This window comes from Equus przewalskii, chromosome 1, assembly GCF_037783145.1.
Source record: "Equus przewalskii isolate Varuska chromosome 1, EquPr2, whole genome shotgun sequence".
NCBI lineage: Eukaryota > Metazoa > Chordata > Mammalia > Perissodactyla > Equidae > Equus > Equus przewalskii.
The window spans coordinates 132,331,265-132,475,443 of NC_091831.1; the positions used below are offsets into that span (position 1 = coordinate 132,331,265).

Here is a 144,179-nt window from a genome sequence, read left to right on the forward strand (position 1 = left end):
CAGAAGTTGTACATTATGATATACATGATACATAGAGAGAGGTCAAAGAATATATATCAAAATATGGTTATCTCTGAGTCATGGGACTATGTTTATACTTTTTTAATTTATGTTTTTATTTATCTACATTTTAAAATTGTTAAAAAATAAATAGGTATTCTCTTTGCAATACCAAAAATTACTTTTGTTTTGTAATGTGTGTTCATGCACTTTGGTAGTTTCCAGCCTTAAACTGGTAAGATTATATTACAAAGAATAATTGTTTCATCTATAATTCAATTAGCCTCCAAAATATATAATATACTTCCAAGTCATTGCAAGATTGCCTTCCATTTCTAAAATGCGGAAAATAGTTGTATTTGGGAAATGCTATTTATCTTTTCTCCTTATTATATTACCTGTTGTTCATTGATCATATTTCTGAAAAATAATCTACTGTAATTGAATCACTTCTTTTTTCATTTTTACAATAGAACCGTTAAAATAGATTAGCTCTTCTAACTTCTACTTATCTAGATATAAAAAAATACTAAGATAACTGTCTTTTGCTATTGTGAGACTCAACATCTTTTTATTGCTTTTTTTAATTCATTCAGGATCATGTCATGATCATAAACTTCATTTTAAAGAATAATTAGAAATACTAACAAGACTGAAATAGTAGTAATGTTGCCAGAGTACACAATATCTCTTGTCTAGCAAATTCTTACTAAAATAATTTGAGGTTCTTGTTGAATTGAATTCATTGAAATGAAATATGTTCAATATTCTTATCATTTGCAAAGGCAAAACTCTTATGTATTTGCCTGGGCTCTCAGAACAAGAACCTGAAAAATGAATTTGCAAGTCATCCAACAAATGAGATTCTTCATCAGATTCGAATGAGTAAATTTGCAGTTACAGTCATTGGACACCTAATGCATAGAACACAGCGTTGCAAATGTACACTAAGAGCACCTTTTTGCATGAAAACTTATAAAAACATCCCCCGAGTCACTTTAGGTGATAAGAGAATAAATAGTGGGCCTTTCCGATCTATTCAACCCTGGACGCACACACATGTCTCTGATGAACTGGATCAGGAATTCCCGGCATGCTTTGAGTGACAAGGATATTCTTTAACCATGTCATTGTATTTTGGCAAGTATTTTTTTAATATGATTCTATTGATTTGTCACCTTGGAAAAGCCAGTATTATGGGCATAAAAATCCAATCAGTGGTTGCCACAGGCTAGGCTACAAAGGCACATGAGGGAACTTTTTGGAGTAATGGAAAAGTTCTATACGTCGATGGTGGCAGTGGTTCACAGGCGTATACATTTGCCAAAACTCCACAAACTGTACACTTTAAAAAAATGAATTTTACTGTATGTAAATTTTACCTCAGTAAACCTGGCCTAAAAAATTACACAAAAATCTTTATGAAATGATGGAAAATGATGAAGACTATCCTTGCCTCTTGCACCTACAGATTTGTATTCCCTCCTACTTCATTACCAGAAAACTCTTCAAAGAGAATGTCAGCAAGACTTGAGGAACTCAAAGGAGATTCCAGTATTGTTTTCATTACAGGGAACTTAGTAGTAATGAAAATAGGCAAGGAAAATAACTTACAACTAACCAGGATTTTGGCAAGTGTTTTTAACTACATAAGTCAAACTGTTATATAATGAGACCAGAAATTTAACAGCAGAACTGACTCAGAGACATAGAATTCTAATATCAACTTTAACACCCCCTCTCTGCAGAGGTCTCTACAGCACACTTTACCTTACTTCCCGGATCTGTAAAACAGAATCAATATTACCTGTGTGGTGGGAGAACCAATTGAGCTTGGTTTGTAAAAATTGTTATATTATATATATCATCTCATAACTCAGTAACACTCTATGATACTGTAGCTGCTTCTCAAGCCAAAGTTCCAATCAGAGAAAGATACTAGGTGAATGAAATTGGTCTTACAAATACCCAAGGCAAGAACAAATTAAGATAGTTAATTTAAAGATTATGTTTAAGTTTAGGATTATTTTACCTGCAAATACAGTGATGAACTAAAAATAAATAAGGTGACAAACAAAAGATCATTTACTATCTCACATAAAAAGAGGTTTAAAGGTAGCAGCTGCAGGAAAGACACAGGGAAAGTTAATTCAGTACCTCAACAGTGACATCAATGGCCCAAGCTGTTTCTGTCTTGATACTCAGTGATCTTCAATGTGTTGTCTGTCATCTTCAGGCTTATCCCCTCATTGTAGCAGGGTGGGTGCTGCTACTCCAGAAATCAAGTTAGCAACCATGTCAGAAGGCAGAAAAAGCAATGTTTCTCTTTTTACCAGGGAGGAAAACTTCACGGAACTTCACAAGTAGACTTCCCGTCAGGTCCACTGGCCAAGACTTATTGGGTCACACGCCAATGCCCTAGCTGCAAGGAAGCTAGGAAAGTACATTTCTGACATTTCAGACTCTGAAATGAGAAGCAGCTCTGCCAGTAAGAAAAAAATAGGGGAAGATGGAATGGCTGTTGGGTGGGCAATCAATGGTGTCTACCGCTGGAAGACCAAGGACAAGATGAGACTTTAGTCTGAAAAGAAACTTCTCTAATCGGAGGTGAACAGATGAAGATTTCGCAATCAGGATCAAGGTAGAAATCTACATATAGACTTAAGACTCAAGAGTATACAGAAAATTTCAGCAAGTGCTCAATAAATTTTTATGAAGGAATGAGATACCAGACTTGTAGCAGAGGTGATTTGAGACTAAGTCATTGCATGTTGATCTAGAAGAACTTAGTGTTATTCCTAGGAACTGAGGGCCAACTGGATCTATAATAAGGGCTCAAAAGCACCATGTGGGAAATGGAAGGAGGAATGAAGCCAGTTGGGGATTTTACTAATTCAAAGTTTACTGAGAATAAAAATTATCTGGGAAACTTCCTAATTATGTGGATTCTCAGCCACCTCCCTTAGAAATTCTGATTCAGGGGGTCTTGTGTAGAGCACAGAAATTTTTAACAAGTACCCTAGGTGGTTCTGATGCTGTGGCCAATGGAATCATCTTATATTCCTAATCAAATAGTGAGCCCCTTAAGGATAAACAGCATGCTTTACATTCTTTCTGTATCCCCCATAGATTCTAACTATATGACGTAAATGCTCAAGATGCATGTCGATTGAAATCGCTCCCATTTTAAATTAGGTCACTGGAATTGACCACTTAGGATGATCATAGAGAGTCACTTGCTGGAGAAGTTAAGATTATTCAGCTTAATGCTAATTGATTACTCCACCTTTAAGGTGCTAGACATAGCAGGGGAAAGAGAGTGAGCAGAACACAGAGTCTGCATTTGAGGTCATTACAAACTAGGGGGGTAACAGATTTGTAGAGAAATAACTTAATACAAAGCAGAATTTGATGAGTGCTATGATAAAATAATGCTGGGAGAGTGAAATGATTAGGGAAAGTTAGCTGTGCCTCGAAGAACAAGTAAGATTTCAATAGATGGAAAAAAGAATGGTCATTGACACAATGACCTCCTATGTGCCAAGCACTGTTCTGGGAGTTAAGGATACAGCAATGTACAAAAGTAAGTCCCTGCATATGTTCTAGGGGAGAGGGGAGATAGTCAATAAACAAATAATAAATAACGATATATTATGCTGTACTTGATAAATACTGATGTTCTGTCTCTTGCATATGGCAGCCATATGAAAGCTGAATTGGAAAGGAGGAGAGATGGGAGCAGGAAGCCCATTTAGGAGACTAGGGTAAGAACAGAGGAAGACATGACAAGAATTCATCATACAGACAATAAGAATGGAAAGAAATAGATTCAAGAGACATTTTAGAGAGAAACTGTAGCAAGGGCATAAAAATGTCAGACTGTAAATCACTACAAGGATAGCAAGAAAAACAAATATGAGAAAGTTACAGTTTTGAGAACCTAAAGACCCAGGTCCTGACCCCGCTCTGCCGTCCATTTTCATCATCCCTAGAATGATGCTCCCCAGGACTCCCCTGTCCACCACACGGCCCTGGCGATGACAGTAGATGCTCCCTTCTCTCCAGGGGGCAATCTGCTTCCGTGGGGCCAATCCCTTTTGAGGGACACTTCTTTCTGTATCATTTCCTGATTATTTGTCTGTAGGGCAACCTGTAGAATAAAGCCTCAGGTCACTGACTCCGAGCATGGGGAGGGAGCATGGGAACTGGCATCTCACTAAGAAGAGCTACAAGGTTGAACTCGCCCAAAAGGAGATCCAGATGCCAAAGGGGGAGTGGAGGAGTGCTGGATAATTGTTGGCAAAAAAAATCCAGTCCAAAAATGTTCATCACGGAATTGTTTACCATACTTAAAACGGGGAGGGGCCTGGGAACAATATTGCCTGACAAAAAGATTTAGTTAAATTATGGTTTGGTGCATATAATGGAAAACCCCAAAGCTATGAAAACAACGTTAAGGAAGAATATTTAATGATCTGAGGAGATAGTTATTAAATATTGTTAAGAGCAAAAACAGATTATAAAGCAATATTTAAAAGAGGATCCTATTTTGAAAATAAGAACAATGGAAGGCTATGTACCCCAAAGTTAATAGTAGTCATCTCTGGGTAATAGAATTAGGAATGATGCTTATTTTCTTCTCAATGCTTATCCCTGCAATAGCATTTTCTTACTTTTAAATTTTTCAAAGCTAGTTTAATGTGCATATTCTTTCATTAAATAGGTAACTATTTATTTCCCGCTTAAATATTCGTATCCATTATTTGTGTTTGCTTTAAATTGTATATGTGTGTATGTGTATATATATATATGTATAAATGTATATACAAATATAGTGTGTGTGTATATATATATATATATAGTATGGGTGTGTGGGGGCATATATATATTCTATAACTTCATCCACTTTCTTCCTTCCAATATTTTACTAAATCTACTCAATTGTAAACTCCCAGAGGAGTGCAGCCATCTCTTTACACCTTTGTAGCCTACAAAGCGCTTCCCACACACATTGTACGTATTAAGCATTCAACTGTTAGTTATTGTTGAGGAAAAATCTTATTAGCCAGGAAAAGAGCACTGTGGAGATTTAGAAAAAGCACAAGTTATGCTTGAATTCTGGCTTCAGTGTTTAATAACTGTATATCCTTGAGTGAGTGACTTCACTTCTCTGAGCCCTTTTGTGGGTGAAATGGTACTGTGGTCAGAAATAACCCATACTCTTTGACCCAGGTACTCTAGTTCTCAGAATTTATCCTACGGGTAAACTTAAATTCTTAAGAAACGATGTATTTACAGGTTTATTCATTGCAGCATTGTTGGTAATCACAAAAGATTTAAAATAACCTAAAAGTCCATCAATAAAGAACTGATTGAACAAATTACAGTACATACATACAATATCATAAAAAAGATCAGGAAAGACCTTTTTGTATTGATATGGAACAATCTCTAAGATACATCACTAAATGCAGACCGTGTGTATAGTATACAACCATTTATCTTCAAAGGGTAGGGAAAATATGTATTTGTTTACACATATATGCATAAACTAGCTCTAAAGAAGATAACATTGAGTTCCTGTGGAATGAAGTATCACAAGAGACGGGTAACATTAGTTGCCTGTGAGAAGGGCAGCTGAGAGGCTGAGGGACAAAGGTGACAGGGAATATACAAATATACAAGTATACTCTTGCACTTTTAAAATTTTGAAACTTGTGAATATATTTTCTATTCAAAAATAAATAATATAATTTAAATTTAAGAGATTAAGAATCAGGAAATAATGTTGTGACACGTTGTAGCACGTGGCTGGCACTTGGATACCAGCCTCTGATCTCTCTCACTGCTGTGAGGGGTCGTGCAAGGCTACTTGCTTTTCTCTCCAAACATTACCCTCGCTCCCTCTGGTGGAGATGCCAAGGAGTCGCACTAAGCAGGAGAATAAAAAGTGAAACATGGAACTCAGGAGTAAACGCCAAGATTGGCTACCTACCCTTCTTAACCATCTAAGCATCTTCCCTAACCGCTCCAGTCCTTGCCTTTTCAAGGTAGCCCTCAACTGAGAGAGACTGGCACCAGAGTTCTTCCCCAAGGCACACAGAGAGTTAAAAACATATGGGATCACAGTGGCCAGGAGGAGTAGCTCAGTTTACAGAGACCTGTGGATGCACCTTATAAAACTTCGGGACAGTATATTTTCAAATAGACACCCTAGAAATAAACACCCAAATATTGTCCAATGACTGGGGCAACTCAACCGCTGCTATTCAACCACAAGTATGATTTTGAATGAAGATGAACAATAGCTTCCCCAATTCAAGATGTCCAAGGCAGTTGTATTATCATGTATTAGTTGATATTTGTGTTGCTGAAAGAAGGATATTCCATCTACACCAGAATTTTTCCTACTGTGGGCCCTAATGAAATCTCAGGAATGTTTAAATCCCATTAGCACTACCCCCACTGGAGGTGGAACTGATTTAATTAGGAGTCAACATTTTACACCTCTTTGGGGGGAAAAAAATCTCAAGACTTGGCTATGATTAACAGAAAAGGCTTTGTATGGCACAATGAGGCATAATTAAGCTATAAATTTTATCTTTACTTCCCAAATGAGGAACGCCTTTTTTTAAAAAACATGATCCACTCTTCACACCGCCCCCCCCCCCACCCCGCAACTTTATCTGCCTAGGTAAATATAATTAGGTAATGGATGATCATTTGTTAGCATTTTATTTCCTGTGTTTGCAAGGGCATTAACAGTAATCATAAAGCTCACAACAAATATGGTCAGTTTCTGATTTTCAGAGGCAAGAACGTGACTTTTGAGAATCAGAAGGGCCAGAAGCAGGCATTCTTGCAAATTAACTCTTCCTGCATTCTGAACAGGATCAAAGAGACTTTTGTCTTAGCTGATTTGCATGCACTAATTGCTAGTTCTAAGTAAATATGGAGTGATCACCTACACAATTACATTCATAAATTAATATTTTCACTTCACAGTTATTTACACATAGGAAGAAACAGTACAAATAATTTTAAGGCTGTGTCTACACTTACATAATGAAGTGGTTAATTAAAGTAATGAGCTAGTTAACGACAAGCCCAAAAATTTTTTCATGAAATATCTATGTAAGGGGGGAAGAAATGTCCTTGCCTGAATAATTCTCATAATTGCCTCAACATTTGATTTCACTTTCTATGCACAGAGATACGTCCTAAATGACGCTTTGGTTATCCATCTGAATTTTCCTTTGATTTCTCATGGGCAGTGTGGATGCCAAGGTAATAGGATTAAAGCAGAGGTATCATACAGAAAGAGGACAGCCCCAGCCCAGGACTGGAGACAGGCTGATTCAGGCAAGTAGGTGGCACTGACTATACAGAAACAGAGGCTTAAGCTGAGTCTAGAGTAAATGAGTCTTCGACTGGCAGTACCAAGGGCTCCTTTATCACTCCCAGCCCAGAATGACCCATTCCACTTTTACAGGGGCCCATCCTTTTAGGGAGGTCTGATCCTTTGGTCCAGTAGACTTGAACCTTAGTGTTGGAGACCAAATTCCCTCTAACCGCTTGCTTCCCATCCGGAGTCAAGGGGCCTACAGCAAACCCTAATCACCTGGGTTTGGACAATCATCTCACTCGTTCGGGAAAACATCCAGCTTTTTCCCTATTTCAGTGAATAGCACCCCATCCTCCCAGGTGCTCAAAGTGGAAGTCTGGCAGTCATTCTTGATTGTTTGCTTTCCCTTGTGTTAGTCTGAGCCACCCTCATCTCTGGCTTGGATCGTTACAACAGCCTCCTCACTGGTCTCCTTGCCTGCACTCCTGCCCCGCTCAACCATACCGCTGACCCCTAAAGCCTAGTCTCAATGCAGCAGCCAGAATAATTCTTTAAAACGTACGTCATTTAAAGTCAATCCTCTGCTCAAAACATTTAATTTAATTAAACTACAACATACTCCACCACATGACTATTAGATTGGCTCAAATCAGAACAAGCTGACAATACCAAGTGCTAACAAGGAGGCAGAGCAACTGGAACTGTCACGTGTTGCAGGGGGAACAAAAAATGGTATAGCCACTGTGGAACATGGTTTGGCAGTTTCTTATAAAGCTAAACATACTCTTACCATACAACCCAGAAATTTCACTCGTAGATATTTACCCAGGAAAAATAAAGATATATATACACACAAAACCCGTACTTAAATGTTTACAGGAGCTTTATTCAAAATCCTCAAAAAATAGAAACAACCCAAATATCCATCGACTGATGGAAAAATTATGATACATCCATACAATGGAATACTACTCAGCAATAAAACAGAACCAACTCCGATATATGCAACAACACGTATAAATCTCAAAAAAAGCCTTATAAGTGAAAGAAGCCAAACTCAAAAGACTGTATGATTCCATTTGTATGACATTCTCAAAATGGCAAACGATAGGAACAGAGTGGATCCGTAGTTACCAGGCGCTAGAATGGGTCGGATAAAAGGGAACTTCCCAGGATAACAGAAGTATTCTATATCTTGTTTGTGGTGGTGGTTGCAAGTCTACATTTGCCAAAATTCATGGAAATGTACATCTAAATGGGGTGAATTTTAATATATATGTTATACCTTGATAAGCCTCACTTAAGAAAAAAACATTACAATATACCAACAAGAATTTTGTAGTAGCTTCAATATCTGTCTAGTGAAATAGGCCCCCACACACATCTTTAGAGCTTTCAAAGGCTGGGGGTAAAGCATAGTATATAATATCCTCCCTTCTCTCGCCTCCCACTCCCTGACCTCTGCAAGAAATATATATGTATCAAATTAAGTAAAGTAATTTATTTTTACACAGAGAAATTTGACAAAAACAACAACAGCAATGGTTGTACTAAAGAGGGGAAAGAAGACAAGAAAATATTTCAACAGGTCATGTTCAAGGTGATGAAGAGATGTGAAAGCAAGGAGGGCCTGCCAAGCCCAGATAGCATATTTATGCAAATGTGTGTCTGGGCTTCCGGTCTGGTTTTAGCACCACCTGGTAGCATCCCTCCATCCTCCACTCTCTTTGGGGCCATGCACAGCAGCTTAAATGCCAGAAGAGTTTAGAACCACTCCAAACACAGGACGCCAAGCTATTTTATCCCTACTTTCCATATCTGAGAGAGGTCTCTGCCTGTAGGCCTACACAGGTATCAACCACAGGTAATGCCTTAGGAAGGTCTGTGGCAGTGTTCCCGTGTTCATACATCTATTGATATAAAATGCAGATACAACTGGTAATTTCCTGTTTATATTGGACCTGACTTGAATGTAATTTCCATATAAACAGAGCAAGTGGACTATTACAAGACCCATCTTTAATCTTAGGGAAAACGTGGATTTACCCTATTCTCTTCTTGCAGTTTCAGACACAAGCACACAAGACTTCCTCAGGCACACAAATGACACAGTTTAGGAAAGTGTGTGAAGTGAGAAGTTGGTGTCATGGTGGGGCAGGAAGGAACAGTAACAACAGTACTAGTATTTGTGAAAGCAGTAATACTAAGAGGACATCAGAAATAAAAGGCAAAGAGTTCTATTTTAGCACGATGGCACCTTATATGTTTAGGAAGACGTAGGCATTCCTGTTTTACTATATTGGTTGTCTTTCTTAAGTTTTATCTTTAAATTCAAGATAGGGGTATAAATTTTAAAAAATGATTAAGCACTGCTCCCTTTGAGAATAGAGGAATTTGAATTTAAGATTAACAGTATTTCCAATATGTTAAAAGTTAACTACATCCCATGTTCAATATTTTTTTAAATAACGATTGTCTGTAATGGGCCATTCTGAAGTATAATAAATGACGTCTTCTACATTCTAATAATGGCTGGCATTACTTATGACCCTTTCTGTAGCAATAGCCAATAAAAAAGATCATATTTTCAGTATATACATATCATTTTGAAGACCCTAACATTCAGAAGTGAGTAATTTATTTAATTTATAGGAATATGAAAACCCTTCTAGGAATAAGATTTTATGATTCTACTCTCATCAATATCTGATACTCTAAATTTTCTTTTTAAGCATCTCCATTTTCTATTGTCAAGTCTGAATTACTTTTATTATTGTATTTTACCTATTTCAATGTCCACTTATTTTCTTTTATAAATGAATTCACCAGTTGAAGCCAAAATGAGGCTAGAAACTCTTAAGATTTAAAACACACTTTAATTACCATATATCATGCCATTAAGAAAAATCAGATATCTCTCTCTGATAAGAATTATGTTTACATTTATCTCATCATTAAATTTGACTTATTAAAAATAATTTTCAACAGCAATAAAGATGAAAATAAATACTAAACACTGACTGTATTCTTATTTTATTATTTTAAAAATTTTCAACAATTTGAATGCTGGTGCAACTGTATTTCCATCATTCTCTCTGCTTGTTTTACTTAAAAAAAAAATTGTTACCCATTGAAAATGTACTTGTAACAGAACCTATACATAAACAAATATATGCAAAATAAATACATATACATACATATATAAGCAGACAAAACTGTAAAATGACTCTGTAAAATCTATACTATTAAAGATGCTTCAACACCAGTGATCAGAAAATTATCAGAGATTTCTTTAGTTTAGAGAACAGCATAATTAATTTCAGATAAGCCCTGTCTGGTCAATTAAGTCCATGAAAACTTTCCTCCGGTTTTTCATTCATCATTTATGTTTCCCCATTAGACATTTTACAATAAATCAGAAGAATAAATTCAATTTGTTATGATCCCAGGACTGTGAGTGTTTACAGTGTCTTAATTCACCCCCAAACTGTAAAAAGACCCACACATTTGCCTTCTATTTGAATGGATATTAAGAGAATTGAGAGAGAGAAAAAAAGAAATAAGTACAGCTTTCTTTCATAAAGACTAAATATCATGAAAAAGTTAGTTTATTGTCCATGGTTAAATATTTGGCCCTCATAAAGAAATTGCATGATATGCTTTTGAATCACTTTATATTATTAATTGCATTAAACCTTCAAGCTTTCACTTCTATATTTTCAATTCTCACTCATCCCTTCAATTACTTTTTCCCTTTTACTAGTTCATTTTCATTACCATGTTCACTTTTCTCAAATTTTGTATTTTCCATTATAAATTACGTATTTCCATAGAATAAATGAAATTATTCTTACCCTAATAACCTAAATATGTTACAAGAGTAGATATTATTAAATGTGTTGTGGAATTTTTATGATTAGATATCAGAGACAGATATCGATACCAAGTTTTAAGAATTTTACTGGAAAGTTTCATGGCACTATACTCTGGTCCCAATTTATGGCTTAGAAAATTAGAGCAAGATAACCCAATATATAGATCAACAAATATATAACTAAGCCTAATATAAACACCTTACTTATGAAAGTGTCTCATCCCCTTATTAGATGACCAGCCTCTCCAGCAGAGAGCCAAAGTGATGGCCCCAGCAGCTAGCATACGCCTGGTGAATATTAAGAAATAAATGTTTGAGTTGGTTTTGTAAAACCAATGAATCTTTGCTCTGTATATTTATTTATCCCAAAATGAAATGTTACACCATTTAAGCTGTACAGCTACTAAGTTATTTGCACATCATATAAGTTCTGGCCAAGTCTAACCAATCAATTAACTTCATTTTCTATTGCGAGTTCCTCCTGCATTTACATTTCTTCAATAACCAATCACAAGGGATGGGGTTGCTTTTGTTGCCCTTTACTGAGATCGTATGACAATCCATGCTATCATGCAAAGCAGAACGTTCCTTTTGGAAAATAATTTTTGTTTCTGACTTACCTTTTTTTACTTTTGACATTGTTCCACATTTTAGACTGGTAGAAAAAAATAAAATTATTTTAAATGTGCAAGTGAAATAAAAGCCAACAAAAAACTGTTCTCTGCACTGGATAATACAGTTTTAATGTATTTCTGCTGTCGGGTTGGTGTATTTGTGTGATAATTTTATGTGACAGTGTAATTAAATTGTAAAACAATTCCCATTTCCTATGTATTTTATCTATTTATCATCATTTATTTCTTTACCTTCTTTTTCTGCAATAAATATTATTGTAAGGAGAGTTAAATAAGTTAAACCAATGCAATTACTTTTACAGATTGAAATTAACTTCATATATCAATTTGTACACATTTATACAAAGTACCTACAACTTGCCCGGTATAAATAAATGTGTTTATTGCAGTATATTTATGATGTCACTGTGGTTTCCATGTTTGCCTTCCCTTTGAGTAATGATCTATATGTTTAAAGTTGACATTTTAACAGTATTTTCAAACAATTTCATTCATTATCAAATAACCATTTATTACACTATGGCAATTTCATACCATTTACTGAACCCTTTAGACACTCCTAAACAATGATTTATCAACCAATATACAGATTTTAATGCTTATCACAGCAAATATTGAAAGTAACATTAAATAGTGACTTGACAAGAGATAACAATTATCTTTTAAAAAAATCTTGATGAGTCATGTTTAATAATAGCCAGTATATATTTATAGCTGTACTAGAAATTAAGAGTATAGTACATTGTTATACTCTTCATGTATTAAGATGGTTAATTATAAAATCTATGCAATCATCAACCATGTAACCCTAAACGTTCCTTTTAAAGGAAAGAAAAAAGAAAGGGTATTTTAAATGTTTTGGCTGCTGACCTGCTTGGTAGCTTTTTGTGTCTAGGCTTCTCCAGATGAGGGACAACATTCCTACTCAGAAAAGTCGCCTCAGGGTGACAAATCTGGGGTGACCCAGATGGATCATGTTGTGTGAAACCACTGGCTACTTACAATAATCCTATCTGCTGGCTGAATGCAAGACATATCCAGATCATCCTCATTAGATCTCACCATATGGTCCTCCTTGGAGCATCCCACAGAAGTTACATGTTTGTGAACTTTATTTAGGGAGAAAACTGGATTTCTCCACCCAAGGGACCCAAATCAGTGGCAGAATTTATCTTTGTAGGATCACACAGTTGATCCAGTGAAGACTATAGTCCTCAGAGAATTCTGAAAGTTTAGGTTTAAAAACAAACAATTAACGAGGATAGGGAGGAGGGAGAAACAAGACAAGCTTTCTTTCAAGTAGGATCATTTACATAAAACATTAAACCTGATAAAGGTTTCTGTCAGTGTGTGGGAGGGTCTGTATTTCTTTAGTTATCTACATCCAGAATGAATTAATTTGACACTAATTGCAGAAGGATTAAATTTATTCAATCTCTATAGACTACTCCTTGACTATTAAAATTAAATGAAGATAAAAATGAATTATTCTTTCCTAGATCAAAAATTAAACACCAAACCAATTTATGAGGATGTGGGGGAAGATGGGTAGTAAAGACCACAACACGTGACTATTTTTTTCTAAAATAGATTGAAACAAGAAGTTTATTTTTTGATAGATTTATTCATTTAACAAAAAGTTCCCTTATTTAGGAGGCCCATGGGACACCTTTAGAAAATATATTCTAGCTATAAAAGCTTAAAAATATATTCATTTTTATTAATATTTTAAAAATATATAGCTAAGCCAAGAAATTGGTTTGCTAGAGAATGGCTTTTTTAACAGTCGAAACACAAAAAGAATTATTAAAATGAAAAAGAGGAATGAGTTTCAAGTGATTTCATTTCAGCATGTGTCCCCTATACCTCCAGATGGGACACAGAACCGAGGCAAAAACTATTATAAGAAGAGGTAGTCTTATAAACTTAACTTTGAAGAAACTCCTCATTTTCAGAATGATCCTTAAACAAAAATTATCAATTCAAAGCAATGCCTGAAACTCCCTGAGACTGCCATCTGTACCTTCATTTGCTGTTGCCTGTTTCCTAGTCTTAGAGAATGCATATTGCACCTGGTGAGGAGGACCTACAAATTCAATGATGAAATTGGAATTTTAAAGGAAATTTGCTGATTCTGAGTTCAGGGCTCTATCTACCATATTGTGTAAACCTGAAAACTGTAAATATCAATATCACTGGTAAATATTCAGATTCTTTAAAGTATCTTTCCTATCATTTGGCATGGATTTTATGTATATATTTGGGTTGTCTTCTTTTTTATGTCACTTTTTTAAAAAAATAGATGATAGCATGTAAGATGTGTAATTTTCAGATGTTTGTACTTAAACATCCACATAATATTTTAGTGAATTACTAAAATTTAAAAAAATGAGAAGCCCAGCTTTAGGCAAAATGCTAAATTAGGTAAAATAAATCTTTGATACCTCATAAATTACTGACTGGGAAACTGAAGGTCTCGGGAAGATAGGACACTTGCCCAAGGTCACAGAGACTGTAGCAGAATAAGGACCAGAATGGCTCTCCTAATTCTAATCCAGACCCCACCTTCCATTTCAGCATAAGTTTCATATGTTAAACTCTTCTATGAAAAATAATTGCATTTTAACATGAATCAGTGTTATAAGCTAATTAAGGAAAAACTAATAATGTAATTTCAGGCATTAGTTATCTTATTGATTCAAATTTGCCCCCACACTCTCTCATATTCCAAACTATATACAAGGCATATTAGATTCAATTTTTGTAAATAGTGCCTAGGTAAGGTCATTGTCAGATGGAATAGTAGCTCACATTTATATATATATTACATACATATATATAATACAAACTATATATATTTATAATAAATATATGTAAAGTTCCTCATATTAATGGGTGACCTGCTGAAGAATTAGTACTCCATTTTTTAAAAAATCTAGAATTTTAGAGATTGTGTCTTTTAAAGATGATAGTTCATGCTAAACTTCTGTCATTTCATCTCTCCCCATTACATAAATACCTGAAACCGGAAAGTGTTCTTTTTATTAGTAAGTATAATCTAACAATTATATTAGAAGTATTGTCTTTAAGTATCTTAAGGGAACGATGTAAATGAAAAAATGTTACAATATTAATATTTTCGACTAATTTTTTCTACTCAATTGTACTGAAATTTATTAAAAAGAGTTGTTAGTACATTTTACCTATTTACAGTAATAGGTATTTTAAAAATATAATAGGTATTTTAGAATATAATCATCTAGATTCTCTCAGTTGAGGTAGTTACTTTTGGGAGGTAAAGTATTTTTGGAATTATATTTGTTGAACATTTGGCCGATTGCAATAGTGAATTAGATGATATTACCTCTTAATTTTTATATTTGTACTAAATTAAAATGTGTTTGCCTTACATAGCACTTTTTGTTAAATAGAATGAAACTCCAAGTTGAGCCAACAATTGTTCATGCATTTTGAAGTGTACTTGTTTTCTTGAAGCAAGTAAGATTGTACTTTGATTCTAAAGATGCAGAATAAACGATTAATGCTTTGGTGAAAGACAGTGTTATATCTAATTCAGGGTTAATCTGGATGCAGGGACTATAATTGACCTCAGAACAGTTCGCCTTAGCTGATCAATTCTCATTTTTATTTACCCAGCCCGGAAAGAATGAAAAAAGCATTATCACTGGTAAAAATCATCATCATCAATCAATCAATCAATCAAACTCATTTTTTTCTAGTTGGAAGCCATTACTTATTGGTATATTTTTAAATATAGATGGTCATACTGCTACTAACATTTCATATATTAAAGGAGAGAAGAAAGAGTGAAATTTACTCCCCTCTTCAAAATTAATCTTGATTTCAGTAATAAACCAAGCATGATGATACTATGTCTGCTACTTTTGCAAGAGCATTAATTATAAGTGCAGTGATTTTTTGTAATGACCCCTATTCAGGGTAGATGGGTCTCTGTCCATCATCTTTTTTCCAAATGAAACCATGATCTCCAATCTATTGGTTGCTATGATTTTGCCAAATTTTATCCTTTTCCATTATAAAATGTACACCCTCAGTTTTAAACTCATATTTGCCATTTCTTTTATGACATTGCAGAAACATCACACAGAACTTGAAATATGGATGCTAAGATTTGCTCACACTTAGTTTGGATGAGCAATCTAAAGTAATACTAGTCGTTCCTAACTTCTACTGAAGAAAATGCACATCTTCTCCCTCTCCACAAAAATGACTATGTGCAGATCTGAACTCTTGCTCTCACATGACTTCAACCCATAACCTACTTCCCTGAATGAATTGAATCCTTAAAGTCCTGTTGACTAAAGCTCTCTGGCAAATAAGCCTAGTTTTCCTCTTGAATGGCCATAATCTAACCCTGCATATGGAAACATTTCCTAGACATGTGTGCTGCTGCTTTCCTCTGTGTACTCGGTGGAATGTGGAAGCATCACGCAACGGTGATGTGTGATATATATATATATATGTGCAGTCCAGTTGGATTTTCTGAAATAGGGAAGCACAAATTCTGTCTGGAACAATTTCTTTTACTGGTTCATTGTAGAAAAGAAACTTGTCACCAAGTCAAAGATAAAGCTGCTGCTAGGTTTAGTTTTGAATTTTATAAAGTGAATAAGTGAAAAATATATACACATTCATTTCAGACTGAAGTTATGAATAATTAAATGAATATATAATTGTATCCAGTTTTACCCTCAAGCTTAACCAGCAAAGACATCTTCAGCCCATGTAAAAAGGATACTTATTTTTTCAAACATCATGAGTGAGCTGCCAAACATCACTGAATTTATATGCTCATTAGCGAGAATAACAATCTGTCTATAAAATTATACAGTGAAGAGTGAAGCAGCATTCAAGAGTTTTGTTTAATGTACATTATGCCTTCTGAAATTTGAACTTACACATTTTCTTAGTATTGTCTCAAATGTCTTAGCATCTCCCATCTTACTTCTAGTCCAAGGTTGGAGTAGGGGTGGGGAGCAAGTACAGACTCAACACCTCTTGGAGTGTTTTTGGCTTTTATTTTGATGTATGAAGTATGATGAAGTAATATGAATAATTTTAACACACATAGCAAAGTACATATTCAAATGAGTGTTGTCCCTCTCAGAGCTGTTCTCTTAGGAATCATCCTAATAATACAGTCATTGTGCAGGCCATGTTTCGAAGTCTTCTTTTGGAGTGCAACTATAAAGTAATAATTGATGGCTTTTCCATGTTGCTCGTTATATTGGCTCTTAACAAATTCCTAGCATTTAAAAGTTCCCTTTTTAATCTGGTCTTTGACTACCTATTCTTGTTATTGGCCACTCACACTCACTCATGTTCCCACTGCTTTCACCCGGTCACGATGAGCAATGTGCAGCTCCTAGAAGCCTCTGTGTATTTGCGTATGCCCTTCCCTCTGCTTGGAAGATCTTTCTCTTATTATTAAGCTTGAGATCACCTCCTTCAGAAAGTCTCCCTTTACTGACTCCGCCTCCCACCCTCCAATCTGTTGAGCTCCCTTCTATTTAGCTGCACCTTGGAAGGAAATTCACCAAATTATTGACTGTCTTTGCCCCTCTCCCTGACTAGTCTGTGAGCTCCTTGAAGGTATATACTGTGTCATTTTTATCTGTACCCTCAGGGCCCAACGCTATTGACTCACAATGCTGTTCAATAAAGAGTTGTCCAAGGACGGTTTGTGAACTGATACAAAGGTTTGTCAAAAGGTTTGTAAATGGATAGTTGAACAAAGTGAGTAACCCAGGATGACAACTTTGAAGGTAAAGATTCATTTGATTCGGTCCTAGTTGAGTTCAAGAATTTCTGGATTATTCAATAAATAATGTTAGGCAAACTATTTTGTCAGTTTAGCAAAATCAGATTCCCTACCTGATATCATAAGCATATAGACAAAATTCCGATTAGATTTAATGTTCATACTTTTTAAAGAGGAAACTATAAACAACTATGACTACTTGTACAATGCTGGGGTGAGGCGGGCCTATTTACACATAACACCAAAGCCAGAAACGACAAAGGAACAGACTGATGGTGGCTTTGAGCTAATGTATCACTTTCTAAATGATACCTTCTACTTAGGGTCTGGAAGCCACACTTTCTTTCCCTCTGAATTATTTTACAATTTTTAAGAGACTAAATATTCGCCTATTCAAAAAGGCACATAGAAAAAACAAGTAATTGCAAAAATACACTAAAGATTATCAGAAAAGTCTAGAAACACAGGGAAAATAGTGTCTTTTTTATATTTTTTTCAGATTAACAATTAGACTCATTGATTAGAGGTATTTCACCTAAAAATATACTGAGTGTATTATTTTACTGTGTAATTAGTATATCATTTGAAAATAAGTCAGTCCTATGTTTCTGTCTTTTTGGATACTCTAGGAAGTGTTGTTTTTAACTATCAAAAAAAAATGGGGCAACCTAACAGTTCAATAAGGAGCTAATAGTACATAAATTATTTATAATAAAAATGATTGTTAAAATAAACTTATTGACCTGAGGAGTTCATGATATATTTTAAATTAAAAGAAAAAAGTTATAAACTATTAGTTACATTCATTTTTATAAAAAACATTTATGTGCTATTTATATAGTTATATGTGTAAAAAATCTGAAAAGATATACACAAAGGTACTAAGTGATTATCTTTTTTTGCCTTATCTGTAGTTTCTAATGTTTCACGGTAAGTATGGACAACTCACGAGACGGAGATAAAAAGACAAATACTAAATGGCTTACTCAAAACCAAAGCAAACATTGAACAAGCTTACCAAACAATAAAGTTAGTGAAATGAAACAGAAACTAAAGATTGCAAAAATCACACAATTGCCTATGATTTCAAATGATTTTCTGCCACCCTGTGGGGAATATTACTCATTGCAGGACTGAAACAAGCAAAATACGGAACCATGAAAAACCCGTAACTGAACATGAAATTGCTTACAGAAGCATGGCCCAAGAAGTTGTTCAGCTAAGGCTCTACTGGTCAGCTGTGTTTGTTTTCTCTACCAGTTATTTTTTAAATTGCTAGAATAGGAGGAAAAATAATAATACCTAACAACTCCATATGATTACAATATGCCAAGCGCTGTTCTAATACATACATGACTATCTCAAAAAACCCTACGAAGCATGTATTATTTTTTCCCATTTTATAGATGAGATACAGAGAGTTTAAACGCCACCCTCCCCTCGGGCGCCGCCCCCAACAGTGAGTAAATGTTGCCAAAGCAACGTAAACCTGGCAGCTGCACTTTGGGTCAATGATTTAAATTTTTGAGCTTTTGCGTTCCCCCTCAAGCCCCATCATTCCCTAATGCATTACCCAAATAGTTGACTGCTGGGCTGATTTCCTGGAGGGATTATGATGTTCTCCAAAGTAATCTTATTTCCTTCAAGCTGTAGAGCAGTCTTGCTATTCAAAAGTGTGATCCACAGACCTGGGCCCTTCGTATTACTGTTTGTTACTGGTCCACGAAACAAACACGGAAATTGAGAACGAACGTTTCGAAACCTTTACGGGTCATTTTACGGCGGTTGACTCCAATGATAAAATATTTCCAATATTTTTACTTTCCCTTACCAAAGCATGGTTCACAACTAACTGGAAATTTAAAAAAATAATTTGATCATTCCCTACATATAATTTGAGAAGCACTGTTGTAGAGTAAAGCTGTTCACTCGAGCATTTTACCAAACTCTAAGGATTCTTCTGAGGTTTCGTTCCCCCAAATGAGGCCTCGGATATTTTTCCTCCCCTACTTTCATCCACTTTATAACATATGATCATTGTAATGATCAATACAGCTAACATAAAGAATATAAAAATGGCTCTTTGAGACTCGAAGACCAAGTCCCAGGACACACACAAAAATACACCTGCACCCTCAGAGGCACCGCCCAGAAGCCATCGCGCCACGCCCGCCCAGCGGGAACGCAGGGCGGCGGTGCGGGCGCATGCGCGAGCGTCAGTCTGCGGCGGCCGAGGGGGCGGGGAGAGGGACTTTGGGGTTTCAAGAAGACGCCACGCCTCTGCCGTCTGCCGCGCCCGGAGAAGGTCGGGATGTGGTCACTTCCGCTGGGGCAGCTCTCTGCATCCGGGTCAGCTGCTGCCGCTGCCGGTACCGCTCTTGCTGCCGCTGCTGCTGTGGCCGGGAAACTGGGCCCGGGTCTCCACCGCCGTCCGAGGGGAGCGGGCTCCGCTCGGCACTACCTTCTACGACCTGGCCGTCAGCCCCACGTCGCCGGCCTGGAGGGGCGAAGAAGACGAGGGAGCCAAGGCTTCCTCCGGGGTGAGTGCGGCCCGGGAAGACTGGGCACGGCGGGTCCCGGCTGGGAACAGGCCTGGGGGAGGACGTCTGACGGGCGCGTGCCCCCGGACGGCCCGACAGAGGCAGCCCAGAGGGCTCTCTGTTGTAGGGGGCGCCAAAGAACCTGCCCGGGACGCGCTTCCCGGATCCCCGCCCAGCTCAGGCCCCCGCCCTTGGCTCGGCTCCTGTTTGCAGTTGCCATCCTTGCCCCCACTCCCACCCCCTTTTCCGTTTGTGGTGGTCGTGCTCGGGATGGAACCTGCTCCCCCTTCTCGGCCCTCCTGCACACACCCCGGTCTGGGCGCGCAGACTGGGCCACGCTGGTCCGGTATTTATGACCAGCGTCCGTCCTGGTGCAGAACAAAGAAACTTGGACGTCTGATGTGCTTCGTACCCTCTGGGAACAGACACGGAAGCGGCGTTTGTAATCAGAGCTTTCATAGACCTTCGTACGTGAAAAGCCGAGTTCCTTGGGTGGATTCAGACACTACCTTTTGCTTAAATGGTTTGGGTCTCCTGGATGCATCCGATGCCACCGGAGATGTACTAGATCAACTCATGTTAAATCAGACATTTATTTGGGTCTGTTGCCTTGCTTTAAACTTCCCTTGTGTGCCTGTTCCGGGAGCTCATTGAGAGCACAGCTTTTGTCGTGTTCATGCAGGTAGTCATAGTGCCTTCCATGTAGTTGGTTGAGTGAAGGGTGTGATTGCATTTTAGTGGTTTTTTTCATCCTCACCTTCTTTGGTTAGGATCTCTGTTTCTCCTAATGCTTAATCAATTAACTTTTTTTTTAATTAAACGTATTCTTTTAAAAAAATTTGAGAAGAATTTTGCAATTTGTAAATGGATGTTTCCTCAAAATTATAACTGAAGTTACCTGGTTTAGTTACCCTGCAGACCATTTTTTTTGATGATCTTGCACATCTTCTTAGTTCTTGTCTTTTTACATTTTCTCTGAACTCTATTTTTAGTCTTCATGGTCTCCTCTGTTGCAGCCTAATATTGTTGGGCTTAGACAGGAAGTATGACAGATCCACTTCTGCAAACATGGAACTTGAAGTACATCACCATAAGTCAGTACTGTTATAATCTTTAGGCATTACAGGACCTTTGAAGGTAAGTAACCAAATCTGGCATTACAAGTTTATTCTGTATAAAGTTGCCAGCGAACTGGGGACAGTATGCTATATCAGAAACAGTCTAGGTCTAATCAGGTCTAACCAGGATATAGTGTCATTTGCCTCGTATATAAGATAAAATGGGGATAATAACACTAGTGTTTTATACTTCACATAATTGTTGGTTGGAACATACGAGATGATGAATATACAAGTGGCTGGTAAATGTGAAAAGCACTCTTTGGGGAAATGGTTCTGTTCATTCCACCTGGAATAGTGCTGGTAGGAGGAGCAGCGATGGAGGAAGGCTTCTAAGAAAGGAAGTGTATATAGCCAGGTCCAATAAATTAACCTTGGCTGACAGTGAATTGAAAGATGTCTTTTTAGCTTACATCCTATAAAGCAATACTAGTATAATATGATAGTATTATTCCAAAATTATAATTTTATATTACAACTAATATTTGTAACTCTATAACAAAGTGTTAGAGGTCAATTATTAGACTTCAACATTTTCAAAGATCTCAGAGCGTCTCCAGCATGTTCTGCATACTGATAATTTAATAAATGTACCTTTTATAAGTGGCATGATTATCCTTTGCTTTATTTTCACAATTTTGAGAAAAGTTGGCATCACTGTAATTTTTGTACGTAATTGACATATAACGTATTAGTTTCAGATATACAACCTACTGATGCAATATTGCAAAGTGATCACCACAGTAAGTCTACTTAACATCCATCACACATAGTTATAAATTTTTTTGTGAGGAGAACTTTTAAGGTTTACTCTCTTAGCAACTTTCAAATATATAATACATATTCTTAACTGTACTCACCATGCTGTACATTACATCCCCATGACTTATTTATTTTATAACTGGAAGTTTATACATTTTGATCCCCTGCACCCATTTCACCCACCCTGCACCTCTGGCAACTACCAGTCTGTTTTCTGTTATCTATCAGCTTTCTTTCTTTCTTTCTTTCTTTCTTTTTTTTTGATTCCACATATGAGAGAGATTATATGGTATTTGCCTTTCTCTGTCTGACTTATTTCACTTAGCATGATGCCCTCAAGGTCCATCCATCTTGTCACAAATGGCAAGATATCATTCTTTTTTATGGCTGAATAATATTCATGTGTATGTTTGTGTGTGTGTATCACATTTTCTTTATCTGTTCACCCATCAAAGGATGCTTAGGTTGCTTCCATATCTTGGCTGTTGTGAATAGTGCTGCAGTGAACATGGGGTTGCATATCTCTTTTTAAGATAGTGATTTCACTTCCTTAAGATAAATACCCAGAAGTGGAATTCATATGGTAGTTCTATTTTTAGTTTTTTGAGGACCCTCCCTACTGTTTTCCACTGTGGCTGCACCACTTTACATTCCCACCAACAGTGCATGAGGGTTCCCTTTTCTCCACATCTTTGCTAGCACTTATTTCTTGTCTTGTTGATAATAGCCATTCTAACAGATGCTCTCAGGGAAGCAAGCCTATAGGATTTTTTGTATTTTCTGTAGTTATGTTTTTCATACAGGATTTTTCTTCATAGACACATAGGCCTAAATTATTTTCCTGTAGCGCGACCAATGTTGCCAACCTCATAGGAAAAAGTGAACACAAATATTTAGAATGAAGTCCTTTCTTTTAAATAGGGAAGTGAAAGGCTTGCCCGGGCATTTCCTTCAGCCAACTGTAATTGATTTCAGCATAGATGGTGGTTACTAAGTGCACCTATTCCAGTGGCATTGTTAAACTACATAATGGCAAAGTTGCCATGTAAAATTATGAGTTATAATTCAGACGGTTCTAAATGTGATCTTAATATTTAATTTTTGCTTATATTGCTAAGCTGCATAGGGAAATCTCCTTCTTTATCTTGGTTGAATTTACCACCACACCTCCCTTCTGAAGATGTGTCAGGAGGAAATCCATTATCTCCTTGATTTTCACCCTCACTGAGGTCAGCAGCTGTTTTGAGTTTATCTCTATGACCTCCACTGATAATTGGCATAAATAATGATATGCCACCACTACCACAAGTCTATTGAGAAATCAGGTTATTCCTGTTGCATTAGGTTGTTTTAACAAATAGCATGTTAAAGTGTTGTTTCCCCATTCTATTTACCAAATCTATGAACAAAAAATGGGAAACAACCACCGTTAACTTGTAAGTCAGCAATATCCTGATTTCCTTCAAAGTGGTTGTGCTTATATTGCTCTTTCTTGTTCGTTTCCTGTTCTTACAGCTGCTGATGATAAAGTGCTTCCAAGAACAGTACTCTCTCAATTGTTTAAACTTTTTATCTACCTAGTGTACTTACAACATGATAGTCAAGTAAAAATTGAGTGAACCGGCTGAGAGGGCTGAAGGACTTGAGCTCTCTCTGTTTAGAGGAGCTATTTTCGAGTGACAGGCTTGTTCAAGTGTTAAAGCAGCTAAAAGACATAGTTTGTTTTCTAGAATTTCATAAGATAGATATTTTCTCTTAGAAACAAGGAATAATTTTACCAACAGAAATTGATGTTGCATGTATGTAGGTTGCCCCAAATATTTTCGTTATACTTTTTGAGGGGTAACACATAACAGGAAGTCTATTTAAGTAATTTAATAAGAAAAATAAGCCTAAGAGATTGAGCAAAACAAAGGCTTGCTATCCAGGGTTATACCTTTCAATTAAATATTTATTCATTTAACTAATATTTAAGGGCTGTTGTGTGCCAGGCACTGCTAGGTGTTGGAAATATAATGGGAGCAATTTGTAGTCACTGCTTTTATTTTTGAAATATTTTTCTGAGTCTGTGGGATATTTGAAAAAGACACCCAGAACTCCTATTTTTCCAACACCCAGTGAAAAGGTGAGACAAAATAATGGAAAGCTTTTCTGATTATTGAATTTAGGAAAATATATTAGTTCACTTTAGAGTGAGTATCAGAGACTTGAGAAAACATTGAGAAGTATAGTGAATCAAAAATTTGGAAGAGACTGTCAGTTTTCAACATTTAGTAATAGAATGCTTCAGTCTCACTTGAGCATTAATTCTAGAGTAAGAAGTATTAAGTATCTGAGACTTGTTGGCCATAATTTTGGGGTCTTTTCTAGTTCTATGTTCTAAATAGAAGAGATTGTTTGGTTATAGAGAAGACTGGTTGCTGTCAGGGAACAATCTGTGAAGTCATCATTGAGGGTGTGTGTTAATTACTTTAAAATGTAGGCTATGTGTTAAAAACAGAGAAGGTACTAAAGTCAAGATTATTGTATTTTAAGTGTTTTCCGTTAATTTCTCAAAATTGCCTGGCTCAGTGTTTTCCCAGAAAATTAAAAGTGCCTTGCTCATATATATAAATTAACTGACTTTCCAAGCAAATATGTTGGTAAGGAAAAGACAGCATTTGCCGTGTGCTTCTGTGATTGCAAGTGGGTCCTCAAAAATTTAAACCTTTCGAGAATGTTTGAAGCCTTCCCTTGAGCGTAAGTAAGAATTCACAGTGGCAAGAGCGCCTCCCAGTCTTGGTGGAGATAGGAATTTAGTTTACCATATGAAATCTAACGCTTTAGAAGATTTAATGTAGTTTTGTTGTTGTTTCTGTTCTGGAACATAATGTGTTTTTTGTACAACTTTGTGCATCTTTTGAGTGTTGTAATAACGTAGCAGATAAGACAACCATAAAATATGACCACGTCTTTGTTTTAGGAGACTAATTGAAGTGAATGAATGGCTGGCACCATTTGTTTTATTTGATAAATATTTTTAAAGTTATACATACATGGTTTTAAAAGTCAGATAAGTTAGAAGGATTTACTATGAAAAGCATCAGGGTCCCCATCCCACCCTCTTTCTTCTTCCACTGGTGTCAACCACTTTTAACTTTATTTTTAATACTTCTGGTGATATCCAGTGATACTTTCTATCTCTTAAGAAATATATATCTTACCTCTTTTAAAAAAAATAACTTTAGTCATCTATTGACTTACTCTAATGTAGGTGAACTAAATTCTCATTTGTACCTCTTGCCCCCTAAAGTTGTCACAGTTTTTATTGCACTATTAACCAGTTCATCTTCATGGCTTCTTAAATAATATACTTAAGCCTCTCTTTCTTTTTTTTTTAAATAGGTGTTTTTTTTTTAAAGATTTTATTTTTCCTTTTTCTCCTAAAGCCCCTTGGTACATAGTTGTATATTTTCAGTTGTGGGTCCTTCTAGTTGTGGCATGGGGGACACCGCCTCAGCCTGGCCTGACGAGCGGTGCTATGTCTGCACCCAGGATTCCAACCGGCAAAACCCTGGGCCACCAAAGCAGAGCGCGAGAACTTACCACTCGGCCGCAGAGCCGTTCCCAAACCTCTGTTTCTTATTCCATCAACCAAACCAACCTCTAGATTCCTCATTTTGTAAAATGAGGATATTGGCAACCACACCCTTCCTTGGAAAAACTAAAACTAAAATTTATAGCCTAAAACATGTAGTTGCATGAATAGAAATAATCTCTAAGTTCTGTGTCTGAACACTTATGTTGAACTATATGAGAAAAGCTTGGTATAGATATGAAGCAAATCAAAATTTAGCATAATTATTTTATTGGACAGTTACTAAATAGCCTTCTTCAAGTGGCTCAGGAATTATGGCTTTGAAACTATACAGAAGGGAGTATAAAAGACAGTACACCACTTGCCTCTGCTGAATCGTGAGAGTGTAAAGGTATTGTTTTCTAGTGTTCAGTTTCTAGAATCAACATCTATCCAGAGGACAGATAATTTAATTATGGATCTAGAGTAGAGAATATATTTATTTACTTTTATTCCTTGTGCCCTAATTGTTTTTTTGTTTGTTTTTTCGGTGAGGAAGATTGGCTCTGAGCTAACATCTGTGCCAATCTTCCTGTATTTTTGTATGTGAGTTGCTGCCACAGCATGGCTTGATGAGTGCTGCAGGTCCGTGCCGAGGATCTGAACCTGTGAACCCCAGGCCACCGAAGTGGAGCATGCAAACTTAACCATTACGCCACCTGGCTGCACCCCCCTAATTGTTTTTATATGATTCACAATACCTAATAAATTTTAAATCACAACCTGGGACACACATGCATATATGCAACTGAAACAGATATTTTCACTGCACAATAACCTTACAGCAAATAGTACTTACTTTACTAGAATTTGTACTCTATTTTCTATTTTAATTCTTTAAAAAAAAAAATGGTAGTTGCAACTCAGTAAATTGATTTCATGTCCAAGGTAGAGGTGTGAACGAAGGTATAACATTATTGCTCCTTTTCAGCAGATAAAAAGTAAGGTGGAAAATAAGTGGGTATAAATTTTTCTCTTTTCACAGGACATTGGCTCTCTGGATTCCCAGGAGTTTGTAGTTGACATTGAATCCAAGCTGAGAATGGAAGGTGTGGAACTTAAGGAGGAATGGCAAGATGAAGATTTTCCAATGTGAGCAATGCTTTTAAATGAAAACAAAATTTCAAAATTCCTTTGTTGAGATATCATTTATCAAATGATTATTTGGCTTCTTAAAAAAACCCAGTATTGCAAGGTGTTCATTTGATACTAGGAAATGGAAGTTCTTTTCCAACAGTTAGACTAATTCTCTTGTATTTTACTTTCCAACCAAATATATGTGTGTTCTTCTATAATCTTTCTTTCATTTTTGTTTTGAACATTTAAGTTTCAAAACTTTGCTGTTATAAACAATGCTTTTATGTCGTATTTTTTAAACTAGAATGTGAAGGGTTCCTGGGAGAAGGGAGTCTTTATAAGAATTGTTAAATTTCCTGCTTTTAAAAAACGACTTATTAAATAAGCAAGAATTTTCTATATCATGTGGCCAGCTACCTTGACACGTTTGCATTTGTATTTACAATTGTATTGGCAGCAGTCGAGTTAAGAGAGAAAGAGCAAAGGCAGACCTTATATTTAAATGATGCTGCCATGCCATCATGGTCAGAAGACCATCTCAGTACACAGGAAGATCCCTTAGCAGTTGGAATATGAACAGCTGGTGGGAGTAATGAGTCATTACATAGCACATGTTGATAGTAGTAATATAGAAATGCTGAGCTCAAAAGAATTGTAGTCATCGTTACCATAGTCCCATTGTGAGTAACAATTTAGCTTCATCATACATTGTGTCATACATCACATTAAAGTCATATAAGCAATTATATTTGTTTTGTAGGTTGTTTATACTTTTTACATTTTATAGTTGTATTTAAGAGCAGTTACATAAGGAGTTTATATCTACTTTTATGTGTTGCTTATATAAATATGTAAGTCAATTCTGACAGTCTGAAAATTTTTTCTTTAAAAGTGGTTTGTAAATTGCTAAAACTTAAGAAACACTGCTTTATTCAGTTTTCCTCATCATTGTTTCTATAAGTTATTTTTAATAGATCTTTGAACTTGAAAAAAATTTTTTTTAATTTCTGGGTTAAAAATTATGTCTGTGTCTTCTAGACCTTTACCAGAAGATGATACTATTGAAGCAGATATATTAGCTGTAACTGGACCAGAGAGCCAGCCTGGTAAGAACTTGACACCTTTACTTTCAGTGAAATGATAGATTTTGTGTTGTTTTTGAACACGTTTCTTTGTCAAGGAAAAAAATATGCTCAGTTTTTGTTTCATCATAGGGAGTCAAAGGATAAATTGAGTGTTTAGGAAAGCATTTTTGGAATGCTTTGGAAGTTTAACTTTCCAAAAACATACCCTTGGTTTTTGTAAATTTCTACGATAAAGGGATGAGAGGAAATCATTTTTAGTAGTAAGAAGTGGCTATAAAGTCTGCCTCTCTTATTTAAGAAGATGTATCCTTGCTGGGAAATGTCATCTTGCCATGATGTAGAAGCAATAGTGATCATTGGTGCTTTGGGATTGTATTCAATTAATGTTATTTTTCCCAAGAATGAAGTGGTTAAAATTTTTCTCTTGTTCAGTTTGAACATCTAAGCATTCCTTCTAATATCTTTCACTTTGGTTATCCATTCCAGGCTCACTAGAAGTTAATGGAAATAAAGTAAGAAAGAAACTAATGGCCCCAGACATTAGCCTGACCCTGGATCCTAGTGATGGCTCTGTGTTGTCCGATGATTTGGATGAAAGTGGGGAGATTGACTTAGATGACTTAGACACACCGTCAGAGAACAGTAATGAATTTGAGTGGGAAGGTAAGTGTTTGATTGTTTTCATCTGACCTTTAATGAATGGTTGTCTTTATATACATACATGTTTTTACAATGGCATTCTCATATTAGGAGAACTGGAAAAACTTAAAACTGGATCATGAAACCAACTGGCATCAATGCTTAAGGGGTTTTGTTGAAATATGATATTCTTTCTAAAGTTCATATATTGATTACTAAGATACGACATTCTGCTAACACTGAATATTCTCATGGCTTTCAAAACCATGTATAGTAGATTACATAGGTGGCTTTATTTTTTTTTCTTAATTTCTCAGTGCTGTGAAGGTATGGTCTTTTCATGTTGCTCCCAAAATATTGCTTAATAATTATGGCATGTACTTTTATTTAGTTGATCAGCTAAGAAAAAGAACTTTGAAGAGACATAATTTAGGGAATGTGCTAAAAGTAGTTGAGTCTGCAGAGAGGAACTTCTAGAGGGAGTTTTTTGAGGGTGATCTTTTAAATAGGTTTGCCTGAGGGTGCTGCACTTTGTAAACAGCCAACATGAGTGAATGTATACTCTGGCCCCCAAACCTTGTATTTCTTATCATTAGTTATTTAGAATCCGAAGTTCTGCCTGCTTTCTTTAATTAGATATTACTATCTGCAGTATCTTTACATAGTTGTTAATAGTTTATTTATATTCCATCTTTAAAATGATTTTTACTTCAAAGCAGTGTTTAGCTCTAGGTATCTTATCTGCAGTAAAGGGTAAGATGCTTGATATACTGTATCTTTTGTTCCTTTTTTCTTTCCTGTTTTGCTGGTTCAATAAGCAGTCCAGTAATAAGCAGTATTTTATAAAGATATTGAAATAGTTTTCTGCCTATGTGTTTTGTCTCTTCTTTCTTTAATGCTGCTGTAGTCATTTCCTGGAAGGATATTTTCCGTTAACAGCTTTGTCTTGGAAACAAACAACTAACATGCAGTAGGTTCCCCCTCCCCCCATCTTTTGGTAAGGACTATCATACTAAAATTTTGAAAATCATTACTTCATTAAAAATCAGCTAAAATGCAATCTTAAAATATAAATTATACCTAATCATTGGTGCTTATGCTTTGGCTAATGTTAATTTAAAATAGACTTTTGCATGTACACTTCAGAATATTATCAATACATTTCTGCTTTATAAAACTGATCAAATGAGAAATAATCATTGACTAGTTAACCACTTTCTATCTGGTATTATAATGTTTGGGGAATAATTTAAGTGATCAACAGTAACAAAAAACAATTGGCTCCTAGATAGTTACTTTAAGTAACCTATAGTGGTAACTGTCAAGGACAATGTTGTTATAAATAGAATCTGGAAGGGCATTGTAGGGCCAATGTACTAAGATTTGATGGCTCTGTAAATTATCTTTTCTGAAGTTATGGATATACATTGCACTGTGATTAGGTGATTTCTGAATTAGGCAATACAAAAAACTTTAAAGAACCATGATTTCCAAATACAAAATGGCCCTTATATCAAGAGCAAGCCTTTTCCTATACTGTGGAAGAAATATTTGAAATCCCACAGAAGGTGTAATGAAAAATTCTCTGAACAATCTAATTAGATAGTAAAGTGGTTAACATGTAATTTGATTTTTATTGTACAAATAACAATTTGTGATTCAAAAACCTTTTATTTTGACAGATGATCTTCCAAAACCCAAAACTACTGAAGTTATTAGGAAAGGCTCAATTACTGAATACACATCAGCAGAGGAAAAAGAAGATGGACGACGCTGGCGTATGTTCAGAATTGGAGAACAGGACCACAGGGTTGATATGAAGGCAATTGAACCTTACAAAAAAGTTATCAGCCATGGAGGTAAGAGTTACCAAAGATTATTCCAATTTTTTAAAGCAATATCAGAAATCTAAATGCTTAAACTCCCTTGAGATGGTACATAATTTTGAAAGCGTGATAAAATTTACCATGTCATTTTAGAAACATAATAGATTTCAAGAAAAAGGATAAAACCAACGTTCAAAAATAGTTAACATATGCATACAGTAAATTCAAAAGGTACATGAGTGTGCAGTGAAAACTGTCTCCCTCTTACCCCTGTCCCTAGGCCCCCCCCAACACTGAGACTTTACTTTCTCCCCTGTTGACCCACTTAGAGTTTATATAGAGTGAAATGCTATAATCTTTTTTTTGGTAGCATTTGCAAATTTTTTTTTCAGCTTTATTGAGATATAATTGACATATAACATTGTGCAAGTTTAAGGTGTAAAACATATTGAACTGGTACATTATATAATGCAAAGTGATGACCACCATAGCATTAGCTACCATCTGCATCACGTCACATAATTACAGTTTCTTTTTTTGTGGTGAGAACGTTTAAGATCTACTGTCTTAGCAACTTTCAAGTACATAATACAACATTATTAACTCTAGTCACCAAGCTTTAGACTAGATCTCCAGAACTTGCAAGTTTGTACTTTTTGACCAGTGTCTTTCCTTATTCCCCACCCCGCAGCCCCTGGTAACCACCATTCTAGTCTCTGTTTCTCTGAGTTCAGCTTTTTAAAATTCCACATATAAGTGATATCATATAGTATTTGTGTTTCTTCTGACTTAATTCACTTAGAAATGCTCTAATCTTAAGTGTTTTGACAAATGCCCATGCAGTCATATATTCCCATATAACCTGCACCCCTAGACATATGGAACATTTCATTTGCCCCAGAAAATTCTCTTAATACTCCCAATGAATACCCCCTCTCCAGCAACTACTACTCTAATGTCTACACTGGTGATTAGTTTTGCCGCTTCTAGAATTTCATGTAACTGGAATCATATGGTATACACTCTTTCGTCTACTTCTCTGGATTCATCCATGTTGTTGCATGTATCTGTAGTTTATTCCTTTCTATTGCTGAGTGGTATTGCATTATATGGATAAACTGTAATTTGCCTGTCCATTCTTCTTTTGGTGGACATGTGAGTTGGTTCCAGTTTGGGCTTTTATGATTAAAACTGCCGTGAACATTGTCATACAAGTCTTTTGTGGATATAAGTAAATCCTGGCTTTTTAAACTATGATTCTTAATTTACCTTAAAACCCTGAAAAAATCATATAGCTTTACCACAAGTAGAGAACTGGTTCATTCTACATTTTTATGGAGCACCTACTTTGCGTATTTGTGGGATATACAAAAATATAAGGCTTTGTCCCTTCCCTTAAAAAACTTACAAGTCAAATAGGAAAAGCTGTGAAGTACAGTTATAACTTATATCAGTCTGACTGTGGCATATATAGAAGTTTACCTGGGCACTCTGTAAATAGTGCCAGAATGTTAGTGGTAGTCAAAATGCAACTCATTCTGTAGAGCATGTCAAATTACCTGAAATCCTCCTAGTACAGGACAGAGGGCCACATATGTCAAGCAGATAGAGTCATTTCCACTTAATTTACTCTGCCAAATGCATTCCCTGGCTTATTTCTATAGTCTTCATTCATCTGAAAGCAAATCACTTGAATATTTGCAGTTATGTTGTTCTGCTTAATTTAATCTTATTCAGATGAAGAAAACAGAATAATCTGGATCGGGAAGTCCATAGACATACATTAATTCAGCTAGGACATAGGAGGCAAGTTGTGAGACCTGCCTCATGGTTTAAACCTAATATCTTTCAGAAATAGCTCTTTATTTTTCTTAGGGGAAAATAATTAGGACCATTTTATCCTGTTGAATTATCACAGTGTGCTATGTGACTTAAGGGATTAAGAAAGGTGGTGAAGATTCTTTTCAAACGTTCAGACCTTTTAGTGCATGTTTATAAACAATAGAAATGAAAGTTAAAGCAAAAATACTTGTTACTGAATACAGTTTAATATCTAGAGCTTATAATTGAAACATCACATTTTAGTACTGTTTTCCCTTCACTTAGAATTGTGTCAGGAATGTAATCTTTTTTTTAGTACCCTAAAATCTACAAAATGCTAGGCATCATTGAATGTAAAAACTTTTTTAAAAAGCACCCATTTTAACTGTAAGATGCATAAAAATATTTTATTGTAGTTCTTCATCTTGGATTATATTCACTATATTTGTCTACTTGCTAAAATAAGGTTGGCTTTCTGATTATGCTACTTTAAGTGGGCTTCTTGTTTTTATGCTTACCCTTTACTCTTAAAATTTTATTGTTCTCTTTTTGAGAAGAGGAGATTTAAAGACATATATAAGACTATATAAAGTAACAAAAACAAAAAAAATACTTTTTGATCCAGAATTTTGTGAAAGGTAAACCATTATAATCTATCAACCATACAGATGTCCTCTGAAAAATCTTCAGAGTGAAATCATGCTGGTGATTTTATCTTTGGTTTCTTTTTCAGGATATTATGGGGATGGATTAAATGCCATTGTTGTGTTTGCTGTCTGTTTTATGCCTGAAAGTGGTCAACCTAACTATAGGTACCTGATGGACAATCTCTTTAAGTAAGCATATCTTCACAAAAATGTTTGCACAGAATTTTGAGTTAATTAGATCCCCAATTTACGGAAGTGAACTTTGGCTGGGTAAAAATTATAAATATCCCAGCTCTGGTTCTTTAAGTCCTCATTCTTTGGTATTATGAAACTATCCATTTTCCACCCCGACAGAAAAATTGTCATTTTAAAACTAGAAAGGATATTTCAGGTTATCTGTTCTAACTTCTTTATTTTATATTGGAGGACACATTAAGTGTAAAGAAGTGACTTTTATCTCAAAATCATATGGCTAAATTATATTTACCCCCCAGAAGCCAAATGTAACTGAGCTTGACTCAGTTCTGCCATATTTCCACGGAGTCATTTTATTTCTCAACTTAGTCCAGTTTTTTAAGACTTTATTGTGGGAAATTTCAGACATATACAAAGAAATATATTGAATGTTTGTGTACTATCGCCCACTCTCCCAATCATCAATTTATACTTCATTCTCGCAATTTGTACTCCCCCACTTTATAACTTTGAAGCAAATCCCAGACATCATGTCATTTCATCTATAAACATTTCAATATGTATTTATAAAAGATAAGAATTTTTTTTCTTTAATCATACTACCAAGTAATGCAGTATTAAAATTTTCATTGTTTTTGCTCATTGAAGGAGAGGGAAGGGAGTATATAATTTGGATAACCTAGTTTGGTTATGCAAAGCAATCTTTAAGGCTTAAACTTAATTTGTTTTTACAGATATGTTATTGGCACTTTGGAGCTGTTAGTAGCAGAAAACTACATGATAGTTTATTTAAATGGTGCAACAACTCGAAGAAAAATGCCCAGTCTGGGATGGCTCAGGAAATGCTATCAGCAAATTGATAGAAGGTATTGTAAATACAAGTTGAAAGCTAGTCTGAATGATTTTTATAATGGCCTTATTAGATAAAATTTTATTTTCTGTTGCCATTTAAAGGCATCATGTATCCACTTTCTAAATTACATTTGTTAATTTCCTGACAAGTTTCTATTTTCTCAAGACAGTATTTTAGAATATCATGAAGGAAATCAGTTTTGATGTGTTTTATAAAGAATAACTTTAATTCCCTAAAACAAACTTATAAAATGGTTCTTTATTTCTCCTTTTTTATACCACATTGAACATTTTCCTATAATTTACATTTGGGAAAAGATGAAGAACTTAGTACAATTCCTATTTTATTACATTCTGAATTTTGCCTGCTTTATAGTGCTTAGCATATTTTATGTTCTTAAGATGCTTGTTTAGCTGTAGCCTTTCTTTGAAATGAGCTCTGGAAGTGTATTCTCCTAGGAATCAGTCATCCATGCCAGTGGAAGGAACTTTGATCCTCCCATTGGTTTGCTTTGACCATAGCTAATGTGAACTAGTCTAATCAACTCAGACCCATTAATAGATTTCTCTTCATACCTAAACATAGTATTGGCTAGTTCTTGTGATTTAAACAAAAATCCTAATACCAGTTTAATGTGAAATATGCATGATAAAACGCCAGTTTTTAAGGGTCATTTTAAGTTGTCTATGTTAATGCCTTTAATTTTAATCTAAATTTTAGACTTCATAAGAATGTGTTAGACTTGATTCATGTTGTCTATTCCTGTGGCGATCTCCACTCCCACCTTTTTGTCTGCACAGTGCCTTTCATGGTGTTGAAGAAGTTCATACCAGTTTCCCCCAACCCTGAAAAATGAAAACAGTTTACTTCTGTATTCACTATTGGCCTCTACCCCAGGTTAACAGAATCCTGAAGACAAGCGAATGTATGCTAGGAGACATTTAGTAACAGGCTAAACTGTGGATCTAAATTTAGTCATTCCATAGCAGTAGGAGGGACCATCAGAATTCAAGAGTGCATTTTCTTGTCTTTAGATGTGCATCACATCTAAATGAGAACTCTTGGATGAGGGATTTTCAATTAATTTTTTGTATAAACTTGCACATACTGATGTCTTAACTTTTCTTCTGGCATTAGAGTTTGTAGAGCTTTTTAAATTCTATTTCTTTTTTTTTCAACTCCAGGTTACGGAAAAATCTAAAATCTCTAATCATTGTTCACCCCTCTTGGTTTATCAGAACACTTCTGGCTGTTACAAGACCATTTATTAGGTAATGTTCTGAGAGCCATTGACTTCAAAAAAAGCCCACAAACTCCTTGTGTGAATTTCTTGTCAGTTCTGTTGGTTAGAAATAACTGAGATAATTATTTTTATTTTCTTCCGTAGCTCAAAATTCAGCCAAAAAATTAGATACGTCTTTAATTTGGCAGAACTAGCGGAACTTGTCCCCATGGAATATGTTGGCATACCAGAATGCATAAAACAGTATGTTTTGTTTTATTTCTTTAATTGTATTGGATCTTTATATTTTGATATGCAAAAGGTAAATATTTTTCAATATTCATCGTTTCTCACTTCATATATTATAAATATTTTGTAAGTGCTCTTGTCTTTGTAACAAAGAAAAAGGGGAAGAAGCCATTTTTCATCACTTTCCCCATAAGTCACCATTTTCTTCAGGTTGTCAGTTGAAGAAGTGGGAGGAATTATTTCTGGTTGTGATTCATTTATATTTTTAAAGACTAGTTATAATCTAAGAGATGATTTCCCAATTGGTCAGTACTAAAGAATATTCTCCAAACTTGAACGTACTACTCTCCAAATTTGAGTAAGTTCATCATGGCATTGAATAATCATATTAAATATTATTTATATCAGCCTAACCTTTATACTTTCCAGGGGCTAGAATTTGTTCTCTTTACCAAATTCACTTACTTCCATCTAACCTTTAAAAGGACTTGGTAGAAGGCTATTAACATAAATACTTGAGTATCACAGTGCTATAATATAGAAAAAACTTTCTTTGTTCTGTTAATCTAAGATTTTAGTCTGTTTGTGTCAAAGTCAGATTTCTTAAGTCAGTTTTGACTTTCTGCGTAGTGTGTTAAATATTTTTGAGTTTGCCTGAAAATTTATGAGTTTATTTTTAGTGCCTTTTTTTGTTTTTGTTCATCTTAATAACATGTATATTTACTGAAATAACTCTTCCCTACCAAGGTATGAAGAAGAAAAGTTAAAAAAGAAACAAAAAAGGTATATGCACACCTTGACTGGTTGCATCTAGACTAGTCCATTTGCATTGCACAGACTAACTTTTCCTTATTGGTTGGTTAGCTTGTAGACAAAGATAATAGCATTTGTAAATATAAACACACCACAGAATCCAAATACAGAGTGAATCCAAAGTTCCAGATGCTGAATATGGCTTGAATTCACCCTGTTTTATCACCATATATAATACCAATTAGGAATTAAGACCACAGCCCCTCCTCTCTCCTATTTGGTATAAATACCAATGGTAAAACCAGAGGAATTACTAAGAATACTGTTTGAAAGACCGATTACTTTTAAGACTTTATCTGTTTCACCGTATTCTTTAAATCTCTGACTTCTGCTTTTGAAATATTTGTGTACTTTTAAGGAATCAATTGATTTCCTTGGGATTGATGGTTATATTTACAATGCACGTATTCTTTGGCTAACCAACATTGATTTCCTTGTACGCTTAAATGGCCTGCTAACCAGTCAGATACTACATGTCGATAAAATACCTGGAACTTCAATGTACCATTTAATAGTTAAACACTCTGCTTTCCATCTTAAATTTAATTTTGAATACTTCTGCTTTGAGCATAACAAATATTATCTGTTAATATCTTTGCATAGAAGATGAAAGGCAAAGGTATAAAATAGTTACCATTTTATATAGTAATTTAGAAAAGTGTAGGATTTGGATTTAACTTGTTAATGGATTTCTAAAATATTGACAAATTAGCAAAACAGTTTAATACAATCTTACTTTCTTTAGAGTTAAGGTGAGAGATTTATATGTAATTATTTTGACCATTCTAAGGAACCTATTTAAAGGAACTGGAACTGAAAACATTCTTAACTTTGAACATGTTTTAGCTCTGTTGATGAGCAAGAATTCAGTTGACCGCACAATGGAATCATTGCTTTGCATTTCTGTATGAGACTTTACAGTTTAACAAACTAATTTGAACATAGAGATATGGACAGTGATTTTAGATCTTGCTGATTTCTCGTTCCTTTTTAGGCATTGGTGTGCATTTTCCAGACACTGGCTGAAATTAAAAGTAAAATCTGTAATTGTAGAATACTTTGAAGCCAGCTACTTCATGGATTTCAAAATGAATTGCCTTTGTTGATGTAATTTGCTGTATTGTGCCTTTTTACAAAGTTCTTATATTTAATTACCTGTTAGGTAATTTAGGTATTAGAAAAAAAGTGGACCTATAGTTTTATTTAAAATTATTGTTTGAAACCTACCACTACTATTTTATCTTGATTTTTTTTTCCTTTTTTTTTTTTACTTTTGTTTAACCTTAGAATCATTTCATGTATCTTTCAGGCACTTCTTAGTTTTTGTAGAAAGTTTCTTTAGCCTTAAAAATCAATAAATCCTTGTCAGCTTGAAAATAACATTCAAGTTTTAAAAATAGAAGGACATGTTTTTCAAACCAATACTTAATAGAGGCGACATATGGGGAGCTTACTTAAGGTGAAATCTCTGTGATGAGTACTGGTGATACGGAGAATACAAAACTGAGTGTGGAAGTGCAGCAGTTTTTAAAATGTTTTAGATGTTTCCTTCAAACAACTGAGTGCAAGAGTGGCCAGGCAGATAATGATTGTTAAAATGTTTGAACGGAGTTTAAAAATAAAGTAATTATGAAATTAGTTCATAGGGATATTCACGTGTTGAAAGGATTGAATGTATATTGCATGCCTTATCAAGAATATGTACCTTTCAGATTTTCGATACCAGTATAAAAAATATTTTTAAATGTTGTTTATCTTGGCTTTACCACAGGCCAGGGCTGTGAGATCTGATTCACTAATGTTCAAGTGATTATAGTAATGGAAACAAGTGTGAAAAGTATCTTCATGTATCATACCAAATTGTTTTAAACTCCCCTCCATCAGTAATTGAAACTGCTACAAATATAATAGTAATAGACCATTGTACGTTATCTTTGAAAAGTTGTATGTAATTGTTGTGTGGTGATTACGTAATTCTTTTAATCCCCACTTGCCTAAATTTTGATAGGATCTCTGTGCAACCCACTACTAATCCTGTCGGATTTTTAAACTACATCTAGATATTTCTGATTATTAAATTCTATGGCTTCTTACTATTAAAATAAGTGAAAGCCATTCGTATTTTAAGTGTACCAATAAATTTTGGAGAATAATTATGGTTTCTATAAATATGCATTTTTATCACTGAATTTAACAATATTAATTGATCAGTTGGTTTCATTAGTTGCATTTTAATGTTTCAGTTAACAAAATCATTTTTGAGGGAGTTGTTTTTCCTGCTTATCTCACTTATCACTTAGATCCCTGCCAGAATACTACAATTTGACATTTTAGTATGCCTGTGTGCATCTGTATGTAGCGTGTTTTATAATCTTTAAAGAAACGACAGTCATGTTTCTTGCCAGTGCCCTCTTGCCTTTAAAAATTATCTTTCCTGGTTGGGGAAATGTTTGGTAACCTTTTTACTATGTCTGCTTCTTTGCAAAGCTTTGTTTTTAACAGAATAATATTCTGTGCTAAAAATAGTCATTATTTTTAGAAAGAAAATTATTCACTTGCTCGTGTCTTATTATCTATATTGTTTTTCATTAAACAGAGTTGATCAAGAGCTTAATGGAAAGCAAGATGAACCGAAAAGTGAACAGTAAGTTTGGCGTCCAGTCCAAACCAGACTGAAGAATGTGCTGATGAAGCAGTGCTCTTTTTTGCATTTATAATGCATTTATTGGCCCTGATTTTTATGTAACCTGTTACAAAATTGACTTGACATTTTCTTCATGGACTTTTGTATAAGGGACTGTTCACTGCTGTATTGGTTTGCGAATCTTTTGAATTTAGCTCTTTACTAGCTAATTATATTGCAATCATTTTATATTTTATATTACTAAATAGCAAAGAACCACACTTTATATAAAGCAGTTTTTGCATCTGTTTATTGAATGATGCATCTTCTTCAGTAAAATATTTATATGCCTAACTGGTAAAGGAAAGAGATAATATATATTTTTATGTTTTTGAGCAATATTTTTTAATGTATACCTGTCTTGTGGAAGAGTATGCAGGTAAATAAGACCATGAATTTGTAAAGTGCATGTTAGAATTTTTGTTTTTGTAAATGGTTAAATACGTTTCCTGGGTAGCTTAGAAAATAAAGTTGCCCTTAAGATGAGGGACAGTTAAACTGGTTCTCATGAATACCCAAAGGTCATGTACATAATCTAAGTAAATTAGTACCATCCTAAGTGTTTTTCTCACTTAATGTGTTCTGTTTCTTAATTCAGAAGTGCAAATACAAGTGTGTTACACACGTTTTCCTTTTTAAACTTAAAGACAAGTCAAAAAGCCATCTTTAGAACTAGAGAATGTAAGAGGCTAAGAATTGGGGTTTGTATATATGTATATGTGGGACATTTTGTCTTCTGGCCGAAAGTCAGAACTTTATAAAAATCTTAGGTTTGTTCACTAATGTGAAATAAGCTCTGTGTCCAGGGTATCACTCTCCTGAGTCTGTGTGAGTGCAGTGTAGTATTCAGAGAATGTGAGGAGTTATTCACTGTCACTACTTTTCTGTAGAAAACAGGAGCTGCTTTTTTAACTGCTCTCAATGTGGGCACTTTACTAAAATGCTTTCATATCAGTTATTTGAACTTGGTAGGTGTTTGACCTAGTCAGATATGGTTTCACATTTTCTGTTCAATCATGTTGACAGTACTGTAAATTAAGTTGTTTTGTAAGACTTAGAGCATCATTATATTACATGGTCTTGAATGACACATTTGATGTAAGCATATAAACTTTCTTGTTCACTTTGGTAAGTATCTTGACTCTACATTGAAATAAATACTACTTAGGCCTCAAAACAGAACTTAATTACCCACAAAATCATCCTAAAACAACAAATTGGTCTGGTATTTTGTCGCATATTTGCGTGACTCATATATATTTGGTAAACTTAGGACCCTCCTGATAGGACAGTCACACCATGCTCCAGCCTTTCCTTTAAGGTAATTTACAAAAGAGTGTCCTGGAGTAGCAAAATTGAAGTGGATGAGAGCTAAGCTTTAGTATTCTGTCTTAGACTGAACACACATGTGGCTTTTACTATTTTCATTTATTATGGAGTTTCTATTGCAAAAGAGAATTTTCCTTCACTTTTTGTCCGCCTCAGTCTTAAACTTGGCATGCTAACCTAAGTCCAATTATGGGAGGTGCTGGAAGATTCCCAGGATGAGGCCTTCTCCTTGACTTAACTTGGATCCAGGAGATGTAGGCAAATCCTGAACTAATGTCATTGTGGTGAAGAAAGCCAAAACCATCATTGCTTGCTCAAATCATAGAAACACTTTGTGTTGAAAAAGGAAACTAACAATAACAACGTAGGCATTCCTTCTGAATTTACCATATGAGGATTATGAGTAAAGGATCATATGGAATTTAGCTGTGATCAGAGTCGGTGTTTGTACAGTGTTTTAGGGAGTCTTTCCTCTGTCTATAAGTCTTTATCTCACTCAGAATACGCTGAGCTTTTTAAATAGGTGGTTTTCCTCCACATTAAGTACCCAGTTCTTCAGTTTCAATGCTTTCGGTGTTTATTGACTTTTGCTTTTGCAAGCATTGTTCCTAACTATGGATACAACTTGTTGCAAAAGTGGTGCATTTTCCTAAATAGTTTTAAGGAGAAGTGGCCTGTATTCTATTAGAACATTAAAACTCAGAAGGAACAGCGATAACACTTGGGATATGATGAAAGGGATGTGTTGTGGATCACTAGATAAAAAGGATAGCTGCTCTAACTTAGATTTTAATGGGATCTGGTATAGGGAAGTGCCCCATAATAAATGTTTCATAACTATAACACTTAAGATCCTAACTGGTAGGTTTGAGGGAAAGTGTTTATTAAATTTGTTATTTGTAATTGGTAGCCATGTGACGTTTACCCTGTATCAGTCAATTTGAATTTTCCATTACTGATTGAAGCGAAAGTACATATAATTGTATTAGTTTATCTTTCTGCTGGGGTCATGAATCTAACTTAACTGGTTTAATTTGATGCTTCTGTCACTATTATTTTGTTATAGTTGGGCTCTGAGTGCCTCTTTTAAGTCAAAAGTTTCTTGTATAAAGTAGTTTGATTGTGTTCTGCTTGATTATATTCCTCAGTAGCACCGAGGAAAATCACTATGTTGACCCCACAGTTTAAGCTTAATAGTCTTTAACTTGAGGAGAGGAGTATAAAGAAATGATTCTAAGTAGGGCCTAGGAGGATAGTTGGAAAGGAAGATAACAAAACAAGGAAGAGAAGGAAAACTATGAGGGGGTCAAGAGCTGTTACCTAAGATGCCACTGAATGTGTCTTGTTAAGGGAAGTAGTGTGTATGGCAGCTGCCATTACGAGTTTTGTATCCAGCAGGACAGCCTGCAGGTGACACACAGAATTTGTGAATAAGGAGACTGAGGAGTGAAAGGGGAAAAGGCTGATGATACCTGGAATGAGAATTGATATTTTCTTCTGCTTTGTCCCCTCATACAGAAGCAAGTTTCAACAGAGAGGGTCAGCAATTACAGTGCTGGATTAAAGTTTAGGACCAGGTTATTTTTCATATTTCATGGTTGGTAAACATTAAAGCAGCCTTCCAAAATGGGCATCACTATTTGGTAACTGCACTGAATTCTGAAATTTGCTGATTGACAAGTATATATTGGCAGCTAGAATTTCTTCAACTGCGATTTCAGAGTTTAAAAAGGTAAGGAATCTGCTTTTGGCGAGAAGACTTGTAAATGACTGTACAGCATTACTATTTGGCTGTTTTAGGAGTGCTCAGGGAATTTGGGAGTGTTTGATTTAATACAGAAGTGGCTTTTTAGATTTCTTCAGTTGATAGAGAAACTAGTAATTAGGATATATTGGGTAGAACAGGCCAGTTTCCTGATGAGATTAGTAACGTAGATAAGGTGACAGTAGCTTCTTTTTCCCGTGTTATATGTGTAAAATTGCTGACGTTGCAATTGCTCAATCAGAAGGGAGGAAGGCAGGCTGGAAATAATTAATTAATTGCTACCCCATTCTATTTTTTCCCCATCCTGTATGGATATTTGAGAAATGGATTACAAATCTCAGAAGAATGAGATAGACAGGAATTAATGTACTTATTAGTTAGACTGACTATTCTGTTAGAGTTTATCTTGTCATAGGGAACAGGAAATGTATAACTTGAGTTGCTGGGAGAGTGAGTCAGAAACTTAGACTTGCATGGGAAAGTGAGCTGGAAAGGAAAGTGGGAGGTTATCTATTCAGTGTTCTAATAGCCCAGAAAAATTGCCTAGGGAGCCTTTCACCCCCTTTTCCTGTCCCAAGATTCTAAATGAATTAGACTCAGATCAATGGTGAGTCCCAGTAACGTAACTTTTCTTTAAAGTTCTAAGTGGTGACTGAAAATAAGGTGATGAGTTGAACAGTAAAGAGTGGCACTAAAATTTGAACGGAACTATTATTTTGTTGCAGCTATATATGATAGATCTACTTAATTTCGTATGTTTTGAGAACTACTTGGAAAATGCTAGGAAAGTTCACATAAAGCACTTAATAACTAATCTAACACCAGATGAAAATATAGGGTTTAATGCTTCCAAATTAATATATTAAGCTGTTTGCTTCAGATTGCTATCTGATTCTATCTTATAAGACATGCTCCAAGAGGTTTAAACATTTGCATTTTGAAGTTTTTATGCATTTTCACATTCAGTGTGGCTAAGGAGGAACTTGGAAAATAATATTAGCTACTCCACTGCAGTTTTTGTATACGGACTTCTAAAATTATGCCCCTTAAACAGTTTATTTTCATGAACCCAGCTGGTAAATATTGGTGGTGTTCAGGGCCACTGACTTGCACAGCCCTTGGAGCACCACCCACACAGAACACAACTCAGAGTTTGTTCCACACTAACGCACTTTGATATGTATTTCAAAACTTCAAACATTTTTCTTACCATAAATCGCATGTTGCCATTTAGACACAACTACCATACTGTGGTCATTTCACTCCTATTCAGATGATATTGCTTAACCCAGTGCTGTCATTTTCCAGTGTGAGGAATTCAGTTCTGATGACTGTGTGCAAGATGTTAATGTGGTCCCTGTAAGAAATACTAGAGTTGGTCTTGACTTCTTGAGGAGATGTAATATTTTATTTTCCTTTCACTTGTTAGGAGTACAGTAACTTGTATTGTTGCACATCGTATTCTTGCAACGTTAATGAATTTAAATAAATTAATTGGAAAATTTGGTTTTGACTCATTTTATCACATTTTTCTATCTTCCATTTTCCCACTAAATTTTTATGCTCAGTGATCTTGTAAGCTTTTCAAATCGTTTTAGACCCTTGCTCTTGTTTCTCTTTCTGTAGTCTGGATGCTGCTTCCTGTTCTTCAAGGGGGTGAAGAGTTCACCCTGCTTTAATTTTAAACATCATCTTATCTATAATCAAACTTCGTATTTCATAGTTTAGAATTATTTTAGTTAGTGGGGAATCCAGTGGTGAAATCAGTAAGTGGCTGAAAACATGTGTAAATGAGAACTTGTTTAGCTGATAGACCTGCTCAGAGATTCCAGTTGGTAGCACTTGTTTTTGCATTTATGCCTTAATCACTGTTCAGTTGCTTCGTGGCAAACAGCTGTACACATTACTTCTGCCTTTAATCAACAGTTAGGATACCATTTGGGATTATGTAAACTCAAATATATATTGAAGTATTTGCCTTGCATTAGCCACACATTTTAAATACAAATTCTCCCTAATTAAAGTTATTCATGAATCACAGACTGAACGCTTTCTGGGCTAAATGAATTGCAGCCCTGTTTTGAATGGTAAAGAAATACCTGGTATAATCTTTGCAGAATTTGTCTTCAATTTAGTATTGCAGGGTCTTCAGCAGTATTACCCTAAACACGCCTCAGGCTTAAAATGTGACTGCCCTGTATTTGCTAATTGTGCATCTAACAGTGGAGAAGATGAGTCTCTAAAAATTATAATTCCCTTATGAACGATTTACTAAACCTGGTGAACTACTCGGAAAGTAAGCGTGTCCACCCGTCTAGGGCTTGAAAGCTCCGGGCCCCATGCCCCTCCTCTCTCCACGCCCCCGCCCTCCCCTCGCAAGGTTTGAATGGCGTGCGGGAGCCGGGGGTGGGCGGGGCCTTCCCGCCCTCCCGCGTGGTGTCACTTCCAGGTTCTGCGAGCGCTTCCGGGTCGTCCGCCCAGTTCTGCGGTTTTTGCGGCGGCTGAAGAAGTGATAGGGGAAGTAGGTACCTCCCGCTGGGCTGCTGGCCGCGCCGCTTCTGTCGGCTTCGCGGCGGGAAGCGCCTTACCCACAGGTACTGGGTGAGCCGGGCCCGCGCTCCTGGTCGGAGCTGGGGTCACGGTCTGTCGGGTCTTCTCCAAGGGCTGCATGGAGGGTGAGGGCCCTTCCCGCCCGGGGCCCGGGGGCAGCCCGTTACCGACTTTGCTGCCGGGATGACGCCGCAGCGGGTACCCAGGAAGGGAAGGGAGGCGGCTGGAGGCTTCTTGTCCATAGGGCGAAGGCTGGACGGTCCTAGGGGCAGGTCCTCAGGCCAGCACCGTCTTTTGGGTGAATGTCTAGAGCGTCCAGGGTGATTTGATTTTTGTTTTGTTTTGTTGGCCGAATATGGGGGAGCGCATACCTTGAGTGTCTCCAGTCTTGTGCTCCGTCCCTTGGTTGAAGTCTGCCTTCCAACTTCATGCGAACTCTGATGAGGGAATGAATTTAGACCGGATGATTTGATCGAGAAGGACTAGGACTATTGAGTTACTTCCGAATGTGGAGCCTTCTAATTTAATTTTCTAAACTGCAAAATGAAGGAGTACTGAATTTGTGTGGCTGATACATCTAAAAGATTTGAACACTTCACGACGAACTTTTAAGAATCTCAGAGCATTAAAGCAAGTAATTTTAACTAAGTTTAAATAACATAGCTATTTTTAAATTATTTTTATTGCGGTTTAATTGATTTGTAACATTAGTTTCAGGTGTACAACATAATGATTCGATATTTGTATGCATTGCGGAATGATCACCATGAGCAATAAGTCTAGTTAACGTCCCTCACACGAAATTTTTTTTCTTGTGATGAAGACTTTGAAGATATCTTAGCAACTTCCAAATATACTATGCAGTATTCTTAACTGTAGTCACGATGTTGTACATTACATCCCCAGGACTTACTTATTTTGTAACTGAAAGTTTATACCCCCTTCACCCGTCTCCATCCCAACCACCAATCTGTTCTCTGGATCTGTGAGCTGTTTTTCTGTTTGTTTTGTTTTTTGGATTCCACATGTAACTGAAATCATAGGGTGTTTGTCTTTCTCTGACTTCTTTCAGTTAGCATACTGCCCTCAAGGTCCCTTCATGTTGTCGAAAATAGCAAGATTTCATTCTTTTGTACTGGCTGAATAATAATCCATTGTGTATGTATGTATACACCATAATTTATTATCCATTCATCCGTCCCTGGACACTTAGGTTGTTTCCATATCTTGGCTGTTTTAAGTAATGCTGCAGTGAACCTGGGGGTGCATATATCTTTTTGAATTAGTGTTATCGTTTTCTTCAGATGAATAGCCAGAAGTGGAATTACTGGATCAGATGATAGTTCTGTTTTTAACTTTTTGAGGAGTCTCCGTACTGTTTTCCATAGTGGCTGCACCTTTTACTTTCCTACCACAACGCACAAGGGTTCCCTTGCCTCCACATCCTTGCCAAAGCTTGTTTCTTGTCTTTTAATAAAACCATTCTAACAGGTGTGAGGTGATAACTCATTGTGGTTTTGATTTGCATTTCCCTGATGATTAGTAATGTTGAGCATCTTTTCATGTGCCTCTTGGCTGTGTGTATGTCTTCTTTGGAAAATATCTATTTAGATCCCCTACCCATTTTTAAATCAGGTTGCTTTTTGCTCTTGTGTCATTTCTTTTTATATTTTGGATATTAACTCCTTATCAGATATATAATTTGCAAATATTTTCTCCCATTCTGTAGGTTGCGTTTTCATTTTGTTTGTTTTGTTTTTTACTTATAACTATTATTTATATATTATATCATTTTGAACCCCTTTACAGTATTTGGTTATATTCATTGTGTTCAGCATTCTAGTTCACTTATCTTCTCATCAGCTCGATTTAGTTTAATATTTAACTCATATATTGTGTGTCTTTTTAACACATATAAACATATATGTTTATATATAAAGTCAATATTATGAATATGATTCAAAATTTCTATGTCTGTTTTACATCGACTGCATTTGTTTTCTTTTTACCTCTTGACCCCCTCTACCAATTTTCTCCCCTCAATCCCTTGCCTCTGGCAACCACCAATCTGTTCTCAGTCTGTGAGCTTGGTTTTTTTTTCAGATTCCACTCCACATATGAGAGAGATCATACAGTATTTGTCGTTCTCTACCTGACTTATTTCACTTAGCATAATGCCCTCAAGATTCATCCATGTTGTCGCAGATGTCAAGATAGCATTCTTTTTTTTTTTTTTTTTTTCCTTTTTCTCCCCAAAGCCCCCGGTACATAGTTGTATATTCTTTGTTGTGGGTCCTTCTAGTTGTGGCATGTGGGACGCTGCCTCAGCGTGGCTTGATGAGCAGTGCCATGTCCGCACCCAGGATTCGAACCAATGAAGCACTGGGCCGCCTGCAGCGGAGCACGCGAACTTAACCACTCGGCCACGGGGCCAGCCCCAGATAGCATTCTTTTTTAATGGCTGAATGGTATCCCATTGTATATGTATATACATCACAATTTCTTTATCCATTCATCCATCCATGGACACATAGGTTGTTTCCATATCTTGGCTATTGAAAATAATGCTGCAATGAATATGGGGTACATGTATCTTTTCGAGTTAGTGTTTTTGTTTTCTTCGGATAAATGCCCAAAAGTGGAATTGCTGGATCATGTGGTAGTTCTATTTTTAATTTTTTGAGGAACCTCCGTACTGTTTTCCATAGTGGGTGCACCAGTTTACATTCCCACCACCAGTGCAGAAGGATTCCCTTTTCTCCACATCCTCACCAACACTTGTTATTTCTTGTCTTTTTGTTAACAGCCATTCTAACAGGTAAGAGATGGCTCATTGTGGTTTTGATTTGCATTTCCCTGATGGTTAGTGATGTTGAGCATCTTTTAATGTACTTGTTGGCCATCCGTATGTCGTCTTTGGAAAAATGTCTATTCAGGTCTTCTGCCCATTTTTTAATCAGTTTATTTATTCTTTTGCTATCAGCTTGTATGAATTCTTTATATATTTAGGATATTAAACCCTTATCAGTTATGTGATTTGCAGATATTTTCTTCTGTTTTGTAGGTTGTCTTTTCATTTAGTTGATGGTTCTCTTTGCTGTACAGAAGCTTTTTAGTATGATGTAGTCACACTTATTTGTTTTTGCTTTTGTTGCTTTTGCTTTTGGTGTCAGATTCAAAAAATCACCAAGACCTATGTCAAGGAGTTTACTGCCTATGTTTTCTTCTAGGAGTTTTATAGTTTCTGGTCTTACATTCATGTCTTTAATCCATTTGAATTAATTGTTCTGTATGGTGTAAGATAGTAGTCCAGTCTCATTCTTTTGCCTGTAGCTGTCCAGTTTTCCCATCACCATTTATTGAAGAGACTGTCTGTTCCCCATTATATATTCTTTGCTCCTTTGTAGTAAACTAACTGACCGTATATGCCTAGGTTTATTTCTGGGCTCTTGATTCTGTTCCATTGATCTATGTATCTTGTTTTATGCCAATATCATGCTATTTTAATTACTGTAGCTTTGCAATATAGTTTGAAATGAGGGAGCCTGATGCCTCCAGCTTTGTTCTTTCCCAAGATTGCTTTGGCTATTGGGGTTTTTTTGTGGTTCCATACAAATTTTAGGATTATTTGTTCTGTTTCTTTGAAAAATATCATTAGAATTTTGATAGGGATTGCATTGAATCTGTAGATTGCCTTGGGCGGTTTGAACATTTTAACAATACTGACTTCCAGTCCATGAGCACAGAATATCTTTTCATTTGTTTCTGTCTTCAATTTCTTTCATTAATGTCTTGTAGTTTTCAATATACGGGTCTTTCACTTCCTTGGTTGAATTTATTCCTAGGTATTTTATTCTTTTTGATGCAGTTGTAAATGGGATTGTCTTCCTTATTTCTCTTTCTAGCAGTTCATTATTGGTGTTCAGAAACACAACAAATTTTTGTGTATTGGTTTTGTATCCTACAGCTTTACTGTATTTGCTTATTAGTTCTAACAGTTTTTTGATGGAGTTGTTAGGGTTTTTTATATATACGATCATGTCATTTACAAATAGTGACAGTTTTACTACTTCCTTTCCAATTTGGATGCCTTTTATTTCTTTTTCTTGCCTAATTGTTCTGGCTAGGACTTCCAATACTATGTTGAATAGAAGTGGCAAGAGTGAGCATCCTTCCTTTTCTTTTCCTGATCGTAGAGGAAAGGCTTTCAGCATTTCACCATTGAGTATGATGTTAGCTGTGGGCTTGTCATGTGTGGGCTTTATTGTGTTGAGGTACTTTTTTTCTCTCTGTATCCACTTTGTTGAGAGTTTTCTCATAAATGGATGTTTAATTTTGTTATGCTTTTTCTGTACCTATTGTGATGATCATATGATTTTTGTCCTTCATTGTGTTAATGTGGTGTTATATCACATTGATTTTTTTTGTGTGGATGTTGAACCATTCTTGCATCCCTGGAATAAATCCCATTTGATCGTGGTATATGATCCTTTTAATGTAGTGTTGAATTTGATTTGCTAGTATTTTGTTGAGGATTTTTGCATCTATGTTCATTGGTGATATTGGCCTGTCATTTTTTTTTCAAGTGGCATCCTTATTTGGTTTTGGTATCAGGGTAATGCTAGTGCCATAAAATGGGTTTGGAAGAGTTTTCTCATCTTCTGTTTTTTGGAAGAGTTTGAGAAACATTGGTATTAATTCTTCTTTCAATCTTTAGTAGAATTCACCAGTGAAGCTGTCTGGTCCTGGACTTTTGTTAGGAGGTTTTTTTGGGTTTTTTTGTTTGTTTTTGTTTGCTGAGGAAAATTCACCCTGAGCTAACATCTGTTGCCAATCTTCCTCTTTTTCTTGAGGAAAATTCACCCTGAGCTAAAATCTGTGCCAGTCTTCCTCTATTTTTTATGTGGGTTGCCACCACAGCGTGGCCACCTACAAGTGGTGTAGGTCTGTGCCCAGGAACCAAACCCGGACCACTGAAACAGAGCGTGCTGAACTCAACCACAGGGCTGGCCCCTGTGTTGGGAGGTTTTTGATTACTGATTCCATCTCTTTCTTAGTAATTGGTTTGTTCAGATTTTCTATTTTGTTGTAGTCAGTCTTGGTAAGTCGTATGTTTCTAGGAGCTTATTCATTCCTTCTAGTTTGTCCAATTTGTTGGTGTATAATTGTTCATAGTAGTCTCTTATGATCCTTTGTATTTTTGTGGTGTCAGTTGTAACATTTTCTCTTTCATTTCTGATTTTATTTGGGTCCTCTTTTTTTCCTGGTGAGTCTAAGGCTTGTCAATTTTGTTTATCTTTTCAGAGAACCAGCTCTTATTTTCATTGATCTTCTCCATTGTCTTTATAGTCTCTATTTCATTTATTTCTGCTCTAATCTTTGTTATCTCCTTCCCTCTGCTAACTTTGGGCTTTGTTCTTTTTCTGATTTCTTGCAGTGTAAAGTTATGTTGTTTGAGACTTTTGTTTCTTGAGGTGGGCATTTATTGCTATGAATTTCCATCTTAGAACTGCTTTTGTTATATCCCACAAATTTTGGTACCTTTCCGTTTTCATTTGTCTCAAGGTATTTTTTTATTGTCTTTTGATTTCCTCTTTGACCCATTAGTTGTTTGGTATCATGTTTAATTTCCACATATTTGTGTATGTTCCAATTTTCTTCATGTAATTAATTTCTTGTTTCATACCATCATGGTTGGAAAAGATGCTTGATATGATTTCAGTTCTCTTAAATTTCCTAAGACTTGTTTTGTGTCCTAACATAGGATCTATCCTGGATAATGTTCCATGTGCACTTGAGAAGAATATGTATTCTATTGCTTTTGGAGGGAATGTTCTGTGTATATCTGTTAAGTCCATCTGGTCTAATGTGTCTTGTAAGCTGATGTTTCCTTATTGATTTTCTGGATGATATATTTACTGATGAAAGTGGAGTATTAGAATCCCCTACTGTTGTTGTCTTGTCTATTTCTCCCTTTAGGTCTATTAATATTTGCTTTATATATTTAGGTGCTCCTATGTTGGGTGGATAAATATTTACAAATGTTATGTCCTCTTGGTGGATTGACCCCTTTATCATTATGTAACGCCCATCTTTCTCTCTTATTACAGTCTTTGGTTTAATCTATTTTTTCTGATGTAGGTATAACTACTCCAGCTCTCTTTTGGTTTCCATTTTCATGGAATATCTTTTTGCATCCCTTCACTTTCAGTCTGTATGTGTCCTTGCATCTAAAGTGAGTCTCTTATAGACAGCTTATAGATGGGTCTTGTTTTTTTATCCATTCAGCTGCTCTATGTGTTTTGGTTGGAGAATTCAATACAGTTATATTTGAGTAATTATTGATAGGTATGTGCTTATTGCCCTTTTGTTAATTGTTTACTGGCTATTTTTGTAGTTCCTCTCTGTTCCTTTCTTCTTTTGCTCTCTTCCTTTGTAGTTTGAGGACATTCTTTAGTGGTATACTTATATTTCTTTTTCCTTATCTTTGGTGTATTTACTGTAGGTTTTTGCTTTGTGGTTACCATGAGGCTTACGTACAACAACATGTAACAGTCTATTTTTGATGATGATTTCCTTTGCTCTGCAGAAACTATTTAGTTTGGTGTAATCCCACTTGTTTATTTTTGCTTTTGTTGCCTTTGCTTTTGGAGTCAGATCCAAAAAATCATTGCCCAAGACCAATGTCAAGTAGCTGGCACCTGTGTTTTTCTAGGAGTTTTATAGTTTCAGGTCCTAGATTCAAGTCTTCAATCCATTTTGAGTTAATTTTTGTGTATGATGTAAGTTAGTATGGCATGTGTCACTTGACAGAGGTACATTCTGAGAAATGCATCATTAGGCAATTTCATCATTGTGCAAACATCATAGAGTGTGCTGAAGAGGAACAAAATTTGCCACACCGAATGTGTGTGTCTTAAACATGAGGATTATTTTAGGCTGGTGTTTTTTTGTTTTGTTTTGTTTTTTTGAGGAAAATTAGCCCTGCGCTAACTACTGCCAATCCTCCTCTTTTTGCTGAGGGAGACTGGCCCTGAGCTAACATCCATGCCCATCTTCCTCTACTTTATACGTGGGACGCCTACCACAGTATGGCTTTTGCCAAGTGGTGCCATGTCTGCACCCGGGATCCGAACCAGCAACCCCCAGGCTGCCGAGAAGCAGAACATGAGAACTTAACCGCTGCGCCACCGGGTCGGCCCCCTAGGCTGGTTATTTTTAAGGAAAAAAAAGACTGTTAAAAGTTTTTCTTGTTACCTCCCCCTTAACTTTCTAAAAGAATTCAGATGAAGAAAGCTATCCCAGGAAGTGAACCATCACCTTAGTATAACATGGACAAGGCAGTAGACAGGGAGGAACCTAGAGAAGCCTGTTTGTTGGGCTCCCCTCTGTGTTCTTCTGTTTCTGTGTGGCCAAACACTTGTTTTCCAAACATTTGCTCCTTTTCACCCACCTGTGAATTGCCTTCCTTCCCTTTGAAGTCCCTGACTCTCCTCACTCCCAACATCTTCCTTTGTCTTTAGCTGAGGATAGTATTTAAGGTGAGGGCTGTGGCCATTTCAGCAAGTTACTCAGTTTTCTTGGGTTTTTCCTATGTGTACATATTGCTAGACTTTTGTCATTCTCTTGTTAATCTGTCACAAACCTAGATGGTATAGCCTACTACACACTAGGCTATATGGTACTAATCTCATGGGACCACCATCATATATGTGGTCCATCATTGACCAAACATTGTTATGTGGCATGAGACTGTAGTCTAGTTTCATTCTTTCACATGTGGCTGTCCAGTTTCCCCATCTCCATTTATTGAAGAGACTGTTTCTTCCCCCTGTGTATTCTTGGCTCCTTTGTCATAAATTGAGCATATACGCGTGTGTTTATTTCTGGGCTCTCAATTCCGTTCCATTGATCTGTATATCTGTTTTATGCTGATATCATACTGTTTTGAGTACTATAGCTTTGTAGTATTGTGGGAAATCAGGAAATGTGATACCTCCAGCTTTATTCTTCTTTCTGAAGATTGCTTTAGCTATTGGGTTCTGTTGTAGTTCCATATGAATTTTAAATTGTTTGTTCTAGTTCTGTGAAAAATGCCATTGGAATTTTGATAGGGATTGCATTGAATCTGTAGATTGCTTTGGGTAGTGTGGACATTTTAACAATGTTAATTCTTCCAGTCCATGAGCATGAAATAGCTTTCCATTTATTTGTGTCATCTTTGGTTTCTTTCATCGGTGTCATAGTTTTCAGTGTAGAGGTCTTTTACCTCCTTGGTTTAATTTATTCCTGGGTATTTTATTCTTTTTGATCAATTGTAAGTGGGACTGTTGTTTTTTTTTTTAAAGATTTTATTTTTTTTCCTTTTTCTCCCCAAACCCCCCAGTACATAGTTGTATATTCTTCGTTGTGGGTCCTTCTAGTTGTGGCATGTGGGATGCTGCCTCAGTGTGGCTTGATGAGCAGTGCCATGTCTGCACCCAGGATTCGAACCAACGAAACGCTGGGCCACCTGCAGCAGAGCGCGCGAACTTAACCACTCGGCCACGGGGCCAGCCCCGGGACTGTTTTCTTAATTTCTCTTTCTGATAGTTCATTGTTAACTTATGGCTGTTTTCTAGATAACTCAAACTTTTGTCAAATGGGCTGACAAGATTCTGTACTCCTGCTTTTGTCAAGTTTATATCTCCCTTATTGGGAACTCTTCTTGCCCTTTTTAATTCCCTCTCCCTTTACTTACTTACTGATTTATTTACTTATACTTCTAGATTTTTTTGCCTTCATTCATTTATTGAACAATATTTATTTGGCTCCTATTATGTGTCAGGTACTATTCTAGATGCCTCATTTATTTCACTGAACAAAACAGAGAGAAGTCCCTGCCCTGATGCATCATACATTCTATTGAAGGATGCAGAAAAGAAACCTAAAATAAGTAAATTATATAATGTGTTAGAAGGTGATAGTGCCATCAAAAAAAACCATTGGAGGAGGGGTCAGCTAGTGGCATAATGTTAAGTTCACGCACTCCACTTTGGCGGCCTGGGGTTTGCCAGTTCAGATCCTGGGTATGGACCTATGCCCTGCTTATCAAGCCATGCTGTGGCAAGTGTCTCACATATAAAATAGAGAAAGATGGGCACAGATGTTAGCTCAGGGCCAGTCTTCCTCAGCAAAAAGAGGATTGGTGGCAGATGTTAGCTCAGGGCTAACCTTCCTCACAAAAAAATAAAAAACCTTGGAGGATAAAGGGAGATTGGGAAGTTCCAGAGTGGAGTTGGGAGTGGTATTTTCAATATGGTGGTCAGCTTTGGCCTCATTAAGTATGTGCTGTTCTTGAAGGAATTAAGAGAACCAAGTGGATATCTGGGGGAAGAACATTCCAGATAGAAAGAACAGCCTTCACAAAGGCTTGCATAAACAGCAATATGTCTGTCGTGTTCTAAGAAGAACCAGGCAGTATGTCTAGAGAAGGGCGAGAGCGAGGGAGGTGGTAGATCAGAGAGATAATAGGCAACCAGATTATTGTAAGGACTGAGTGAAATGGAAGCCATGGGAGGTTTTGAGCAGAGAAGTGAGATGTTCTAACCTGTGTTTTAAAAGATCATCTGGCTGCTGAGTTGGGATTAGAGTGTAGGGGGAGCATGGAAGCAGGGAAACCAGTTAGGAAGCTGTTCCAGGTAATCTAAATGACAGATGATAGTGGCACAGACCAGGATGATAACAATGGAAATGGTGAGAAATGGTTGGATTCTGAATGCGTTTTGAAGGTAGAGTTTACAAGATTTGCTGGGTATTAAATGTGGAGGTGAGAAAGGAGGGAGGGAAAGGGGGATGACTTCAAGGGTTTTGCCTCTGCCCCTAGAAGTATGGAGGTATATCACCTGAGATGGGAAAGACAACAAGGAGAGATGTTGAGTAGGCAGTTGGATCCAGGAGTGAGTTACTGGGCAAGGTCTGTGCTAGTATATGAATTTGGGAATCTTCAGCAATGGTATTTAAAGCCATGAGACTGAATGTTATTACTAAGCAATGAGCATAGACAGAAAGCAGCAGAGGACCAAGGACAGTGTCTTGTAACATTGAGAGTTCAGGAAGAGGGTCAGCCAACAAATGATGCTAAGAAAGATCAACAGTGAATTTAAGAGAGCAACCCAAAAAGTATGTTGTCCGAGAAGCTAAGCCAAGATCCTTTATCAAAGAGGAGGCAGTAATCAGCTGTGTCAAATGCTTAAGTCTAGTGAGGACTGAGAATTGAGGATTAGCTTTAGCAATGGCTGTTGGTGACCTTCACCATGTGTTTCATTTGAGTGCTGGAGGCAAAAGCCTATGAGGAGTGAATTTAAGAGAAAAGGAATGACAGATAGTAAGTAGAGACAACTCTTAGGAGTTTTGCTACAAAGAAGAGCAGAGAAAGCGTGTAGCTGGTGAGGGAAGTGGGTTGAGACTTTTTTGTTAAAGATGGGAGAAGTAGCCACCTGTTTGTTTGCTGACGGGAATGATCCATAGAGATGGGAAATTGATGGTGAAGGAGAGAAGGAATGACTAAATTGTTGGGACAGTATCCTTGAGTGTACTGGAGGCTAGGACCTGATGCACTGGTAGAAGGATTGTACTCAGATAACAGTGTGGATGGTTCAACTATAGTGACAGGCAGGAAGGCATAGTCTAGGCACACAGATATTGGTAGGTGGTTAGATGTAGTTTTGAGAGTCTAGAAGTTTCCATTGCTTCAGTTTCCTCAGTAAAGTAGAAAACTTTGTATCTCACTTAGGTACTTTTATATTTGATATTAACATTTTGACATACGACCGAGTTATTTATTCACTAACAAATACTTATTGAATACATACGTTATACTAGGCATTGTTCCAGATGATAAATATATAACTGTGAGCAAAAGTCCCTACCATCATGGAACGTCTATTTTAGTGGCTGGAAACAGAATAAGCATATATATGTCAGCTTCAATTAATGGTATGAATGAAAATAAAGCATTGTAAGGGGGAAGGAGGGCAGATCTTTTTTATAGCTTTGTCACAGAAGTCCTTTCTGATGAAGTCATGTTTGAGCAGAGATATGAGTCAAATGTAGTGAACCATGCAGGTATCTGGGAAGAACATTCAAAGCAAGAACAGCCGGTGCAAAGGCCCTAAAGCAAGAACATCTTGCCATATCGAAGAGCAGCAAGGGACCAGTATGACTGGAGCAGAGTGAATGAGGGAGTAAGTGGAAAAAGATACATTCAGAGAGGTAGTGGGGGGCCCAGATCATGTAGGCCTTGCAAACCACTAGAAGGACTTTGTTTTTTACTCTGAGATAGGATGCTGCCATCTGAGGTTTTGAATAAATGGGTGATGTGGTTTGATTTATGTTTAAAAGGCTTAGTGTGGCTGGGGTGGGGGTTGGGTAGGCAAGGGTAGAAAGCTATCACAGTAATCTTAGTGACAGATGATGGGCTGATGGTAACTTAGTGCTAGCGGTGGAGATGGTAAAAGTTGTCAGATTCTGGCAATATATAGAAGGAAGCACTGACAGGATAGGCTGACAGATTGGATGCAGGGTGAGAGAAAAGTTAAAACTAGAAGGTCTGAGGGCTGTCTTACTGGAAGACTAGATTTACTGTTTAATGTGGTGGCAAACTGAGGGCAGAAAAAGTTTGGAGGGGTGGTGCAAAGGGTTTCTGGACTCAATTCCAGTGTGTGGGTGTGGAAACTTCCCCACACCAACAAGCAGTTCTTGGACACCAGCAGGATGTCGGAGAATTCAGCTCAATTCTGACCCAGAGATAGAATCAGATTCCACAGGTAAAGGGCTCAGTCCCACAAGACCACCTCCCACTTCAGGCATCACTTGCAAGTCCCCGGTTGTGACCTGTACTTCTGGCCAGCTGGCTATAAGTCAGAGGTTTCCACGACCCCCTTTCCTCAGGTTCCATTAATTTGCCTGAGCGGCTCACAGAACTCAGAGAAAGGTTACTTAATAGATCACCAGTTTATTGTAAAAGGATATTAAAGTATACAATAGTCAGATGAAGAGATATGTAGGGCAACGTTCAGAACAAAAGAGCTGCTGTCATCATGGAGCTTGGGGCCCGGCAAGGTGGCAAGAGGAAGCATTCTGCTTCCCCAACATGCAAGCTCTCTAAAGAAAGATTGACAGGCTGTCCTTTTGGGTTTTTATGGAGTCTTCATTACATAGTCATGATTGACCAACTAAGTCTTTGGCCATTGGCAATTGATGCAACCTTAAGTTCCCCCTTCCTGGAAATGTGGGGGTGGAACTGAAAGTCTCAATCCTCTGATCACAGGGCTTGTTCTCCTGGCAACCAGCCCCCGCCCTTGGGTGGAGTCCAGAAGTCACCTTCATTAACATAAACAAGAAATTCCAAGGGTTTTGGGAGCTGAGAGCCAGGAATTATGGACAAAGATCAGATATATAAGAAAAACATATTTTGGTCATCTGACCAAATATATATTTCTTAAAAATCACAATATCACAGGTAGTATCAGGAGTTGGTGTTTGACAAATTTGATTTGAGCTACCTACTTGATATTTCTGTCCACTGTCGAGTAGACAATTTTATATATGGCAACAAGGGGAGAAGTCAGGACTGGAGGTATAAATTTGAGAGTCATCAACAGATACGTAGTATTTAAAGCTATAAGTCTGGGTGAAGTAACTACAGGAGTAAAGCGTATAAAGGGCAGGCATCGGAAGCCTTAGGGCACTCAAGTAATTAGAAGTCCGGTTGCTGAGGAGGAACCAGCAAAAGACAAACAAGAAAAATGGTAGTATCCAGTGATGTGGGAGGAGAGTGGGGTCCCAAAAGCCCAAGAAAAGGTTTCACGAGGCAGAAGTGATCTAGTGCATCAAATGCTCACAAGGTGTGTAATGTGACGACTGCTACCTGACCATTATTTTTGCTGAGCTTTGCCTGATGATTGCTCCTTGAATCTATCTCCTTCTGTCCACCTCTAAACTGAAAGTGCCGTGGTCAGGGATCTTGTACGTGACACGTAGTAGCTCAGTGTTTGTTGACTCTGTACTACTGCTGCCCTCCTCTCTCCCTAATCTTGCTCTCAAGTTCGTTCTTCCCCTTGCTACCCATATGTCTCACCTTTCCTGCCTGGAATGCTTCACTGGCTCCGCATCGCCTGCGCTGTAAACCCTGGCACTTCTCCTGATGGAACATATCCCTCCGTACCATCTTTTACAGCCTCATCTCCCACCGCTTCCTATTCATACTTACCCCCTAATAATACAAAACAAATTGTATTATTTCATCCTTCTATGGCTTTACTCATTCTATCCTTTCAGCTTAGGATGACTTTCCTCCTTTGCTTGGCTAAGTCTAGCTTGAAGAATCAGGAAGCTTTTGGGAGCTGACTCATTCAAGTCCACAGACAGCCTCCATAGTACACTGTGTATATCTCTATCACAGGTCTCATTCTCTCTTGAATTTAACTTTTTTGTATGTCTGTTACCCTGTGTAGAGTATACATTTTTTAGGGTTAGGAGTGTATCTTTATTCCTCTTCCTCTCCTATCACAGTGCTGTGCTGTCTTCTTGGTAGGCACTCTAGAAATCCCAAATTTTAAGAGAACAGGAAAATGAAGGGGAAGGCATGGAGTTGCGAGCTGAAGATTGTCTGGATCAGTGACTTGACACTAAGTAGAAAGGAATGGTACGTGGTAAATTCTAGACTAGGTCAAAAGGCAGACTTTTGAAAGAAATAGTAAAGATGTACATTTTAATAAATATAATATCTGTACTTTGTATAAAGGAGTATAAATGCGTATGTCAAAATAACAATTATATAGTAATTTGCAATTACAAGAGTTCTGATAGTTTGTATTAGAATATGTGAAGTAGACTATATTACATACATGATTTATAATATTTTCTTTTTTTAATGCTTTCATATGAAACTTATAGGACATCAATGCAAGCCTGAATAAGAAAAACAATTGCTTCCTCCTAAGCCATGGCATATCAGTTATACAGAAATACCACTTTGGGAAACAGTCTTCAGGAGAGCCTCGATGAGCTCATACAGGTGGGAGACTGAACATTGACATGTTAATTTAGATGGGTTTGTAATAATTCTTGTTACATCCCTTGCCCCAGGCAAAGAGATATGAGGTCAATTATCTTAGACTGTTCAGCCTGGCAAGTCAGTGTTCAGCTGAATGACTTCAAATTCCTGAGCATTATACCGTCCTGACGACAGGGTATAAAACAGTGATTAAATGATACAGTTGAATATATCTAAATTTTCAAAGATTTTTGTTAACATAAAAATTGAGATTGTTGGCTTTCTCCTATTTATAAGACAGGCATATTCTATGTAGCTTTAAGATAATTTTGGACAATTTGATAAAGTCATTTTGAGATTTAAATAAGAATTTTGAATTTATATTTCAATTTTAAGAGAATAACCTTTTTATATAAACCTCTCATCTAAGAACATAAGTATTTCTATGTTTTCATATATTTTATGAGCTTTGATAAAGTGTATTTGAATTTTTTTAATACATTGTTGTCCTTTGTTTTTTATTTAAAAGAAACTTGGTTCCTTCAATTTATTGAATGCCTCTTTCCAGACAGTCTTGAAGGAATGACAGAGTTTTGTCCTGGCGTTGTAACATCACTGCATATTTTCTTTTCAAAATTATGTTTGTGTCAACACAGTGCAAGAAAATATTGTCAGCCTTTGCTTCTTAATTGTCAGTTATAGCAAAGAAAAATAAGGAATTCTAGTTTAGAGGCTCTGGTTAACCTCAGTTAAATTTTAGATGATAATTCATATATTTTTGTTTATTTTGTCTTTAACGTTCTTCCCTAAGAGGATGTGTGACCTTTACTTTTTCTCAGTCTCAACAGATCACCCCGCAGCTTGCCCTTCAAGTCCTCCTTCAGTTTGATAAGGCTATAAATTCAGCGTTGGCTCAGAGGGTCAGGAACAGAGTCAATTTCAGGGTAAGGATATTTTCCTAAATCTAGAAGCCTGTACCAGTGGTTGTTACAACAGTGCTTTTTAGGACCCCCTCAATATTTATTAATCATAAAAGGAAGAGATGGCTTCATCAAATTTTGGAACTTGTTTTATAGTAACTAAATTATACTTTACTTTTTATACTAAATTCATCCCACTTAATGTGAGATACAAAGTTGTTTTTAGATTTTTATTCCATTGTTTCACAAATCAGCCTATGTGTATTTGGCTACCTTCCCTGAAGAGTTACTGAGTTTTCCAACGCCTGAAACGTTATCTGCAGGACTGAAGATAAGTGACAGAGTAATCCCTAAGTTCTGTTCTGTTTTTCAAACTCTGACCTTCAACCATTCTGGGAAAGTACAGTTATTTCTAGAAACTTCAGGTTGCCTCCCATCTACTCTTAGATAACATAGCTTATAAAGACCTGAACTGGTGGTAGATAACAGTCTGTTCTGATAGCTTCATTTCATTTGAGTTATTTATACTTTGAACAGTAATCCCAAACTGAACAAAATTATCTTTCTCAATTTGATGGTGAATCAGATTAAAAGGCCCAATGAAAGTATCATAGTGAATAGAAATAATTTACCACGTTATGATATTGATGGAGTTATATAATATAGGGTACAATACTTGGTTATTATATTTATCTAATAGGTATGCTTATGTTATAAGACATAACCATAAAGTAGAAATTAAAAAGTTGAAATATATGAAAATCAATACATGAAAAGAACATACAAATTAATTTTTATTTAAGAGAACTTTAGTGTTTGGGGGTTTTGGTTTTTGCGCATGATGACAAACACAAAAGAAAAATTTATCATTTATTCAGCGAACATTTCAGAGCCTACTACGTACCAGGCATTGTTCTGGATATTGAATATACAGAAGAGAACAAGACAGACAAGGCCTTGTATGACTTAGATTTTAATGAAGGGATAAAATCTGCACATATTGTATATTCGTATAAATAAGTCTGTTAATTTCACATGCCTAAAAATTATCTGGAGTAAAATGCATCTTTAAAACTATAAAATTTTATCAGATTTTTTAACATTGGCGATTCTGACAAAATTAGTTTGCTTTTGTTTTTGTATAAATAAACCTAAAACTTTGCCCGGTTTGTCATTCAAAGCATGATGCTTTCATTCTAAATTGATCCATGCTAATATATAAACTTTTGCCCATGTAGGAATTTTGTTTGACTGCTTATCAGACTTGGTAGGGTTCACAAGGTCTGAATAGTCTTCTAGTTGTATTGTGGTAGGCTTCTAGTTTGGATCTGTTTAGCTAAAGTTAAAGTAGTCTGACATTTGCATTTCTCTTAGAAAGTGTTTTGTAAATTTGTCTGTTTTCCAGAAGCTATAAATAATTACTCATATTTTGATCAGATCTGATTTTTCATTCCTACTGCAACTGCTCAGGCTTTCATCACCCCCCCACCACCACCATCATTACCACAAACTTGATCAATTTTAAGTCCAGAATGTTTGCAAATAGCCTTCTGTTAAGCTTGAGTGGGCATATGGCAAAGACAAAAGAAATAATATATTGGTAATACCTAATTTTTAAAGCCATATTGCTAGATCACATTTAAATATATATTTTTTACTGGCCTAGCAATAAGATCAAGGACCCATTGAAAGAATAGGATAATATGCTACATGCTAAATTTGCTTTAAATCCTCATGAATTTCATATAACAGATCATTTAATAGAATGTTATATGTTGACATTTATTAATAAAAAAGTCAAAATATGTTTACCAAGGACCTTGAACTGAATTAATTTTTAGGGATAAAATTCAGCTTGAACTAGTATGCTTTTGCAAGCATTACTCTCACTGGCAGATGAGAGTAATGATTAAACATTATTATAATACTAAACTTCAAACAGTAATTAAGCAAGGATTAAAAGACTTAATGGTCAAGGAAAAATAGCCCTTCTATTGACACTGACAATTTCTTTTTCCCTGTTATTTGATGTTTCTACAATGAACATGTATTATATAACTTTTTAAGATGATGTTTTAACTTGAGAAAAGTGTTGCCTAGTTGTAGATACACGTAAAAAAAATTAGAGGTGTTTTGAAGATAGTTTGGCCAAATGAGTGTTAAAATCAGTTACTGGACCAAGGCCAAACATTATATAGAAGGAAGTTTTTGAATATAAAGAATAAATCCAAAATCTTATTTTTAAAACAATAATCATTCTTTGAGTCCCTATATTTGAGATGCTAAATAGATTCTGACTTTCCAATAAAGACAGTGAAGATACTTAAAAACTAAATTAAATACAGGAAAGGTCTTTTAAACTTTTCTAAAAAGATTACGTTTAAACAGAGGAAGAGATTAGGTAAAATAAACTTTTTTAAACATTTGTTAGTTCTAAAGTTATCTAAGTAATATACACTCTTAATCATCAATTTGTTTTAATCTAAATATTGGAAATCATTTAATAACTTTTAATATATAAAATTAACAGCTTTCACAGTCAATCTCTTGTAGCATTTTACTTTCACAATAAAACAGTAGAATTTCAACATATATTTGAAAGTGAATGTTCACATACTAACCATAAATCCCAGTAACATGCCTGTTCAAATTACCTACACAGCTACCGCCAGTTGGATATGACAGTAAGCTACACATTCATAGGATCATTGATGACACACAAGTTCAGGGGTGCCGGAAATGAACGTTGAGTTTGGCTTTTGGCTGTTTAGCCTTCCAGAAACTCAGACTGTAGCCAAGGAGCAGATCTAATTTTTAAATTTGTTTTTTTACATTTACAATCCTGTGTCCTTTTTTTCCACTTACCAGTGTGTCATAGCACTGTTATACTGTGTTTTTACTTGTTGTGATGATCTCCCCTGCTAACCGAAGCTCACTGATGGCAGGGACCGTATTTCCATTGCTTCCATTGTACCCTCAGAGCCAAGCATGGTCTACAAATAGTAATTATTCATGTTTACTAAACTCATTAATTCCTTCATAGCCATCATAGTTTCTCTAATCCTTTTCATTAGATAAAATATTTAGATAGAATCCAGTTTTTGCTATTACAAGTAACACTGCAGGGAACATTTTTGTGCTGAATGCCTTTTTTCTGAGTTGAAGGTTGTAGGCATACAAATGTCTTAGATACTCAGATTCATATGTGAGTATGCGTGTATGTGTATCTCAGGTTTTGACTGTATTCTTTTGGTGTCTATACTTGCACTTCTACCATATTCTACAAAAATTTACTTATAATATTCAAGTACATATTCCTGCTCCTAAAAAGAAGAGAGAACTTTTAATTAATGGAAGAATGTCAGTTGCACAGGACAGTAATGGCTACTACAGTAATTCATCTGAGCTAAGTCACAGGATTAAAACTGAATGTTTCTAGGAAATCCCTGTTTTTGTACAAGTTCAGAGAATTTACACAATAAAATGTTGCATTTAAAAAGTGTTTACATAAAAATTCTAATGAACTTTCATAATTTAGCCACATGAGGGCAGTAGAAATTCAAATTTCCATTCTGCTTTCCTTCAGATTTAAGGTAAGTAATTTTCAGACTGTTACAGCACTGAAAATAGTCTGCTAAGATTTTTTTTAATGCTTCCCTTAGGAAATTTATCTAAGTTTTTTAAGTGGTAGGATGAAAATTAAGAAAAATCTTAAGCAACTAAGTATTGAATAATCATACTGTTTTAAGAATTGTATACTTGGTAGCTGAGTTCGCTTGAAAAATAAGAGGGAAAAAAATGACTCTTCATGGTATGTCTAAATTTTTTGTTTTTAAAGGGCTCTCTTAATACATACAGATTCTGCGATAATGTGTGGACTTTTGTATTGAATGATGTTGAATTCAGAGAGGTGACAGAACTTATTAAAGTGGATAAAGTGAAAATTGTAGCCTGTGATGGTAAAAGTAAGTATTCATCTAATTACTGTGAAAGCAAAGCTACTTCAAATCTTGTATTCTGTTGGTGTCTGTATGAGTCTTTAGAAAAGTCTTCATCTGAAATTAAGGTGGAAAATGGCCAATGATCCACTCCCAGATAGAGACCTGGCTTCTAGCTCAGCTAGAGTCTGAATTCCAGATCTTAAATAGTCCTCTTACTGACTTTAGGTATAAACATTTCATATTACATGTAGACTTACTTCCAGCAGATTGAATTTGTGTGGGGAAAAAAATAAGCAAACTAAAAACTTTTCTTCCCTATTTCAGTTGCAAATTTGAAGTATTTGTCAGGCTTTCCAAAACCACCTTTTTCTTTAAGGAAGTTTATCCTCTGGTTCCTGTTTTGCTGGATACCTATGGATTTTGTATTTTAAAAGTGGTTATTTAAAAGAACCACTTTTACCAGTCATAATGGTAAATATCCATTCCTCGGATGTGTTACCTCTGTGCGGGTGGATTTTCCACAGCAGACCTAAGAACTTGTTCAGGTCCTTAAATGTTTCAAAAACTATGCATCTTGGTTTTCTATTCCATGATTAGTTATCTCCATTTTGCTAATTGTATTTTAAATATATACTTACTTTACTTTATGATCTGAACCATTTGTATTTAAAGCAGCTATTCCTGAAATGAATAGAGAATACTGTTACTCTCCCAGAAGGGGAATTTTGAAAAGCAAGAGAAAGAGAAATGTAGAAAGTAATAACCTACATTTCTCAGGTTATGGGGTTGGGTGGTTTTTTTTTTAATATGTATTTCGGATTTTGAAAGAAATAGTCTAATTGCTGGAAAATGTAGAGAAGACAGAAAAGCACACAGAAGAAAAACATTTGTAACGCCATCTGGAGATAACATCACTTGTAATATTTTATTATGTAACCTTCTAGTCTTTACTTATGTATATATTTTATAGTAATATATGTATGCATATATACACATTTCCAAATATATCATTTTTTACACATAAATCATTAACTGTTCTGTTAAACGTGCTTTTTAAAGGCTACATAAAATGATACCTTCAGCCCTTTTTAAAGAAATAATCTCTTCCAGATGTCAGAAAGTCTTTGAAACTAGCAATGTTACAATGACTTATACCTTCTGGAAGGTTATCTAGGAATGATCATTCCAGGAACTTTAAGCATAGATGACTTTTTAATGTAGTCATCACATACTGTGTTCCTTGCTGTCATGACAGAAAAAGATCCATGTTATTTTATAGTTCCTGGATCACAAGATGATAATATTTCTATACGTCAGATAATGTATACTTTTTTCATATTTTTTCTTATAATTTAGGCTAATAGCATCCTTATAACCCTTAGGTTTTTAAGTTTTTACTAGACTGTAGAATTTGGGCATTAACTTATAAAGTCTTAGACCTCTATCGAAATGAGTTAATCTTGTAGACCAGTACTGTTCAGTAAAACTTTTATACTAATGGAAATGTTCTCTGTCTGCACTTGAGGTATATTAGGGCAACTGAGAAATTTAAGGTTTTAATTTTTATTTATCAGTTAACTTTAGGTAATTTAAATAGCCACGTGCCTAGCCAGTGGCTACCATACTGGACAACACGTGTGTCAGTTTCAATAATTTGAAATATAACTAAGAACCAAAGAGTCCATGCAAACGTGTATTTTACTCATAGGAGCTTCTGTCTGATGATCCTTAGAGTTTATTACTCTTGCTTAAAGATACAAGGTTATCTGTTTTTTCAAATTTCAGTGGATGAAAAAATAGCAAATCAGCCTTACCTGTTGGCAGTGGCGCCTGAGGAGCTTGCCCCACTTACAGCACAGTGTAGTAATTGATCTTCAAAGAAAAATTATTGAGTATTCAAGAAGAGCTTAGATTGTGTCCCATATACTCTGTGTCAGCAAAAAAGTACACAGTCTTAGAAATTTTTTTCCAAAATTAAAATACAGAGGCAGAAGTTTAAGTAATTAAGAAAATAGCATTCTTTAGTGACCAGATAAATGCAGTGCTGCTATCAAATAAGCCCATTCTTTCTAAAAGTCAACTTTGTGAAACAGAGTTGAGTTCCTAATATAGAAGCAGAGAAAAAGTTTTTGTGGCTAGAATTTTGATCTGTTTCTCACCAGGAGTTAAATACATTTCTCTTCTGATTGTATGTTACAGTCTTTGTGGTCTAATTTGCAACATAGAGAACCTGAGAAAAATATGGTTATGCAGCAGTTATAAGAACCAAATGTAGTATAACTTGGTTTTTCTCTAGCATAAATATGGAGAGCTAAGCATTGTCTTTTTACCTCTGCCTTGAAAGGAAAGTTATTTAAGTTCTTAAGGTATTTTCACGGTCAGCTTCCCTCTTCAACCTTGCCTCTCCTTCCCCACTCCTCAAACCAGCACCACCGTTAGTTCCTGCTTTATTTTTTTAAAAGATATTCTTAAAGTATTTAAATTTAATAAGAAATCCCTCGAGACGGAAAGTAGATTAGTAGTTTCCAGGAGCCTAGGGGAGGGAGGAGTGGAGAGTGACTGCTCATGGGTACAGGGTTTCTTTTTGGGGTGACTGTGGGAAGCATTCCCCCAATCTAGCTGCCATTGTATTGTGACAAGGTCTGGCAATGGAAGGAGAATCGTGCAAGGCACTTCTCCAGGGAACATAATTCTTTAAGCAGAATCCTTTGTCCTCCTTTCTAAAGCCTATTACTGATTAACGTCTTCCCTCTGTCCTGGAAGCCTTGTAAAAACAGGCAGAACTAGCAATAAACATATCTCAAAGAACAAACAGCAGCCCCCAAGGATGAGGGGGTCTATATTCCGTTAATTATATACTCGCTGCCCTCCTAACTTCTTTGAAGACCCTGAAACTATGTAACCTCTTCCTAAACAATCGATATGTATGCTGCACATCTGGTATGTAGATAACCACCTTTGATTATTACCTTTAGTCACGCACTGCCCCTCACCTGTTGTTCCCATGACGACAATAGTTAGACCACCTCGTGTGATTTTTTTCCTATATAAGTGTACCCTGTCCCTGAAATAAATTGGACTTGCTTGCAACTGCTTCGAGTCTCACGTCAAGCACTTACACTTTCGCCAACGCCATCTCTCCCGCGGGAACCTGGACTCTGCCGAGGCTGGACCCCGGCAGGTGACGACAATGTTCTGGAATTAGCTAGCGGTGATTGTTGCACAACTCTGTGCATATATATTAAAATCTACTAAACTTACACTTTAAAAGGGTAAATTTTATGATATGTGGAAAAGGAAGGAAGGAAGGAAGAAAACATAAAACTTTGAGAGAGAAGGGAAGGAAATTAAGGAATTAATTTGGCTCTTTATTTTCTCAATGAACAGTCATTCATTCCACAAAATATATATGTACATATTGATTTAAAATTAAGTTGTTCCTTGAATTTACTCTTTTTCTCCTCTTATTTCCTAGATACTGGCTCCAATACTACAGAATGACTAGGAAAAAAAATGGCTTTTTTATGCCATCTTCTGTTACTATTCATCGCTTTTTGAAGAGAAGCATAGAAGAGACTTTTTTTATTTATTCTAGCATTGCAGACATGACTACACTGTGCTGTACTACCAGAATTGAGTAGAAAAAGCTTATACCTCTGTAGCCTCTTACATTACCTTTACTATACAGCATGAAGAAACAACTTTTTTAATGACAAATCAAACATTGTTGCCTTCCTAAGAACATTCTTTAATAAACTCATTTTAAAACTCAATGTGAGTAATAACTAGTAGAGCTATTAAGCTAGCAATGTGAAGATACTAGATAAGCATTTTGAAAGAGGACCATGTTCCTTGCAAACGAAATTAGAAAATGCATTCATTTCAATAAAGTCTAATTAGTTTTATCAGTTGTAACTTTAGCTGATGAAAGCATCAGCAGGGGCAAAACCAAATTCTAGATTGGAATTTTACTTAGAAAATCTCTATTTTAAAAGTTCAAAACCAAAGGTAATTGATATGAAAAATCTAAGTGCAACTCAACTAGAAAAAGTTAGACAATCTTTATATAGCTTTATATAGCTTCCAAAACAAAACCAAAAATCATATTTCCAGCAACATAGTCTCCACCTGACATGTAAATGATTTCTTGAACTGGCCATGTTGGAAAAGTTTCATACACTCTTTCTTTTCCCCCCCCAGGATTTTTTTAAAGTAATTTACTTACTGCAGTAACATTGGATTATAACATTATGTAAGTTTCAGATGTACATCGTAATATATTTCAAATTCTGTGTAGATTACATCATGTTCACCACCCAAAGACTAATTATAATCCATCACCCCTTTTGCCCTCCCCCCTCCACCCTTCCTGTCTGGTAATCACCAATCCAATCTCTGTTGCTGTGTATTTGTTTGTCATTGTTTTTATCTTCTACTTATGAGTGAGATCATGTAGTATTTGACTTTCTCCCTCTGACTTACTTCACTTATCATAATACTCCCAAGGTCCATCCATGTTGTCACAAATGGCCTGATTTCATCATTTCTTATGGCTGAGTAGTATTCCATTGTGCGTATATGCCACATCTTCTTTATCTGTTTGTCCCTTGATGGGTACCTGGGTTGCTTCCAAGTCTTGGCTATTGTGAATAATGCTGCGATGAACATGGGAGTGCATGTATCTTTATGCATTAGTGTTTTCATGTTCTTTGGATAAATACCCAGCTGTGGGTATTTATTTATAAGCTGGATCATATTGTAGATCTATTCTTAATTTTCTGAGGGAACTGGATACTGTTTTCCATAGTGGCTGCACCAGTTTATCCTCTCACCAGCAGTGTACAAGGGTTCCCTTCTCTCCACATCCTCTCCAACACTTGTTTCCTGTCTTGTTAGTTGTAGCCCTTCTGACTGGAGTGAGGTGATATCTCATTGTAGTTTTGATTTGCATTTCCCTGATAGTTAATGATGTTGAGCATCTTTTCATGTGCCTGTTGGCCATACGAATATCTTCTTTGGAGAAATTTATCTTCAGATCTTTTGCCCATTTTTTAATTGCATTGTTGGTTTCTTTGTTGTTGAGACATTTGAGTTCCTTATATATTTTGGATATTAACCCCTTATCTGATATATGCTTTGCAAATATCTTCTCCCAGTTGTTAGGTTGTCTTTTCATTTTGTTGGTGGTTTCCCTTGCTGTGCAGAAGCTTTTTGGTTTGCTGTAGTCCCATTTGTTTATTTTTTCTTTGGTTTCCCTTGCCTGGTCAGACATGGTACTTGAAAATATGCTGCTAAGACCAGTGTCAAAGAGCGTGCTGCCTATGTTTTCTTCTAGAAATTTCATGGTTTCAGGTCTTACATTCAAGTCTTTAATCCATTTTGCGTTGATTTTTGTGCATGGTGTAAGATAATGGTCTACTTTCATTCTTTTGCATGGGGCTGTCCAGTTTTCCCAATATCATTTATTGAAGAGACTTTCCTTTCTCCATTGTATGCTCTTGGCTCCCTTGTCAAAAATTAGCTGTTCACATATGTTTGGGTTTATTTCTGGGCTCTCAATTCTATTCCATTGATCTATATGTCTGTTTTGTGCCAGTACCATGCTGTTTTGGTTACTATAGCTTTGTAGTATATTTTGAAATCAGGGAATGCGATACCTCCAGCTTTGTTCATTTTCCTCAGGATTGCTTTGGCTATTCAGGGTCTTTTGTTGTTCCACATACATTTTAGGATTCTTTGTTCTATTTCTGTGAAAAATGTTACTGGAACTTTGATCGGGATTGGGTTGAATCTATAGATTGCTTTAGGAAGTATGGACATTTTAACAATGTTAATTCTTCCAATCCAAGAGCACGGAATATCTTTCCATTTCTTTGTGTCTTCTCCAATTTCTTTTAACAATGTATTACAGTTTTCAGTGTACAGATCTTTCACCTCTTTGGTTAAGTTTATTCCTAGGTATTTTATTCTTTTTGTTGCAATGGTAAATGGGATTGTATAGTTAATTTCTCTTTCTGCTACTTTGTTGTTAGTGTATAGAAACAACTGATTTTTGTATGTTGACTTGGCATCCTGTGACTTGACTGTATTCATTTATTATTTCTAAAAGTTTTTTAGTGGATTCTTTAGGGTTTTCTATATATAAAATCATGCCATCTGCAAATAGTGACAGTTTCCATTCTTTTTTTCCAATTTAAATCTCTTTTATTTATTTTTCTTGCCTGATTGCTCTGGCTAGGACTTCCAGTACTATGTTAAATAAGAGTGGTGAAAGTGGGCATCCTTGTCTGGTTCTTGTTCTTACAGGGATAGATTTCAGTTTTTCTCCATTGAGAATGATGTTAGCTGTGGCTTTATCATATATGGCCTTTATTATGTTGAGGTGTTTTCCCTCTATACCCATTTTATTTAGCGTTTTTATCGTAAATGGATGCTGTATCTTGTCAAATGCTTTCTCTGCATCTATTGAGATGATCATGTGATTTTTATTCTTCATTTTGTTAACATGGTGTATCACGTTGATTGATTTGCAGATGTTGAACTATCCCTGCATCCCTGGAATGAAACCTAGTTGATCATGATGTATGATCTTTTTAAGGTATTGTTGTATTTGATTTGCTAGTATTTCGTTGAGGATTTTTGCATTGATGTTCATCAGTGATATTGGCCTATAGTTTTCTTTTTGTGTGTTGTCCTTCTCTGGTTTTGGTATCAGGATAGTGTTGGTTTCATAGAATGAGTTAGGAAGCCTCCCCTCCTCTTCAGTTTTTGGAACAGTTTGAGAAGGATAGGTTTAAGTCTTCTTTGAATGTTTGGTAGAATTCACCAGGGAAGCCATCTAGTCCTGGACTTTTATTTTTGGGGAGGTTTTTGATTACTGTTTTGATGTCCTTACTGGTGATTGGTCTATTCAAATTCTCTACTTCTTCTTGATCCAGTTTTGGAAGGTTGTATGATTCTAACAATTTATCCGTTTCTTCTAGATTATCCAATTTGTTGGCATATAGCTTTTCATAGTATTCTTATAATGTTTTGTATTTCTCAGGTGTCTGTTGTAATTTCTTCTCTTTTATTGCTGATTTTATTTTTTTGAGCCTTCTCTCTTTTTTTCTGGGTGAGTCTAGCTAAAGGTTTGTCAGTTTTGTTTATTTTTTCAAAGAACCGGCCCTTGGTTTCATTAATTTTTTGTTTTTTGTGGGTTTTTTTAGCCTCTATTTCATTTATTTCTGCTCTGATTTTTATTGTTTCCTTCCTTCTGCTGATTTTGGGCTTTCTTTGTTGTTCTTTTTCCAGTTCCTTTAGGTGCACTGTTAGATTGTTTATTTGGGATTTTTCTTGTTTGTTGAGGTAGGCCTGAATTGCTATAAACTTCCCTCTTAGAACTGCTTTTGCTGTATCCTATAGATTTTGGCATGTCACATTTTCATTTTCATTTGTCTCCAGGTATTTTTTTATTTCTCCTTTGATTTCTTCATTGACCCAATCGTTTAGTAGCATTTTATTTAATCTCCACATATTTGTGTCTTTTCTGGTTTTCTTCCTGTGGTTGATTTTTAGTTTTGTACCTTTGTGGTCAGAAAAGATGCTTGGCATTATTTTGATCTTCTTAAATTTATTGAGACTAGTTTTGTGGCCTGTTATGTGATCAATCCTGGAGAATGTTCCACATCCATTTGAAAAGAATGTGTGTTCTGCGGTTTTTGCATGGAATGTTCTATATATATCTAAGTCCATCTGGTCTAATGTGTCGCTTAAGACCAATGTTTCCTTATTGATCTTCTGTTTGGATGATCTATCCATTGGTGTAAGTGGAGTGTTAAAGTCCCTTACTATTATTGTGTTACTGTCTGTTTCTCCTTTTAAGTCTGTTAATAATTGCTTTATATATTTAGGTGCTCCTGTGTTGGGTGCATAGATATTTACAAGTGTTATATCCTCGTGTTGGATTGTTCCCTTTTTCATTAAGTGATGCCCTTCTTTGTCTTGTTAGTTTTTGTTTTAAAGTCTATTTTGTCTAAGTATTGCTACCCCCACTTTCTTTTCTTTGCCATTTGCTTGGAATATCTTTTTCCATCCATTCACTTTCAGTTTGTGAGTGTCTTTAGGTCTGAAGTGTGTCTCCTGTATGCAGCATATATATCAGTCTTGTTTTTTTATCCAATTGACCACCCTATGTCTTTTGATTGGAGCATTTAGTCCATTGACATTTAAAGTAGCTATTGATAAATATGTATTTATTGCCATTTTGTTACATTTTTTTCTGAGTGTTTTAGTAATTCTTCTTTGTTCCTTTCTTCTTCTCTTGCTCTCTTCCCTTGTGATTTGATGCCTTTCTTTAATAATATGTTTGATTTCTTTCCTCTTACTTGCTTACTTATTATAGGTTTCTGGTTTGTGATTACCATGAGCATTCTATGTATATAGCAATCTGTATTGAGTTGATAATCTCTTTAGCTTCACTCTTTTCTAAAAGCTGTACTCTTTTGATCCCCTCCTCGAACACTTTGTTTTTGAAATCATATCTAATCTCTTGGTTTGTGTGTGTCTATCCATTACCCTCTTATCATTGAAATAGGTAATTTTAGTACTTTTGTCTTTTAACTTACATATTATCTTCATAGGTGGTTAATCTGCTACCTTTACTGTATTTTTGCCTTTGCCAGTGATTTTTATTGCCTGGTTGGGTTTTGTTTTTTGGGGGGTTTTTTTGGATAATTTTCTTATCCTTATTTGTGGTCTGCTCTTTCCCACTTAAATAAGTCCCTTCAGCATTTCTCGTAGAACTGGTTTCTTGGTGATAAACTCCTTTAATTTTTGCTTGTCTAGGAAGCTCTTTATCTCTCCTTCCATTTTGAATGATAACCTTGCTGGATAAAGTATTCTTGGCTGTCGTTTTTTTTCCTTTCAGCACTTTAAATATGTCATGCCACTCTCTTCCAGCTTGTAGGGTTTTGACTGAGAAGTCCACTGATAGCCTTATGGGCTTTCCTTTGTATGTCTTTTGTTGCCTTTCTCTTGCCACTTTTAGGATTCTCTCTTTAATTTTGGACATTTTAATTATAATGTGTCTCAGTGTGGGCCTGCTGGTGTTCATCTTCTTTGGTGCTCTCTGTGCTTCCTGTACTTGGACGTCTGTTTCCTTCCTTAGGAAAGTTTTCAACTATTATTTCTTCAAATAGAGTCTCTGCCCCTTTGTCTCTCTCTTCTCCTTCTGGGACGCCTATACTATGAATGTTAGTGCACTTGATATTGTCCCAGAGTTCTCTTAGACTGTTCTCATTCTGTCTAAATCTTTTTTCTTTTATCTCTTCAGCTTAGGTGATTTTCTCTAGTCTTTCTTCCAGCTTGCTGATCCGTTCTTCTGTATTATCTATTCTGCTATTTGAGTCCCTCTAGGGAATTTTTCATTTCCAGTATTGTATTCTTCATTTCTGATTGTTTTCTTGTTTTTCGTATTTTCTAATTCTTTGTTGACATTCTCACTGTGTTCATCCAGTCTTCTCCCAGTATCAGTGAGCATCCTTATGAGTTTTTGTTTGAACTCTTTGTCAGGTAGATTGCTTGTTTCTGTTTCATTTAGTTCTTTTTCTGGGGTTTTGTCCTCTTCCCTTGCTTGAGATATATTCCTTTGCCTCCTCATTATGCCTCTTTCTCTGTAGTTATATCTGTGTATTAGGTGAGTCACCTATGTCTCCTGATGTTGGAGAAGTGGCCTTATGTAAGAGATGCCTTTTGAGGCCCAGCACTGTGCTTCTCTCGTCACCAGTCTAAATGATCCAGGAGTGACCCCTGTTTGGGCTATTTCTGTCCTTCTGCTGTGGCAGGGTTGCTGTTATTGAAGGTACCCAGGGAGTTCAGTCTTTCCCTCCCTGGCAGGCTGTTTGTAGATCTGGTTTAGGAGCCCCAGCACCATTGGCTGCAACGTCTAATAGCACACTCCTGTTGCAGTTTTCCTGATAATTGGGTAGGTACCCAGTGTAGTTGGTTGCTAGGCTCAGGGGCTTACAGTTGCTGTAGTCCTCAGGCCTACAAGGCTGTTGTCAGCTCTCTTAGGAGTGCAGCTGAGTGGGACTGGCCCTAGGCACAGGAGCACCCACTTGTTTCAGGCTTTGCAAGGTGGGACTGATCCTCTTTGTGGCTGTTTGTGAAGCACAGGTCTTCTGCCGCTGATAAGCCTCTTCCCCCACAGGTCCACACATAATGTCACCACAGCCCTGGTCTGTGCACACTTCTTGACCCCCTGGAGTGTACCCAGTTGCCCCACTGCAGAGGCCCCCACCTCTCCACCAATGTCCCCCACCGTTCATCTGGCCCTCACACAGACCCTGCTCCACAGAGGTGGACACACTTGCCTGCCTGTAGAGGATCAAGGCACCCAGTCTCTGCAGGGTGACGAGAAGCCTAAGGGCTTGCTGTTGGGTGGGGTTGGTCCCTAAGGTGGGCTGCCTGGCCTGGCTGAACTGGATTAAGTCTGCTGCCTGCTCTAGTGGTTGTGGCAGACCCCCCAGGCTATCAGGGCAGGGAAAGAACTTCAATGGTGTCTGCCAGCATCTCTGTCAGCATGCCTGTAGTTCGTCACAACAATGGCTACTGCCAATGTTTCAGTCTCCAGAGAGGTCTCACCTCTCACCAAGATGCACCCAGATCCTACCAAGTGAGTCTCTTTTTACCAAAAGACTGTGCAGCTTTCTTTTTGGAGATTTTAGGTTGCTCTGAGAGGGGTGAATTTGTGCATGGGCCCTTTAAGACATGGGTTTTTTTCAGCTTTCCTCCGATAGCTTTTCTGGGGGTATTCACCATTGCAGTTAATAGCCAGTGAAGCCAGATAGTAGGACACTCATCTCAGTTGGGCCAAGTCTGAAGGATGCTTATAGTGGTAATGGGCCCCTGCTAAGCTCCCAACTTCTGCAGGGAGGGCTGCGTACCTTAGGTTTGCTCCCGCCTGGCCGGCGGTGAAGGTCTGTGGCTCCCAAAGGTGGCTTTTTCCTCTCCAGAAGGAATTTCCGCCTCTTCTGCCTCAGTCACGACTGTCTCTTGTTGTGGGGGTTCTTTTTATCCCGTTTTCAGTTTTCTCTCCAGGGTAATTTTTCCAAGAATAGTTGTAACCTGTTTGTGTTTGTGGGAGGAGGTGAGTTCAGAGTCTGCCTACACCACCATCTTGACGAGATTGCCTCATACACTCTTAAATGATCTACATCTTACCACTTATTAGACTTTCAGTAGAAGTCCTACTAAATGTATGCCATATCTTTGTGTACTTGAAGAAAGTTTCCCTCGTTTGTCAGTCTCAGAGTGTATAATGAAGAATGTGGCATTTGTAAAATATAACGAGGGAGAATGTCAGGCACCATGTAATTGAGTAACTGGAATTTAGCAGCTGACTATAGATGAATTAAGACCAACTCTTTTTAGTAAGAACTTGGTCCAGTTTATCATTTAGTAAGAGTAGGCTCTTGACAGCCCCATCCTGTAGTCAACCCCAATTCAGCCCTAGTTCACTGTGCTGAAGCTGCCCCATAGGTGCAAAAAGTCACCTTTCTCCATCTGCTGAGAGGTAATAGACTTGGCAGTAATCCTCAGTAAAATAGCTTCTCATGAACTTATTAAAATGTTAAATAGTTCTTCGTATGGCACAGTCCCTCTTCTTTCAGATGTAGAAACCTGTTATACAATAGGTGTCATCATTTGTAAGGAGCCAGTGCTCAAGTCTGATCTCTAGCAGCAGAGAAATGAGACTTTTTGTTTGTAAGATGATAGCCAAAATAACTAACTTTATTATGGGTGAGGCTACATGTGGTACATCTGCTCTCCTGGATAAGCCTTGTAACAGGCCTGGAACAACTTTCCCCTCTTTTTACAGCTTAAGAAATTAAGACTTCCTCTCTCTAAATTACTAGAAGTTATATAATTAAGATTTTTCTTAATTGCAGTTAGTCAAAATCAAGGCCTTTTTACTTTGGAGGTTCAGCATAGTGGTTAGTAGACAAATATGTTGATAGTCAACTTAAAATGGTTGTAGAATTTCTGCTTCTAAGGAGTAAGTTATGATTTAAACTTCTTTCCTGTTAACAGTCACTTAGATCCTACAGAAAGAAATATAGGGCTGGAGTTGTACCCACTTGTGAATTTAGAATCCTGTAAATGATGTCAATAGATGGTGCTTGCAAGAGTCAGAAGCAGCATATTGATCCTAGGTGAGGAGTTTCTTGTAAGATATGGTTGACAGGCTTGACCTGCTAATTGGTGTAATAATGACTTAAGCCATTCTCTGGGTGCTCCTACAGTGTTACCTCAGCAGTCAGTATAGTCCTCGATGCTCACGTTAAAACTAACTTTCATCCTTGCAGTCCATTCTGTGTAATCTGTTCTAGTGTTCTCTTCCTCACCATGCTACCAACCATCACAGTCTGTTCCGCTTAAGTTTGAGAAAGAAACAAAGTCAGATCTAACATTTCTCTCATCTTTGGTTCTGCTGTTTCCTCCATTTCTCATGCCTTTCCTTTCAGAATCAAAATTCTATACATCCTTCAAAACTTCAGCCCAGTTGTATCTGAGTGTAACCCATATTGAGCTCCTCTTCGGACCTCTTACAAAGGAGCCATTTAAATACATGAAAAAAAACAACAGCAAAGGACAGGAAGAACTTGGGTCAGTTCCAGTACTCACTCAGCTACTCATCCAGGTAACTGACGTGGAATGCCTCAGGTTTATGCTTCATTCCATCAGTCAAAACGAGTTCTCATACTTAGGTTAACCGCTATACACACCTCTGCTTTTGCCTGGGCGGGAGTGCAGAAGTCACAGCCTGATATTTGCTCCTGTCAGTTCTAATGACTTGCATACACATCACACGGCTGACACTGGCATTGTGGTATGGCGGTTCTAACTTTCCCATAGTGGGAACTCTTCCCACAGTGATATCACCACACCTGTTAGAATGGCTATCATCAAAAAGACAAGAAATAACAAGTGTTGGTGAGGATGTGGAGAAAAGGGAACACTTGTGGGGGCTGGCCCCGTGGTCGAGTGGTTAAGTTCGCACGCTCTGCTGCAGGCGGCCCAGTGTTTCGTTAGTTCGAATCCTGGGCGCGGACGTGGCACTGCTCATCAGACGACGCTGAGGCAGCGTCCCACATGCCACAACTAGAAGAACCCACAACGAAGAATACACAACTATGTACCGGGGGGCTTTGGGGAGAAAAAGGAAAAAATAAAATCTTTAAAAAAAAAAAAAAAAAGGGAACACTTGTGCACTGTTGGTGGGAATGTAATTTGGTGCAGCCTCTATTGAGAACAGTATAGAGGTTCCTCAAAAGATGAAGACTGGAGCTGCCATATGACCCAGCAATACCACTTCCAGCTGTATACCCAAAAGAATTGGAAGCAGAGACTCAAAGAAATACTTGTACACCCTCGTTCATAGCAGCATTATTCACAAAAGCTGAAAGGTGGAAGCAACCCAAGTGTCTATCAAAGGATGAATGGGTAAACAAAATGTTATATACACATACAATGGACTATCATTCAGCCTTAAATACAAAAAAGTTTCTGACACATGCTACAACATAGACGGACCTTGAGGACAATATGCTAAGTAAAATAAGTACAAATACTGTATGGTTCTACTTCTGTGAGGTACTTAGAGCGGTCACATTTATAGAGACTGAAAGTAGAATGGTGGTTGCCAGGGGCTGGGAGGATGAGTTGTTGTTTAATGGGTATAGGCATACCTAGTTTTATTGTGCTTTTTATTGCACTTTAGAGATTTTGTGTTCTTTCAAGACCGTGCACCAGCAAAAAAGATTACCACTCACTGAAGGCTCAGATGATAGTGAGCTTTTTTTAGCAATAAAGTATTTCTAAATTAAGGTATGTACATTTTTTAGACATAATGCTATTGCACACTTAATAGACTGCAGTATAGGGTAAACATAACTTTTATATGCACTGGGAAACTGAAAAAGTTCCTGTGACTTGCTTTATTGTGATATTCACTTTATTGCAGTGGTGCAGAACCGAACTCACATCTTTGAGGTATGCCTATATATAAAGTTTGGTTGCACAACAGTGTGAACCACAATGAACTGTACACTTAAAAATGATTACAATGATAAATTTAATGTTATGAATTTCTTTTTTTGGAGGGGGGAACATGCTTTTTGGTGAGGAAGATTGGCCCTGAGCTAGCATCTGTTGCCCATCTTCCTCTTTTTTTTTTCTCCCCAAAGCCTCAGTACATAGTTGTATATCCTAGTTGTAAGTCCTTCTAACTCTTCTATGTGGGATGCCACCACAGCATGGCTTGATGAGCAGTGTGTAGGTCCACACCCAGGATCAGAACTGGCAAACCCCAGGCCACTGAAGTGGAGCACGTGAACTTAATCACTACACCATAGGGCTGGCCCCTGTTATGCATATCTTACCACAATGTTTTTTAAATCTTTAAAAAAACAATGCTAAGGAAGAAGTCTGCTGTCTTCTCCCTGCCTGTCCCAGATCTGTCTCCTCCACTCAAGCCCCACCACTTCTAAGAAGCTTTCCCTCACCCTATCTATTTCCGGTGTTTCTTAACTTTCCCTGGACTCCTGTGTCACCCTACTTAATACTGAATTATCTACCCATCTTGACACTTAAATATGTAGGACCCTTGAAGAAAAGAACTATGTCTTCAGCTTGCTTGGGGGCTCTATAGTGCCTACCTTAGAGGGAGTGTATCAGTCAGTTTCCAATCAGGGAAATAGAAACCACCACGTATGTATTTCAAACAGAAGGAATTTAATACAGGGAGTTTCTTAGAAAGGTGTTCAAAGGGCTGGAGGAGCAAAAGAGGAAAGGTAAGTGTATCTAAATAGTAACGAAGGAAGCAGCTAACATCCCTGTTGCTGGAGGGAGCAAAAGAAAACAGCATAACCCAGAGGCCACAGTCACTGTGCCACTGAGGCTGCTGCTGTTGAACCAAGCTGCCTGATACAGCCATCAGTTGGCCTACGCTAGCCAGCCACAGCTGCCATTGTGCTGTTGCTGTCACTGCTGCTGCCACTGCACCTGTTGCTTCTGCTGCTGTCACTGTTGTTGGTGGTGACACTACCAGAAGGTATAAGAAAAACGGTTTCTCCTTTCCTCTCACCTTCCAGTATCCCAGTAGTGCCTCTCCAAGGTAGAACTAAACAGAAATCCAGCTGCAGGGAGTCTGGGAAATGTAGCTTGTGGATCTCCTGCCACAACGGTGAAGAGGGAAATACGGAAGAGTTAATATGGAGCTGAGAGGACAGAAAATAGCCAGCACCCTCCTTTGACTACTGTGCATATACGCCCAGCCTTTTCCCCATTTTGAGATTTACATACAACAACAAATTATTTCTTGTACAAAATATGCTTAATCTCTCCCCCAAAAGAAAGACACAAAGGCCCACCAGTCTGGATGATGTTAATTCCTCTTCTAGTTAAGTTAACTCCTCTGGATGTTCTGTAATCTTAAAACTAAGTTGTAAAATTACTTAACACAGAAACTTTTATATATAACGACAGAAGAAAGAGAGGGGGAAGTGATTAACATGTAAAAATATGTATATAAGAAAGAAACATAGCTGGCATAGTCCTCATTTGTATAAATCAAATGGCTGTCATGGATCTTTCTTTTTTTCACAGCCCTCATCATCTTCCAGGTGCCCTGAGTCAGTACCTCAGCTGACTGGGGTTCTTTACCTGGTGGGAAGACCCTATATTCCATCCCTGAAGTATCGAAGTCCTCAGTGAACCCTCCTTTAGTGAGTTGCTGTAGCCTTCCATTAACTTGAACATGGGGACACCAGGAGGCAGTCCAGAGAGTCCCCTCCATTGTTTAGCAGCAGCCATATTTCCCTTGATAATTGGAATCAAGCATCCCAGTCAATACAATAACCCCTCTTCTCTTCCCATTGGTCCAGTGGCACAAGAACCCTAAATGCCCAAGTGGGAATCTCAATTTCCAGTTCAGTAAAAGCATTGTTGGTTTCCTAGTGGACACATTCCTCCCTTGGGACCCAACAAGCAGAGCCCAAAGTTGCAGGCACAGGAAGCAAAAATTCTGTGAGTGTGCTATTAGATGTAATATTGAGAAGTCATTCTCACTTACCCCCTTGATTCCTGGACCCCTTGATTCAATGATAACCCGTTAGCAAAGAACATCCCTAATGCCCAAACTGTGGTTTATAAATACCATTCGTACTTAAAAAAAGAAAAAGGAAAAGAAAAAAGTTCCCTGGAGAGTGGCTGGTTAAAGGTAAGAGATAAGAAATGTAATAAGCCTGGAAAGGCTTCTTGTATCAAAAGGTAAGGAATTTATCTGAAATAACTGGAGTCAGGTCAAAGGACACAGGAACCAACTTCAAAGGGTTCTCACTAGCTGTGGTAGGCCGAATAATGGCCCCCACAGACATCAGGTCCTAGTCCCTGGAATATGTAAATATTTCCTTATATGGCAAAGACTTTGCATATATGATTAAGTTAAGGATGTTGAGATGGGGAGAGTATAAGATAAGAGGCGTGTGTCCTAAATGCAATCACACGTATCTCTATAAGAGGGATGCAGAAGGTGATTTGACACACACAAGAGAAAGCAATGTGACCATGGAGGCAGAGATGGGAGTGATCCAGCTACAAGCCAAGGAACGCTGGCAGCCACCAGAAGCTAGAGGAGGCAAGGAGCAGTTTCTCCCCTGAGCCTCCAGAGGGAGCGTGGCCCTGCCAATACCTTGATTTCGGCCTCATGAAACTGATTTTGGGCTTCTGGCCTCCAGAACTGTGCAATAATACATTTCTGTTGTCTTAAGCCAGCAAGTTTGTGATAATTTGGTACAGCAGCCATAGGAAAATAATACATGAGCCAAAGATGGGGCATTTTGAGCATCATCATCATAATCGTAGTGAATCACAGCATAGAAATTATGTTTTTAAACAATTTGTGCGTCCAAAGTGATATAAACACCACTTCTACATACACAAACTCATTTGTCACTAGGTAACCAATTCAAGGAAAGTGACTGTACTTCAGAGTAACAATACAGTTGATAAGGAAGTTTGGCTTTATGGAAAAATTAAAAAGGATTTTTAGAATTAGGATATCACCATTTTGCAATCCATTATGAAATAACAGACCCAAGCTATGATCAATGGCTACTAAAATGGTTACCTGACAAGGTCATGGGAAATTTATAATCAGGCTGACAACTTCCAAACCTCACAGTTCAATCCCAACATTAAAAAGAACATCTACCTCCTGAGATGATGCAGTCGACACCAACAATGAAATTTTTCTGACAAAAATTCAAACCTGAATCAGATCAAGTTTCTGGATCTAAGTACCAGTTTAACAAGAAATACTGGGGACAGAGGAATATGTTAAATGATATTGCTAAGATCCTATTAGCAGAATCCAAAATATGGGGACTTGTAGAGGAAACAGACCTAAATTGTTCAACAAATAAATTGCTAAAATAAAAAAGGTAGAGGGAGAAATCTATAATTAGATTTAAGAGATTTATGAACCAAATGGGTTCTGATTCAAATAACCCCAGTATAAAACATAATTGTGTGGGGAAACCATGACAGTGGGGGAAATTAAAACATTTGGTATTTGATTAAATTAAGGAATTATTGTTACTATCTTAGGTATGATATATTTGGTTGTGTTTTAAAAACATCTGTTACCTATCCTAATTGTGAGAGACATACTGAAGAATGAATGAATGGAATAATATGATATTTGGGATTTACTTCAAAATAGCTCAGTTGGGGTGGAAAGTTAGAGTGCAGATAAAACAGGATTGGTCAGGAGTTGATAATTGTTGAAGCTGGATAATGGGTACATGGAAGTTTCACTATGCCATTCTCTCTACTTTTTTAATATGGAAATTTGAAGATGTCCATATTAAAGGTTTCTTTTAAAAATATCTAATGCAGACCCTCATTACTTCCAGATAAAGTCCAAACTCCTTGCCAGTAGCAGAACACCAAGTCTTCTGCAATCTGGCCGTCTTCACCAGCCCTCATTCCCAGCTGCCTCCTCTTTAGCTACCAGGAAGTACATTCAGGTCTCCGAACATACCCCGTATTTTCATATATTTGGTAATCAATTTGCCTATCTGCAAAGCTCTTTATCACTTTCATTATTTGGTGAACTCCATGGCCCAGTTCAAATGTCCCTGTTTCTATAAACTTTAATAGTCTCCTTGAAATAGAAGTAACCCCTCACTTCAAAGCAATCCCAACACGTCATGGACATGACACTCCACCATACCCTATCACATTATCCCAGCATCATCCCCTCCTCTCCCAGCTTACTCTGACTAAATCCCATGGTCCATCATTATGATCACTCCCTTGCACATAATCTCAACTCTTTTGCCCCTTTCTCATACTTACTTGAATAATTACAAACCTGGGTAAGTCCTACTCTGCCTACTCTGACGCCTGTACTCTTTAGCTGAGTGTGGGTGAGTGGCTGATTTCTTTTTAAACTCAATTTCCCTAATGTCAATGAGTCCTTAATGCTGCCTATCATGCTTTTTTCTTTGGTCTGGCTTCTTTTCTAATTTCCCATCTGAAACAATTATTTATACCTTCTCTTTCCAAACCTCCAGTATCTCCTGCCCTATCCTCATCTCAAAATCATCTTGCTCTTCATTTCACTGAAAATAAAGATAATCAAAAGAAAACTTCTAGGATATCCAAAAGGCTAATAAGCATATTAAAAGCTTCTTAACATCATTAGTCATTAGGAAATGCAAATTAAAACCACAATCTGATATAACCACCACCCACAAGAATGGTTACAATGACAGATAGGAATAGTCATACATCACTACTGGCATACGTCATTAGGCAATTTCATCATTGTGTGGACATCATAAAGCATACTTACACAAGCCTAGATGATATAGCCTACTACACACCTAGGCCAAATGATACTACTCTTATGGGACTACCATCATATATGCGATCTGTCATTGACCAAAACGTCATTATGCAGAGCATGACTGTATTAGCAAGTGGAGCAAATGGAACTCTCACACCTTGCTAGTGGGAGTTAAATTGGCAGATCATGCTGTAAAACTATGTGGCAGTATTCACTAAAGGTGAACATATGCACACCTTATGACCCAGCTATTTCACTTCTAAATACATACCCAATTGAAATGTATACGTATGTTCCCTATAAAACATGTTCAGGAAAGTTCATAGGAGCATAGGTCATAATAGACAATAGCTGGAAACAAATGCTCATCAACAATAGAACGGATCAACTATGGTATATTTGTATAATGGAATATTACGTAGCAGTGACAATCATTGAACTACTGCCACACACAACAACATAGATGAAACTCAATGTTGAGTCTAAGGAGCCATAAAGGAAAGAGAACACAGTATTTACCAAAAAAATTCAAAAACAGGCAAAATATGGTGTCAGGACAGTGGTTATCTTTGCAGCAGCTTGGGTAGTAATTGGAAAGGGACATGGGCGCTCTGGGTTGCTGGTAATGTTCTGTTTCTTGATCTGGGTTCTAGTTACACGGGTGTGTTCACTTTGTAAGAACTGAGCTATATATTTGGGATTTTTATACATTTCTATATATATATTATACCTCAGATAAAAATATTACAAAGTGAAAGATAGACCTCCACAAACTCCTAGCATGACATTGAGCCATCTGAGTCCATCCACCCTGCCTGCTCTCCTGTTACTGTGGGTGAATCCATGCTTCCTTCAGAGAGAGGCCCTTGTTCCTGTGCACTACACAATTACCCCGCTTCTTCATACGGATGTCACTCTGGGAAGTCTCCCGTCTCATTCCTATTCCTCTTAGCTAGATCTTTCCTGTCAATCTACAAACACTCCATAACTTTTCTAATTTTTAAAACAACTTCCTCTTCACCTTCATTTCTTGTACTGTTTTTCTCCTTCTCTTGGCTTAAAGCAAAACTCAAGATTTATCTACACTTGCTGAATCCAGATTTGTTCTAACGTTCTCGTTGAACCACCTCCAATCATGTTCTCACCTCCACTCCACAAAAATTGATCTTACCAAGGTCACCTCCACATTGTTAAATTCAATAGTCCCTTCTTCATCCTCATCTTCCATGACTTTCAGCAGCTTTAGGCGCTGTCATCCACTCCCTCTTTCCTGAATCACTTTCCCCTCTAGGCTTCCAGAGCACTCCACACCCAGTTTTCCTTCTACCACACCAGCTGCTCCTTTTCAACCTTCTTGTGTTTGTTCCTCCTTATCTCTCTGACCTCTGCATTTTGGAAAGCCCCAAAACTCATTTGGGGGCCTCTTTTCTATCTATGTTCACTCTGTTGGGACTCTCATCCAGTTTTATGACTTTACACAATTCATAAACTGATGAACAGCAGATGTGTCTCCAGTCCAGAGCTCTCTTCTGAATTCAGATTCCCGTCACATCCATCTCTTCAACTCAGATGTCTAATAGACATCTCCAATTTTATATGTTCAAAATCAAACTCCTGATCTTCCCCTAAAAACCCACTCCTTTACAGGTTTCCTGTCTCAATTAGTGATAACTCTATCCTTCCAACTTATCATCAGGACCAATTCCTTGGAGTCATTCCTGACTCCTCCATTTCTCTCGTAAACAAACTCAATCTGTCAGCAAATCCTCGAATTGAAACTCAAAATATTTCCAGAATCTGACCACTTTCACCACTTCTACTGCTGCTACCCTGGTCCAAGCCATTATTGCTAGCGCCCAGATTCCTGCCACAGCCTCCTAACTGGCCTCCCTCCTTCCACCCTCGTCTCCCAACCGGTCTGTTCCCAATGCAGCAGCTAGGGTCATCCTAAAATGTTAATCAGGTCATGTCAGTCCTCTACTCAGAACCCCTCAATGCCCTCCTATTCACTCAGAGGAGAAGACAAAATCCATGTAATGGCTTACAAAGGCCTTCAAAATATACCCTCGTCCCCTGTACTCTTAACTTCTTCTTCCCCTCCTTTTCTCTGCTCCATTTACACTAGCTTCCTTGCTGTTCCTCCAACATGGCAGGTGCGTTCCTGCTTCAGGGCCCTAACAGTCTTTCTTCTTGGCCCAGATGCTTTTCCCCCAGTTATCCTCATGGGTCATTCCTTCATCTCCTTCAGATATTTGCTAAATGTCATCTTCTCATTAAGGGCTTCCCTGACCACACTGTTTAAAATTTGAAGCATCCTCCCTCCCCACTCCACTCTCCTAAGGTCTCTATCACTTCCTTCATTTTCTTTCTAGTACTTGTCTCCTTCTAGTGTACATATGTATTACTTATCTGTTCAGAGTCAGTTTCCCACTGGTACGTGAACAACATGAGCATGGGGATTTTTGTCTCTTTTGTTGACTGCCATATCCCCAGTGTCAAGAACAATGCCTGGTAAATAGTAAAAGCTTAGTTAATATTGGTGAAGTGAATGAATGAGTTATTTCATTGCGTGTCATACACTCAAGCTTCATAGAGACAGGAACCATATCTTAATCATCTATGTAATAAATGACTGACTAAATGGAAGAAGTAAGACCAGATCTGCAGCTCAGTTAAGGTACTTAAGGCAGGCAATATACTTAATTGTTCTTTTCATCTTTAATCCAAATACTTGATCTCCCCAAATAAATTATGTCACCTGTTCCCAAACAAGGTTATTATCAATTGCCTTTTCCTCTTTTCTTAAAAAATTTTCACTCCATCAAGAGAACAGCAAAGATCAGAATAAGCAGAGTGTGCAGCAAAAGTATAGTTATTAAGACAATGCTTACCAATTGTCTACAAATCAAGAATAAAGAGGAAATCCAAACCTCTAGAGGTAATACAAACATAGTTGCTCAATTCACTTATACGATTTTTCCCTCCCAGAGAAATGTTAAAGAAACAGATATGACTCCAAGGGAAGGAAAAATCAACAGATGTGTTGGTTTAACTGTTTGAATTCTAAAATACACTAAACACTTGAGGGAGAAATTTGATCCTTCTGATATGAAGACCTGATGTTAATAAAGAAAAGAGCACTTCCTATTCAGCTGAATATATTTCTAGAGAAAATTTCAACAGCTTGGAAAATTCCAGACTTATTCCCTCCAAAATAAATTCACATTTTAATCTTTTTACTTTACTTATATAAAATTTAATAATTTATTTCACATGAAATCTTACAGAGGAAGTTGGCTATGAGGCCAAAGACCTAAGTCTTTTTCTCAGAAAACGTGTGCTCAGGGAAGCTTTCCGGCCCACCTCCCACAGCAGCAGTGCACCCCCATCCAGCCCCCTCAGAGGAAGACCAAGGACAGTCACAAAGGCTAGTAGGTGGACAGGTCCACGATCACCACTGTTGGGAGCAGACGCTACACGGTTCATCTGCTGAGCACGTGACTATTCATCAGTCATCTCCTTGGTGGGGTGAGGAGCGAAGAAAACTCAATAGTATGGCACAGGTGAGTTGGTGGTGGCAATGCCTACGCCCAAGGGAGTACAACCTCACAAAAAGCAATCACTAACTTATGAGAAAAGTCACTGTGTCAGCCACAGTGCTAATGATGTCAGAGTACAGGGGTTGCAGGGAAAGTTCATAGAGAAAATTTGATTAACTGAGTCACAATCAGAACACGGTAATGACATCATGACATATTAATGAGAACATCATTCTAATTACACCAATTAATTTGTATATAAATCACTTTTCCAGAGCATAGTGTCTGCCAAAGATCAGCTGTAGTATATACAAGACAGGCCTATCTTTCTGTATAGTAACCTTTGCCCATCAGATCAGCTGTCGTATATACAAGATATGCCTATCGTTTTTATAGTCACCCTTGACCATCACAGAAGAGCATAACTAACGGCCAATTGTCTGATAATTATCTCTGGAGCTTTGGAAAGCAAAGTGTTTCACTGGGTAACATTAGGGGGTGAGCAAATACACACACACACAACTGTCTCTCCACAAGGAAATGTATAAGCCACAGAACCACAAATAGTGACACTTCCATCACATACTTAAATAATAGAGTTTTGACTCAAGAGACCTAAACGTTGAACAACCAGCCTTCCTGGTTCAACTAGACAGCCCTAGTTTATTCTTGTTTCCCAACATTGTTTTAATAGTGCAGACCCCCCACCCCAACTAAAATATGTTCCAGTTTAGACAATAAATTATACAATGACCTTACGTAAATAGCATTATCTTTGCTACGGAATGTTAAGCTTTAGCTGGAAGCTGGCAAAAGGAGTGCTGTAATTTTCCCATAAGGATATGGGTAGTCAAATTGGTTAAATCACCCTGCCTTTTCTCTTACAGAAAAGTCATGGATCTGGCAATGTAAACAAAATGAGGAGGGCTTTCAATAATAAAAGAATCAGCTCTGTTCCTCTATATTCTTTCGATTTGCTATTTATACAGCCTGCCATGCGCATTTTAGAATAGTGGGGATTCTCTTAGCCAGCCCCCAGGGATTTTAAATATCATCAACAGTTATCAGAAAAAGTCTCACACTTTTATTTCTGGCTTACTAGACAAAAAGCAAAGGTAGAGTTTTGGACCAGCAGCTATTTATTTTTAAGTTAATGGTACAAAAGAGAAGCCCTTTTTCCATCAAAGTCCCCCTCCCCACTACCAAGCCTAAAATTATCAGGAACGGCATCTCCACAGAGTGGAAAAACTGACACCAAACATTCAAGTGAAATCCAGGGTCCCCTGCCACACTTCTCCTCCCTTAATCTCCCAAAGAACTCATTCTCATTCTCACTCTGTGAGAAGGTCAGTGGAGGAGCTGTTGAGAGAACAGTCAGGGTTCACCCAGGGCAGCAACGTGCATGGAAACAGACCCACTCACCCACACTCCAGAGCAGCCCACTTACCCTGGGGGACGCCATGGATTTCAGAGCCCTGATCTCCCACCCACACTGTCCCGGCACATTCTGGGCATGTTTGCACATGTTCCTGCCCTCACCCAGGTAGCAATTCTCTCACAGGGTATCTCAGAGTTCAGTCCCGTAGACAGCCTTATAACGTAAGTACTCTTCTAAGCACTGAAGAACATTATCATCCACCTTTGGGTCAAACTTGTTGGCCAACAGGTGATGGTTCTGAAGAATCCAAGGCAGGTCTCCAGTTCCATAAATACAGATAGCCCGCTGGTGGATTCCAGAGCAAGGTTCATAAGGTGCCCCCATACTGATGTTTCCCTCATGGCCCTGCCACTTGACCAGCCTAGCAATGGCAGTCATGTCTGAGATGTGAAACTTGGGGTGATAGGGAACAGAGCCAGGCATCCATGGTGCACGCTGAAGGGTGGCCCAGAGGTGTTCATCGGGGCTATAGGTGTCTTTTACCCATTCAATCAGCTGTCGTGATTTGGGGTTCTCTAAGACATGTTCAATAAAGCTTCGAGAAGCCACAATATAGGCATTACCTGTGAACATAGGTAAATTGTCAGGAGGAGGGTCCTTCATTCTGCTGGTTCTGTGCAGTGTGTCTGTCACTTCATAGTGATATTTCCAGCGAGATTTTTTGTACTCAGTAGGTATCTCTGACTCCATACTGTTCTTCCCATTCAACATCTTGAGGGCCAGGACCATCTCAGCATTGGTCTTTATAGGAAAGTCTGTCCCGCATGTATTTAGGAAGTATTTCCATGGAACTGAGCTCCGGAGCAAGTCTTCCATGCAGTTCAAGTCAGCCTGCACCCTGGACCAGGAGGCATAAACCACCCGAACCAACTTACTGGCCAAGAAGACATTAGGGAAGCATGAAATAATTGCTTTGACTGCCTCCTTGAAAGTCTCTGGGGACTTCTCATCCACGTGGATACAGTATATGTTCTGAGGGGCATACACAGCTCGCAGAAGCCTTTCAAAGTTTTCAATCTTCTCATGGACCACCATAGAGTATGCAATAGGGAAATCTAACTCTTCCTTGCTCAGTGGGAACTGTATGAACTTCCTTTCGGCCTTAAAGTGTTCACAGTCTCTGGTCATGTTGAGGTAGTCGGTGTCTGTGAAAGGCTCCCGCTTCTTCTTCGTGTCCAGCTTGTCCAGGAGAGCCTCTCCCAATGCTGTGCGGTCCCCACGGATGATCCCAGAACAGTTGATGGGTCTCCTTGCTGGCAGCTTCAGGGCCTTGTACAAGATATCCCGACAGCGCTGGCTCTGAAAGTCCCTGGACTCCAGACCCAGGGAATTAAAGTCACATTTCAATCTGAGAGAAAATCTCAGAGCAACAATGGCCAGCAGCATATAGCAGCCCAGGGCCAACAGACAACGCTGCCGGAAGAGTGTCTTCTTCCACCGAAGCATCTTCATGGCATAGCAGACTGGCAGGGTTTAGGCACACGGAAGGCGGAGGAGGAATCCTTGGACAGAACAAAATGCCTTCAGTTACAAACTAACCCTGAACACGCTCATAGGAACATCAAGTTCAACTCCAAAGTGATGGCAAAAATCTATTTCTTTAGACACAAATCCTCAGTCAAGACCTGCCTAGGAAAGTCTTACACCAGCATACTGATAGAGGTCTACAACCTGACCCTACAAACTAGCTGATCATGCCGGGACCAGGAGCTGGCACCACTACCCTGCGAGAGAGACAGGGAAGCAGATCTGAGCACCTGCTGACGCAGAGGTGTAATTAGTAAGAGGAAGTCCCCACCCTTCATTCCTCATGCTGCCCCCAACGCCTTACCACCCTGTTTCTAACCTAGCTCTTATCAGGGGCCTAGAATTTCTGCTCAGTCTAGAGAGAAAAGCCATGAAACTCAGACTCTCGCTATCAATTCTAGAAATCCAAAGGTCCTTTTAAAATAAAAAGTACATTTGTTTCTCTCATGGGCAGTTTATATATTGGGACACTGTCACCACATATGATTCATTGGTCAGATGTGCTATCTAGCCACCCTTTAAAAAAAATGCTCTTAAAGAAGTACAAAAAATTGGATATAATCCAAAAAATGCATTGTAATCGTTCATAGAGATAAGTCTTAGTGTATCAAAATTTAAAATCTATCTACACAGGGAGACACACAGAGCTATACATATACAATATCTATTGAGTGCTTTCTATGGGCCAGAAATATTTCTTTACATTGTCCCATTGAATCTTCACAACATACCTGATATGTAGTATTAGGCCTCTTTTATATATAGGAAAACATAAGCTAAATAACTTGCCAAATATCACATATATTCTAAGAAGCAAATCTGAGACTCCTCTCCACTCCCCCTTCCCCCTAATTTTTCTGTCTGTAAACCTAATACTTGTTCCTCCAAACACAGCTACCTTTTAAATACAATACAGGGTACCGAGTACCATCAAAGAAAACCAGATAGTAAAGGGGGAAGAAACAAAATGTGACAGCAATGATTGTTTTCCCTTGTTACATCCTCTTTCTAAACATAAGATTGTATCCTCTTTAGTAATAACTTTCATGGGACTCTAGAAGGAAGAAAAAACGAGAAATTAAGAAAACTCTCACCTTTAATAGCTTCTTGCCTGTTCAGGGAAGCTCTCTTGTCAGAGTGTGTTTCTGTTTCCAAGGGAAGATCGCTTGGGTTCCATGGAAGCAAATGTGTACACTATATCCCCTGGTCTTCTTTTAGCCCCTCCAAAATATATTTTCTGATATCCGCAGGATGTCCAAGAAACTGTCTCAGCCTCTTCCTTAATCCCTGGAAAGTAGAGAGCAGCAGGTGGCTCCATCACTAACCTTTCAGCTTCCTGTCCTCAGGTAAAAGAGCAAGCTCAGATATAACATTCAGGAGCATATTCTCAAGTGCGAGTCATTCAGTGCGGTGAGCGAGGCAGGAAAAAAACGCTGGCAGTATCTGAGAGGGCAAGCAGGTATTTCAACTAGAACAGCCCAGTTTGTACCTCTGCCCTCCTGCCACACCATTCATAAAAACCTGTCAACTCTCATACATGAACTTGAAAGTTTTTTTCCACCTTAACAAGGAACTGTAGAAACACACAAGTATGCCCCTGTCTTCTACTGGCCTGGAGTCCAAATGTCACGCCTCTTATGTTCTCCGAATATGACAAGAGTGGAGCAATAAAAATACCCTTCAAGGATTGTTTTCATTTTTTTACTTAAAAAAAAAAAAGTCAATGAAATCCGAGTTTATTCTTCAAATGGCACCTGCTCAAACAAATCCATTTGCCTGACTTTCCATGACAATCTATAGGTTGTAGAAACATCCACAGGGTTCCAGAGTATAGATCTCTCTCACTAATGTCTGTGAGTCTGGGGTTCTTGGAAGTCTGAAGAATGGCTAACACCACATGTGCCTGGACTTGAGTGACAGGCGCAGGGGGTGGGTTTGGCAATACAGTGTGGGAAATGCCTTCTTCAAAGCTGCTGACATTGTTTGCTACTCCTGGCCTCTCTTCCTCCCTCACCCCCAAGCCAGCTCTCCAAAAACGCAGCATTCCTGGGCAAATATTTGAAATAGCAAATTTAATATAAAGAACTAGATATAGAGTTGTTAAACAAGTAACTAAAAGGGGGAGGGGGAAGGTGGGGGGAGGTTGGGGATAGACGACACCAAATTATTGGGGAAGTAGCAATTGCTGGAAGTAGCCACCACTCTTAGGCTGAAGGAATGAAGAAAAGATTCGGGAGTTTTTAAATTTAGAATTTGGGACGGGGGGTGCCAACCAGCTGAAACTTGGACCTCTGAGATGGGGACGCTACTCAGACGGGGCTGGGGCGTCTGGGCTCGGAGGAGGGCCGCAGGCTGAAGTCCAGACCTCTTATACAGGTAGCTGGTGTCTCTGTCCTCCGTTACTGTAAACTGGATTTAACGCAGCTACATAAAGTAACCACCACTGCACTGCCAGGTAAGCGGACGTTGTCATGGTGATGCTCACAGAAGCAGGAAGTAGAGAGGAAGCAGACAGGAAGTCCCGCTGCGGCCTTGCTGTCTCCTTCCAGCGCCCCCTGTTGGCAGAGCCTAATAGGACGCCCTTAGCAAAACGCAAAACGTGATTTATAGTCTCCTCTGGCGTCGCAGTTCTGAGTCCCGCGGGGGTGGGCTTCGTCTGAAGACAAAAGCGAGTTAACGGAGATCAGTGTGATCTTCCTACAAGGCTTGCTTACACAGCCGCCAATATAGCATAGGGAATTTAGGTCTTTTCTTTTTGGGGGACCTCCTCTGCCTGTTTCTGACTCTAGATGAAGAAAGGCCAATGGCAGGGAGTCATGCAGAGTCACCTGCGCCCCCACTTTTGTTGGTCCCGCTCCACGGCTCTGTCTTCTGCAGCTTCGGTCACTCCAGTCTGACTCTGTTGTTGAGCTGTAAAATCTATGAGGCAAAAATGATTAAAGGATAAACACTTGCTCCAGTACCTGAAGGTAGAAAAATGTCCCCAGTTGGTCTTTATGTGACTTTTTTGATGGCTCCCTCAGAGTCCCACCTTCTTTCCCCCCAAAAATGAAAGTCTCTCAATAGGAAACATTTTGAATATTTTTTAAGGTGACCAAACGAGTATACACTCTTAATTGTTAAATATTCGATAATATAACTAACAAATTGTAGATATATTTTGTTGAGACAGTCTATGTATTAGGAATACTAAATGGGTGGCAGTTACGGGCACACCTGGGCTTTGGCAGGACACAGGTAGGTCTCAATCTTGGCTTTGCCACTTTCTAGCCATGTGACCTTGGGCAAATTCTGTAATCTCTCTGTGCTTCATTGACGTCTTTTGTGCAACTGGGGCTAAAACCTATGTGGTAGGCTTGTTGTGAAACTTCAACAAAATAACACATATGAGAGACTTGGGTTAACACCTGGCATATGCAGCGCCTCGATGAAGGTTATTGTTACGTAGGCTCCAGTGCCAGCCCGCAAAGGTCCTATTTCACTCACAGAATAGCTCAAAGAGGGTACAAATAGCATTCTTGAACTCTGGACCATGCAGAAGTATTGATGCTGGTGATGCGGGCAGATGAGTAAACCAAGGGAAAGACCTGGTATTGCCCCTTCTCTGTGCTCCTGAAAGAGACCCCACCCAATTCTAAGTGGTCAGTGTTAGCACCACAGAGACCAGGGATGAGCTGCAGCTGACCCCAGGGAAGTGCAGGAGAGAGAACAGAATGGCTGAGAGGGGCCCAGGAACATCAGGAGTGGGCAACCTCTAGAGATCAGATGCATGTTCGGAAATACAGTCAGCCAGTTCCACTCCTTAAGTCCATGTTGGCCTTGAGGAGCTGATGGGGCACTGGCAAAGAGAGGAAGGGCCGAGTCCCAGAGTGCCTGAGAACCCAGACCCAGGGTATGAGGCCCTTCCTTGGGGTTTCTTTTACCCCTGCTGAGGCCCAATGGCAGAGCCAGATGAGCTTCGAGGCAAATCCTGGAGCCAAAGGTCCAGGATTACACGAAGATATTTAGAAGTCCCAAGCATGGAAAATGATGAGGGCACTCACCTCCCTCAAGTATCCAACATAAAAGCAACATTAAACCAGATAATAGGTGCAAGGAAGTCCAACACAGTCGTGAGTTTCCCCGTAATGACTACCACTATGGTGCTGTTTGTGAAACAGCAGACTCTTCCCACCCAACCCCTCCATCCTTTTCTCCTAATCATGAATTTAGCCTGCCTGTTGGGCAAATAGCAATGCCTGCATCCCCTGAGTTTTGAATTATACATCCTTGTATGTTTGTGGGAGGGTCTAAGAGTTCCAGCAGTAGTGATAAATAAACGGCAAGCAATAGGATATACTGGAGTATATAAGGAAGCCATTTGGTGTAAAACTAATTCGGCCTAACCTTGTTTTTCCAAAAGGGGCTGACGTGGCCGTTGAGCATGCATTGTACATCTGCTTTAAGCATTTGCTATGTCCCAAAGACAAGAACAAATGCCCTTAAGATAAAGGTACAACTTCTCCCATGTTGGCATTTCCTTAGGATAAGCATCTCTCCCTAGACTAGGGATTGATTGCTGTGCTCACCCTGTGACCACCCAGCTCCAGACAACAGACCTGCTACCTGCTGTGTCCACTGAGACAGCAGACCTGCTACCTGCTGTGTGAATAACTGTGCTGTACTGGCTAGGCAATTTTATGAGTGTTGTAAAAGGATGTTCCTAGCATATGTGATGTGTGCTCTTTGTTCCAAGATGGTATATAACCACTCTGTACACCCTACTTCTTTAGCGCCCTTCCTTCCCCCAGGAAGCCCTCAGATCTGGCTCATAATAAACTCACCCCAATTTTGATTTATAGATTGGTTATGGATTATTTGCATTGACAGTGGGAAAGAGAAAAATTAAGCCAGGATCATCAGGGTGGATCTAGAAGAATCCAGTGAAGTTTAGTATTAACTTTGATGGAGGTTCAGGGGACCCTACAGTCCCAACAATAGGGTCAGAGGAGGGCCCAGGCAGCAGGAATCCAACCATTTCAAGGCGAATTTACAAATTGACAACTGTACTCCTTTACTTATTTTCCTATGGTGGCATTTACCTCTGGTAAGTGTTAGCTTTGTCTTCTCATTAGACTGGAAGCTCCTGGAAGTCATGTTTTTATCCCTCCTAACACCTAACGTAGTAGACATTACCAGAACTCCAAGGCTGGCCAGAAGAGAAAGCTTGCGTGTGATCACAGAGATCAAGGGTAGCCATTGACCAACAAAGAAGAGACCACAAGGCAGAGAGGCAGGAAGTGAGACTAGATAAGCAGACACAAGCCAAGTTAATGTGTCACTGGATGGGCTGGAGCTGAGGTTTGAAAGAGACTGAAGGTACTGAGGAAGATGGGGGCGGGGGGTGCTTTGACCCCGTTAATGTTGTGTGTCAGTGAGCTTTTGGCCCAAATGGGCTAAGATCTCTGGCCACAGAGAAGTGGTTAAAAGACCCAATACGATCACCTTTGTCTCTAATCAGGGTTGTAAAATGAATCTCACGCCCAGCAGTAGTTTGCTGGCTGGAGGAGCACCCTGCAGTCTCTCCTAGAGCTCCATTTCCTCTATGCGCCCAGTGCCATGCCTCCCCTGGGACACACTCCACATGACCTGGAGGGAAAGAGAAGAGAGTCAAAAAAGAAAAAAGAAAGAAACCCCACAGAACTCAATAAGCGCTTATTCACTGAATGCAGAGGAAACTTCTGAAAGCAGGAAAGAAAACCATCTTCTTAGGTGAAAGAAGCCAACTTGCTCCTCCTTTCTACTCACCTTCCCAAGGCAGACCATTTGCTAGGTTGTAAAGGAGGCCTTGAGTCCTTACCCCACCCCCCAACACACAACACACACACACAACTTTGTGGTGTCCCACTCTCTACCAAGGCCGGGCTGCCTGGTCCTCAGCACCACAGATGGAAAGGGCAGAAAGGAGTGTGATTTTTCTATCCCCTCAGCTCAAGAACTGGTCCAGATGCACTCGTGCTCATCGCGATGTCATGAGCTCTTGCGGGCAGGGACCACGACTGACTCAGCTTTGCCTCCGGAGAGCAGCTTGCACGAGAACGTGCAGAGGGCAGATTCCCCAAGAACATTTCCTGAATGAATAGCTTCCACAGTGTCCCCGGGAGGGGCCCCTACGTCCTGGAGTCTTGGAACTATGGCTTGCTAGTAGTTACTGGAATGAATGGACAGAGGCTTCCTGCAGTAATCTAAGGCAGAAATGTAATGCCACAGAGCCAAAGCTAATTGAAATCCAAATGGCATTAGAGGAATTAACCTTCCTTAGGAAACTTTCTCAGAAGTAACCTTCTAAAAGTGAGATTTGGAGGGGTGGTAAGAATGAGATTAAGGTACGTCCTATTGGGTCCTTAGGAGATCCCTTCTAAAGGGAACCAATAAAAAATGGTGTGTCACCATAACATGGCAGTGTTTCATTGATTCACTCCATTTAACACCTGTTGACTGAGGCAGCTGCTAAGTTTCAAATTCTGGAGATGCACAGTTGATTAAGACAGGCCCTACTCTCAAGGAGCTCATAGTCTTGTGTGGCAGAAAGACTTGAACATAGATTATAATTCCTTGTATAAGTGCGAAAAGAGATAGGCATTGGGGTTAATGGAAGCCCAGAGGCTGACACAAAAAAGGGAACAGTTAGAAACACAAGTACAAACACTCAGTGTAGGTCTTAACGAAATGTAGAAGAAGAAGAAGAAGAATTTGTCTGGGTGCCTCCCATCTTGTTTAGTGGCCACAAAAGTAACAGATACATGGGTTAAAGATGTCCCCTTAAAGCAGCCATTTGGAAAAAGAAAATTAGATCCATACTCCACACTATAAACATAGATAAATTTCAGATTTAATGTTTTTTAAAAAAAGACATTTCTAAAATTTCCAGAAAATATATAGAATATTTTATGATACCTAGGTTGGGAAGGTCTCTTTCATATTACACCAAGACCAGAAAGTTATAAGCAAAGAAGAGAGATATTTGACTATATGAGGACAATAAACAAAAATATAATCGAAAGAGTGAAATGGTCTTTCTGGGAAAGCGCCTTAAAATCAAGGGCTAAGCCCCTCTTCTCTTCCTTCTTTCATTATTGTGAATGCAGTGTAATGCTTGGAGCTCCCGAGGCTATTTAGGACCTAGAGGCAACATTGAGAATCGAAGCCATGAGCCAAAAGATACTAATACCATGGGGCCTCTTCACCAGTTCTGGACTGCCCACTTCTTGGCTTCATTTATATGAGAGAAAAAGAAATTTCTACCTTATTTAGCCACTACTTTTTCAGTTCTCTGACATGAGCATTATTCACAAATTGCGAACTCATACAGAAGCTGTTTCCTAAATCAGGGACATTTCGAGTCATAGGTATGAAAAAGGCACATGTGTCAGGGGAGTAAAGAGAAGCTGGTCGAAGCCTGCAGGGTGCAGAACAGAAGCTCTGCCTCCTGCTCTTTCGACCACCACCACCATCTTTTGTTTCTTATTTAAAAACACATTTCAGAAAAAATTCTGGAAAGGAATGTGCTCAAAGTTAACCCACGTTCTGCGGTGCACACTTAGCCGTGGATTTCAGTTTCCCCTTTTTGTTTCTTTGGTTTTCTAATTTATCAAGAATGCACTTCGTTATGTATTTTTTAAAAAATTTATTTTAGAATCATCTTAGGAAACAAAACAAAACAGTGCTCTCTTTGATTGCAGAAGTCCACCATGCTTTTTCTGTATTTCACTTCTTTGCAGGCCTGTGTGAACAGATCTAGTCTTTATTTTATCTGGGAGAGTAGGATTGGGCGTGTGTGCGTGTCTCTATGTCTAACTGGATACCAGCAGAAACACCTTTTCATGAATGTAAAATCGGATGTTTTTATGAGAGCAACTTAATTTAAACAAGATAATTCAAACACTTGCATCACCTAACACTCACAGAAGACTTCGATGACTCATAGTATCTTTTAAAGGACAATGACCACTATGCCAACTACTCTATGAAAATATAAAGATGCATTAAGTGACAAAACGATATGCAATACATTTTAGCTCTGTTTCCTTGATCTTAAAAAACAAAACAAAAACAAAAAAGCTACTGTCTCTGCACGCCATCCTTTTTGGTAGCAAATGAGGAAAGTATTTCTGGGGCCCCCTCTACGCCATCCTAGCGCATGAGGTCTTATCAACTGCACACTCTGGGCCCCTGGAAAGTTCCATGTGTTTAGTTACGGTCATTGTCACCTTTCAGGTGTGAATCATTGAGACGTTGAACTGGGCCCTGGGCAGAGACGGGCTCTACCTTCCCAGGTGGGCAGCAGAAGGAAAGGTGAGGAGGGGAGCGCAGGCCTGTAGGAGCCAGGGGTGAGTCTCTGACTTCTCTCCCACCCACGCTGACCTGTCAGGAAGGCACAGAGTGGATACCTGAACAGGTGGCAGGCCAAACAGACTGAATCTGGTCCTCAGTACCTCCCAGCCCTCAAATACTGTAGTTCCAGGTCACTAGAGACAACTGAGTGATGTTTCCTGTGATGGCCCTGGCCAGGGGAGTTCTCCAGCTGCAGCCGGTCTGGCCTGGGTGTGCACCTGCTTCAGATCATTGGCAGTGGACTGGAGCCCCTGGCGGAATGGTTGTGAAATTCAAAAACCTGAGTGAAAATTCCAGCTCCCTTTATCCTCGGGAAGCTCTTGGATCCTGTCCCTGTCTCTGTCACTCATCTAGAACTTAAGTATACTACTAGGTATGCATTGGTAAACAACTGCCATGCAAACGGGATCATGTAGGAGCTCAGAGTTTAGTAGAGAAGAGGAACAGACAAGTAGTAACAATAAAGTGTGAAAAGTTTCAAGGGTACCTATAGCAGGCAGACCTGGAGCTGTGTAGGAAGGAGGAATTCCTGGAAGACGTCCTAGAGGAGGTGGCATTTAGGCTATTACCTGACAAATGAATAGCTCAGTCAGGCAAATAGTAGGGCTCGAGGAAACAGCCAGGCTGAAGGGCCAGCAGAGTTGCCACATCCTCCAGAGCACAGTACCTCTCCCTGCCCCATGTGTGCTTAGGTATTTCTCCTGCTTTTCTGTCAGTTCCTGGAACTAACCAGGCTCTCTCTCTCACCTCTGGACTTTGACTCAGGCTCTTCCCTCCACCCAGAGAGAATGCTACCCCTGCCTCCTCAAGTCTCAGCTTGGCTCTGACTGCCCCTGGGCAGCCTCCCCTGACCATCTAGCCTCTTCCTTGTTCTCATAGCATCCTGAAACACTTCCTCATCGTGGCATCTCCCACACTCCATTCTCCACTCTGTCTTCGGTCCAGCACAAGATAGAAAGCTCGCTCAGCCACCTTTTAATCCCTAGTGCCTCACAAATGATAATAACCAACATATACTGACACTTATTGTGTGCCAGGCACTGTTCTAAGCACTTTCCATTTAATCCCCATGACAGATCCTATAAGGCATAGAGACACTGGGTAACCTCCTCAGGATTATACAATTAGTAGGTGGCAGAGCCAGAATCTGTACCCTGGCAGTCTGGCCCGGCTCCCAACCCCTTACCACCCCACTCCGCTCCAGCTGCCCGTGCCGAGAGCACTGGATTCCTAGGCAGGCCGCCTCTCCTGGTACGCTCTAGGTCAGCCTCTGCTACCCCCTGGCTGGGAAGCCACCCAGGATGCAGCCTTTCTCTTCCTTGGGGCTCAGTTTCTCCACCCATAATGGGACATAGAGCGGATCATGTGTAAGGGAAGAAAGTAACAAGGCCAAGATAAGAGTTCCACGAGGTGGGTTCGCAATCACGCCATCCAGCCTCGGAGTGAGTTTCCCTAACCTCCCACTCTCTGCCTCAAGGGCATGCAGCGAATGCCTGCAGGATGAGTGAGCGAGCAGGTGCTTGACTGCATGAACTCTGCCCAGCTCTGAAGGGAGGGAGAGTTGCTGGATTCTAAGAAATAGTAATCTAGCACCCTCATGACTGACTCACAGTATCCCTATAGGAAACTTCCAGAAGAACTGGACTATAGTTTATAACCCTGCTCCTTTGAAACTTGCTTTTCCTCTTTACAATCCAGGCATTGAAAGTCATCCCATGTTAGTATTTTTATCATTGGAAATGAAGTTATTTCCAATGTATTTCTAATTACAAAAAATTGCTGTGTTAAAAAAATTACATATATCTTTGTGCGTTTGTACAACTATTTTTATAGAATTATTAGACGTCTAATTTCTGGGTCCAAGATTATGTAACTTTAAACATTTTTAATTGACACTACCCAAAAAGTTTTACCTACTCACTACAAAAACACCCATTTCCCGCTTGTCATCACCTGGTATTGACTTTTGTTTTTGTCTTTTCCACAATTTATAGATGGACAATGATATCTCACTGTGGTTTTCATCTATATTTCTTTGCATATTAGTAAGTTTGAGCCTCTCTTCATATGTTTTTGGCCACTCGCATTTCTTAAATTTCTTTCATGATTTTTCTACCCATTTTTCTATTGGACTCTTAGTTTCTTACTCATTTGTAACAGCTCTTTGAATTTATCAATTATTTGCCCTTCATTCTGGTTTTGTGACTATTTCATCCCGGTGTGTGGTTTGACTTTGACTATGGTTTATGGGCTTCTTTCCCTCCTAGGTACAACACTTGGTATCTGGATGTCGGCAATTATTTTATGTCGTCAAATTTATCTATATCTTCATTTTGGCTTCTGAGATCCATATAATGCTGAGAAAGCTCATTTCTGCTCCAGGGTCATACAAATATTCACTCACACTTTCTTTTAATAATTTTTATGGGGGTTTTTATGTTTAAAATTTGGATCCGTCTGGAATATATTTTGATAAATGGAATGAAGTAGGGAAGGCAATGATTATGCTAGAACCAAAGAGCTATGCCTTGAAATAAACCTTTTAACCTTCTGACTTGACACTTCAGGAAAATGGTAAATACCAGTGAGCTGGGGGAGGAGGAGGCTAGGGACCTAAGGGGACAGAGCAGCCTGGGAGAGGAGGTGTCATGAACTTCAAAAATACATTTGATTTGGGATATGTAAACACCAGCCAGATTTTGAAAAACTGCATGATACTGGTGAATTTTGGGGAAATCGGAATCTAATTTATAAAAGAAAAGGCAAACCAGCCAAATGTTAATTGGCATTACACATGGAATTTATTACTTCTATTAGGAGGTATCTAATCTTGGCCACATTCTGAGTGACAGAGTCCACATACTTTGGTGGCTATTTAAATAAGGTACTTTTGAGCTCTAATCAAGTTCCCATTCACAAGCAAGCAGATATGATGCATATCGTGGTCTGCGCAATTGGGCAAAGATAAATGGTGTACAACACCAAGCTGATCCAATTACATGTGTGGGCAAAAAATTTTTAATTAAGGGACTAATTCACTTGTTGGTTCTCTGAGGACCAAAAAAAAAGAGGAGAGGTTAGAAGGTGTTGTTCACGAAGCAAGACGGAAGTACCACTGGGAGGCCAGAGAACTGGAAAGAAAGCAGAAATACACAGTGAAAAGCAAACAGAATCAGTTATGGGAGTATCAGGAAAAACCAGCCACACAATCAAATGAGTGGCAGAATGAGAAAGCCAGACCATCTTGTGAGGCAAGAGACTAATGCCAAAGGAAAGCACATCACGACTGCTCTGGGAGGTGTTGACTGAGGCCAGAAAAGCTGGAATTGGCACGCTTTCTCTATGCCCATTAATGGAAACATTTCTGTCCTGTACTTCTCAATGGAAAGGAAGGGGGATTAGGATAATGTCTGGGATTTATGCAAAAAGTCAATTTCCAGGGACTGTCCAGGGCACAGTCAAACGGATTACCAACCTCTTTAAAGATATGCCCCTCCCTCACTGTGTGACTTTAATCAGCTACCTGGCTTCTCTGGGCCTCAGTTTCCTCACTGTGTAGAAACCCTAACCCTAAGCCCTAATCCTGAATCTCAAAGACCAGCTCTTGCAATTCAGAAATCCTATGATCCTATTGCCTGGCATCTTTGCCCTGGGAGCAACACGTCAGAGCCATGGTTCAAGAATCCTCATTGGGCAGCAGAGCTCACCAGGGATGGAAAGAAGGAACAGTAGGCCGGAAGTGAGGAGGCCACCTGGGAAGATATTGCAGTGGTCCAAGCGGAAATGATGAGGACCCAACCAGGTCAGTGACAATGGGGATAAGAAGAGGAGAGGGCTGCAAGAGACAGGAAGAATTTAAAAGCACCCCAGAGACAGATTTGAGAAGGCTTACAAATCAACTCTGAGAGCTAGGAGGCTTCTGACCCAAAGTTCACAATGGTGACCCAGGTCATGCCAGCCCGGAAAGGAAAAGTCAATCGTGCTAAATTATAAGTTTCACAAAAGTATCTTTATCTCCACAAAGATATGTTGAACATACATCAAAAACTTACTTAACTCACTAAGTAATGAGAGAAGCAAAAAGATGATAAAGCTGGTTCAAAGAACATCTTGAGAAACTGGATAACTGTAGACATGTATAAAAAAAATGTTAGGAGCCAGCCCTGATGGCCCAGTGGTTAAAGTTCAGCGTTCACCGCTTCAGAGGGTCAGGTTCACTTCCTGGTCACAGAACCACACCAGTCATCTGCCAGTAGCCATGCTGTGGCAGCGGCTCACGTAGCAAAAATAGAGTGACTTACAGCTAGAATGGAAAACTGTGTAGTGGGGCTTGGGGGAGGAAAAAAGAGGAAGATTGGCAACAGATGTTAGCTCAGGGCGAATCTCTCCCTGCAAAAAAAAAAAAGAAAGAAAGAAAACAGTATTTTTTTTTAAATGTCAGAATGAAGGGCCTAGGTTAGATACAAAACTGTGTTAATGCCATACAAGATGATACAAAATCATAACATTTGGGATATCTCTTCTACTATGCAGAAATTATTTGTATCTCTATAAAATGAGATCTGCAAATTCGTAAGTAACTTTACTGAGTCTGAGACTTTAATTAATAGCAAATAGCAAAGTTAAACAATTCTCATTCTTCTGAATCAGTGGTTCTCAATCAGGGCTCATTTTGCCTCCCAGGGGACATTTGGCATTATCTGCCAAAATGCTGGTGAACATCCTACAGTGCATAGGACAGCCCCACCACAAAGAAGGATCCTGCCCACAATGTCAACAGGGTGAAGGCTAGATAATTACCCCTTGGGTGGGCTTGTTAGAGAATGCCCTTATATGACAACGTCATCATTGCAAGGATATACTGCCCACCTTTATTTTCTTATTTCCAAGTTTTAAATAATTTTTCTTAATGGTAACTGTCAACCACCTGCCTTCAAAGGAAAGTAGGCTTCTCTTCTTTACATATATTTCATCTGAGCATTTTTAAAAAGATTTTCTACTTGACCTGATGGACATCAGAAAAACTCAATTACAGAGAATACCCCTCCCCACTTACTGAGCATTTGTCTCATTAAGATCTTACTGCAGTTGCTGTTCAAAGACTATGGGATTTTTCCAGGGAGCATGAAAGTGCTTGTAAATTGTTTTTAAAAAAAAAAGAATATTCAACAAAAAAGAAAGCAAAAACCAAAAAGATGTTCTGATATAATTGGGGGGAATCTGGCAGAAAGGCATAGGTATAGGACCCAAGAAGGACAGAACGGGAAGAAGACAGGTGCCGACGACCACCTCAGCTGACCCATCTGAATGCATCTTGCCTCTTATTCCTGCTCCGGCCCTGTAGTTCCCAAATCGCTGCCAATCCACCATCCACCGCGGAAGCCAGGCCAGACTGTGCAATGACGTCTCAGGTTCTTCTTTCCTTCCCATCTATGTGAATTCCCTCATTCTGTAAAATGTTTCTGGAGCAATTATTGCCAGGCACCGAGCAGATACAGAGCAAAACTGTCTCTCAGCTGATTGCCAAGGCCCACGGGTTCCTCCTCGATTCGCTCTCCATCCTCTCCACCCTCCTTTCTCTGCTCAGGTAAGGTTCTGCAGCCACAGCTGCTTAACTTATTCCCCGGCCCCAGGTTACTCTCTGGTTTTAGATTATGGCCCTGAAGCACAGCTCTGCCCACGTAACTCCCCTGCCGAAAACACATCCCCAAGAGCTTCCCTTTGCATGGGCTCAGAGAATAAAGTCCAGACACCCTCGCTCAGCAATCAGGCTCCTTCACACTTAACTCCCAGCCTACCTGGCTCAAAGATATCACCCGCTGACAGCACCCTTCACAGCTCCCAGGACAGACGGCAGGCTCTCCCACACCCGTGCGTTCCTGCATCCTCATTTTTGACAACCTCCTCTTCGACAGGTGTCAAAGGCATCAACCAATATATCTGTCATGCTAAATAAGTATTTGGCAGCCCCAAAAGAAACTTTCCTAGCTTGAGAAGACAATTTCCAATAATCTACAGCATGTCTTCTGTAACACGTTTTTAATAGATTTTTTGTTGCTTTTTCACTTAAAAAATGAATTTTGTTACTTTCAAACATTTAAAGGTATAGGTTTAAAAACATAAATTTGAAGCCTTAAGTTCTTTGGAACAAAGATTCCTCAAGAGAAGTGCTATATTCTTTTTATGCCATCCTCACAAAGGACATTTATCATTCATTCAACCTGTGCTGGACACAAGGATATTGTTGGTGGACCAAATGTGGGCCCTTACCTCAAAGAATTTAACAGGCTCCTGGAGAACCCAGGTATTGGACTGTGTGTTAAATGCTGTGATAAGGGGCTTTTGGAAGCAAATATGGGCGGGGGGTGCTCCTGAAAGAGATCATATCTAGACTGAGACCTGATATTTGTGCCTATTAGTTTTTCTCATTCTGTTTTATAAGCAGAAACCTTATATACCAGGATTGTCCAGTTCACAATTTGAATCTCCTTTAGCACTTGTCACAATGTGGTATAGATGGTCATTTAATCTCTGTGCTTGCACCCCACCACCTCCCTCCTTTGGCCTGCCACTTTCTTGCAGATACTGTATCTTACTCATTATGTATCCCCTGGACCTAGGATAGTGACTAGCATTTGTGCCCAACCAGTTTTTGGAATGGAACGGAAGAAAATGGGAATAAAATATTTTAATTACGGAATATCCTCATGCAGCTGCAAGACAAATCATCTGGTTGTATTGATGAGCAAATTCAACTAATATCTGTTCAATTCAGTCCAATTATTGCTTTTACTTCTTTTTCTCCACTGGATCGATCTTACCAAGGTAACCTTTCCACAGGCAACTGCCACTAAAAACTCTCTACAGCCCAGATGCCCGGAGTGGAGAGGGTTAAATGAACCTACGTATCTACCATCTCTTTCTTAAGTGCTGTGCATAAGTCCAGAAATGAGCAGGGAGGCAGTAAATACTTATTGGTGGGCGAGTGAGCTTGAACTCTTACACAGCAGTTGAAAGGTATGAAGGGCTGGGCATTTAACTTTTCTTCTCTCATTTCAGGAAAAAAAACCATAAAATGTTCCAAAGTTCTCAGACAATGAAGATTTGTGCCTACGCAAAGTAAACAAGGAAGTCTCAGCCACAAGTGTCTTATTCATTCTGGTGAACCATTGTTTTCCTCTACCTATACAAGGCAGGCAAGAAAGTCCCACAGAAGAGAACAGATTAAGACAAAGGGAAACTTAGGTCTGAAGTAAATAGTTGAAATGCATTTGAAATATATCAGCTTGGACTAGTCATAATATATAAACAGGACTCTCTCGGTCTGGTCAACCAGACGGATGTTCAGACCAGATGGGATTCCAACCTGTGTTGGCTCTGGCCATGCTTCTCATAAGACCAGGGGTCAAGGAGACAAATGCATCTCAAGGAGATGACAACCAGAAACATCTCACTTAGAACCTTGAAACTACTTTTCATGTCTTTTCCTAATCATCACATTACTTCTAATCTAAGATGCTGTTGATCATAAGATGCATCATTATATTCCAAGCCACTAAGGAAGAACAGATGCTGCCAACTAAATCTGGACACAGAACTTTGTGATCATTTAGAATGTTTACCTGAGGCTCACTGAAAGAGCTCCTTCAGATTATTTAGACACAAATGACCTGTAACCTGTGTCCACGATCTTCTCTCTTGAACTTCTAGCATCAACAGTATAATTTTGAGGATGTTGAGAAACTCTGGGATTTAGCCACCATTTCATATTTGCCTATGTTCGTAGTTCCATTTTTGGCTCAACTGAATCACCTGTCTCTGGAAAGTGAGCATCTTCTGTTCAAACTCAGTAGAAAGTTTCTAACAAATTAATGATTAACCCCATAATGGTAGTTGAGCACGATGCATGAATCCATCACACAGACGTGTCATGTCTTTGAAATTTGTTCTGAGGAATTTGACAGTTCTTCCTGCCTTCAGTTGTACTGCTTAGCCTGGGAAAGTATCAATAATAAAGTACAGGTTTTTACACCCTCATAGCTAACTTCCTTCTTATCACTCATAAAATACTTGGCTGCTGGCTTTCAAGAAAATGTAGGATTTGGGTCATTCCTCCAAAAGCGAACATTTGCTTCCCTTATAATCTATGCCCTTTTGTACTTTTCATTTTAATGCCGTATCATAAAGTGATTTTTTTATTGTGATGATGGTTTCATATATATATATACACACACACATATATATACACACACGTATATATACATATATGTATACATATACATAGAGAGAATACTTGAAATATGTGCAGTCTACTATATGTCAATTATACCTCAATCAAGCTGTTTTTTAAAAAGTGGTGTAAATCATTGATGGATGAATGGATAAAACAAAATGTGGTGTATACATACAATGGAACATTATTCAGCCTTACAATGAAGGAAATTCTGACATGCTGCAACATGGGTGAAACTTGAAGACATTATGTGAAGTGAATTCAGTCTCAAAAGGACAAACACTGTATGATTCCACTTATATGAAGTACCTAGAATAGTCAAATTCACAGAGACGGAAAGTAGAACAGTGGTTACCGGGAATGGAGAGAGGGCAGAATGGGAGTTTATTGTTTAATGGATACAGAGTTTCAGTTTGAGATGATGGAAAAGTTCTGGAGATGGATGGTGGTGATGGTTACACAACAATGCAAATTCTAATTTTATAACCATTTAAAATAACACTGCTAATGCCACTGAAACGTACACTTAAAAATGGTTAAAATGATAAATTCATTGAACTCAACACATATCATTCCAATAATGCAGCTAACTCAGTGGAAGGGACAACTTGCACAGTGACGGCCATGTTCCCCTGCATATGTAAACAGTGACAACTACATCAGGACTGCAGCCAGGCCAACAGGGATCAACACATGCTGCATATGGTTAGAGATCTCAACCTAGGAACAAACATGATCTTCGAATTAATGAAATGATTTTTAAAGGGCAATGGTCAATCTGTCTTGTGTGAAAGAACTGTTGACCACCAACTGTTTAAATATTCCTGTAAGACCTGGCCCAGCCCCTTGCATCCAGTGTGCATTTAATTCTTATTGGTCAAATGAAAAAATGAAAACTTATTAGCATTGCCTGAACAAAATCTTACACTCTCAGCTTCTTTTTCCTAAAATTTTGATCCATTTCCCAGTTCAGTACCACAAATAGTTACTGACAGCTTCAGGCTATGTGAAGAAGGCAACGTTTCTGCCTTTAATCTGATGCTTAATACCAGATAAATATAATATACATCCTATTATGTTTTCATAAAGATCCCCAAATTAATAATGACAGTTTCTCATAGTACCCCTGCTCCCCATACTTGTCTAGGAACCAGAGAAGGAGGTTGCCTCTTGAGAGGAAGAAATCAATCCCTCTGAAATAACATAATAATTAGCGCAATTAAGAGTAGAGAGTGGCTAGAAAAAGCAAGATCAACTTTTAGAAACGTAATAGATTCTTAACGATTTATTTGGCTAACACTGGAATCTTTTTCAAATGCACGTTGACTTCTTTTTCATAGAGTCCTTTTGAAGTTTGCTAACTTAGAATTACAGGGCCACCCTTTCCCTCCTTATGGGTATCACAAATTCTACTTGCCTCACCTCAGTGTCATATGTCTTCCTCCTCTGATGATACAAAGCAACACTCAGATAGGCTCTGGGGTCATAATCATCCACCAAATAAGTTCTGTGATTTTCTTTTCCATTCTTCTTCTTCTTTTTTTTTTTTTTGAGGAAGGCTGGCCCTGAGCTAACATCCATGCCCGTCTCCTTCCACTTTATATGTGGGATGCCTATCACAGCATGGCTTGCCAAGCAGCACGTAGGTCTGGCCCCAGGATCCAAACCAGTGAATCCCCAGGCTGGTGAGGCAGAACGAGCGAACTTAACTGCTTTGCCACCGGGGCAGCCCCATAAGTTCTGTAATTTTGATGTGGTGAGAAACTGATCTGTAGTGGTTGGTTGCTCAACTATCTAATCACTCCTCTCCATCTTTCCTGCAATGCAGTTCTTATAAATAATCTCAGGATATTGTAACACTCTGAGTCTGCAGTCTTGTCCCCCAGCAAAACATGGCACGGGCAGACCTACTTTTTGTCACAAAATTGTGCAGAGTGCGATAGTCAGTGGCTCTCTTCCTTTGTTTTTTTTTAAGATTTTATTTTTTTCCTTTTTCTCCCCAAATACCCCCAGCACGTAGTTCTATATTCTTCATTGTGGGTCCTTCTAGTTGTGGCATGTGGGACGCTGCCTCAGCGAGCTTTGATGAGCAGCGCCATGTCCACGCCCAGGATTCGAACCAGCGAAACTCTGGGCCGCCTGCAGCGGAGCGCTCGAACTTAACCACTCGGCCACGGGGCCAGCCCCCAGCGGCTCCCTTCTTTTGCTTACACAGGCTCTTGCGGCTCGTGTGGCCATTGCTCACCCTGGAGAGACCACTGCTGATGGCCTCCAGACTGGGTTCTCTTTTTCTCTGGTAAACATCAGGAAGTCAGAGTTTCTATCTGGTATCTCTCACGAGCAGTCCGCCTCTGAAAAGTGCTTCAGCACGGCTCCCGGCTCAGCTGTGGCCTGGCCCTCCTCGCCTATCCGCCACTGCCTGGTGCTCCACTTCCTGTGGGAAGATGGCGCCTCTCCTCAGGCACAAGGAGGAAAGTGGATCCCGTCGTCCTCCAAGAGACCAACCCTCAACGTTGTCCACGTATATCAGACTTTACTGAAGGATTTGGAAGAAACTCAAGGGAATTCTCCCAGGAAATTGAACCCTTCCCAAAGCTCTCACCAACTCCTAATGGGGATCTCTCGCTCAACTCATATCCCCACTGCCTTCTGTCCAAAATACTCAGGCCCTCTACCCGTAGGAATTCATCTTACTCCAGTATCCCCTGCCCTCTACTTGCTGGACATTTTCCAGAGTCTGAATCTGGAGCCGCACCTCCAAGAGTATGAGGTGGGGCGTGCTGAGGTTCACTGCTCACAGGATAGTCAATGTACTTGCTATTACCCCCAATCTTTCAGGGTAGACCCCACAGTTGTAATTTTCAGGCACTCCACTCTCTTCTCCCAACAGTCCAGCAGGGAGCAACACAGAGAAATAATAGTTCTGAGACGAGGCAGCATAAATCCCAAAGGAGGACAAGAAACTGTCTGCCAATTGTCTCACACCTTGCAAGGTACCTCCCCTCACGATGTAGCCAACAGCTCACATTAATAGCAAAGCGGCTTTAGTTCTTTTTCTTTGATCCCTGCTTTCCAAAAGGGGCATAATTCCGTTAGGATAATGTCCTATCTCTTGCAAATTTGAAAGTCAAAGCTTTCAGATTTTTACCACAAGAATGTGATTATATTTTTAGTCCAATATCGTCTCTATATTTTCTGAGGGTGTGTTTGGGGGGAGCAGTGAAGGAAGACCATTTTATTCTTCAGTTACCCTTTGAGTAGTTAGACCATATTATTGCACTTTTAATTTAAGGTTTTTGTTACTTTTCTCTTAGGATATGAAGAGAAAAAAGAGAAAAGGAACGTTTGTGAAAATTCTATAAAGATGTCTTTCCACACTATATACGGGGTATGTATTTTATATGCAACTAAATCACACATATATGAATTACATATATCACAATTACATTTATATTTGTGTGTATATATGTGTAAGTATATATGTGTGTATCTATATGTAGAAGTATACATCTGTATATGTATAACATTGTGTGGCTGTTCAAGAATGTAAGCTGTTTGTAAGTCAGAGTATACCACCTAGGGTAGACCCCTAAGTCTGCATAATTGCACTGCTTCCTGAAAGAATAATTTAGGAACTCTAATTTCTAGGAAATAGCAGTTTCCCTGAGCTTATTTTTTGAATTCTTCCTCTCAGTAACTGAGTCCTCTGAGATAAGGCTCCTGTGACTGGTGCAACATGGCTTCTTCATCTGGGGTCTCAGGGGAGCCCACACTGTGTCCACTCTGAGGTGCTGATCCATCTGGGCTTGTCTGGAGGAGGAGTGCTAAGGATCAATCAGGAGTCTGTTTGAATCACTGAAGGGCCTGGGGAAGGGGGATAATTATCCTCATGGAAGTTGGAGAGCGAGACAATGATGCTTAGGGAAGAAAGGGTGAAACCTGACATTGCCGCCAGGCCCTAGGGGAGGGGCAACTTCAAATACAGAAGAGAATCAGTTGCTCAGTTTCAGCAATGCAAAGGGTCAGTTCAGGTCCTCTGAGCTGCAGGCACTACAGTGGGACGGAACGTGCCAGACAATTATTGGGAAAGTGCCCGTGAAGAACAAAGGGAGAGCGCGCAGAAGTAGGCAGGGGTGCTTTCAGACAGCAATCTAGGTCCCACACTTGCCAACAGGGAAAGGGAGAGGAGGATTATGTAGGAATCGTCAGCCCACAGTGCAGTTCTGAGAAACTGCTGGCCTGGGCGGTGGGGAATCCCCAAGCCGAAGTTGCCTGTTTGAGAAGTCCTGCACAGGCTGGAATGGATGCACCACCGGGAGAAGTCACAGGCAAGTGTAGTCGCAACGTTCACAGGGCAGCGTCTGGGGCTGCCAGTCAACCATGTCCCCCACAGCTTCTCCTTAAAGGTGATATGGGTGGGGTGCTCCAGGGCCAACACACAGCCACTTCTTAAAGTTGTTCAGGGAACAGTTCTTCCAAGGTTACTGAGAGGAAACTTAGAAGAGAAAGATGGGTGGGATGAATTATAGCTCCATCTGGTGTCTGGACCGATACCCTGTCCCTTACCCACAGTCTGTTCTAAATTCCCTTCAACCTCATCTATCACATCAGAAGCCTTGGTGGCTTCTGGTGGTATAACCCAAACCTTCACTTTCAAGGGTCTGTGCCCTTGGTAATCAGACCCTTCTGATTGCTGCACATGTTGGTTCTAGTTACAAGGAGGCAAGGGAGCACGAGAGGTCCCACACATGTTCCTCCCTGCCGCCACTGTGTGAAAGCAGCCCTGACTCCTGATGCTACAGTCGACACCCCTGCTAAGATGAAGATTCCTCTTCTCACCTGCTGTCCTTGGATGCAGGTAGCTCAAAGTGTCCTGGTGACACATATAAATCATAGGCACTGTCCCCTGGCCAGAATGTATCCCCATTGGGAACCAGGACCTACAGCCCTGCAGAACCCAGAGTTATGGGAATGGAAGCACAAAGTCCCCCCATGGGTCACTGGTCACTTCTGTTTCCACCTTTGTCGGTTCGAGGCCTCCAAGAAACAGAAACAAGACAAGATTAGACCTACAAGAGCTTTATTGGGGAAAATGCCTGTGAGCAAGAAAGGGGGACAAGGCAGAAGTAGGCAGGGCGAGCCTTCAGACCACAAAGCAGGTCTGACACCTTTGAAAAGAGAGAGGGTGATGGAAGTGTTCTGTGTCTTAATATGCAGTCATCAAAGCTGATAGAATGATACGCTTAGGAACTAAGCATTTTACTATACATAAATTATACTTCGATAAAAATATTTTTAAAATATGAGATGTAATTTTAAAGAAATGAAACTGTACAAATGGTAGACGATAACATGGATGAATTCTTGTAGAATCTGGGTATGGGGAAAGGCTTTCTAATGATGACTCAAAATCCAGATGCGATAAAAGACAAGACTGATACGTTTACATGAATATAAGAAGCTTTGCATAGAAAAATAAGATCAAAAGCAAAGTAAAAAGATAAATGACAAATTGAAAAAGATGTTTGGAACATATATCACAATTAAAGGACTAATATCCGTAAGATTGCTTTTAAATAGAAGGAAAAGGGGCCAAAAATCCTATGGAAAAATACACAAAAGACATGAATAGAAAGTCCCAAAAAGATATTAAAATGCCTCTTAAATATGTGAAAAGATATTAAGCTTCACGCGTAAGAAAAATGCTGATTAACAGTTCCAAACCTTGGAAATATCTATGTTGGTGAGGCTGTGGGGATACGGGCCCTCTCTAACATTTCTGGTGGGAATGCAAAATGGTGTAACCTCTGTGGAGGGGAACTTGGTGATATCTAACACGACTACACAGACATATATCCTTTGATCCAACGATTCCACTACTAGGAATTTGCCCTGAAGTTACACACTCAGTAGTTCAAAAATACAAATGTACAAGGGTATTCAGTGCAGTATTATTTATAATTGCAAAACACTTAAAACTAAATAAATGGCCAGACATAGGAGCTGTTTGTAGAGCGAGCCATCAATAAGATGCGGTCCTCTGCAGCTGTACAGAGAAATGAGGACGATCTCCCAAAACTGTTACGGAGTGATTTTCAGGATATATAGTCAAGTGAAAAAAGCAAAGTACGAAAGAGTATATATGGCATATTATCTTTTCTTTGTAAGAAAGAAAGGGAAATTAAAATTACGTATGTGCTTTTTTTTTTTTTTTGCAAAGAAATATGGAAAAGACAAGCCAGAAAATAATGAAATTGGTTAACCTACAAAGGAATTGGGAGGAGGAAAAAGATGGAAGTGATTTTGGAGGAAAGGAAACGTCTCTGAGTATATCTTTCTAGACAGTTTTGACTGTTAGAACCATGATAACGTTCCATATGTTCAAAAAATAAAATTAAATAGCCAGGCAGGGGATAAAACTAAACACAAACAGAAAAAAAATAAACCCCATTGTATTTCAAACAAATAACAGAGCCACACTGAAAGCGGTGATGGGGAGGACTAATTCCAGTGACTTGAATGCAGTACGTTGACAACGTACCTTTAGGCTAAAGACAAAAGAACTGCAAATAAATCTTGAATTGTGTTTAGGAAGTTTGCTCTTCACAGGGGTTGAGCATGCAAATCTAAAACTTCCTTATGCAAACTGTAGGTTTGAGCAAATGAGCAATATGAAAAATATGTTGCTTTTGTCGGGAGCCAGGGTTCTCTCTGTGGAAGAAGGGAAATAGAAATGTGAAATGAGAAAAGGCAAAGAAGAACCCTGTGGGGTAAAATTGGAATTGAAGGTATCAAAGTGAACTCACGGCCTCTAAAATTGTATACAGTGGTCCCTCGGTATCCACAGGGGATTGGTTTCAGGACCCCCAGCAGATACCAAAATCTGTGGATGCTCTGGTCCCTTGGGTGGGCCCTCCATATCCTCAGGGTCCACATCCCCAGACACAAGCAACCATGAATTGTAACCAGTACGTGGAGGGCTGACTGTGTGTGTACACATATATGTAAATTATACATTTTATATATAATATATAAATTATAAATTATTATATATATCTTATAGTATATAAATTATATATGATGTATAAATAAATATAATGAGGGTCCCCAACTTACAATGGTTCGACTTACAATTTTTCCACTTTTTGATGATGCAAAAGCGATACTCATTCAGTAGAAACCATACTTCAGATTTTGAAGGTTTTTCTCAGGCTAGCCACGTGCCATAGGATATCCCCTCATGATGCTGGGCAGTGGCAGCAAGCGCAGCTCCCAGTCAGCCACACGATCATGAGGGTAAGAACTGATACACTTACAACCATCTGTACCCATAACCCTTCTGTTTTTCACTTTCAGTACAGTATTCAATAAATTACATGAGATATTCAACAATTTATTATAAAATAGGTTTTATTTTAGATGATTTTGCCCAACTGTAGGCTAATGTAAGTATTCTGAGCACATTGAAGTTAGGCTGGGCCAACCTATGATGTTTGGTAGATTAGGTATATTAAAGGAATTTTCAGCTTATGATATTTTCAACTAACCATGGGTTTATCGGGACATAACCCCATCGTAAGTCAAGGAAGATCTGTATATAGAAAATTTGAGAAACCACGAATCAAATATTTTATATATAAAATATAAATCCACTGACAGAGCCTAGAAACAATGACACTCCAAGAACTATGAGCACACGTAGTCCCCAGATCTTGGCTTCTAAATGTCGTTCTCCTCTAAAAGGAATCAGGGCCCGTTGGAGAAGTAGATGATTCGAGGGCTGGGTTAAGGAGGTACAAGATGAGACTGGAATATCTTGCTGTGCCAGAAAGTAAGAAAGTGCTCAAAAAAAAATGATGGAGCATGTTAAAAGGACACAGGAACCAGCTTGAAGGGACTTATCTGAAACAACTGAGCATTAAAATCTATTAGAACAGTAATAGATTATAACGATAATTAAAATAGGAATCCATGGGTTCATACTGATAAAATAGATGGATGATATGACAGATATATAGATCAATAGATGCTGGGTGGATGGATGGATTGCCAGGTAAGAGCACCCTCTCCCTTACGGTAGAAGACCAGCTGATAAATGTGAAGGGCGTGGTAGAGTTGGAAAATCATCATTTTGCGACCATAATAGTAAAGATTGCTTCATGCATGGATCATCAGTGCATTCTAAATACAGAGTGGAAAGTTTGAAGAGGAGCAAGTTATCTGCGTGATCTTAAAGTGCTCCCACAGATTATTAATTGCAAGAGGTAACATATTAACAACACCGTGGAGGAACCAGACAACACCTCAACCTGGTTCATTATCATCACCAGTTCGGGGCAGACAGACATTTTGTGCCTCCAGATGCCACACCCTGAGGACACACTCTCATATAGGGTTCCAGCCAGACTTGAATCTAATGATGAGGAAACATCAGGCAATGCCAAATTGAGAAACATTCTATAACGTAAATAGCCTGTGTCCTTAAAAAACTGTCAATGTCTTGAAAGGCTGAGCGAGTGTTTCAGATCAAAGCAGGCTGAAGAGATCTGACAAGTAAATGCAACACATGCTCCTGCACTGGGTCAGGAAAAATACTGGATAGAAATATGTGCTACATATAAAAATATGCCATAAAAACACTTGAAAAAATATATATGGGCTATAGTTTGGATAAAAGTATAGTATCAAGGTAAACTTTCCTGAATTTGGTACTGTACTGTGGCCATCTAAGAGAATATTCTTATTACAAAATGCACACTGAGGTCTTAAGGGGTAGGGGTTAAGGGGTATAAGTGTGTAACCTACTCTCAAATGATGCAGGAGAAAAATCTGTGTGTTTGTGTGTGTCAAGGGGGTTGGGGAGAGGGAGGGAGAGAGAGAAAACGATAAAGCAAAAGTGGTGAAATGTTAACATTTAGGAAATCCAAGTGAAACATACATGGGATTTTTTTTTTAGTACTTTTTTTTTTTAAAGATTGGCAGCTGAGCTAACATCTGTTGCCAATCTTCTTTTTTTTTTTTTTTCTTCTTCATCTTCTCCCCAAAGACCCCCGGTACATAGATGTATATTCTAGTTGTAGGTCCTTCTGGCGCCACCTCAGCATGGCTTGATGAGCAGTGCCATGTCCACGCCCAGGATCCAAACCGGTGAAACCCTGGGCCACCAAAGCGGAGCACGCGAACTTCAAAACTCGGCCACGGGGCTGGCCCCTATATGGGATTTTTTTTGTGCTATTTTTTTTCAATTATTTTATTGAAATCATAAAAGTTTATAACATTGTATAATTTTTGCAACTCTTCTGTTAGTCTGAACATACTTTATTAAAAAATAAAAGTAGTCTGTATGTATTTATTACAATATAAAAATTTTTTGAATCCGGTAAGTATTATACAAAGGAAAGAGAAGAGGAGGCGGAGAGAGGAAATGACGCAAACCTCTGCCACTGAGAAAGATGGAGAGAATGGAGAGACCTCCTCCACGTCCCTTCTTCCCACGCTTTCACTGAGGCACAGGGGAACGTGTGTGTGATCACAGGCCAGGGGAAAAGGGAAGCCACATGTTAATTTGATTTGATGATACCAGGGTTAATTTCTATAGAAAGAGAAAAGTGATTATGGCGTTCAAGTGAACTACGCATGAATTTTTACAAAACCCTTCACTGCTTGAAAAAGTATAGTGCTCAGTGAGGGCTCCTTCTGTCTGAGCTGTGGAACCCTAGGGTTGTCCAACCTTGCTCCCCTGATACAAGAACATATAAAGGACACGAGCAAGGCCAGTGCATAGAGCAGAGGATAGAACCAAAAGATTTTGGAGCAGGGATTTTCCATTCCTAGAATTTATGCCAGAGGTAATTTTTTTTTTAATTCCTTTTGCTCCCCAGAGCCCCCCTGTACATAGTTGTATATTCTTCATTGTGGGTCCTTCTAGTTGTGGCATGTGGGACACTGCCTCAGCGTGGTTTGATGAGCAGTGCCATGTCCACGCCCAGGATTCCAACCAAGGAAAGACTGGGCCGCCTGCAGCAGAGCGCGCAAACTTAAACACTCAGCCACGGGGCCAGCCCCAATGCCAAAGGTAATTTTGTAGACAGACTTGGGCCACCAGGTCCTGGCCAGTCTTAGAAAAGCTACTGAGCATGGCTTCTCTGGGTCAGAGCAGCTAGCTCTTTGCCTCACTGCTTCAATCCTAGATTGCTCCATGGGTTTCACAAACCCCCTGTCTCTCTCCTATCTACCCGCTTTTCCTAGCAATAGTGAAATTCTTCCTGAGGGAATTTATCAATGCCTTCTGGATGGCAGGTTAGGCAATCAGAACAACCCCTTCCATGCATTCCGTGTTTTGGCTGCTTTCCAGATTCCCATAATCCTGTGGGGCAGGTTGGGATCCCTAGGTTATGGTGAGGCCACCAAGGTGCAGAGTGGATAAATGCCACATCACTGGAGGGCTGGGCTGCCAGCACTCAAGGATATTCTGGTTCCAAGTTCAGTGGCTTTGACCTCTAAGGTCCCTTTTAGTCCTTTCAACCTCTGTTACTATTTTTGGAGCACCCTACTTTTCCTGTTTTTACAGAGGCCAGCAGGGCGGTGCTTGCAAGCAATTTTCACTTTCTGCATCAACGCCCCTTCCTCCTTTTTGGTTTTGCCTACCCATTCCTGGAACTTCACTTGTCTCTGTCACTCCTACACAAAGCTGCAGACTTCTAGAACAACAAAACATTGGCAATAACCGAAATGATTATATTAGAGAAAGAGGTGAATAAAGTAGGCCACTTGATTTGATGATACTACTGATTTGATGATATTATGAAATATTAAACAACTCAAAATGATCTTTGTGAGAACTAACTAGACTCATAGGGAAGTGTATATGATAGTAATTAGAAAATAAAGACAGATTATAGATAGAAAAGATACAGATTAAAAGATCATATGCACACTATAATTATAAGAATGTAAATTGGAAGAGAGCCTGAAAAAATGAGAATATTTACCTGGTGCTTGCCATGTGACAGGCCTTGTCCTACTAAGGGGACTTAGAAACATTACTTTCCTAATCCTCAAAACAACCTATAAGGTGGGTACTATCATTTCCCATTTTGTGGATGAGGACACAGAGGTTAAGTTGTGGAAGGTTACAGAGCTGCCTAGTGATAGAACCAGGCCTTGACCCCATGTAATCTGGCCCCATGTCTCCCTTATACCATTTTACTGCTCCTACACTACTGGACCAGTTCCCTTCCACCCCTCCCCTACTCTCATGCTACGAGCAGTCCCCTTATACTACTCCAGTCTATCTCAAGATAAGGAACTACAGATCATTTCCTATTTTGGTTCCCCCCCCCCCCCCACTATAACCCTTATTCTTTATTGTCTAAAAATTTAACGCAAACAAAAGAATTAAAATCAATGTGACCACTTTGATCATATTACATGTGTATGTAATGTATGGTTTTAAGGTCAGATCGATTTTTAGTGAATCTTTGCTAGGCAATGTTCTTAATGACCATGAGGGAATATTTTCACATTGTGTCAACTGAGAAAAGGACAGACATTCAGCTTCATCTAAGAAAAGTCACTTAGTATGTGATTGTGATTATTTGATCCGTTGACAAGCAGCTTCAATAGATTTAGCCCAAAATAATGACGCAATTAAGAACTCAGTGTTTTGCTTATGTGTCCTAATTTAAGAAAACATTTATAGGTGAGAGGATATGTCCGGGAATGCTTCAAATTAGTAATGAACAGAAGTATAGATAGGGCAAGACTGGCCGATGGATTGATAATTATTAAATCTGTCGTGGCGGCTCACATACAAAAAGAGGAAGATTCCCAGCAGATTTTAGCTCAGGGCAAATCTTCCTCAGGAAAAAAATAAATAAAAATAAATGTATGGAGTCTGGGCCCTAATCAATAGTAAATAATAGGCTAAAAGCACATCTCTTAGAATCGGATGACTTACCAGGTGTGTTAGACAATGCTGTAGTGTCTAATGTGGTTTGAAAGGGCATGTAGCACTCTTATTGTCTCATTTCTAGGTTCTGGATAGTTTTTCTTAATAGGACTTCACTCCCCAACAACTATTGCAGTTTTTTTTTTTTTATCATCAAGTCTCAACCAGAAAGTTATGTACTGGATTCCACGTGTCATCATTTCACTTTGAGTTCAGTGAAGTTGGCAAGGGTTTATTAAATGCCTTCTTTGTGCCCAGGTTTCTATACTGGGTTCCAGGTTGCCAGAATAAAGACAGCACTTTCCTAACTAGTCTGGAGAAGCCAGAATATAGACCACCGCCTTGCAACTGCAGTGTTCCGGTATGCGGCCAGTATGCGGTCAGTATGATGTCTTCAGTCTCAGTTTTTCCTTCTGTGAAGTGGGAATTCCTACCTGACCTATCTCATAGGTTTGTTCTCTTGCTCATTTAAATCAAAATATGTGAAAACACTTTGAAATAATAATGGCATGTTAGCATAAATGAATATCATTATTAGTTTGGGCCTAGAGTCTAGGCCTATGCTTATCCTCACTACAAATACAGGCATTGGGTCTTAGGGTTCCCTTTTTCTAGGGTTTTACCTCAGCTGCAGAATTTGGCGAACAGATCTATATTGCAATCTACACTTTTCATGTAAAACCCTTGTTTTCCCATGCTGCACCAATCTTGAGGTAAAAGTGAGAATTTTAGAAATCTATCTCTGGCTCCAACCCCCACAGGCTTTCTGGTCCAGGACCAGCTCTCTCTGTCCTTTAAAGTCACCTCCTGGAGTGTCTCCTGTACTCACTGGGATGCCATATCCTCCTTTTCTTAACTCTCTTTTGAACCCTCCACTGGCTAAAGAGCTGTCTGAGAGAAGCTCACAGCTGCCATTGCAGATGGTGTCTGCTGTTAATGACATTGTTGCCCACACCAAGACCCTGTCACCCACTGCCCTTGAAGTTACTTGTGCCTCTTAAAACCATAGATGCCTTGGTGATGCTGAGCTGAGACCATGCTGAACCAGCCCTACCAGGGGACCCTGCGGTGACACCTGCAAGTGGAACCTCTAAGGTTCCACCAAGACAGCTCATTTTAGCTACTGTCGGCAGATGGAGTAGCGACAGTGCTGGCCCCATCTCTTATCTCTTATTGACACCCAGAACTGACTACATAATTTGCATGGCCCAGTACAAAATGAAAATACAGAGCCCTTTGTCAAAAAATTAAGAATTTCAAGATGGCGACAGAGGACACTAAGTCAAATGCAGGGCCCTTTTGAGTGTTGGGCTCTGTGCACGCCACAGGTCACATGCCCACGTAGCTGGTCCTGCTGACACTCTGAGACTGTCTTGAAGATGCTTCCCAGAAAATAAATTGCTTCTTTCACCTTTGTGCCACACAGTGTTAAATTGGGCTTAATACGAGCCCAGCGTCTTTGAGATTGTGTGTCTAACCAAAAAAATGAGCTCTTTGGGTTTGGTTGTTACTGTTGCTGTTGTTGTAGTTGCTGCTGTTTACTCCCATGGCCCTCTCCACTGGACCCAGGCATGATGACCCGTGCTCTACTCTCAGTTCCCACCTTCTACCCCCACCCCATGCCTGGCCACGGTCCTGCACCTGAACTTCTTTCCTTGGGATGAGTTCTAGTCAGCACATTTCCTCAGCCTCATGCAAGTGGGCTAATGGTGATGGCCTGCTCTGAGCCCCCCTTCAGACAAATCAAGCAGCTGAGGCACCCACACAGTGATTGAGGCACCCAACAATTCTGGCAACTTGATAGCTAGAAGCCGAGAAACCCCTATGTCAAAACTGCTAGCAGTTTTCTGTTTAAAGGAGAGGCAGTGTTCAACCTTAGTGCTCAAGTTAATCTTTCTTTTGGAATATTTGTGGCTGTTTTGGACTTGCACAGGAAACAGATCCTGCCCCAGAATAGGAAGGTTGAATCTGAAGGGGTGCCATTCTTAAGGGTGAGCTACATGCCCACAGGGATGCTGAGGAGGGGAGAGGAGGATTTCTGCCTTCCTGCGTGTGATATTGTGATAAGAAATATATATTTGGTCTTCATCCCCATATCTGGGACCAAGTTCCTAAAACCGTTGGAATTTTCTAATTGTTGACAGCAGCAAAGGTGTCTTTTGCTACATTAATGAAGTCACTTTTGGAATGCACCTAAGATTGGGGGCTGGTTGCCAGGAGAACAAAACAGGTGATTAGCAGACTGGAACTTCCTGTCCCACCTGCCTGAGGTCCACAGAGGGCAGAGGGGCTGAAGGTTGACTCAGTGGCCAATGACCGAATCAATCATGCCTATGTAATGAAGCCTCCATAAAAACCCAAAAGGACAGGGTTTGAAGAGCTCCTAGGTTGGTGAACACAGAGGGATTCAGGAAAAATGGCTTTCTCAGAGAGGGCATGGAACCCTCGGCCCTTTCCTCATACCTTGTCCTACATATCTCTTCCATCTAGTTGTTTCCGAGTTATATCCTTTTATAATACACTGCTAATCTAGTGAGCAAAATGTTTCTCTGAATTCTGTGAGCCCCTCTAGCAAGTTAACCAAGCCCAAGGAGGGGGGTCATTGTGTAGCCACAGGCCCTCCAGGACCAATTCAACCGACTTGCACCTCATCAACAGAGTAATTAAGGAATTGTCTTTCCGAAAATTTGCAGTCACCAGCCAGAGCATGCACGGAAGAAGAAATCTTGACCTGAAATGACCACAGAAGCAAAGATTCTTCTTCCCACAGAACCAAAGGACCATTACATGACCCGAACTTAAAAGTCAGACTCTTATCAGAAGCGAAGGGTCCATCATTCAGGAAGATTTGGTATTAAACTTCCTTCCCCACCTTACCATGTTTAGAGCCTCATCGTAAATGTTTAGAACCTCATCATAAATGTTTAGAATCTCATCATAAATGTTTAGAACCTCACCATAAATGCTCAAAGCACACCAATCAAAAGCTGTCCCGCCAGCGTTTCCACGCACCATCCTGTTCTCCCTAACCTCTTAAATTTTGCCCCAAATCCTGAATCAGGGAGACAGATCTGAGGGCACACACTCCATCTCCCTGCAGATCTGTTCCACAGAATAAAGCTGATCTCTCTTCCCAAAGGCTGATGCCGTAATTAATTGGCCTGTTTGTGTGCATTGGGCAGAGAACCACAATTTTGTGCAGTAACGATTGGAACCTCCAGTCTATAGCCAGTCAGTCAGAGGAACAGGTGACCCGCAATTGGTGTCTGAAGGCAGGTGGGGGACAGTCTTGTAGGACTGAGCCCTTAACCTGTGGAATCTGACAGTATCTCTGGGTAAATAGTGTCAGAATTCTGTTGAATTGTAGGACACCCAGCCAGTGTCTGAGAATTGCTTGTAGTTTGGGGGGAAAACCACACATTGGAAACTGGTATTTCTGGGCAAAGGAGTGATAAGGGACTGGATCAAAGGAAGAGAGTTAGCCTATGTAACAAGGTAAACAGTAGGAGGCAAAGGAGAGCGTGAACCTTCAGGTGACTCTTCCTGTTACTCCCAGCCGTTGTTTAATCGGGGAAGAGGCTGTGTGCTTGCTTGTGGCAGGGATAGCACTGTTTGGAAAGGCTGTTAAGTGATGGCAAGAGTATCCTTCCAGGGAGCATCTGGAGACAAAATCATGGCTGAGGCAAGCACAACCTCAGGACAGACAGGGAGACAGGTTCAAATCATCTGGGCAGTGTCTGAAACACTTGTGGAAGAGAACTCAGTGAAAGTCTATCTCCCATATAAAGGTGTAGACTGTGTCATTGGGTAAAAATGGAAGGGTGACCCCTGCCAGCTGGAGAGGTTGACGACATCTGGTTCCATGTGTTTTGCCATCTCAGACATGCCCCTTCAAGTTGGTGCCTGTACCCTGTCCTAGGATTTCTGGCCCTGGTGCCCTTACCTTTCCCATTACATGACATCTGTCCAGCAAAGTTAGGAGAGACTTCAAGGGCAATGGCAAGTAAATAAGTTTCAGCTGACTCATCTCTTGATAGCCTGTTGAAATTTTCATATCTGTTTCTAAGACAAAAAACTCTACCCACAGCACTTGAAAATAATGAAAAGATTACTTTGAGAGGAGATGTTACAACTGATACCAGGGAATTACTCAAAGGATCATAAGAGACTGCTATGAACAATTATATGCTAACAAACTGAACAACCTAGAAGAAATGGATACATTCCTAGAACATACAACCTACTAAGACTGAATCATGAAGCAACAGAAAATATGAACAGACCGATTACTAGTAAGGAGATTGAATCAATAATCAAAAACCTTCCAACAAAGAAAAGTCCAGGACCAGATGGCCTCACTAGTGAATTCCACCAAACATTTAAAGAAAAATTAATGCCAATCTTTCTCAAACTCTTCCAAAAAATAGAACAGGAGGGAACACTTCCAAACTCATTTTACAAGGCTATCATTACCCTGATTCCAAAATCTGAGAAAGACACTACAAGGAAGAAAAAAAAGTGTAACAGGCCAATATTCCTGATGAACATAGATGCAAAAATCCTCAACAAAATACTAGCAAGCCAAATTCAACAGTACATTAAAAGGATCATACACCATGATCAAGTGGGATTTATTCTGTGGATGCAAGAATGGTTCAACACCCACAAAAAATCAATGTGATACACCACAATAACAAAATGAAGGATAAAAATCATATGATCATCTCAATAGATGCAGAAAAAGCATTTGACAAAATTCAACATCCGTTTATTATAACAACTCTCAATTAACTGAGTATAGAGGGAACGTACCTCAACATAATAAAGGCCATATATGACAAGCCCACAGCTAACATCATACTTAACAGTGAAAAGCTGAAATCTTTTCCTCTAAAATCAGGAACAAGACAAGGATGTCCACTCTTGCCACTTTTATTCAGCATAGTGTTGGAAGTCCTAGCCAGAGCAATTAGGCAAGAAAAATAAAAGGCATCCAAATCAGAAAGGAAGAAGTAAAACTGTCTCTATTTACAGGTGGCATTATATATAGATAACCCTAAAGACTCCACCAAAAAGCTATTAGAAATAATAAACTAATTTAGTAAAGTTGCAGGATACAAAATCAATATATGAGAATTAGTTACAGTTCTATACACTAATAATGAACTATCAGAAAGAGAAATTTCTTTAAATCCAATTTACAATCCTGTCCTAAGTCATTCAGGCTAATGATCCCATCCCTGGGCGGCGGACATGCTGGGCTGCCTTCCTCTCCGATTCATAGCCTTCCGGCGGGTCCAGGTCAAGCCCTTCCGATGCAATTTCCTCAGCCCAAAATGGCATCTGATTCAGGCAATTGCTGGGGAATAACTTATCTGAGCTTCAGCTTCTTACTCTATAAAATGGGAAGAATATTACTAAATCATACGGTTACAGGGATTTGGAAATAACGTTCACTTCTGCCAGAAGGAGAAGTAAAGATCATGAGAAGACGACATTTCCACACAGAAGTGACTCTGAGACTCTCAAGTGAAGGAAGTTGGTGTTTCCTGTCACACTGTAGTTTCAGTAAACTCTGCCTTACAAAGTGGAGATAACGACATTGGACCACTAAGAAGCCATTCTGCGTTATCTAGTACTCTGCATCAACTAGTGTTAGGGGTGACTACAGTCCAGTGAGGAAGGAGCCCACTTCTGATGCAACAACTGTGGTAGACGCAGAGCCCTGGGCGCACGCTCTGCTTGCTCAGTACAATGCGGTGTTACAGGCACCAGAGCGCAAGCAGAACACCTGGGTTAAAAGCCCAACTTTGCTACTTTTTAGCTGCATGATTTCATTGGACTAACGACTTCACCTCTCTGGGCCTTGGTTTCCTCATCAAAAATGAGTTCCTACTTCATAGAGTTATAATAAAAAAGAAATATACCTAAAGCTCTTAGGACAGTACAACCAGGACCTGGACAAAATAAGTGATCTATAGATGTTAGTTATTATTAATCAGACATTGTGTTGAGATCTGACCCAACTTTTTAATTTTCTTGAGGAAGATTCGCCCTGAGCTAACATCTGTTGCCAATCCTCCTCTTTATTCACTTAAGGAAGATTAGCCCTGAGCTAACACCTGTGCCAGTCTTGCTTTTTTTTTTTTTTTTTTTTTTGTATGTAGGCTGCCTCCACAGTGTGGCTGGTGAGTGGACTGCCCGAGATCTGAACCCATGAACCTGGATCACCAAGGTGGAGTGCGGGGAACTTTAACCACTCGGCCACCAGGCCAGGCCCCTAACTCAGCTTTTTTCCTTTCCTTTTGAAGAAACTTCAGATGCTGGAGAAGCAGCAGTGGGTAATCCATCGTCCCAGAGAAACCACCTTTCATTTGGTCATTCCACAAGTCATTACTGAGTGCTGACTAACTGCTATCAAAATCTGAGAACATGGAGGGGCTCTGGAGGGGACTACTGTCCTGCTCATAAATAACCTGCTCGAAGGGTTAGCTAACTCACACTTGTTTGTGCTTTTTATGGGCTAGACTTGGCTCAATATTTTGCTCATTTAGTTCCATAGCAATCCAATAAAGTCATTTTTGTTCTTATTATTCCCATTTTACAGATGAGAAAACAGAGGCTTATAGTCATTAGGTAACTTGCCCAGACCAGCAAAGGAGGGGAGGAAGAGGCACCACTCAGAGGTACGGACCCCATCTTTCACAGAGGGAAACACACTGCATCCTTGTTTGTATCATTCACGGAGCCTGGCATTCAGCTCTCAAAGGTATTTTTGGAGTGATTCACTTATCAGTGTGTAGCTAGCTTGACCTTGAAGGAAACCCAAACTTCATTATTTTTCACTTTTGAATAATATATATCGATAGATCCAGCCAGAGACATTTAATAAACAGCTTTGGCATAATTGGCTATCCATCTGAAAGACAAAGTTAGATCTATGCCTCATGCTATGTACAAATCCAAATTGATTAACATCTATTTTTAATATAAATTATTAAATAAATTAAAATATTAATGAAACATAAAAAATATATTCAAAAAATATTAGAAAAGTGGAGGATAATATTTGTATTGCTTAAGAGGAAAAGTGATCTTTTAAAGCAAAACAAGAAACACAGATGCTATAAGTAAAGTGAACAGACACACTCGAGATGTAACACTCTAAACATTTCAGTGTGGCAAAAGACAGGGAGCTGCTTCTATGTGACAATTACAGGCTGCTGTGTCCCACTGAGATTTGCAGAAATATGTCTTGTCACCTGCCCACGATGTCTCATTAGCTGGGTACAGGGGTAGTGGGACAACAGTCTCTTACTTTAGTGGATATGTAAGATAAACGGAATAAATCAACTCTATATTAATTAATTACCTTCATAAGTTAATTCTATTTAAATCCTTTGAGCAACAACTGGAACTTTCACAATGCTTTCACACACACGATGTCTTTAGCCTGGCCGATGGGCCCAAATGTCCCATCTCTGGCTGTATCTGGAACAACATTCTTCCTCTTCCTCATTCTGCTCCTTGCTCACTAGTCTCCTTACTATTCCTCAAACATTCTAGCATTTCCTGCCTCAGGACCTTTGCATGTACAGTTTCCTTCCTTTGGCTAATCTTGCCCCACATATGCTCATGCTCGAACCCTTATTACATTTAGGTCTCTTCTCATCTGTCCCCTCCTCAGCCAGGCCTTCCCTGACCATAAGGGCAGGAACTCTATTTTCCTCCAGCTGTGTACCAAGTGCCCAGAGCAGTGCCCTGCCTGTAACAGGAAATCAAATAAAAATCTGTTGAATCTTAGAAGTCATTAATTACATCACTTGATTCTCACAATAAAGAAGACATATTTATCCAGGATATTTACATTTCTTTATTTGAAAGCAACACCCATCCTGTATTTTTTTTTACATCCCTCCAGCTCAACATACCTGCCTCCCTGAAGCGTTTAAAGGTTCATCCTTTCCAAATGTGCTAATGTGAGCCAGTCCCCCTACAGAGATTCCTCTGTCTAAATGACTCTTGTGAATACTTGCAACCAATACTACTGCAATATGACTCATTCTTCTTTCCTCTGGCTGAGTTAAAGAGCAGTCAGCATAGAAATGCTAGCAAACTGACATGTTTGTCCTGTGATGATTCCAGGGTAAAGTGGCACTTCATTGCAGTTTCCTGCAATAATTTCCACAAAACACGAAGCTGTCCTGCCACTATCCTGTGCTGGCCCATTGTCACACAATGGGCAGGTCTCAGGTCTGACTTCAGCAGGTTCCAGCAGGTCTCAGTGACCTGATTGTTTTACATCAGTACCACACTCAATGGGCCAGTGATTCATAGAGAAGAATAAATGCTATTTCCATCATCTAATCTGGGGAGGAGGAGGTAAATGTACAAGATGGATTAAAAATTCTTATGCTTGAGAAGTTAAAATATAATAGGAGATTCAAGTCATGAAACCAGATTATCATAAAAGAATGAAACAAATGCTAAATTGAAGTCCAAGCAATGTGCTGTGGAAAGGCACATGGAGGGGAGAAGGAGAGAAATAGGTTTTGTTTGTGTTTAAGGATGAGGATGCTTAGGTTAAATTGTGGTAGACCTAAGCATGTGGGGAGGAATGTAAAACACAGTAGAGAATGGATGATTGTTGGTGAAGAGGATGCTGATGAGTACTTGGGTAGAAAGGACAGTCTCAGGCAAGAAAAGGGATTACTTCCTCCTCTGATACATGGAGGCATGAGTTGAAGAGACTATACGAGGATGTGGCAACATCTTATTGAGGGACAGGAAAGTTTATGCCACAGTCTTCTCAGAGAGGTGGATGGCTAGGTCACCGAGTAAGTGATGGCACAAGGAAGAACGAGGTTGCAAGAATGAGGATGCAAATGAAAATAATTCAGAACAGCTGGGGAGAATAAGATAGACGGTAACTAGGAGTCAATAAAAGAACCAAACAGTATTTAGCGTCCAGCTTAAGGTTGACTACATAACTTCCAAGCAACGTGGTTCTTTGTCTTTGGTTTTTTGTTTCACCAGCACTATTTAAACAGCTTGTGGGCACGTGTACAGAAAATTCTCAGCTAGGTTTACCTAAGGTGGGAAATTGACTAGGCTCCTGAAAAGAAAATCAAGGGTGAGAAGAAAGGGGGAAGAGTTTGTGAGAGCAGAGAGATGGTTCAACACAAGGTCCATGCTGGACAGGAAAACAAATGAAGCCAGCAGGGACTGAGGCATTGGGAGAATAAGGATGAGTTGAGGAACCAGAAGTTGAAGTGGGGGAAGGAGGATATAGAAAAGGGAAAAGGTGTTCATTGGAGAAAGGAACTTCGGGGTTTATAATTTCAGGTTCTGTAAGAGGACCTGTGTCAGTGGGTTGCTAAAATAAAGAGGAGAAAGACCCAGTGAGGCCAGATGCTGGATGAGTCACTCATCCGGACACAGGGGACACCCTAGATGGCCATGAGGGACTGAGTGCTGGGCAAGCCTGAGATCCAGGGGCCAAGATGCTTAAGGCATCAGGAGGAGATCTGGAGGTTTAAGCAGCAGGCAATATGGCTGGCCAATGGTGGTTTAAGAGGGGATGGTCATACCACTGTCTGAAAGCAGAAATGGAGAGCAGAGAAGTGTTGCTGTCTCCTGGCTCCAGCACACAGGGACTGTGAGGCTGTGGGGAGGGAAGTTAAAAAAAAACGGCTGAGCCCCCCGGGGAAGAGTGAGGACAACGACAATAGCAAAGGCTTCCCAGTGCAAGGGGTAGGAGCATCAGGTTGGGTGAGGGAGCCAGCCCACTCCAGCAAAGGCCCTCACCGTCACCACCTCCAAGCCTCATAGAGCCTACTCCCCATCACCAACCTTCGGCTAGCTCACTGACACTTCAGTTGCATCATGGGATTTCTTCCTCAAGTTATGGGCTCAGTGGTGGTATCATTCTATTTGCGCAAAGGATCCCCAGCACGCAGCTTCTGGGTCAAAGTACTAACAGATTTGAACTCTACAGAAGAACTATCAAGTAATTACAGCCATCTGATAAGGAATGGACTTCCCCTAAGTAATAATTGGGGGTAATGGGCAGTCGCTCCTGGACCAGCAGCCCCTCTGTCGGGCAAAGTCCTTAATAAGTTAACCATGAACAAGGAAATGTTGGTGAGGAAAAAGCATAGACAGAAAAGAATCTAAGAACAAAGTGTCCTCAACCACCTCACTCATTTTTCTTCCTTGCTCTTCCTCATTCCTCTTCTCTCCCTCCCCCACCTCTGTGTGTCCCTGTAACCAAGGCTTGGAGGCCGCCTAGTTGAGGGGCTCACAGACTGTAAGGAGGCCATGTCGGGTATCATTTACAAACACCAGTTTGGGTCTCAGACGCAGTTGTGCTCTGTCCTGGCTCTGTCACTCCCCAGCTCTTGAGCAAATTACATCATTTCTATAAGCTTCAACATCTGCACCTCTAAAATGGGATGATGATACCATTTACTTCGTATACAATTTTTGTAGCTATTAAGTGAAGTGTAGTTCCAGAGTCTGGCATATGGTAAGAGTTTACTAAATGTTAGCTAGTACTGCTGATACTAACCATATTAATATCAGCACTGTTAATATTAAAATACCATGCAAAACACATATTATTATACATATATCTATATGCATTAATATAGATATATGTACATATACCACATAACAGGTCCTCAGGGAATATCTGTTGAATGAATGAATGAATGAATGCCTGTGCACTTCTCCAGGGATGCAATAATCTAGTTATAGACATTAGAAGTGCTGAGAAATTTGGTTCCCTCCTTGCATATGAAAATTAAGAGAGCTTCCCTATGGACACGACATTTCTCCGCTGGATGGAAGAGTCAACTAGGTCGCCTCTGTTCGCCCTTACCACTACGATTTAGAAAGTCTACCACAGTTGCCTGCTGCCTGGTTTTCATCACCTTTGGACCAGCCACCATTCAGTTCACCCTCTACTCTGCACAGGCACCAGAGCTCTTTTCTGAAATGGCAGTGCTCTCCGATACTTCTTGCCTCAGGATTTTCTGTCTTCTCACCCGGCCAGCTTCTGGCCATTCTCTCTTCTTTCTTTCTTTCTTTACCAAGCTTCTCCATCGTGTTTTCTTCATCCACTGTCTCCATTTCTCCACTTTTTATTCTTTCTACACTTCCTGAAACCTGGTGCCTAAGTTCACCAATTTGCTGACACTGTTCCTTATAAGGGTAGCCCTGATAAATCCACTAAGTACTTCCTGGGTCTGGATTCCAAACAGCAGTGCGCTCCTGCTCCATTCCTCCTGAGACCTCTCGTTGGACTACAGCCATTGCAACCCGGATCTCATATTCTTCTTCCTGCTTCTGTTGTCATCTGGCCAATCTGTGCTAGTGTGACAAAGAAGCTAGGGACCTGTTTAAGTTATCTATGGCTGTGTATCGAATAACTCCAAAGCTTAGTATTTTAGAACAATTATTTAGTATCTCTAATAACATTGAACATTTTTTCATGGGCCTACTTGCCATTTCTGTAATTTGTTCAGTGAACTTTCTAAATTTTTTGCCCATTTTTTTTAGCTGTTTTCTTACTATTGATTTGAAAGTTCTTTATATTCTGCATATAAATTTTTTCAGATATGTGATTTGCAAATATTCTGTTAGTCGGTGGCTTATCTTTTTATTCTCATATCAATGTCATTCAGACAGCAATTTTTAATTCTAGTGAAGTCCAATTTATCTTTTCTTTTCTTTTATGGATTATATATCTTGGGCTGTATCTAAGAAATCTTTGCCTAACCTTCGGTTACACGGATTTTCTTCTAGATTTCTAGGTTTAGACTTTAGATCTATGGTCCATTTGAATCAATGTTATCCTATGGTGCAAGATTGAAGTTCTTTTTTGCATATGGATGTTCAGTTGTCCCAGCAACTGAAAAAACTTTGTTGAAAGACTTTCTCCTCTGAATTGCCTTTGCTTTGCAAAAGGTCAATTGATCATATATGTATGGGTCTATTCTGTTCTATTGATCTATTTGTCTATCTTTAGTCGGTATCACACTATCTTTGTTACTACAGCTTTACAGTAAGTCTTGAAATTAGGTAGGTAACACTATTACCCTTTTGTTCTTCTTTCTGAAGCAGTTTCAGCTACTCTACATTCTTTGTATTTCCGTACGAATTTTATAAACAACTTGTCAATCTGCAAATAAAGTTCTACATCTTTTTCATGTTTTCTTTGTACTGGCTAAAATCTCCAGTACAATGTTGAACAAAACTGCTAAAAGCAGGGACCCTTGACTTGAGAGGGAAGCAGTCAATCTTCCACCGTTGAATATGATGGTAGCTACAGGTTTTTTGTAGACATCCTTTATCAGATTGGGGATAACTAGTCTGCTGAGAGTTTTTTCTTTTTAGCGAAAATGGATGTTAGATTTTGTCAAATGCATTTTCTGCATCTATTGAAATTATGCTTTTTCTTTTTTAGTCTTTTAATACAGTGAAACACATTGATATCCAAATGTTAAACCAACATTCAATTCCTAGATAAATCTCACGTGGTCACAATGTATTGTCCTTACTATGTACTGTTGGATTTGTTTTGCTAACATTTTGTTACACATTTTTGCATCTATATTCATGTGAGATATTGCTGTGTTTTTTCCTATAATTTCTTTGTCTTGTTTTGGTATCACAGAAATGCTAGCCTTATAGAAATAGCAAGTATTGCCTCCTTTTCAACTTCTGAACGAGCGTGTTTAGAGGTGTTATTTCCTTAAGTGTCTGGTAGGATTCACCAGTGAGGCCATCTGGGCTTAGAGATTGCTTTTGTGTGTGTGGGAAGGTTTTTAACTACAAATTCATTTTCTTTAATAGATTTAGGGCGATTCAGGTTGTTTCTTCTTGGGTGAGATTTAGTATTTTGTATCTTTCAAGCCATTTGTTCATTTAGTCTAAGTTGTCAACTTTATTGGCAAGAAGTTGTTCATAATATTCCTTTATTATCCCTTTACTATCTGTTGAATTTGTACTGATGCCACATTTCTCATTCCTGTTATTGGTAATTTGTCTTTTTCCTGGTCAGTCTAGAAGTTTATCAATTTTATCAATCTTCTCAAAGAACCGGTTTTGGACTTTTATTGATTTTCTATGTTGTTTTTCTGCTTTTTTATTTCAAGGCCTTATGTTCTATCTTTGATTCTTATGCGGATTTGGGGTTTCATTTCCTCCTCTTTTTAGTTTAAGGGAGAAGCTAAAGTAATTGATTTGAGACTTCTTTTCTAATATCGATGTTCAGTGCTACAAATTTTCTTTAAGTACTACTTTAATTACATTCCAAATATATCGATATGCTGTGTTTTCATTTTTGTTTACTTCAAAAGTTTATAATTTCAATTAGATTTCCTCTTTGGTACAAGTGTTATTTAGAAGTGTGTCCTTTAGTTTCTAAGTATATACAGATTTACCCGTTATCTTTCTGTTAATTTCTAATTTAATTTCACTGTGGTCAGAAAACATACTTTGTAATACTTGAATTCTTTTAAGTTTGTTGAGAACTGTTTTATGGTCTAGAATACGGTCTTGGTAAATGTTCCATGCGCACTTAAGAAGAGTGTATTTCATGCTGTCGTTGGGAAGAGTATTCTGTAATCATCAGTTACATCGAGTTAGTTGATGGTTTTGTGGCAGGGAAGGGAGAGCTGTAGGATCCCATACCAGTTCTCAAATGCTTCAACATTAACTTAATCAGCTCATTGGCCAGAATTGGTCACATGGCCCTAACTAACATCACAGGGCTGGGAAATGTTGGGGAACACATGGATGTAACTGCAGCCTGGCATGTTTCTTAGAACGGAGGCAGAAGTGATCTCTGAATAACACACACCCAGGAGATGAGATCTGGAATCATATGTAAAGGCACAATCTCCTGAAACTCTCACTGAGTCAAAGGGCACCTAGGTTTGCTAGAAAGGATGACTCCTAGGAGTGAGTAATGTCAGTTCTTTTTCACTTTAGTTGCCATTCCACTCCTTCCTAGCTGTATGATATTTAGTCCAGATTCAGTAAAAAATTTTTTTGGTGAGGAGGATTCACCCTGAGCTAACATCTGTGCCAATCTTCCTCCACTTTATATGTGGATTGCTGCTACAGCATGGCTGACGAGTGGCATAGGTCCACACCTGGGATCTGAACCTGCAAACCTGGACTGCCGAAGCAGAGCGTGCCAAACTTAACCAGCACACCACGAGGCTGGCCCTTTAGTAAGAATATTTTGCATTTGATTTCATCTATTGGGTGTGTGTTTGTGTTTTGTAGTCCCATCTGTGTGTGGGAAATTCCAGGTATTAACCATGAAGTGTATTGACTGAGTTAGAGGCAGCAAAAATAACAGATGAGCAGAGATCACTGCTGTTCACTGGTTTTACTTTACATAAGGATTTCTAATCATTTTGAGAAGATTTTGTAATCCTTTCTGGTAAATCTTTCAACATATTTGCATATGGTCACTTTGAGACAATATTCAGGGACCTAGGTTCCTGATACAGACTGAGATCCTGCTGTGCGTGACTTGCAAAGTCAAGATACATGGCAACTGCTAGGAACCTACCAATAAGTCTTGCTCCTGTCATTGTCTCCCTTTAACTCTCCCAAAGGGCATCCTGGGCCTCATTACAGAGCCAAGGATGCAGGTAAGGACATAAGGCTGCCCCACAAAACCTCTACCCTGGTGCTAAATCCCTGAAGACCCATCTAATGAGGAACAATTGACATTGACCGGGGTTTCCCATTCTTCATTTCATGACACTCACATAAACCCATCCCAAATGTTCTGCGATGGAGTGAGAGACATTTCAACTCCCAGCCCCTCTCCTCTGGAATTCAGATCTGTATATTCCTCTCCCCTGAGAGGTCTCATGCACTCAGACTTAAAATGTCTAAAGTTAGACTCGCTATCACCTCCATTAACCAGCCCCTCTCCCAACCAAATGAGCTTCTCCTCCAGGTCTCCCTTCAGTAAATGGTACCAATGGCTTCTATGAGAAACCCAAGAGACATTCTTAGCACCAACTTTTTCCTCACGCCAATATCACACGAGGTCCTATCAATAGCAATGTCACATTTCCTCAACACTTAGACCTTCCCCAAAGCAGAAGTATTGTGCGGATTAAACTTAATAATATAGGGAAATCGCTTAACACAAAGTAGATACTCAATATCGATTAATATTGTCTTCTTACAACCTATATCAAATGGCTGGTAGGCAAAGGGGTGGGTTGTGACACAGACAGCTGTCACTAGTCTGCATGTGTAAACTTGGCTGGTCAGCACAGTGTCCCTACATCTGTCACATTGGTGGAACCCCTCACAGTGGAATTTTAATTTTAATATGGATTCTTCATTCTTTCCTAAAATATCATCAAAAAGATTACATCATAATGCAGTTTTTTTCCTTTTAACTTTTTATTTTAACACAATTTCAGACTTACAGAAAAGTTGCAAAAATGGTACAAAGAATTCTCTTATACCCTTCACTGAGATTTCCCAATTTTAGTATTTTGCTTGCTTTCTAAACCATGTGAAAGTTAGTTACATGACTGGTGACATGGTGCCTCTTTATCCCTAAATACTTCTATTTCCTAAAAAGAACACTCTTAAATTGCCACAGTCTGATGACAAAGATCTGAAGATTAACATTGATACAATGCTATTATCTAATCCACAGATCTTATTCACATTTTGCCAATTGTCCTGATTAAGTCCTTAGCAAAGAAAATTCTGGATCATGCACTGCATTTAGTTGTCACAGCTCTTTCACCTCCTTTCATCTTAAACATTTCCTCAGTCTTTGTACTTAATAACACGTATTGGAAAAGTGCAGGCCAGTTATTTCACAGAATGTCCCTCACCTCGGATTTGTCTGCTGTTTCCTGGTGACTGGATTCACTCAAGCGCTTGTGTTAGGAAGGGCACAGAAGTGTGGTATGTCCGTCTCGGTAATGATACAGTTTTGAAATGAAAATCTATTGGATACATGGAAGATTACCGACCAGTGCAAATAGCACAAAACTGCCTATTCTCTCCAGACTGGAGAAGTTGGAAATATTGCTCATGGATCTTGAAGGACTGTCACTTAGGGCTGAGCACTCTTTAAAGAATTCAAGTGACCTTCAAGAGGAGCCATTTAATTTTCAGTATTACATAATTCAATTAGGGATAAAAACCAAATCTATGAGTTAAATCAAATAGAAAATGCAGATGATATCTCCCATACTTTTCATTATCCCTTAAAATTAAGCTTGCAATTCATAATGGTGTTAAAGAGATCAAGATTAATGGCTGAAAGTGATTCAGAAGCATCTTTAGGCTCTGAATGTTTCAAAATCTTAGAGTCAAACTTTGATACTTAAGGAAGAAAAAAGTTGTAATTATGTGAATAAGTGTATGCTATTGTCAATTAATTTAGAATTGATTCATTTAGGAGTTACGTCCAAGCAAGGAAACCAGTATACTTATGTAAAATGCACGTTTATACACACATACACCTAGTCAGTAAAAGATATATCTATCATTACTATACAATGGCAGGTGACTTTTGAGTGATTTTTGTACCTAGTTAACAAATAGTAAGAATATTAGGTAAGGTTGGCACTTTTTCTTAAGTTCGGACAATTGACATCCTTAGCTGAACAACAACAAAAAGTAGTAGAAAAAAAATCCCATGTTTGTCTTTATTGAACCAGGAAAGGTTACCTCCCTAAGGTTCTCATTTGAAATGTTTCCACTATGGAAAGCAATGGTTTATTTTCCAACTTTCAGGAAGTTGCTGAGTTCAAAGTTTATGAAATTTGGAGTTTATTTTGCATCAGTGATGTCAGCAGCACAGCAATAATCAATTTTATCTTGAAGTTCATTATCAGCTCAGCAGCAAAGTCTTGGATTTAAGTTGGAACGTTCTCATTTACCTAGAATAAAAGGTGACATTTCTTTCCACGCCACCACCCCCCCCTCACATAATCATGTTCTCTATTCTTTTAAGATACAAATGAGAAGGTGAAATAGTAACTTTTCTATGAATTTAAAAAATTCAGGCATGTAATTAGATCAGAACTCATTCAGCCCTGTCTCCTACACCCTTTTTAGCTACAGCTTGTACAATGATAGTTGATGTTAATCATCAGGATTATAATGCGTAATCAAGCTCAAAGAAAGATAAATTATGTGCCATTGATTTTAATATAATAGTCTGTAGTTATGTGTTCACTACTTTAAAAAATCACCTGGGGCCGGCCTGGTGGTACAGCAGTTAAGTGCGCACATTTCACTTTGGCAGCCCGGGGTTCACCGGTTCGGATCCCGGGTGCAGACATGGCACCATTTGGCAAGCCATGCTGTGGTAGGCGTCCCACATGTAAAGTAGAGGAAGATGGGCACTGATGTTAGCTCAGGGCTAGTCTTCCTCAGCAAAAAGAGAAGGATTGGCAGCAGATGTTAGCTCAGGGCTAATCTTCCTCAAAAAATAAATAAATAAATAAATAAATAAATAAATAAAAATTACCCATGTGTAGTAAACATAGAATATCTCCATTAAATAGAATTTTCACTTAACCAGACCATATCTGGTTCCTAACCTTTTGGATATACAGATTAGCATATTAATGCTATGTACCAAATAGAAAGTAATAAAGGAATGCCTAATTTATACCAGGTAAATTGGCAAACACTATAAATACTTCTATCATGCCCCATTTTGAGTTATCAATGGTTTAACAATCAGCTCACAAATTTCCTTCACACAAAATTTAATAAAAGGTTCTCATAAGCTTCAGGACACCAACAGTCCTGAAGAAAATATCTACATCGAAGCACAGAGAGCCAAAGGATAGAAAATTCAAATGAGAGGTAAGAGAAATAAAAGATACAGTGAACAGGTCTCATATGTTTCATTGTAGTCCCAGAAGGAGAAGAGAAAATCGGGTAGAACTTTGACAAGATATTACCTGGGAATCCTCTAAAACTGATAAAAGGCATTACAGTCATGTGTCACTTAACAATGGCAATATGTTCTGGGAAATGCATCTTAGGTGATTTCATCATTGTGTGAACATCACAGAGGGCACTTACACAAACCTATATATAACCTATATAACTACACACCTAGGTTATATGGTACTGATCTTATGAGACCATGTTGTATGTGCGGTCCGTTGTTGACTGAAATCTCATCATGCGGTACGTGACAATAATCTACAAATTTGAGAAGCCTTATAAACTACAAGCAGAATAAATAAAAAGAAACCCTTACCTAGAGACAAGATAGGATAACTGCAGAGAACCAAAGGCAAAGAGAAAATCCTAAAATCTAGACGCAGCCAGAGGAAAAAGGCTTACTGCTTTCCAAACGGAAGACTAAGAGCTAACCTTTCAACCTAAATGATAGAAAGCAGAGAATAATGGAAAGCTATCAAACTTATGAAAGAAAATAACTGCCAACCTAGAATTCTATAACTACTGAAATTATCTTTCAAGAATGAAAGCAAAATAATTTTTAGACAAAAACTAAGAATGTTACTGGCCAACTACGCTAAAGGAAACATTGAAGAGTGATCTTCAGGCTAGAGAAACTGATCCCAGGTGGAAGCACAGAAATGAAGGAACAAGGAAGAACAGAAACAGTAAATCTAGGGGCCAGCCTGGTGGCACGGCAGTTAAGTTCACATACTCCACTTCCGTGGCCTGGGGTTCACTGGTTCAGATCACAGGCATGGACCTATATACCACTTACGAAGCCATGCTGTGGCAGGCATCCCACACATAAAGTAGTGGAAGATGGGCACAGATGTTAGCTCAGGGCCACTCTTCCTCAGCAAAAAGAGGAGAATTGGCAGCAGATGTTAGCTCAGTGCTAATCTTCCTCAAAAAAAACCAAAAACAAAACCACGGTAAATCTAAATGAACACAAAACAATAACAGCAACGTCTTGTAGGGTTTAAAATACATGTAGAACTAAAATATTTGGCAGCAAGTGCACGTAAGTCAGGTGGGATGTAAATGGACTCAGTGTCTTAAGGTCCAAAGATTATCAGCAAAAGGGTAAAAGCACCAACATGAGCTTTCAATGCAGACTCAACACAATCGATCCCAATCTAAATCTCAGCTGCCTTTTTTTGTAGAAGTGTTCAAACTGATTGTAAATTTCATGCAAAGGACTCAGAGTAGTGAGAACAACTTTGAAGAACAAAGTTTAAGAGCTAACACCATCTAATTTCAAGACTTACCATGAAGCTACAGTAATCAAAACAGCATAATATTGACATATAGACAAATAGATAATGGAACAGAAGAGTTCATAAAAACTCACATGTATGACCCAATTTTTTTTTTTTTAAAACAACATGCCAAGCCAATGCGTTGAACAAAGGATACTCTTTTCAACAAATGATCTTGAAACACTTGGATATCCATATGTTAAAAAAAAAAAAAAAGAACTTGGATATGTGCCTCAAATTAGCTCAAAATCAATCATAGAACTAAACGTAAAATCTAAACTATCATGTCTAAAGGAAATGATAGAAGAAAATCTTTGTGACCTTGGGTTAGGCAAAAACTTAAGTATAACATTGAAAGCATAATACATAAGAAAAAATTGGTAAATTAGACTTCACCAAAATTAAATACTCCTGCTGTTTACAAGATGCTGTTAAAAGAATGAAAAGAGCAGGGCGAGCCTGCCGGAACCACTGCTGCCAGCAGCATGTTCGAGGTAATTTAGAGGTCTCTGGGGCTGGCCAGCCTGGGTCTGCTCACCTTCAAAGTCTATGCATCACTGAAAAAGGACTCACCTCACAAAACTTCCGTGAAGGTTAATGAGTTAACTGTACTCTGCTCCTGAGGGTCAATCTAAATATGTGGCGGAGCCAAGGACCCAACTTGAAGAAAGCATCTCACATCTCCAACATCATTGCAAGCCATATATAAGAAATGTACTCCCAAACGAAGCCCAAGATGCAAAGTTTGGTTCCCTGGGGGTTAGACGGCTACGAGTATCTCCAAAATGCACCTCTTGGATTTTTTCCAAGACTTGATGCTATTGGTTTTGCTGGCATTGTTGGACTCCTTGTGGCTAGAGGTCCAAAAATAAAGCAGCTGGTGTACACACCTGGTTTCATAGGACTGGCTGCCTCTCTTTATTATCCACAATAAGCCATCATATTTGTCCAGGTCAGTGGGGAGAAATTATATGACTGGGGTTTACAAGGATACATAGTCGTAGAAGATTTATGGAAGGAGAACTTCCAAAAGCCAGGAAATGTGAAGAATTCACCCGGAAATAAGTGGAATACGCCATGCTCTGCCCATTTTAATCAGTTATAGGTAAACATTGGAAACTCCATACAGTAAACCAGTATTTCTACAGAAAAATGGCAGAGAAGTCAGTACTGAAAGTAGTAAATCAGCTTGCTCCTCTGGGAAGAATGATACGAGGCATGCTGTGGCAGGCGTCCCACATAAAATAGAGGAAGATGGGCACAGATGTTACATCAGGGCCAGTCTTCCTCAGCAAAAAGAGGAAGATTGGCGGCAGATGTTAGCTCAAGGCTAATCTTCCTCAAAAAGAGGGGCCCGGCCCCATGGCCCACTGGTTAAGTTCACACGCTCTGCTTCAGTGGCCCAGAGTTTCATCAGTTCATCAGTTCAGATCCTGGGCATAGACCTAGTACCGCTCATCAGGCTATACTGGGGTGGCGTCCCACATAGCAGAGCCAGAAGGACCTACAACTAGAATATACAACTATACACTGGGGGGCTTTGGGGAGAAGAAGAAGAAAAAAAATAGAAGATTGGCAACAGATGTTAGCTCAGGTGCCAATCTTTAAAAAAATTCTAAAAATATAAAATAAATAAAATAAAATGGGTTAAAGATTCAAATAGACACTTCACCAAAAAAGATGAGTGGCAAAACAGTACATGAAAAGATGATCAACATCATTAGCCATTAGAGAAATGTAAATTAAAACCACAAGATACCACAACACACCTATTAAAATGGCCAAAATTAAGATTAACCATACTAAGTGTTTAAGAATGGAGAAATTGGAACTCTCATACTCTGCTGGAGGGAATAAAAAATAGTACCACTACTTTGGAAAACAATTTGGCAGTTTCTTAAAAAGTTATTCACCTACGGTGTAATACAGCCATTCCACTCCTGGATATTTACCCAAGAGAAGGGGAAATATATGTCCATACAATGACTTGTCCATGTAATGAATGCCTCCAATAGCTTTTGTAACAGTAAAAAACAAAAAAACCACCACCACCTGGAAACAATCTGAATGTCCAACAGATAAACTGATGAACAAATAAGAAAACGTTAACTCACCTACAGTGACAGGAAATAGATCGTTGGTTAAAGGTTTAGCAAGGAGAGGGGAAGAGGAAGGGAATACAAAGGAACAGGAAGAAACTTTGGGGGATAATATGTTCATTACCTCGATTGAGATAATGGTTTCACAAATGTATACATATGTCAAAACATCAAATTGTACACTTTAAATGTGCGCACTTTGTTTTATGTCAATCGTACCTCAATAACGCTTTTTTTCTTTTAATCTACATTGAGGCACCATTTTATTGCCTATTAGATTTTTAAAAATTTAAGTCCGACAGAACCACACAAATGAGACTGTGCAGAAACAGGTGCTCAGGTAAGAAGGGCAGCCTCTATGGAGAGCCATTTGACAGTAATTATCAAAATGACAAATGCCTCTGCTCTCTGACCGGCAATGCTGCTTCCTATTCTACAGAAGTACTTAAATATGTGTAAAAATATTAGGATAAGATTATTTATCAAAACATTGTTTGCAATAGCAAACTAGTAGAAACAACTTCGACGTCTGTCAATAGGATCCAAGTAAGTTAAAATGAATTATGGTAAATTCATATATCAGAATACAACGTAGCTATATAAAGGGGGAGGAGCTCTTTATGTACTAACAATGGAAAGATATCCGGGGTTTACATTAAAGGACGAGGTGTACATTAAAGGACGAGGTGTAGAACAGTGTGCAATTTGTTACCAGGTGAAGAGAGCAAGGGAGGGGGGGGAGGGGGGGAGAGAATGAGGATAGAAAGGCTAGCAGAGGTGGAGATGGTATTTGTAGCATATACAACTAAATGTTCCTTTTTGCAGTGAGAAGACAGAAAACTGTGAGAAAAAATGGTAAGAGACAGACATTTACAAAAGAGGATATCCAAATGGCTAATAAACATGAAAATGTGCTAAGCCTCATTAGCAATCAGGAAAAATGCAAATTAAAACCACCATGAGATACCATTACAGATCGGCTGAATGGTTAATGTTTCAAAGACCAACAGTACCGAGTGTCGATGTGGATGTGAAATAGACTCTCCCGCACTACTGGCTGGAGTATAAATTGTTACAGCCATTTTGAAAACAACTTGGCAGTGTCTACTGAAGTTGAAAATGTTCATATTCTATGACTCAGAAATTCCACTTCTTGGTTTATAACCAACAGAAGTGTGTGTACATGTACAAAAGTGTTCCCAGCAGGCTTATCTTTCATAGCCCCTGTAAATTCTGCATACCCAATTTCACTGTGTGGGGAGGGAACTTCCCACACCACCAAGCAATTCTCCAACACCAACTGGGTGTCCTACAATTTGATTCTGATGCTATCTCAGGGTAGATAGTATCAGATTCCTCAGGTCAAGGGTGCAATCCCGCAAGACTGCCCTCTACTTCAGATGTCATTCGAAAGCCCAAGTTGTCTGTGCTTCTGATCTATTGGCCATAAGTCAGAGGTTCCCACGACCCTCTCCTGGGGTTTGATTACTCTGCTGGCTCACAGAATTCAGAAAATCTGTTTACTCAGTAGATTACTGGTTTATTACAAAGGATATTAAAGGAGACAAATCAACAGCCAGGTGAAGAGATACACTGGGTAAGGTCCTGAACAAAGAAACTTATGGCCTTGTGAAGTTTGGGGGCTGGCACAGTGACAAGTGGAAGGGTTCTGTTTCCCCAACTTGGAAAGTCTCCAAAGCCCCTCCTTTTGGGTTTTTAATGGAGGCTTCATTACACAGGCTTAATTGATTAAATCATTGGCCATTGAGGACTGACTCAACCTCCAGTCCCTCTTTCCCGCCCTGGAGGTCAGGGGGGTGGGACTGAAAGTTCCAGCCCACTAATCATGTGGTTGACTGCCCTGGCAATCAGCCCCCATCTTTACCATCTTGAGGTGTTTTCTAAAACTGACCTCCTTGACAGAAACCCAGTTGTGGTGGAAAGGGGCGTGTTACAAAGACATGCAGTTCACCTTTATGGCTCTGAAGCAATTTCAGGAACTGAGGACAGGAGGCAAATATTATAACGAAAGATGCTCTCACTGCTCTTATTGCTCAGGAAGTTCAAAGGGTTTGAGGAGCTGTTAACCAGAAACCAAAGACGAAGACCAAATATGTATGGGAAATATGTTTAGTCATTCGGATGACTAAAGTATATTTCTTATAAATTACAATGTTACAGCCCCAGATTGGAAACAAGCTAAATATTCACCAGCAGTAGAACGGATATATCAATTGTAGCACATTTACACAATAAAATTGGTTTCCCAGCAATAAAAATGAACAAACTACAGCTTACACACACCGTGGATGAATCTAACAGATTAAACGTCAAGCAAAGAAGCAATTACAAAACATATGTAACATATGAACCCAGAAACGTGACAAACACCAGCATTCAGAGATGCATATCTAGGTGATAAAATATAAAGGAAATGATGACCACAATACTTTAGTGGTTACATTTGAGGACAGGTTGTGATGGAGAGGAGGACTTATGGGGTGATGCAGTGTTCTATTTCTTGACCTGGATGATGGTTTCAGTGTTCACTTTATACTAACCTGGCAAAACATTATATGTTCTGCTCTTTTCTGTATATGTCATATTTCATTGTAAAACGTTTAAGATATACAGTCAAAAATCCTGCTGCCACCCACCCTTTTCCTCTGCCACCAGTTTCTACACCTTGACATAAAACCACTTTTATTAGTTTCCTATGTATCCTTCCAGAGTTTTTTTTAATGCATATACAAGGACATGTCAGTATATATTCCTACCACCCCCTTTCTTTTACCCAAGATATAAGCAAATTGTTGTTCTCCACCTTAATGTTGGTTGGTTGGGTTTTTTGTTTGTTTTTTCTTTTACTTAGTAGATCTTCGAGATCTTTCCACATAAATATTCTCTGCAGCTGCATCGTTTTCCGTTGTTTCTATGTACTGTGGCTAGTGCTGCATAGAAAGACATTTGAGTTGTTTCTAATCTTTTGCTATTGCAAAGACTACTACAATGAATAATTTTTTTTAAAGACTGACACCTGAGCTAACATCTGTTGCCAATCTTCTTTTTTTCTTCTTCTTTGTCTTCTTCTTCTTCTTCTTCTTCTCTCCAAAGCCCCCCAGTACATAGTTGGATATTCTAGATGTAGGTTATTCTGGTTGTGCTACGTGGGACAGCACTTCGGCGTGGCCTGATGAGCAGTGCTAGGTCCACACCCAGGATCCAAACTGGCAAAACCCCGGGCTGCAGAAGCAGAGCACGCAAACTTAACCACTCAGCCGTGGGGCTGGGCCCTACAATGAATAACTTTGTATGTACATAATTTCATATGAACGCACATAAATATCCGGAGAATAAAACCCCAGAAATTGGATTGCTATAACAAAGAGTGTGTGCATTGTAACTTTGATAGATATTGCCAATATAGAACTAATTTACACTTCTAACAGCCATGGATGAAAATGGCTGTTTCCCCACAGCCTTGCCAACAGTATGTCTTATCAAACTGGGCAATTTGGCAATCTGGTATCTCAGCACGGTGTTAATATACATTCCTTTTGTTACGTGTAAAGTTGAGCCCCACCTTTCCATATATTTAAGAGCCATTTTTATTTCCTTTTCTGTGAAGTGTTTGTTCACATTCTTTGCACATCTTTGAGTTTCAATCTTTTTCTTCATTTTCTAGGAGTTCTTTCCATATTGGAGAGATCAGCCCTTCGCCCTTACTCTATGATAGGAGTTGTAGCTATTTTTCCCCAGGTTGCCATTTGCTTTTTGCCTTTCCTTTTCTTTTCTTTTTTTGGTGAGGAAGATTGTCCCTGAGCTAACATCTGTGCCAATCTTCCTTCCTCTATTTTGTCTGTGGGACACCACCACAGAATGGCTTGATGAGCAGTGTGTAGGTCTGCACCTGAGATCCGAACCCCGGGCCACCAAAGCAGAGCATGCGAACTTAACCACTACGCCACCAGGCCAGCCCCTCCTTTTTTCCTTTTCTTATGGTGTATGTTTTGTTTTGCCAATTGGAGAGATTTTTTTGTTTGTTTTAATGCTGTCAAACTTATATGCCTTCTCTTTTTGGATTCTGACTTTTGAGTCATATTTGGAAAGGTCTTTCCACTCTAAGCATATAAAGGAGTTCTCCCATGTTTTCTTCTAGTACTTTTATAACTTCAGTTGTTATATTTAAATCTTCAATCCATTTGGAATTTATCTTGGTCAACAATGTGAGATGTGGATCCAACTTAATATTCTCCCAGATCAGAACCCATTATTTCCTATTTATTGAATAGTCACTGTTGCCTTCTAGTTTTACTTTGTACTTTAATTTCAATCTCCCAACAGCAGAATTGATTGTCCAGAAAAGATCAAGTTATCCTCCTTCTGTGCCCTCAAAGTACCCAAGATATAAACAGTGTCTCTCTACATCTGCAATGAATCCTGCTCTAAGTGAAATGAAGGAGAACCACGCTGGTTCCCCTGTTAAATATCAGGAGAGGTGCAGCCTGAGCCATAGACCAGCCTCCAAGGTCCTAAGGGTGACCGATAGTACTGTGTTCCTGGCCTCCAGATTAGTCAACTGAGATTGCATCTTCCTTTCACCACAAAGTCCTGATTGTAAAGTGCTACTAAATTCTGTCTAAGACTATGTTAACCAAGAAGCTGGTTTGCAAGTAATACCAAATGGCTCGTTCAGTTTATTCTTGCATTGTATTCCTTCCCCCCACCCCACCCCCACTGAATGACTTTGCCCCCATCAAAATACAATGGCCACATATTTCAGTTAAAAACACGTGTTATTAAACAAGGTCATGATGACATCATGAATACATGTTCCCATTGAATTTCATGGACGAAACCAGAGAACAAACACAGGTATTAGACAGGGTCAGGTGGACAGACTGAAAGGAGCACAGGAAGAACATAAACTGTAAAGAGGCCAGAGGACTAGATGGCCTATTTTCTCCAAAAAGGTATTTTAGTTATTTCCCTCTCTCTCACTGAACCCATAAAATTGACTACCTTCTCTGGAGCAAACACACGCTAACCCCGACTCAGGTGTGAGTGGATCTCGTTTGGAGGAAATCTGAATCAACAAACATTAAAGGGAAGTGATTTTCTTTCAGTGGGGTAGGGTAGTGGAAAGGGCACTGGAAGGAGTCCAAATCACCTGACAAATTACTTAATCCTTCTCCAAACCCTAATTTCCTCATCTGCAATATCACTACCATCTCTTCCACCTACGCCCCCACCCACAATTGGGTTAAGAATTAAATGAGCTAATATGTACAAAAGGGCTTTTCAAAACACACAAAAGTATGATTCAGACGGTCAGGGTGAGGGAAAAAACACAAGCCATAAACTCTAATCCAACATCTTCATTTTACTATATGGAAACTGCCAATCTGGGAGGGTCTGGAGCCCTCAACCAGCGGCAGCACTGGAATTGGAACCCTGACCTATTGATGCCAAGTTCAGTGCTTTTTCCAAACTGCCACATTACAGACCATCAGCAAGCTGACAGTGAGG

General features: G+C 38.9%; 3 protein-coding genes, 1 long non-coding RNA gene and 1 pseudogene across 9 annotated transcripts; 3 read left to right on the plus strand and 2 right to left on the minus strand.

Annotated features, from left to right (window-relative positions):
• The first annotated feature begins 19,903 nt into the window (after positions 1-19,903).
• Positions 19,904-58,506, plus strand: BNIP2 (BCL2 interacting protein 2). Of its 5 annotated transcripts, XM_008539944.2 has the most exons (13): positions 20,058-20,197; positions 21,214-21,334; positions 26,679-26,785; positions 27,809-27,876; positions 28,342-28,518; positions 30,177-30,353; positions 32,875-32,977; positions 33,718-33,849; positions 35,021-35,107; positions 35,224-35,322; positions 36,055-36,090; positions 38,717-38,764; positions 58,386-58,506. In XM_008539944.2, exons 3-13 carry the CDS (start codon positions 26,736-26,738, stop codon positions 58,402-58,404), a joined length of 996 nt encoding a protein of 331 aa, XP_008538166.1. In that variant the 5' UTR covers positions 20,058-20,197; positions 21,214-21,334; positions 26,679-26,735; the 3' UTR covers positions 58,405-58,506. The 5 variants fall into 5 exon arrangements, with proteins under 5 accessions (XP_008538168.1, XP_070479746.1, XP_070479761.1 ...); XM_070623645.1 differs by lacking the exon at positions 21,214-21,334 and having other exon boundaries at positions 19,911-20,197; XM_070623660.1 differs by lacking the exons at positions 21,214-21,334; positions 36,055-36,090 and having other exon boundaries at positions 19,911-20,197.
• On the plus strand, positions 58,386-67,119 carry GTF2A2 (general transcription factor IIA subunit 2). Its single transcript, XM_070623681.1, has 4 exons — positions 58,386-58,506; positions 59,325-59,429; positions 63,244-63,370; positions 66,822-67,119. Exons 1-4 carry the CDS (start codon positions 58,435-58,437, stop codon positions 66,845-66,847), a joined length of 330 nt encoding a protein of 109 aa, XP_070479782.1. The 5' UTR covers positions 58,386-58,434; the 3' UTR covers positions 66,848-67,119.
• On the minus strand, positions 60,182-106,911 carry LOC139083917 (uncharacterized). The gene is made up of 5 exons (XR_011541054.1): positions 106,774-106,911; positions 78,474-78,561; positions 65,161-65,274; positions 63,985-64,027; positions 60,182-62,398 (listed from the first exon to the last, which is right to left on the minus strand). It is a non-coding gene; the product is annotated as an uncharacterized lncRNA (long non-coding RNA).
• GCNT3 (glucosaminyl (N-acetyl) transferase 3, mucin type) lies at positions 86,842-91,246 on the minus strand. 2 transcript variants are annotated; one of them, XM_008507496.2, is made up of 3 exons: positions 91,111-91,246; positions 89,840-90,032; positions 86,842-88,720 (listed from the first exon to the last, which is right to left on the minus strand). In XM_008507496.2, exon 3 carries the CDS (start codon positions 88,668-88,670, stop codon positions 87,348-87,350), a length of 1,323 nt encoding a protein of 440 aa, XP_008505718.1. In that variant the 5' UTR covers positions 88,671-88,720; positions 89,840-90,032; positions 91,111-91,246; the 3' UTR covers positions 86,842-87,347. The 2 variants fall into 2 exon arrangements, with proteins under 2 accessions (XP_008505718.1, XP_008505717.1); XM_008507495.2 differs by lacking the exon at positions 91,111-91,246 and having other exon boundaries at positions 89,840-90,359.
• A 30,125-nt stretch (positions 106,912-137,036) lies between the features above and the next one.
• LOC103540831 (MICOS complex subunit MIC26 pseudogene) lies at positions 137,037-137,708 on the plus strand (annotated as a pseudogene).
• The last annotated feature ends 6,471 nt before the right edge of the window (positions 137,709-144,179 follow it).

What these genes read in the sequence shown, in the direction of transcription:
- BNIP2 (XM_070623645.1), top strand. Translation starts at nt 26,736, where the DNA reads ATGGAAGGTGTGGAACTTAAGGAGGAATGGCAAGATGAAGATTTTCCA. An exon ending in CAAGATGAAGATTTTCCAAT is followed by an intron (nt 26,786 to 27,808) that starts GTGAGCAATGCT and finishes TGTGTCTTCTAG; the next exon opens with ACCTTTACCAGAAGATGATA. An exon ending in AAAAGTTATCAGCCATGGAG is followed by an intron (nt 30,354 to 32,874) that starts GTAAGAGTTACC and finishes TTTCTTTTTCAG; the next exon opens with GATATTATGGGGATGGATTA.
- GTF2A2 (XM_070623681.1), top strand. Translation starts at nt 58,435, where the DNA reads ATGGCATATCAGTTATACAGAAATACCACTTTGGGAAACAGTCTTCAG. An exon ending in GGAACAGAGTCAATTTCAGG is followed by an intron (nt 59,430 to 63,243) that starts GTAAGGATATTT and finishes TTGTTTTTAAAG; the next exon opens with GGCTCTCTTAATACATACAG. An exon ending in TGTAGCCTGTGATGGTAAAA is followed by an intron (nt 63,371 to 66,821) that starts GTAAGTATTCAT and finishes CTTATTTCCTAG; the next exon opens with ATACTGGCTCCAATACTACA.
- GCNT3 (XM_008507496.2), bottom strand. Translation starts at nt 88,670, where the DNA reads ATGAAGATGCTTCGGTGGAAGAAGACACTCTTCCGGCAGCGTTGTCTG.